This window comes from Bubalus bubalis, chromosome 1 (genome assembly GCF_019923935.1).
Source record: "Bubalus bubalis isolate 160015118507 breed Murrah chromosome 1, NDDB_SH_1, whole genome shotgun sequence".
NCBI lineage: Eukaryota > Metazoa > Chordata > Mammalia > Artiodactyla > Bovidae > Bubalus > Bubalus bubalis.
This window is the reverse complement of record NC_059157.1, coordinates 193,432,889-193,569,342: the sequence shown is the minus strand read 5'-3', so window position 1 is coordinate 193,569,342 and position 136,454 is coordinate 193,432,889. Positions and strand designations below refer to the sequence as shown.

The 136,454-nt window shown below is 44.2% G+C and overlaps 2 protein-coding genes and 1 long non-coding RNA gene across 4 annotated transcripts; 1 reads left to right on the top strand and 2 right to left on the bottom strand.

The window, feature by feature from the left end:
* Nucleotides 1-52,663: 52,663 nt before the first annotated feature.
* On the bottom strand, nucleotides 52,664-79,452 carry CHAF1B (chromatin assembly factor 1 subunit B). 2 transcript variants are annotated; one of them, XM_006044060.4, is made up of 14 exons: nucleotides 79,306-79,452; nucleotides 78,455-78,669; nucleotides 77,427-77,559; nucleotides 76,612-76,729; nucleotides 75,494-75,597; nucleotides 71,169-71,265; nucleotides 69,272-69,356; nucleotides 67,878-67,971; nucleotides 61,376-61,445; nucleotides 61,150-61,274; nucleotides 57,601-57,748; nucleotides 56,427-56,858; nucleotides 55,746-55,840; nucleotides 52,664-54,868 (listed from the first exon to the last, which is right to left on the bottom strand). In XM_006044060.4, exons 2-14 carry the CDS (start codon nucleotides 78,578-78,580, stop codon nucleotides 54,768-54,770), a joined length of 1,728 nt encoding a protein of 575 aa, XP_006044122.1. In that variant the 5' UTR covers nucleotides 78,581-78,669; nucleotides 79,306-79,452; the 3' UTR covers nucleotides 52,664-54,767. The 2 variants fall into 2 exon arrangements, with proteins under 2 accessions (XP_006044122.1, XP_025149455.1); XM_025293670.2 differs by having other exon boundaries at nucleotides 54,202-54,868; nucleotides 61,183-61,274.
* A 10,420-nt stretch (nucleotides 79,453-89,872) lies between these two features.
* MORC3 (MORC family CW-type zinc finger 3) lies at nucleotides 89,873-132,963 on the bottom strand. Its single transcript, XM_025293644.3, has 17 exons — nucleotides 132,801-132,963; nucleotides 119,354-119,426; nucleotides 116,688-116,820; nucleotides 115,532-115,746; nucleotides 114,849-114,996; nucleotides 113,247-113,394; nucleotides 111,100-111,228; nucleotides 110,753-110,875; nucleotides 107,570-107,667; nucleotides 106,115-106,219; nucleotides 104,395-104,517; nucleotides 104,213-104,287; nucleotides 103,312-103,357; nucleotides 101,972-102,138; nucleotides 97,629-98,517; nucleotides 94,235-94,392; nucleotides 89,873-91,354 (listed from the first exon to the last, which is right to left on the bottom strand). The coding sequence occupies exons 1-17, from the start codon at nucleotides 132,837-132,839 to the stop codon at nucleotides 91,201-91,203; spliced, it is 2,823 nt and encodes a 940-aa protein (XP_025149429.2). The 5' UTR covers nucleotides 132,840-132,963; the 3' UTR covers nucleotides 89,873-91,200.
* LOC112586992 lies at nucleotides 132,855-135,278 on the top strand. Its single transcript, XR_003111536.3, has 2 exons — nucleotides 132,855-132,994; nucleotides 134,363-135,278. It is a non-coding gene; the product is annotated as an uncharacterized LOC112586992 (long non-coding RNA).
* The last annotated feature ends 1,176 nt before the right edge of the window (nucleotides 135,279-136,454 follow it).

Genomic DNA, 136,454 nt, shown 5'->3' with positions numbered 1-136,454 from the left:
GCCCGAGAGACATCACCAGAAACTGCCACCCTGTCCTGGCTTGAGAGGCCAGGCAGGAAGTTCAGGGTTTTTTTGGGGAAAAAAAAAAAAGGTAATTGCCATAAACCGAAGAAGAAGGACAAAGTCTTCTTCTACCCTTTCACATTAGGGCCCCAATGATCAGAAGGAAAAAAAACGACAGAGTGGAACGCGCCTGCTTTCCAGGCATTGGCACGAGGCCCACGTAGGAAGGCTGCTCACCCCCGGGGCAGGACGTCACGGGCTTCTTTTCTGGGGACAGAAGTGTGATGGCAGCTGCTTCCAGAACAGACACGGGAGCTGAGACTCTTCCAGCTGGAAAGACCGCCGGAAGGGCCAGCTGAAGGCTGACTGCCTCAAGGACCCTGACGCTGCTTTCTGGCTGTGATCTAAACCACACACACACACACACACACGCACACACACACACACCTGCTGTTACTCCATTAGCCAGGGAGCTTGTGTCTGTTGACACGCCCCGAAGGCACCCTGCTCCAGCCTCTGTTTCAGCCTCAAGCTGTGATTCGGAAGAAAGCACCTTGTCCCGGGGAAGGGCTGCTGTTGTTGAGTCACTCAGTCGTGTCCAGCTCTTCACTACCCCGTGGAGCAGCTGAGTCTGAGGGTTGTCCCAAGAAGCCCCTCCATTCTCAAGGGGTCTTGGAAGAGGGCCACCAGGGCTCCAGCTCTCACTGTTTGCAGGGAAGAGAGCCACAGAGGGTCAGCATGAGCACGGAGCCGGGTGGCCAGGCTTGCTGGCCTGGCCTGGTGAGTTATTGGCCCGGGGACCAGGGGGGTGGAAGGGGAAGCCCCCTGGCCAGGATCAGGAGGCTGGACAGGCCCAGCCCTGCCGCTCTGGATCCAGCAAGGCTGGAGGTTGCCCGATGCTCCCCTAACTGTAGACTTCCTCCTGACAGGTTGTCGGGGTCACCGAGAGGGTCACAAGAAGCTTAGCTGCCATGTGCTTCCCTGAAGGCAGAGGCTCCCACCAGGAAAGTGTGTGCACCCAGCTACGCTCTTCTGATTCCTTTAAGCCTCACCAGCTACACCTAATAAGCTGCACCATTGATGAGATCTCACAACAGAAAAACCTTCTAGCAACATGAAAAATCGGGGTGTAAAGGACAGTCCAACACAGACACATTTCTTTCCTATTTTGTGCTGACCTCTAGACCCCAGGCAACAGGAGCCTCTTCTGTTAGGAAGGAGAGGGTACCATACATTTTAGCCTCCATCTGACCCTGGAGATGCAGGAGACTTGGGCTCGATTCCAGGTGGGGAAGTTCCTCTGGAGGAGGAAATGGTGACCCATTCCAGTATTCTAGCCTGGAAAATCTCATGGACGGAGGAACCTGATGGGCTACAGTCCATGGGATCACGAAGAGTCAGATGTGACTGAGCATGCATGCCAGCAATCCTAGAGAAGCTAAAAGGGTCTGGGATATGCTATCCTATTTAGGTCAGGGATTTAGATCAGAAAGATCATCACTTATTTATGATAAAACAAGCAATTTCTACTCTTCAAATTGTATCTGAATCAATAAAGAGAAACAAAATCTCCTTAAAATAAAGTGATATTCTACAGTCCTTACTTGATGATCACAATCTAGAATGTGTTTAGTGAAGTTGTTCTAGTTAATAGATCGATTACAAATTTAAAGATAAAAATAGCTTTTTAAAATTTGAAGTATAGTTTATTTATAATATTGTGTTAACTTCAGGTGTACAGCAAAGTGATTATTATATATTTTTTCAGAATATTTTCCATTAAAAGTTATTATAAGATATTGAGTATACTTCCCTGTGCTATACAGTAAATTTCTCTATTTTATATATAATAATTTGTATCTGTTAATCCCGTACTTTTAATCTGTCCCTTTCCAGCCTTTGGTAACCATAAATTTGTCTTCTATGTCTGTGAGTGTGTTTCTGTTTTGTATATAGATTTGATTGTATCATTTTTTAGATTCCACATATAAGTGAGAGCATATCTATCTTTGTCTGACTTACTTCACCTAGTATGGAAATCTCCAAGTCCATCCCTGTTGCCCCAAATGGCAATATTCCATTCTAAAATAGCTTTTACCAAACTCTTTCTCTGATTTCTGTCATTCCTCAAGTAAAATATGTTTCTCTCTTCTTATCAGGTGAAAGACTAATAATAATCAGGGTTACAATTTATTAAGCACTTACTATGTTTCAGGCATACCTTTTATTTACTAATTTGATCTAAAGAGATATATGAGAACCCAATGAATAAAGACTATTTTAACCCCATTTTACAAAAGAGGACATCAGAGTTCATAGAGATTAAATTATTTGCCCAGGGTCACAGAGCTAGTGAGCAAAAGACCCAGGATTCGAACCCAGACAGGTAAGCAGGAAGCACACACACTAATTCAAGTAGAAACGTGTGTGTGTGTGTGTGTGTGTGTGTGCTCAGTCATGTCCAGCTCTTCACAACCCCATGGACTATAGCCTGCCAGGCTATGGAAGCCTCCCTGGAGCTCCTCTGTCCATGGAATTTTCCAGGCAAGAATACTGGAATGGGTTACCATTTCTTACTCCAGGAATCTTCCTGACCCTGGTTTCAAACCCAGTTCTCTTGCCTCTCCTGCACTGGCGGGCAGTTTCTTTACCACTGTGCCAGCTGGGAAGCCCACAGGCATGACCCGTAGCCTAATTACTTACATTCAGACTCTTTCCAAACAGGTGAATCATTTCATGACCATATCTAGTTCTTTCCAGAACCATCACTCCACAAAGCTTCTGTTAACCGGGTTCTGGCTGGATTAGATGAAATGTTGGAGAGGACCCATGGGTCCAAGCCTGAATCCTCATAGAAGGCAGGAAGTGACACACACTTGACTCTGGCCTTCAGCGGGCCCACCAGGGAAGACCTCATTCCCTCCTTCACGTAAGTGGGTAAGAACACTGCTCCCGGTTTCCTCTTGCTCTCATTCACACCCAAGACACGACCTCAGGTCCTGTGATTCCCCTTTCTTGTCACGTGACAACCACCGGGGCCATCCTGCGAATGCCTGTTTCTGCCCATAACCAAGGCTGTTTTGACTGAGGTATGGTCTCCTTTCGAGGTACAACGCATAATCCCAAATTTCAGAATGAAAAGGAAACATGAGCCAGACTCTGATGTGTTCCAGGAATCCGTTGTTATGAATGTAAATTACCCTATGACCCTCATGGGATAAGGAATGCTATATGTCTTTGCTTCCCTAAATCAAATCAAATTTGGCTCCGATCCAGAGAGGTCTAAACCCTGCCATGCCTCCCTCTTCCCTTCCCTGCCTTTGGGAGGCTCAGGGCCCCAGGTCTCCTGGAGGCCCTGGACTTGGAGGAGGAGTGAGGCTCAGCCTTTAGTCCTTGGGGTTGCCCTGGTTACCTGCTGACTGCCAGGTGCTGAAACCTTCACAACCCAGGGCCGCCAACGCTGCTCCTAGGTCATAGCCCATCTGTCCTCAGCCACTACCCAGCCCCTCCCTGGCCCTTCTGTGTGAAGGGGCGCTGGAATCTTCTCCCCCAAGGAACACTAGACCCAGGCCCAGTCTCCAGGAATCCACTTCCTGAAATAGATCCACGCCCCTCCTATACTCAAAGCACCAAGATGTCCTCCTTCTTGGATAAGACACCCTAATTGCTTAAGCCTTCTGAAATCAGCAGTGTTATGCCTTCCTCCAGGGATCTTACTGACCCAGGGATTGAACCCACATCTCATGTCTCCTGCATTGGCGGGTAGGTTCTCTACCACTAGGACCACCTGGGAAGCTCAAGCCTTCTGAAATAAAAAAATTAGAAAAAAACAACAACACAAAAAAAACCTCTGAAATCCCCAGAGAATCCTACATTCATGTCAGCCACGGTTGTCCTGAATAGAAATAATTTGTGAACTATGGTACGTTCACAATGTGTATAACTGTCCATTACTTGACAGTAATACAATAACTCCCCTACATACGAACCTTCAAGTTTCAAACTTTTAAAGATGCAAATATGCATTCACATGTTGTCACCTAAGGTGGTTCACGTGTCTGTTGTACGTGACCACATGTGTGTGTTTCCACTACGAGTGCTTGTGCTTTTGTGTGATTCCCTGCACAGGACTGATTAGAGTACAGCGGTACAGTGTCTTTAGTTTGAGTCCAGGCTGCATAAAAGCAGCATTGCTGTGACCGGCGCTGCCAGGAGGTCTCAGCTGGTGTGCTGAGAGAGTACTTCCAGTAGTGTACTGGAAGGTTAGAATGTTTTCTTTAGTCTTTGTGTTTGTTCTTTACGTATTATTGGTATGAAAAGTATATAGACCTATTACAGTACAGTCCCAGATGGCCATTTGTGTTTTGGGTACCTAGGCTAACTTTGTTGGAGGTGTGAACAAATTGGACTTATGATCTAGTTCTCAGGATAGAACTCATTTGCATGTAGAGGACTTACTGTGTACAAAGATGAAAGCAGGGTCTGCACCCTAAATGGCCACAAAGCCCCGTGCCATCCTGCTTCTCCTGCCTTGGACCCTCTGTGCTTCCTCACTCCCGGGTGGCGGGAACGTCACCTGTGACGACTCAGTTCAGTGCGGTTCAGTTCAGTCGCTTAGTCGTGTCCGACTCTCTGCGACCCCATGGACTGCAGCATCCCAGGCCTCCCTCTCCATCGCCAACTCCCAGAGCTTACTCAGACTCACGCCCTTTGAGTCGGTGATGCCATCCAGCCATCTCATCCTCTGTCGTCCCCTTCTCCCCCACCTTCAGGCCCAGCATCAGGGTCTTTTCCAGTGGATGGTGACAATCCGGGATGAGATGGGGGCCTGGACTAGGCAGCAGCCGTGGAGAGGGGAAGAGATTGGGATGTGCCTGACGGGGCACAGAGGTGACCACATTTGCTGATGGTTGGTTGTGGGCTGTGAAGACAAAGAGGCTTAAAAAAAAAAGGCTTAAAGGTGGTGCCAAGATTTGGGACTGAATTAAGTGGAAGAATAGGATCCCCATTTTCTGAAAGGAGACTCTGGAAAGAAAGAGAGAAAGGAAGGAGGGAAGGGAATGGGAGGGGAGGGAGGGAGAGAAGGAGGGAAGAAAGAAAGGAAGAGAAAGAAAGGGTTCTGGTGAGGTAGATTTGCCTGGCGTGTGTTTGATCTGAGCTGCCTCGAGAGGAGAAGGCAACTGGGGCCTCACACGTGTGAACTTGGAGCTGAGGGACAGCCCCACGTGGGGCCTCAGCCCGGGATGCGATTAGCTGCACAGCTAGAAAGGGTCCCGTGGGACGCGAACAAAGATGAGCCACCAGAGAGGCTGAGGGTTGCACTTTTGGGTCTGGGAGGGCGAGGGGGGTCTGGCAAGGTGACCAGATGAGAAACACCCCGTGAGCTAGGAGTGCCAAAGAGGGGAGGCTCCGGAAGCCAGAAGGGAGCCATCCGCAGTGCTCAGCCACAAGGAACTTAGCCACCGCGATCGCTGCATTTCCCAGATGAGGAAATGGGGCTTTGGAAAGAAAGGCACTGGCAGACTTTCCTGGTGGCCCAGAGGTTGGGAGTCTGCCTGCCAGTGCAGGGGACATGGGTTCCGTCCCCGGTCTAGGAGGAGTCCACGTACCACGGGGCAACAGAGCCCATATGCGCCACAACCACAGAGCCCTCGCGCCCCAGAGCCGGGCTCCGAAACAAGGGAAGTCACTGCAGTGAGCAGCTCTTGCGCCACAACTAGAGAGCTCAGCAGTGAAGACCCAGCACAGCCAAAAAGAAAGCTAAACAAATGCATAACGTCGTTAACATATAAGTCCACAAGGACCATGTTTCCAGGACCTCTTAGTCATGGATTTCATGTAATATATATATATATATTTGAAAGAAAGGGACTTGCTGAGGACTGCTCCATGGAAAGAGTAAGCTGCCTGGGAGAGAAACATACACACAAGATTAGAAAATTCTCATTTACAGTTGCAATAACCCTTAAGAAAAAGATGCGTGTTCCTGCTCTTTCTGCAGAAACATTAAGACAGGCCTAGTTACAGATTCTTTTCTAGGTAATAGAACTGAGTCCTCTCACCGAGGTTTATACTGTGCACCCCTAGAAAGGTTTGGTGATTATGGACTCACCTCAGATTAATATTTTCAATATAAAGGGAAAAACAAGGTAAATATGTAAGATTTCAAGAGGAAACCATTATACTGAAATATGTTATCAAGATATTTTGAAAATATGGCAATAGTAATATTTGGACTCCTTTATTCATGCACGAAATGACATTATCCAGAAAGTAAAGTCTAATAAACACTGCAATTTCAAAGCAATAATGAGTATAAAGGATATTTTAAGAAATTTGCAACAATTGCAATCTGATATGAAAATATTTGCAATTTTCAAAGTCTCAAGGGTTGGAATACCAAAAAAAAAAAGTGTAAAGCAACTTGCTCAGGTGACTTGAAGACACTTAAAGCTCCTTGAGCGTGAGAAGACATTCATGCAACCGGAAATCCAAATTTCCTTCTGCACATAAGTGATTGTTCATTAAATGCTGCCTGGGGGCCCTGGGGTGGGGGCAGCAGGACCGCAGGGGAAAGCTGAGCACCGTTCCTGAAAGCTGAGCACCGTTCTGAAGACGGCAGAAGCCTGGATCCTCCATTAATGATACCAGGCGGGGGCTGGGGGGCACAGGGGCACAGAGCCTTCCTGTGTCCCTCATCTCCTTGATTACAGGAAACAGCTGACTCATTGGAAAAGACCCTGCTGCTGGGAAAGAGCGAAGGCGAGAGGAGAAGGGTGCGATAGAGGGTGAGATGGCTGGATGGCATCACCGACTCTATAGACATGAGTTTGAGTAAACTCCAGGAGTTGGTGATGGACAGGGAGGCCTGGTGTGCTGCAGTCCGTGGGGTTGCAAAGAGTCGGACACGACTGAGCAACAGTAACACACAGGAGGAATGGGAAGACGCTTGCTAAACCAAATCGGGCCTCCGGCCAAGGCAAGCCCATCGCACATTTTTTCTGCAGAAAACATCCATTTTAGACAAATGAAATCAGAAATGGCAGAGCTCTGAAACTGAACAGCCACTGAGGGCAGAGAGAGGAACAAGCAGAGAAAACCCAGGCCGGGGAGTGTGGGGTGGGGAGGGATGACAAGTGAGTGAAACAGATTTAACTAAGACTTGGAAGATTTAAAAAAAAAAAAAAAGCCACCGCACTTCTCCTCTACAGTATCCTCACTCTTTCCTACCCAAGAGACACAGGAGTGTATGTGTGTGTGTCAATGTGTGTCTGTGTCTGTCTGTGTGTGAAAGAGAGAGAGAAGGAAAGAGAGAGTGAAATCTGAGGTCCTGTGATACTTGAAGCCATTTCTTGAATCACAAGCACAGAGCCATTTGCTGGGCAGATATCCAAAGGAAAACACAGAAATTTCATTCTAGTAAATTATTTTAAAACACCAACTGGCTTTTGCAGGTGCCTGTGGGCAGGGGCAAGGCTTTAGCAAACAGCCCATTTCCTGCCAGAGAAAGGCCGGTGGAGGTCACCCCGTAAATGCAGGAGGGCCCAGCCCCCCCGGGGCGTGTCACCTGCACCCTCTCTTCCCCTCCCACTCGGCCGGTTCTGCCCAGGAAAGCTCAGCACCACGCACACCTTAATTCTTCTCTCCTGAAGCATTTCTATTTATGAAGCTCAATAAATGTCAATCAATGATTGACAGCCTGGAGCTTTCCAGCACACTGGAGCCCCTGCAGGGAGCATCACTGGCCTCCAGCTCTAGGGAGGTCTAGTTTGTTTTTTTTTTTTAGTCATCCCAGGCATTCTTCCAAAATAAAGCATTTGCATAGGATTCCTATCCAGCATAATAAATAGCAAGAAGGCAGGACTTAACAGCCAGGAAAACACTGGAGAGTTTTGGTTGAGTGGCTTCAACAGGTGTCTGGGGAAGCTGGTACCTGCCATGGGTAGGAGCTCACTGTGACCTTGCTGATCAGGGGATGGAGTCAAGGGGCTCCCAGGACAAAGAGGTTGTGGGAAGGGGGAGACCCAGTGTGCCCTTGGGAGTCCTTGACCCCAGCCCTCCGCTCAGACAACCCTCTCAGCAGGAGGGGTAGTCTCCTTTCCATCCGTAGCTCCATAGGTATTTCTGCTAGGACGTTCATCATTCACCTTTGTAGGGTTTATGAATTGCTCCATAATACCCGAGCATAAGACGAGGGCATGGCAACCCACTCCAGTGTTCTAGCCTTGAGAATCCCATGGACAGAGGAGCCTGGCAGGCTACAATCCAAAGGACATAACTGAAGCAACTTAGCACGCATGCAACCGCCAAGCGTAAGAATATCACCTGCGTTTGTTTTCTTTTTTAATTAAGACTTGTGGTTCTGTTTAAAACCATAATGAGATACCACTACATGCCCATCAGTTCAGTTCAGTTCAGTCGCTCAGTCGTGTCTGACTCTTTGCAACCCCATGAATCGCAGCACACCAGGCCTCCCTGTCCATCACCAACTCCCGGAGTTCACTCAAACTCACGTCCATCGAGTCGGTGATGCCATCCAGCCATCTCATCCTCTGTTGTCCCCTTCTCCTCCTGCCCCCAATCCCTCCCAGCATCAGGGTCTTTTCCAATGAGTCAACTCATCACATGAGGTGGTCAAAGTACTGGAGTTTCAGCTTTAGCATCATTCCTTCCAAAGAACACCCAGGGCTGATCTCCATTAGAAGAGACTGGTTGGATCTCCTTGCAGTCCAAGGGACTCTCAAGAGTCTTCTCCAACACCACAGTTCAAAAGCATCAATTCTTCAGCACTCAGCTTTCTTCACAGTCCAACTCTCACATCCATACATGACCACAGGAAAAACCAGAGCCTTGACTAGACGAACCTTTGTTGGCAAAGTAATGTCTCTGCTTTTCAATATGCTGTCTAGGTTGGTCATAACGTTCCTTCCAAGGAGTAAGCATCTTTTAATTTCATGGCTGCAGTCACCATCTGCAGTGATTTTGGAGCCCAAAAAATAAAGTCTGACACTGTTCCCATGTTTCCCCATCTATTTGCCATGAAGTGATGGGACCAGATGCCATGATCTTCATTTTCTGAATGTTGAGCTTTAAGCCAACTTTTTCACTCTCCTTTTTCACTTTCATCAAGAGACTTTTTAGTTCCTTTTCACTTTCTGCCATAAGGGTGGTGTCATCTGCATATCTGAGGTTATTGATATTTCTCCCGGCAATCTTGATTCCAGCTTGTGCTTCTTCCAGTCTAGCGTTTCTCATGATGTACTCTGCATAGAAGTTAAATAAGCAGGGTGACAATATGCAGCTTTGACGTACTCCTTTTCCTATTTGGAACCAGTCTGTTGTTTCATGTCCAGTTCTAACTGTTGCTTCCTGACCTGCATACAAATTTCTCAAGAAGGCAGGTCAAGTGGTCTGGTATTCCCATCTCTTTCAGAATTTTCCACAGTTTATTGTGATCCACACAGTCAAAGGCTTTGGCATAGTCAATAAAGCAGAAATAGATGTTTTTCTGGAACTCTCTTGCTTTTTCCACGATCCAGCAGATGTTGGCAATTTGATCTCTGGTTCCTCTGCCTTTTCTAAAAGCTTACCAGCTTGAACATCTGGAAGTTCATGGTTCATGTATTGTTGAAGCCTGGCTTGGAGAATTTTGAGCATTACTTTACTAGTGTGTGAGATGAGTGCAATTGTGTGGTAGTTTGAGCATTCTTTGGCATTGTCTTTCTTTGGGATTGGAATGAAAACTGATCTTTTCCAGTCCTGTGGCCACTGCTGAAAATTAAAAGGATTAACAACATCAAATGTTGACAAGGAAGTGAAGCAACTGCAACTTACATTCTTGGGAGGTAGACTGTAAATTTGAACCACTGCTTTGGTAATTCTGAGGGGGCACTTGGGGGTGCTTCTGGGTGCTGGTAATGTCCCCTCGACCTGGGATGTAGCTACACAGCTGTACTCATTCTGGAATCATGTATCCAGATGGACACTAACAATTGAGGTACTCTGTTTCAATGTTTGTTCTCTTTACAACTCATGCTATGCTTGTCTCCTTTCCCCACTAGATTGTTCTAGTCATTTTTTTACTCCCATACCCTTGTATGGGAGTGAGGAGTCATAGTTCCTCAACAAGTGACTTGTGGTTGAAGGCATGGCTTTGGGCTTTACAAAAGAATGCCACTATTGAATCCCTTTAGATATGCCACTCATATATTTCACCTATGACATTATTTTACTCGAGGCTTCCCTGATGGCTCAGTCAATAAAGAATCTGCCTGCAATGCAGAAGATCCAGGTTCAATTCCTGGGTCAGAAAGACCCCCCCAGAGAAGGAAATGGTTACCCACTCCAGTATTCTTGACTGGGAAATAAATCCCATGGACAGAGGAGCCTGGCAGGCTAAGGTCCATGGGGTCACAAAAGGTCAGACACAACTTAGCGACTAAACCACACCACACAGTATTTTATTTAAACAATCCATTTGCACAGAACTTCTCGGGACCAGACTGTGTGGAACACAAGGCCTCCTAGAACTATGGGCCACTCCACTAATGGAAACTCCACTACAGGGCAAAGGACTTCACTCAAACTGCAAGGGAGGAGCAAGTGCAGGCTGATGGACTTCATACGGTGCCCGAGAACCCATCCCTTTTCCCAAGTGGCGGTTGACCCTCATTTCACCAGGAGAGCCAGCGGTAGACTGCAGAAGTAGACACATGCTCCTTCCATGCCCAAATGCGGCCAGGGTTATGGTTAAACCGGCATCTTTGAAGAGAAGCTCTGAAGTATGATTCCGGTGCTCGAAAATACCTGCACACAGATGCCTTTACACAAAATTCTTTTCATGAAAGCAAAGGCTTTCCATTCATATGTAAAGAAAAGGCTTTAAGCTTCCCCCATTTGATCATCTCCAAATCTTCGACCTTATTTACGGCTACTCCCATCTCCTGCTTCCTTTGTGTTCCTCTCTCCCCCTCTCAAAAGCCGTCTTCACACGAACTGGGGTCCCCAGCCCTCCAGGTTTCTCTAGACTGCCTCCTTGACTATCTCTCTCTGTCCTGTGCTGTTCAATTCTTTCATATCTTTCCTGATTTTCTATTTGTTCTATCAGTTATTGAGATGCGGCTTCATGGGTGGCTCAGATGGTAGAGTCCGCCTGCCAAAGCAGGGCACTCAGGTTCAATCCCTGGGTCAGGAAGATCCCCTCGAGAAGGGCATGGCAACCCACTCCAGTATTCTTGCCTGGAGAATTCCATGGACAGAGGAGCCTGGTGAGCTACAGCCCAGGGAGTCATGTAAAGTTGAGGTAGGAATATTGAAATCTTTGACTGTAAATTGAGGATCTGTCTATTTCTCCTTACAGTTCTTAAGTTTTTACTTCATGTATTTTGAAGCTCTGTTATCAGCTGCATAAACTAAGAATTATGTCCTATTGATCTAAACTTAACCATATCAATAGTCACCTTAAATGTAAATGGTCCAAATATTTCAATTAAAAAACAGAGGTTGTCAAAGTGGATAAAAATGAAAGACCCAACTATAAGATGCCTAATGTAGAAATCCACTTTAAAAATAAAGACAAGTCCATTCTCTATGTCTGTGTCTCTAGAAGAGGGTAGAATAAATTGAGAGAGAAAGTAGCATTGAAATATACGCCTTGCAATGTGTAAAACAGATAGCTAGTGGGAAGTTGCTATATAGCACAGGGAACTCCGTGATGACCTAGAGAGGTGGGATGAGGGGATGGGAGGGAGGTTCAAGAGGGAGTGGATGTATGTATACTGATGGCTTGTTCATGTTGCTTTACAGCAGAAACCAATATAACATTGTAAAGCAATTGTCCTCCAATTAAAAATAAAAATTTTTTCAAAAGACAAAGTAAGTTAAAGGCAAAATAATGGGAAGATACACATTGTTAACACTAATTTTTTAAAAAAAGATAGAGTGGCTATATTAATATCAGACAAAATAGGTTTTAGACCAGAAAAAATTAACATGGATGTTAAAAGGTTAAAATGATGATGAAGGAGTCATAACAATTCTGAACTCTTCTGGATACTATTCACTCTTCCAGCTCCTTCTCGTAAGACAGCAAAAGTAATCTTTTTAAATTGGGAGCTGCCAGCAGATGGTGACTGCAGCCATGAAATTAAAAGACACTTACTCCTTGGAAGGAAAGTTATGACCAACCTAGACAGCATATTAAAAAGCAGAAACTTTACTTTGTCAACGAAGGTCCACCTAGTCAAGGCTATGGTTTTCCCAGTAGTCATGTATGGATGTGAGAATTGGACTATAAAGAAAGCTTAGCACTGAAGAATTGATGCTTTTGAACTGTGGTGTTGGAGAAGACTCTTGAGAGTCCCTTGGACTTCAAGGAGATCCAACCAGTCCATCCTAAAGGAGATCAGTCCTGAATACTCATTGGTTGGACTGATGCTGAAGCTGAAACTCCAATACTTTGGCCACCTGATGCAAAGAGCTGACTCATTGAAAAGACCCTGATGCTTGGAAAGACTGAGGGTAGGAGGAGAAGGGGATGACAGAGGATGAGATGGTTGGATGGCATCACCAACTCAATGGACATGAGTTTGTGTAAACTCCGGGAGTTGGTGATGGATGGGGGCCCTGGCATGCTGCAGTTCATGGGGTCGCAAAGAGTCGAACACGACTGAGTGATTGAACTGAACTGAGTTCAGGACAGCAGACTAAATTCATGTGTTTAAGTGCCTAGCCCTCCCAAGACCCCATCAAAATAATAATTTAAAAAAGGACAAAATATAACAACAAAGAATGGGAGAAGGGACATCAGGGTTTTTTTAATTCATGAGGATAGAAAGCTAATTATTGACTCAGGATGGTGAGAGACACAGCTGAGAGTACCAGTGAGAAGTCTGCAGTTAAGAAGAGGGACTCAATCTATGGCAGACCCTAGGGATATTCAAAATGAAGGCTTGCAGAAGACGAGAGAGGAGGTGAGAATGCAAAATGTCAGGGGATTCCTTGTTTATTGCCTCCCCCCAGCCCCACCACACATACACAGAACATGAAAGCAAGTGGACAAACCGGGGAGAGAATCATTACCTGAGAAGAGGCAGGTAGTGTAGGTGCTTCTACTTTGGGCATTTGAGAAGTCCTTGGGGGTAAAACCAGCTTCCTGCTCCCTCTGGCGTAAGGAAAGGCTTCCTTTTGCCAAGCCCTGCTTCTGTAAATAACACTCCTTTCCAGCTTCTGTATTGCTTTACATTTCAAAGAAGCATCAGACATTTGAGGAGAGCCTGCAACATGAAAGAGAGAGAAAAGAGAAAAAACTGACACCAGAGGAAACAGATAGTTCAGAGAAGAGAAGGTTTTAAAATCTCTATTCTATATTCTCGGAGAAATTCAAGATCTTATTCCATTCGTAACAACAGAATGCCATGAAAAAGGTAAGAAAATGGAAAAGGCTCTTAAGCTAAAGCCTTTCTAATAGAATATATTTTTAAGAGTTAAATAGAGGGATTGGAACATAAATTAGAGAAAATGTTCCAGAACATAACAAAGATTAAAGTACAAATAAAAGGGAACCAGAAACTAGAAAACATCATATAAAACATACGAAAGACACAAAGCATCATTTTAAGAGGTGAAATATCTGACAACTAGAAGTTCCTGAAAGCAATAAAGGAAAAGGACCAGTGGAAAAAATGAAGAAAATTTCCCAAAACAGAAGGGAGACTTGAATTTTCCAAATTGGAAAGGGCTTAGCATGTGTGAAATGGAATGAATAATCAAAATTTTACACTAATAAGATACAGCCCCATGAAATTTCAGAACATCAGAGTAAAAGAAGAAAAGACTTTTAAAAACCCTAGAGAGAAAAAAAATCTCCAGATCATATAGAAAGAATAACTGGCCTTTTCTCATTCAAAGCAGCCCTACATTCTCATTAGTCTCTATCTCAGCATACTGTCCACTCCCCTATAGGCCTTCTTAGACTGTGTGACTGTTTTTATTAATTCACACATTTTTTTTTTTCTGGATCCTCCATTAGATTCCAGGTCCTTCAAGGCAGAAATTTTGTCCATCTTATTCTCTGTTGTATGTGTGAGACCTGGCAAAGGCCTAGGCTGCAAATAAGTCTGTGTTTGAATTGGAGGGAAGCAGAGAAGGCAGGAGGCATGAGCCCCTCCCTGGAAAATTAGCAGACCAGCACTGACTCATACTATGGTGTAAATGACTGCTACCTCAGCAAGTTCAAGTGCCTGAGGGTGGAGGGAAAGGGGCACCAAGATTTACTTGGGTCCTTATACCACATGGCAGCCTATCCAATGAAAGAACTTTTTTGGAAGAGGTCTCAGCCCAAAAGCTGCCTTTGGAGCTTGAGTTAAATTCAGCCCCTTGCCTGCCTCTTCCACACTGGCCAGGCCACATTGGCATAGAAATGCTCCCTTTTGAAGCACTCCTTCCATTTCAGCCACCTACTTTTTTCCACTCCTGAAACACCAAACTGCAAAGCCCAAACAGTGTATGAGGGCCCAGGTCTTACAGGATTAAGAAACTCTACCAGCACACACCATGGGTTCCACGGGAACACTTCAAGTAGGTGAGACTGGAGGATTGAGAAATTGAGAAAGTGTTAAATGATGTATGGTAATACTATAGGAAGCCACAGAAAATTGCAAGCAACACATTTTGAAAAGAAGAGAATCCTTTTAATTAAAATGTAATAATGACCCAGTAATTTCACCCCTAGGCAAATACCCAAACTAATTGTAAAAAGCTTAAAAAAAAAGAAAAGAAAACAGATACTTAAACAAACCCTTGTACAAGAATGTTCATAGCAGCATCACTCACATTTTCCAAAATGTGGAAAAAATCCAAATGTCCATTAACAGGTGGATAATTAACAAAATATGGTATTGGGTTGGCCAAAAAGTTTGTTCAGGTTTAAAACCCTAACCAACTTTTTCTCCCGCCCAGTATATCCACACAGTGGAGTATTACCCAGCCACAAAAAGGAAGAAGGCACAAATGCATGCCTTAATGTGCACGCGTGTGTGCGTGCTCGGTTGTTTTAGTCGTGTCTGATTCTTGGCGACCCTACAGACTGTAGCCCGCCAGGCTCCTCTGTCCATGGGATTTTCCGGGCAAGAATACTGGAGTGCGTTGCCATTTCCTCCTCCAGAGGATCTTCCCGACCCAGGGATAGAACCCTCCTCTCTTTGCGTTTCCAGCATTGCAGGCAGATTCTTGAACACTAGCGCCACCTGGGGAGCCTTAATGTTAATGAACCTCAAAGAAAACATGCTAAGTAAAAGGGACCAAACACCAGGGTCACCTACTGTACGATTGCAATTATATGAACTTGAATGATGTCCTCAGGATTTATCCACATGGGCATGTACCATAACTTCATTCTTTTTTAAGGCTGAATAATATTCCACTGTATAGCTAGACTAGACGTGCTGGGTATGTTCCCTGCTGGACCAGCCCAACCAGATCGGAGGTTCCCAGGGTTTGTGGGGGAGAAGAACAAGGAGGGAACTGCTGAGAGCAGTTCCTCCACTGCAGCTGCATCAACGCTTAGAGAAAAGGCTCTCAGCTAACTCAGCATCAAGCTTTCTCAAAGCTCAGGAACTCTTTATCTGTTGTTTCTTCTACCTGGAATGCTCTCTCCCCTAAATTGTCAAATGGCTTATTACTTTCCTTCACTCACGCTCCTTCTCAAATGTCAACTCCTCAAAGATGCTCTCATTTCCTCTCTAGGAAGATCTGGAAGCTGCTGACCAGTGGCAACTGGTGGCTAAAATAAGTGCTAATAGAAGAAAAATCTTGCAAACCAGGCTGCTCCAGCTCAACCTCTCCAACTCAACCAATGCAGAGGAATAAACTGAAATCCAAGGGTAACCCCCTCATGCAGAGAACGACGTAAGACATCAACCCAATTTCCAGTGCAGTCAACAAGTTCAGAATGAAAACACAGGGTGAGAGTTTCCAGACACTGCTGTCCATAGCCTTGCTCCCCCTTCCAAACCCCCAAACAATTGAAGATCTAAACAGAGAATAGGAACTATCAGCATGCCACATGCCAGAATAAATACTAAGGGGATGGTGCAAATAGTGCTCAGGAACACAAAAAGACAAATTCCTCGAATATTACTTTTGAACAACTCAGGTAATAAACATGTCCAAAAGTTTCATCATGCCTCTTTGCAGCCTATCCATCTCTCCACCTTCACCCACAGGTAACTACCAAATGGTGCTCTTTATAGAAAACTCCAGACAGATCTTAATGTTCTCATCACACCCAGAAAGATAATTAAGTGATATGATGAAGGTATGAGCTAAAGCTAGATAGTAAACATATTGCAGCATATAAATGTATCAAATCAACATGCTGCACACCTTAAACGTATACAATGTTGTACATAAATTATATCTCAACTTTGAAAAAGAAACTCTAAAAAACAGGAACAGGGATAATTACACTTTGTCATTTCTTATCATTATGACTTTTATGTCCTTTTTTTTTTTTTGCCTTACTGCAATATTTGTAACCTCCAGAACAATGTTGAATAGAAGTGTTGAAAGTGAGAATCCTTGCCTTATTCCCAATCTCAGAGAAAACAACTGTCTTTCACCATTGGATACAATATTAGTTTGGTCTTCCCTGGTAGCTCAGATAGTAAAGAATCTGTCTACAATGCAGGAGACCCATGCTTGATCCCTGGGTCGGGAAGATCCCCTGGAGAAGTAAATGGCTACCCGCTCCAGTATTCTTGCCTGGAGAATTCTATGGACAGAGGAGCCTGGTGGGCTACAGTCCAAGGGGTCACAAAGAGTTAGACACGATGGAGCAACTAACACACTAGCTTTGGTCAAGTATATTTTAGAGAAGACTATATGAATGAATTTGTAAGGCCTCCCCAGACAGCCATTTTGCTTCTTTGCATTTATTTTCCATGGGGATGGTCTTGATCCCTGTCTGCTGTACAATGTCACGAACCTCAGTCCATAGTTCATCAGGCAATCTATCTATCAGATCTAGGCCCTTAAATCTATTTCTCACTTCCACTGTATAATCATAAGGGATTTGATTTAGGTCATACCTGAATGGTCTAGTGGTTTTCCCTACTTTCTTCAATTTCAGTCTGAATTTGGCAATAAGGAGTTCATGATCTGAGCCACAGTCAGCTCCTGGTCTTGTTTTTGCTGACTGTATAGAGCTTCTCCATCTTTGGCTGCAAAGAATATGATCAATCTGATTTCGGTGTTGACCATCTGGTGATGTCCATGTGTAGAGTCTTCTCTTGTGTTGTTGCAAGAGGGTGTTTGCTATGACCAGTGCATTCCCTTGGCAAAACTCTATTAGTCTTTGCCCTGCTTCATTCCATATTCCAAGGCCAAATTTGCCTGTTACTCCAGGTGTTTCTTGACTTCCTACTTTTGCATTCCAGTCCCCTATAATGAAGAGGACATCTTTTTTTTGGGTGTTAGTTCTAAAAGGTCTTGTAGGTCTTCATAGAACCATTCAACTTCAGCTTCTTCAGCGTTACTGGCTGGGGCATAGACTTGGATTACTGTTTAATGGTTTGCCATGGAAACAAACAGAGATCATTCTGTCATTTTTGAGATTGCATCCAAGTACTGCATTTCGGATTCTTTTGTTGACCATGATGGCTACTCCATTTCTTCTGAGGGATTCTTGCCCGAAGTAGTAGATATAATGGTCATCTGAGTTAAATTCACCCATTCCAGTCCATTTCAGTTCGCTGATTCCTAGAATGTCAACATTCACTCTTGCCATCTCCTGTTTGACTGCTTCCAATTTGCCTTGATTCATGGACCTGACATTCTAGGTTCCTATGCAATATTGCTCTTTACAGCATCGGACCTTGCTTCTATCACCAGTCACATCCACAACTGGGTGCTATTTTTGCTTTGGCTGCATCCCTTCCTTCTTTCTGGAGTTATTTCTCCACTGATCTCCTGTAACATATTGGGCACCTACTGACCTGGGGAGTTCCTCTTTCAGTATCCTATCATTTTGCCTTTTAATACTGTTTATGGGGTTCTCAAGGCCTGATATGAATGAATCAGTTCAGTTCAGTTCAGTCGCTCAGTCGTGTCCGACTCTTTGCAACTCGGTGGACTGCAGCACGCCAGGCCTCCCTGTCCATCACCAACTCCCGGAGCTTACTCAAACTCATGTCCATTGAGTCGGTGATGCCATCCAACCATCTCATCCTCTGTCATCCCCTTCTCCCACCTTATAGTTCATGAATTCATGACTGTTTGATAACCTATTTCTGTTGCCTTGTCATAGGAATGATAACTTGACTGGGTATGGAAAATTGGGTCACACAGAACTCCTCAAACAAAACCCTCATTAGACACTGTTCCATTTTCTTTCTTTCTTTTAAAACTGCTAAGGATAAATCTGAAGTTAGATCATTTTCTTTTAGTATATAACTATTTTTGCTATATGCCCTTTAACCTCGCCCTTTCAGTAATTTCGCTCAGACTTTATAGTTCTTTATTATTTTTGTCCTAAATAATGAAAGACTCAATGTATAAATGTGTGTGTGTTTTCCTTCATTTCAGGAAATTCTGGTTTTTATTATACCTTTTAGTTTTTTTTCTACTCAGCTTGTTCTATTATATTTTTTAGGTCTACAAAATTAACTGTACGTTGGATATTTGGGTTGTCAGTCCTCCACATTGAGCCCTGCTTTCTTCAGATGGAAAGGGTTGTTATCATGATCACAGTGACAGCTTCACAGAAGTGTGTGTTTGTGTACATAGACGGATCAAATGGCATGCTTCGTATATGTGAAGTTTGGTATACTTTAATTATACCTCAATAAAATTGAAAAAAAATTACTTAAAATGTAAGCTGTTTGAGAGTTAAAATAAATATAAGTAACTAGAAATGAGGAAGTCATAGGATGAAATATCAGCTTTGAGTCTTTAATCTGTTAACTATAAATTACCTCTAAATAAGGCAGACATTCTAATTGCAAGAATATAATTGTTTTAATTCCTGGAAAAGAAGAAACTATTTTTAATTGACAATAGTATAAAGTAGGACGAAAACTCCAGAACAAGCAAATAAAATTGGGGAAGAGGAGGACAGATGCTCTGTTTTTCATCTTTCGTAAGAGAAAATAAAAAAGAGATAACTGTGTTATTGAAACTGATATATTGTGAGAAAATAGGCTTAAGTATATTGTTTAAATTATAAAGGTTAATTTGGAATCCAAACAGACTATATGCCTTCTAAATTCAAAGGAGAAAAAAAGTTAACATAGCAAATGATTAGAAATAGAAAAAACAGAAAGGCAATATTAAATACACACACACAAATATGTTTTCAGTTAGATGTGATCATTTAAAAAACAATCAGGTAAACTTACTAAAAGGTAAGAATTTTCATACTGGATTTTTAAAAATCTAAGTATATGCCCATGTATTAATATTAAAACAAAATAACTTAGACAAGCTGAAAGCAAAATTACAAGCAAAATGATAGATAAATGGTGAGTATAATCATGGCAAATAAAAATAAAGCAAGGGAAGACATATAATATTAAAACTAAAGAAACTTGAATTTTTTGAAGGAAAACTAGGTTATACATAAGGGTCACTTCATCATGGTCAATTTTATAATCCATAATGAAAAAGTCTCTCTCATGAACTAGAAAAAACTGGCAGAAACACATTCGTAGCCAAACATTTTAAGTCACTATTATCAAGTAAGGCCAAATAAAACAAAGTGGAAAAAAAAAACAACCCTCAGATATAAATGACCTGAATAATAGGATGGAGAAGGTTGATCTTATGCATATATGTCTAATTCTGCATCCTGAAAAGAAAGAGAAAATACAGTACTCTGTCTTTTCAAAAACAATGGAGTCTTATAAAATTTTACAATATATTAGATCACAAAGAAAACGTCAATAATTTCCAAGAAGTGAAATAGAAACCACATTCTAAAGCTATAATAAAACTAAAAATAATAAAGTTGAAGCAAAAAAAAAATTAATACCCAAGCTATCGGAAATGTTGAAAAAAAAAGTCTGTTTTTCCTTGTTTCAAAAAGGAAATCAAACTAGAACTGCAGCCTATCTAGGAAATTACAATAATGAGGGTATTAAATACCAAACCCCAGGGGATAGGGTCAAAGTTGAAGGCAAAGTAATAATCATATCCTTAAACACTTCTTGCAAAAATGAACCACGAACTTGGGTGGGTGGCGGGGGGGTGGACTAGAAAAATTAATACAAAACTTAATGAAAACATAGAGAAAAAAAAACACAGAAGAATTGATAATGAATTCAAGATTTAGGGTTTTGCAAAACAAAACACAAAGACCACAAACCAGCTTGATCACTTTTTGAAAAAAAAAAAAGATAAAGATGAGAGAACACAAATACATAAAATCGAAATTAAGCAGGGGAAGCAATTATTAAACAATGCTTTTGGCAACGCTTGCCAGTTAATGGTCTTCTGAGAAAGTGCATTTTACATAAACCTGGACTGAAGAAAAAATGGGAAAGCTAAATCAGTAATTTGGGTAAAAATAGTAAAGGCTGGGAGTGAACTGTTCCCCCACAAAAGCCTCATGCTCAGATAGGCTGATGGCAAGTCTTTCAAACTTTGAAAAAACAAGCACTTTCCAGGCTGTTTAAACTTTTCAATGGATGGTGGTTCCTCCCACTCAAGACAGTTGTAAGTGTGGAGGATAAAGGGAGGCAGAGTTCCCGCTGAAACTCATCAGCACGTTTGAATTTGGAACGGCCTTCCCCATCACAGGTTCCGATCGCAGAAGAACCGTATAACCAGCCAATGACACAGCCTGGGAAATGTGAGCTCACAAGTGGTAGCTGATGCCTTAGGTAGGTGATCTACTAGCTCACCCCTGAGAAACTCACAGGAGGAAAAGGCAAGAGAGGGTTCTTCTCTGGCGGCACAGTGCATAAGAATCTACCTACCGATGCAGGAGACATGGGTTCCATCCCTGATCTGGGATGATTCCCACTTGCCTCTGAGCCACGAAGCCAGGGGCCACAGCTGTTGAGCCTGGGCTCAAGAGCTCAAATTAGCTGCAATTCCTGAGCCCACGTGCCGCAACTATCGAAGCCCTCCCTCCCAGAGCGTGTGCTTGGCAATAAGAGAAGCTGACGTGACGAGAGGTCCGAGCACGGCAACTGGAGAGTGACCCCATCACCACCACCACCAGAAAACAGCCCGCAAGGCAACAAAGACCCAGCACAGCTCAAAATAAAATAAATAAAATCATTTTTCAAAAAAAGGAAGAGAAACATCAACACAGAAGGATGGATGGAAGAAAAACAGCCCAAGAAAGAAATCTAGGAGGACTAAGCAGAAATTTAGATCCAGTGTGGCTTGACGCTCAAGTCACTGAAACACAGACCCAGGAGAAGTGACCAAGGGCATGAACTTGATGTGGGCCATTCAGTAGGGAGGTTGGGGTGATGGTAAGAACACAGTCAACAAGCCCTACATGGAAAGCATTCCTTTCACAGTTACTGAGCACCTGTGGGAGACCAGGCATAGAAAAAAAAGGTGTAAATTTTATGTCCCTTAACATGAGTAAAGAAAAACAGTTTATTCATCAATTAAAAATTGAAGGGCCAGGGAAAGAGGGAAAGCCCCTGGATTCTTTGTTCTGGGCTCAGTGTCCAACTCTTGGTGACCCCGTGGACTGTAGGCCTCCAGGCTCCTCTGTCCATGGGATTCTCCAGGCCAAGAGCACTGGAATGGGTTGCCATGCCCTCCTCCAGGGGATCTTCCCAACCCAGGGATCAAATCGAACCCAGGTCTCCCCCATTGCAGGCGGATTCTTTACCGTCTGAGCCACCAGGGGAGCCCATTTCTCAAGTCTAAAGCACCCTTCTGTGCTCGGCTAGACCCAAGGGCTGGGACCCCTTTGCCATTCAGACTCCAGCAGGAGGTTCCAGAGGGAGCCAGGCCAGTAACTGCCCCTGGTTCTGACTCCGGGACCCTTGGCTTGCCTTGGACAAGCCTCGCTGCACCTCTTCAGAGTGACATGGCAGCCAAGTAGATTCTCCTCAGACCTAAGCTCTGACTCAGAGCAGGCCCAACCTGTGCCCTCTCATTTCTCCTGCCCCAAGGGCAAAAGCTGGGGCTTCCCTGGTGGTTCAGGGGTAAAGAATCTGCCTGCGATGCAGGAGATTCGGGTTCGATCCCTGGGTTGGGAAGATCCCCTGGAGAAGGAAATGTCAACCCGCTCCAGTATTCTTGCCTGGAGAATCCCATGGACAGAGGAGCCTGGCGGGCTACAGTTCACGGGGTCACAAAGAATCAGACAGGACTGAGTGACTGACCACACCTGCAGGATAGCAAAGACAGCAAAATATATAATATACACACACACCAGGCCAAGCTCAGTATCTCAGTTATAAACACTGATACAGTTCCTTAGTAAAATATTAGCAAACAGATTACATAAATTTACACCGTAAATGAAATGATTTATTCTAAATAGATCTCAGAGGCCTCAGTAGGTCAAAAAAGAAAAAAAGTAAGACCACCACAAGGATCATTAAGACAGATAGACTTTCAGTTCAGTTCAGTTCAGTCGCTCAGTCATGTCCAACTCTTTGCGACCCCATGGACTGAAGCACGCCAGGCCTCACTGTCCATCACCAACTCCCAGAGTTTACTCAAACTCATGTCCATTGAGTCAGTGATGCCATCCAGCCATCTCATCCTCTGTTGTCCCCTTCTCCTCCTGCCCTCAATCTTTCCCAGCATCAGGGTCTTTTCAAATGAGTCAGCTCTTTGCATCAGGTGGCCAAAGTATTGGAGTTTCAGCTTCAACATCAGTCATTCCAGTGAACACCCAGGGCTGATCTCCTTTAGGATGGACTGGTTGGATCTCCTTGAAGTCCAAGGGACTCTCAAGAGTCTTCTCCAACACCACAGTTCAAAAGCATCAATTCTTTAGCGCTCAGCTTTCTTTATAGTCCAACTCTCCCATCCATACATGACTACTGAAAAACCATAGCTTTGACTAGATGGACCTATGTTGGCAAAGTACTGTCTCTGCTTTTTAATATGCTGTCTAGGTTGGTCATAATTTTCCTTCCAAGGAGTAAGCGTCTTTTAATTTCATGGCTGCAGTCACCATCTGCAGTGATTTTGGAGCCCAGAAAAATAAAGTCAGCCACCGTTTCCACTGTTTCCCCATCTATTTGCCATGAAGTGATGGGACCGGATGCCATGATCTTAGTTTTCTGAATGTTGAGCTTTAAGCCAGCTTTTTCACTCTCCTCTTTTACTTTCATCAAGAGGCTCTTTAGTTCCTCTTCGCTTTCTGCCATAAGGGTGGTGTCATCTGCATATCTGAGGTTATTGAGGTCTTGATTCCAGCTTGTGCTTCATCCAGCCCCAAATGATTCATATATATATATATATATATATATATATATCCTCTTTTTCAGATTCTTTTCCATTAAATATAATATTGAATATAGTTTCCTGTGTTGTACAATAGAACATTGCTATTTATTTTATATGTAGTAGTATCTGTTAATCCCAAATCCCTAATTTATCCCTCTCTCTCCCTTTCCACTGCCTTTTCTAGTTACAGAAAGAAGCAGAAAACAAAGTCAGGAAAAAAAGCACTTCTTTAGATATGAAAAGAGGGGACTTGCTTCATGGTTCAACATTATTATGAAAATGTTGAACTAGACTATTGAACAATAGAATCAAGAAGAGAAATAAATCACTGAAAATCAGAGGGAAAGTTATACTTATTTCCTGATAATATGGTTGAAAGCCTAGAAAATCTAGTTCAATAAGATGGTTGGTTAAAAACAAACAGATTTCCCAGGTGGTCCAGGGCTAAGACTCTGCACTCCCAGTGCAGGGGGCCTGGGTTTAATTCTGAGGACACTAGAACCCACATGCCGCAACTAAAGATCCCACATACTGCAACTGAGACCTGGTGAAGTCACATAAATATATAAAAAACAAGTAAATAGATAGATGATAGGGAGAGAGAGAGATGTAAAACTTTTATATAACAAGCAATAGGCATTGCATTCAGATCAAGGGAGGATCTGTTTAAGGATACAGAAACTGCAGCGGTTGTTGTAAGAGAGAGTAGTTAACACGAGGAATTAGTTAAACAGGTATTGGAGGATGGAGAAAAGGAGAAGGTGATTGTAGTAGGAAGAATAATGTCCCCCCAAAGATGTGCACATCGTAACACCCAGAACCTGTAAACATGGAGGGTGACAAGGCAAGAGCAACTGAGGTTACAGGTGGAGTTAAGGTTTTAATCAGGGGACTCTAAAAGACCCTGATGCTGGGAGGGATTGAGGGCAGGAGGAGAAGGGATGACAGAGGATGAGAAGGCTGGATGGCATCACTGACTCGATGGACATGAGTTTGGGTGGACTCCAGGAGTTTCTGATGGACAGGGAGGTCTGGCGTGCTGCAATTCATGGGGTTGCAAAGAGTCGGACACGACTCAGCAACTGAACTGAATAGGGAGAGTGGCCTGGATTCTTCAGGTGGGCCCAGTTTACTATCAAGGGTCTTTATAGGGGGACGGGGTGGGGAGGGGATGTGGGGAGGAGGCACCAGCAGAGAGCTGGCAGCCTGAGAAGGACTTAGCCCAGTGTTGCTGCTGGCTTTGAAGGTGGACAAGGGGAATGAGCCCAGGAATGAGGCATCTGGAAAAGGCAAGGATTCTCCTCAAAAGCCTCCAGGAGGGACCAGCTCTGCCAACACCTTGATTTCAGCCCAGGGAGAGCAGCACTGGACGCCTAACCCCCACGACCGTAAAATGATAACTTGGCGTTTTGTTTTATGTTGTGGCCGTGCCCTGCGGCACGTGGGATCTTAGTTCTCTTTTGTTGTCATTCAATCGCTGAGTCCCGTCCGACTCTTTGTGACCCCACGATCTGTAACATGCCAGGCTCCTCTGTCCTCCACTATCGCTTGCTCAAACTCACGTCCATTGAGTCGGTGATGCCATCCAACCATCTCATCCTCTGTTGTCCCCTTCTCCTCCTGCCCTCAATCTTTCCCAGCATCAGTGTTTTTTCCAATGAGTCGGCTGTTTGCATTAGGTGGTCAAGTATTGAAGCATCAGCACCAGTCTTTCCAATGAGTATTCAGGATTGATTTCTTTTAGGATTGACTGGTTTGATCTTCTTGCTGTCCATGGGAGTCGCAGGAGTCTTCTTCAGCACCATGGTTTGAAAGCATCAATTCTTTGGTGCTCAACCTTCATTATGGTCCAACTCTCAGATCCATATGTGACTACTGGAAAAACCATAGCTTTGACTAGACAGACCTTTGTCAGCAAAATGATGACCCTGCTTTTTATATGCTGTCTAGTGTGTCACAGCTTTCCTTTCAATTTCATGGCTGCAGTCACCATCTGCAGTGATTTTAGAGCCCAAGAAAATAAAAGCCGGTCACCTTTTCTGTTTTTTCCCCATCTATTTGCCATGAAGTGATGGGACCGAATGCCATGATCTTAGTTTTCTGAATGTTGAGCTTTAAGCCAGCTTTTTCACTCTCCCCTTTCACCCTCATCAAGAGGCTTTTTAATTCCTCTTCAATTTCTGCCATTAAAGTGGTATCATCTGCATATCTGAGGTTGTTGGTATTTCTCCCTGCAATCTTGATTCCAGTTTGTGATTCATTCAGCCCAGCATTTCTCATAATGTACTCTGTATATAAGTTAATTAAGCTGGGTGACAATATACTGCCTTGATGTCCTCCTTTCTCTGACCAAGGATCAAACCTGTACCCCCTGCATTGAAAGCATGGAACCTAAACCACTGGACTCCCTGGGAAGTCCCTATTTTGCGTTGTTTTAAGCCACTAAGTGTGTGACCATTTGTTACCGGAGTCACAGGAAACCAGCATGGGGACAGTGAGTTAATACAAAGAAAGAAACAGCAGGAAGCAGCTGAGCTCTGCGGTGCTTGGAAGCAGGGGAAGAGCTGAGAGGTCTGGAAGCTCAAAGCACAGGTCTGCAGAGCTAGGACCACTGAAGGTTGCGGAAGGCTGGCTCAGGGGGTGCAGACTGGCACCAACACCAGGGCCCTTGAGGGTCCTGCAAGGTGATACCAACAGGATGGCAAGCAAAGGAAGATGTGAGCTCACCTTCTCTAGCCTTGTGGTCTCCCTCTGAGCTGCTGCTAACAGAAACGAATGCACAGTCAGCTTCCAAGGGAGAAATGTCATGGGAATCCCCTGGCGGTCCAGTGGTTAGGACTTGGCACACTCCCTGTGGTGGGTGGGAAGAGGAAGCCCAAGTTCGATCCCTGGTGGAGGAACTAAGATCCCACAAGCCTTGTGGTGCAGCCAAAAAAAAAACACACAATAAAAGAGAAATGCAAGTACGAGCATCCCTGTCTCGTTCCTAATTGTAGCTTTCCATTTTTCTCCACTGAGTATAATGTTCCTTGTGGATTTGTTGTATGTAGCCTTTATTATGTTAACGTTACGTTGCTTCTGTAGCCAGTCTATTGAAGGTTTATATGTGAAAAGAGGTATTTTGTCAAATGCTTTTTCTGCATCTGCTGAGATAGTTGTGTGATTTTTATCTTTCATTTTCTTAGTGTGAGGTGTTATGCTTATTAATTTGCATCCATGGCACCCCAGGGATGAATCCCCTTGGGTCATGGTGTATAATCTTTTCTATGTGTTCCTGAATTCGGTTTGCTAATATTTTGTTGAGAATTTTTGTATCTACATCCATCATGAATATTGGTCTATAGTTTTTCTCTTGGGATGTCCTTATCTGGCTTATCAGGGCAGTGCTGGCCTTGTGGAAAAAGTTTGGAGGTACTCCTCCTCAATTTTTTGGAAGTGTTTAAGAAGGACCTGCGTTAATTCTTCTTTGATGTTTGATAAAATTCGTCTGTGAAACCATCTGGGACTGAGGTTCTCTGTGTTGGGAGATTTTTGGTTTCTGATTTAATCTCTGCTCATTTGGTCTCAACACTCTCACTTGACACAGTGTTGGAAGGCCTACCTAGAGCAATTAGACAAGGCCAAAAAAAATCAGGAAGGAAGAAATAAAATTGTGGTTTGCAGATGATCAGATTCTGTATACAGAAAATCCCAAGAGTCAGCCAAAAAAAAAAAAAAAAGCCATTGAAAGTAATCAATGATTTTAGTAAAGTTGCAGGATACAAAATCAACGTGCAAAAATCAGTTTGAGATGGATCTTTCCATCGCTGGCAACAGAAACATACCCTAACTGATACATAAAGTTGCAGTTATTTAAAACAGTATCAATAGACATATCCCTAGGTAGATTTATGGGAAAAAGAATAGAGAAAGAGATTTATGGACATAAGGAAATGTATGAAATAAAAAAAAAGGTGACTTCAAACTAATTGGGGAAAGATAAATTACTTGAGGAAAGGTGTTGAAGTGCCTGGCCAACTTTGGAAAATAAAGCTTAACTTTCAACTTCACTTCTGACACTGCAATAAAATCAATCTCATAGAGATCAAAGATTCACTCTTAAAAATAAATGATAAACCAGAAGAGAAAGAGTGAACATTTTTATAGTTTTGGGGTGACAAAGGCCTTTCTAAGCAGAAAGAGAAAAAACAAACTTAACTACATACAATGTAGAATTTAAAGCTAGCAAAAATTACACATAAAAAATCAAGACAAACTAGGGAAAAAAATAATAATACATATATAAAGGCACTCTGATAAACAAGAAAAAAAGCTAAAAAAGAAAAATGGAAGAAAGATGGGTATAAAAACGGCCAATTAAAAAAAAATTAATGGGCGACTTCCCTCGTGGTCTAGTGGTTAAGAGTTTGCCTTCCAATGCAGAGGGTGCCAGTTTGATCCCTGGTCAGGGAGCTAAAATCCCACATGCCTCATGGCTAAAAAACCAAAACATAAAACAGAAACAATATTGTAACAAATTTAATAAAATCTTTAAAAATGGTCATCATCAAAAAAAAAAAAAACTTTTAAAAACTTAATGGAAATTCCAAATGAAAGCAAAAGCGACTGATCTGATCTGATCTGATACCAAAGATTTCGGGACTCGGGGTAGCTCCTCTCGGCCGCACTTAGTGTGCCGGTCGTTGGTCGTCGCAGCCGCAACCCCACCTCCAAGGAGCCGTGGCTGCGTGGGTGCAGGAGGGCCTAGACGAGCTATCCCACGTTGAAGGTCAGGAAGGGCGGTGGTGAGGAGATACCCCTCGTCCAAGGTAAGGAGCAGCGGCTGCGCTTTGCTGGAGTGGCCGTGAAGAGATACCCCACGCCCAAGGTAAGAGAAACCCAAGTAAGACGATAGGTGCTGCAAGAGGACATCAGAGGGCAGACACACTGAAATCATACTCACAGAAAACTAGTCAATCTACTCACACTAGGGCCACAGCCTTTTCTAACTCAATGAAACTAAGCCATGCCCATGAGGCAACCCAAGATGGGCAGGTCATGGTGGAGAGATCTGACAGAATGTGGTCCACTGGAGAAGGGAATGGCAAACCACTTCAGTATTCTTGCCTTGAGAACCCCATGAACAGTAAGAAAAGGCAAAATGATAGGATACTGAAAGAGGAACTCCCCAGGTCAGTAGGTGCCCAATATGCTACTGGAGATCAGAGGAGAAATAACTCCAGAAAGAATGAAGGGATGGAGCCAAAGCAAAAAGAATACCCAGCTGTGGATGTGACTGGTGATAGAAGCAAGGTCTGATGCTGTAAAGAGCAATATTGCATAGGAACCTGGAATGTCAGGTCCATGAATCAAGGCAAATTGGAAGTGGTCAAACAAGAGATGGCAAGAGTGAATGTCGACATTCTAGGAATCAGCGAACTCAAATGGACTGGAATGGGTGAATTTAACTCAGATGACCATTATATCTACTACTGCGGGCAGGAATCCCTCAGAAGAAATGGAGTAGCCATCATGGTCAACAAAAGAGTCCGAAATGCAGTACTTGGATGCAATCTCAAAAACCACAGAATGATCTCTGTTCGTTTCCAAGGCAAACCATTCAATATCACAGTAATTCAAGTCTATGCCCCAACCAGTAACACTGAAGAAGCTGAAGTTGAACGGTTCTATGAAGACTTACAAGACCTTTTAGAATGAACACCCAAAAAAGATGTCCTTTTCATTATAGGGGACTGGAATGCAAAAGTAGAAAGTCAAGAAACACCTGGAGTAACAGGCAAATTTGGCCTTGGAATATGGAATGAAGCAGGGCAAAGACTAATAGAGTTTTGCCTAGAAAATGCACTGATCATAACAAACACCCTCTTCCAACAACACAAGAGAAGACTCTACACATGGACATCACCAGATGGTCAACACCGAAATCAGATTGATCATATTCTTTGCAGCCAAAGATGGAGAAGCTCTATACAGTCAACAAAAACAAGACCAGGAGCTGACTGTCACTCAGATCATGAACTCCTTATTGCCAAATTCAGACTGAAATTGAAGAAAGTAGGGAAAACCACTAGACCATTCAGGTATGACCTAAATCAAATCCCTTATGATTATACAGTGGAAGTGAGAAATAGATTTAAGCGCCTAGATCTGATAGATAGAGTGCCTGATGAACTATAGAATGAGGTTCGTGACATTGTACAGGAGACAGGGATCACGACCATCCCTGTGGAAAATAAATGCAAAAAAGCAAAATGGCTGTCTGGGAGGCCTTACAAATAGCTGTGAAAAGAAGAGAAGCGAAAACCAAAGGAAAGATATAAGCATCTGAATGCAGAGTTCCAAAGAATAGCAAGAAGAGATAAGAAAGCCTTCCTCAGTGATCAATGCAAAGAAATAGAGGAAAACAAGAGAATGGGAAAGACTAGAGATCTCTTCAAGAAAATTAGAGATACCAAGGGAACATTTCATGCAAAGATGGGCTCGATAAGGACAGAAATGGTATGGACCTAAGAGAAGCAGAAGATATTAAGAAGAGATGACAAGAATACACAGAAGAACTGTACAAAAAAGATCTTCATGACCCAGATAATCACGATGGTGTGATCACTCACCAAGAGCCAGACAACCTGGAATGTGAAGTCAAGTGGGCCTTAGAAAGCATCACTACGAACAAAGCTAGTGGAGGTGATGGAATTCCAGTTGAGCTCTTTCAAATCCTAAAAGATGATGCTGTGAAAGTGCTGCACTCAATATGCCAGCAAATCTGGAAAACTCAGCAGTGGCCACAGGACTGGAAAAGGTCAGTTTTCATTCCAATCCCAAAGAAAGGCAATGCCAAAGAATGCTCAAACTACCGCACAATTGCACTCATCTCACATGCTAGGAAAGTAATGCTCAAAATTCTCCAAGCCAGGCTTCAAGCAATATGTGAACCGTGAACTTCCTGATGTTCAAGCTGGTTTTAGAAAAGGCAGAGGAACCAGAGATCAAATTGCCAACATCTGCTGGATCGTGGAAAAAGCAAGAGAGTTCCAGAAAAACATCTATTTCTGCTTTATTGACTATGCCAAAGCCTTTGACTGTGTGGATCACAATAAACTGTGGAAAATTCTGAAAGAGATGGGAATACCAGACCACCTGATCTGCCTCTTGAGAAATTTGTATGCAGGTCAGGAAGCAACAGTTAGAACTGGACATGGAACAACAGACTGGTTCCAAATAGGAAAAGGAGTACGTCAAGGCTTTATATTGTTACCCTGCTTATTTAACTTCTATGCAGAGTACATCATGAGAAATGCTGGGCTGGAAGAAACACAAGCTAGAATCAAGATTGCCGGGAGAAATATCAATAACCTCAGATATGCAGATGACACCACCCTTATGGCAGAAACAGAATAGGAACTCAGAAGCCTCTTGATGAAAGTGAAAGTGGAGAGTGAAAAAGTTGGCTTAAAGCTCAACATTCAGAAAACGAAGATCATGGCATCCGGTCCCATCACTTCATGGGAAATAGATGGGGAAACAGTGGAAACAGTGTCAGACTTTATATTTTGGGGCTCCAAAATCACTGCAGATGGTGACTGCAGCCATGAAATTAAAAGATGCTTACTCCTTGGAAAGAAAGTTATGACCAACCTAGATAGCATATTGAAAAGCAGAGACATTACTTTGCCAACAAAGGTCCGTCTAGTCAAGGCTATGGTTTTTCCTGTGGTTATGTATGGATGTGAGAGTTGGACTGTGAAGAAGGCTGAGCGCCCAAGAATTGATGCTTTTGAACTGTGGTGTTGGAGAAGACTCTTGAGAGTCCCTTGGACTGCAAGGAGATCCAACCAGTCCATTCTGAAGGAGATCAGCCCTGGGATTTCTTTGGAAGGAATGATGCTAAAGCTGAAACTCCAGTACTTTGGCCACCTCATGCAAAGAGTTGACTCATTGGAAAAGACTCTGATGCTGGGAGGGATTGGGGGCAGGAGGAGAAGGGGACGACAGAGGATGAGATGGCTGGATGGCATCACTGACTCGATGGACATGAGTCTGGGTGAACTCCGGGAGTTGGTGATGGACAGGGAGGCCTGGCGTGCTGCGATTCATGGGGTCGCAAAGAGTCGGACACGACTGAGGGACTGAACTGAACTGAACTACCAAAGATTTCACTGTGTGTTAAACTGACACACACAAGGTTGGTGGGAGTGTGGACCGCTTTGACCACTTCGTAGGCATTTGAAAATACAGATCACCCTTTTACAGATGCGTTATCTTTTGACTTGGTGGTTTCTAGGCCTTATCCAGAAGGAATACTTTCACATGGAAGCAAAAGTAGCTGCACAAGATATCCCTTGTGGCATGTGTCTTCACTCATGTGTGTGTGTGTGCTCAGTCGTGTCTGACTCTTTGCGACCCAATGGACTGTACCCAGCAGGCTCCAATGTCTGTGGAATTTTGCACGCAAGAATGGCTGGAGTGGTTTGCCATTTCCTACTCCAGAGGATCGACCCAGGGATCGAACGTGTGTCTCCTGCATTGGCAGGCAAATTCTTTTACCTCTGAGCCATCTGGGAAGCTCTTGTCTTCTTCTCTACCAAAAAAGAAAAGGAAAAAAGTGAAAAGATGGCTCAGGGGCACCTAATGGGGGAAATGATTAAGGAAACCATGCTAAGACCACTAAGCACCTATTAAAAACTCTTCCCAGGCTTCCCTGGTGGCTCAGTGGTCAGGAATCCACCTGCCAACGCAGGGGACATGGGTTCAATCCCACATGTTGTGCAGCAGCTAAGCCTGTGCACAAGTGCTGAGCCTGTGCTCCATGGGCCAGGCACTGCAACGACTGAGTCCACATGTTGCAGCTACTGAAGGCCACGCACCCTAGAGCTGGTGCTCCACAACAAGAGACGCCCGAGCACCCCAACTCGAGAGTAGCCCCTGCTCACCATAGCTAGGGAGAGCCCGTGCCCAGCAGTGAAGACCCCATAGACTGTAGCCCGCGAGGCTCCTCCATCCATGGGATTCTCCAGGCAAGAATACTGGAGTGGGTTGCCATTTCCTTCTCCAGGGAATCTTCCCGACCCAGGGATTGAATCCGGGTCTCCCGCATTGCTGGCAGACTCCTTACCCTCTGAGCCACAAAGAAGACCCAGCATAGCCAAAAATAAATAAAAAACCAAACTCTTCCCAAGGTCACAAATGGCCTTTACTTTGCAAAAATCACTGGCCAGTTTTCCTCTCCTTACCTTGGTCGTTATGGTCGAATGGGAACCACCCCATCCTTTCCGGAAGTCTCTTCCTTAGACCCGAGGACACGTAGTCGCCAGGCCCTCCTCCCGCTCGCCGCCTGCTCCACTGCAGTCTCTTTGCTCTTCTTCCCCTCCAGACCCAGATCTCTGTCCTTGGCATTTTTCTCTTCCTTGACTGGTGAGTTTGTTCAGTCCCTGATTTTAAAATTTCATTCACATGCTGCTCTTCCAGAGTGCCAGGCCTGACTACTCCACAGCCTCCTCCATTTCCCTACTCACAAGTCTCCTAGCATCTCCAGCAACACAGCTGAAAGAGAAACCAGGCTTTCTTCCCAAACCGAAAGGTTCCCCCATCTCGATCCATGGAGTCATTGGCCTTTTAGTCCTAACCCTAATGTCGTTCGTGTTTTCATCTTGCGACAATTAGGCCGTGAGACACTGGAGAGATGTTACTAGTTGTGTGCCTGTTATCCTTTCTTCCATTTCTTCGTACCAACAGGATTCCAGTTTTGTTTGGAGGTAGCCCTGGGCTTCCCTGGTGGCCCAGACGGTAAAGAATCCGCCTGCAATGCTGGAAACCCAGGTTCAATCCCTGGGTTGGGGAGATCCCCTGGAGAAGGAAATGGCAACCCACTCCAATATTCTTGCCTGGAGAATTGCATGAACAGAGGAGCCTGGCGGCCTATAGTCCATGGGGTCACAAAGAGTTGGACACGACTGAGTGACTAACGTGACAATGAGCAATGTACCCAGAAAAACACATTTATATTTCCAAGCCTCTTATATCTAGACCTGGGCCAATTAAATATAAGTGGAAGTTGCTAAGGCTTCTGGAAAGCCATCGTTAGCATCTTTTTTATCCACCCCTGGGACACAGATGGGACACTGGAGGCATGCAGCCGCTTTATGACCACAAAGCGGCACACACGACGTAGTTGTTTTTTGTGTTTAAATCTTTCGACCATCCGATACCAAGTATATACAGTAAGGTGCCTTTTTAAAAGTGACAATTTAAGTTTAATTGATTAGGTACCATTTGTCCAGAAAATTGATATTAGCCATCCTTGTGTTTTTGCTTTCCAGGTCCAGCTTCTTTGTTCTCCTACACTGGAAATTAGGGAATTTCCTGGCAGTTCAGTGGTTAGCACTCTGCACTTGTACTGCAGGGGGCCCAGGTTTGATCCTTGGTCAGGGAACTAACGTCCCACAAGCTGCCTGGTGCAGCCAAAAAAAACAAAATTAGCTACAAACAGACTAATCAATGTCCTCAAGACTCAGCAAACCCTAGGATCCCCTCCTGTTCCCTTCATCTTGAATGCTGGCCTGCTGCAGAGTGATTTTTAAAGGAAAAAAGGAAAACTAATAAATCTGAGAGCTGTCTGAGCATCCAGCAGTTGACACCTTCTCTGATCCTCAGCCTGGAAAATGGGGAGCCAGTAACCGAGGTACGCAGGAGAAATCGCAACCGTAACTGGTTATGAAGCTCATAAATATGCACCTCCAGGCACCCCGGGAGGTGGCCACAGTGTTTCGTGTTTCAGAATGTCATTGCAAATGGGGCCCACTTGTAAAAACACTTTTTCCACTGAGCATTAGCACCACCGAGAGGGGGATCAATCCGCTGGACTCATTACAAGGGAACAAAAAAAGAAGAACCTTTCAACCAGGCGTTTTATTGACTTTTTAACACACGCTGGTCACCGCCTTTTGGTTTTTACATTTCCACAGTAATTTCCTCTCTTTACTCCACTTTTTATCTCCAAAGGTACATTTTCTTATTTCTAAATGGACTAAATAAATAAGTCTGTGAAAGGTTGACTTCGTAGCAGGATATGGGGGACATGTTGAGCTCTCCGAGCAGGAAATGTACTTTCCAGGGAGTCGATAAAGCATCTCTCTTTGGAGGTGTGTTTTGGAATCCGGGAAACAGCCTGAGTCTGTCTGGCAAGAGGAATAGCATTCAGCAGCCCCGGGCTCAGCAGGACGCTCAGACGTGGACGCAGGTCTCAGCAGAACAGCCTAGAAGGTGTTAGTGATACGCTGAGAGCCCGCAGGGAGGGGAGTTCCCGGTTATATATGACTCCCGATGATGGGGGCTTGTGGGGCCTCCCACCACCTGCCTAATTCTTGGAAACCTCTCTCTCCTGAACCAAGGCTTTGGCTTCCGTTTGATCTGGATGCTTACAGAAGGGACTATCTTAGGGATAAGGTATGGCCGTGCAAGTTAAAACCCCAGATAGCATCCATGTGATTTATTTAACAGACGCTGTCCTCCTGGTGTTCAAGTTACAGAAAAATAATAATAATAATAAGTCTGTTTGCTCCCAGCTGCAGGGCACATTGGCAGGTGCTGTCTCTGGCTTGGATGTCGCGTCAGGCAAAGGGAAGCCCCCACAGGCAAGAGAACTGGGCCTCCTTTGAGCTTCTGCTTCTGCCTGGCAGGCCCCCTGCCCCAAGTCTCAGGCTGGATGCTGGTAACAGCAGGTCCCTGCTCAGGGGACCTTGATATGCTCGGGCCCAGGTTTCCTCCTCTGTAACCGAGGGCGCCGACAGAGCAGCCCCGAAGTCCCAGCCCACTCTGTGTTCTCTGGCTGCCAACACTTTCTGCAGTCTCAGGAGGCAGGGGGAAAAGGGAGAGTGGTGGGCATGCAGGGAGCCCCTCCAAGGGCCCCTAAGACTCGTGGCATCTCTTCCTCTAGTGGGAGAAGGGCAAGCACGAAATCACTGGGTCCAGACAGACACGCAGGCTGACCTTCAGAATACCCAAACCGGTTGCTATCTGTATCCCCAACTGGTGCGGTCTGGGGAGAAACCCCAGGAGTCAACTCATGGGCTTGTTCTTTTTTCTAACTGGAGGATAATTGCATTACTGACTCATTAGAAAAGACCCTGATGCTAGGAAAGATGGAAGGAGGGAGGAGAAGGGGACAACAAAGGATGAGATGGTTGGATGGCATCACTGACTCAATGGACATGAATTTGAGCAAACTCCGGGAGTTGGTGATGGACAGGGAGGCCTGGCGTGCTGCAGCCCACGGGGTCTCAAAGAGTTGGACACGACTGAGCGACTGAACAGAACTAATGGAATTCCTTTACAATGCTGTGTTGGTTTCTACTGTGCAACAGGGTGAATCTCTCATAATCATATATGCCTTCCCTCTTGAGCCTCCACCCTTGTCCCCCCCAGCCCAAGTCATCACAGAGACACAGGCTGGGCTCCCCGTGTGATACAGCAGCTCCCCACTAGCTGTCTATTTCACACGTGCTCATCTATATGTGTCAACATAACTTTCTCAGTCCCTCCGACCCTCTCCTTCCCCTTCTCTGTCCACAAGTCCCTTCTCTACGTCTGCATCTCCATTGCTTCCCTGTAAATAGGTTCATCAGTATTATTTTTCTCGATTCCACACACATACGTTAATATACGATTTTTTTATCTTTGGCCGCGTCGAGTCTTAGCTATTGCATGTGGCATCTTCCTTTGTAACGTGTGGGCTCTTCACTGTGGTGCACAGTTTCCTCCAGCTGTAGCTCAAGAGCTTCTCTCTAGTTGTGGTGTGTGGGCTTAGCTGCTCCACGGCTTGCAGGGTCTTGTTCCCTGACCAGGGATCAAACCCACGTCCCCTGCATTGGAAGGCAGATTCTAAACCACTGGACCTCCAGGGAAGTCCCTCTCTTCATTGTTTTGAATGCAGGTAACCTTCATCTTCAGATGACTCGAATGGGCACCAGGCTAAGCCAACTACTGCTCGTGCTGGAGTGATTTGTTCAGAGCCAACAGGACTACATGTCCAAGCCCAAGTAACAGGGACAGGGACCTGGGTAGGTTGGTAGGAAGGGAACACGTGATGGAAGGTGAGAGGTAGATGAAAGGGACAGGGATATGGTTATATGGCAGGGAAAAGGTGCATGGATGGATGGATGGATGTTGGTTGGAATGATGGCTGGGTCATGGCAGGTGGATAGGCGGATGGGTGAGTGTGTGTCTACAGGAAAGAGACCGTTTTCATACTAGCTCTTTTTGGCCACATTGGGAGCGGCATGCAGAATCTTAAGCTCCCTGACCAGGGATAGAACTCCTCCCCCTGCATTGGAAATGCAGAGCCTTAACCACTGGACCACCAGGGAAGTCGCTTCGTAATAGCTGTTAGAGAGAAACGATCAGTGTTCACAATGATTCCAGAAAATCCTCTGGCTAAAGAGCAGGTTAAGAGACAAATGTTCCTCATTGGTTTAATGTTTTCCACCTTGTGAGTTTGCTCTTCACAGAACTTGTCTCTTTCAGCAAAGTTTTTATTATTTCCAAGCTGTCCTTCGTAGAGTCTCATGACAGAGCCTTTCGTACCTTAATGGCTCATTCATTCAACAGCTGGAGAAGGCAATGGCACCCCACTCCAATACTCATGCCTGGACAATCCCATGGACGGAGGAGCCTGGTAGGCTACAGTCCATGGGGTCTCGAAGAGTCCAACAGGACTGAGCAACTTCACTTTCACTTTTCACTTTAACGCATTGGAGAAGGCAATGGCAACCCATTCCAGTGTTCTTGGAGAATCCCAGGGACGGGGGAGCCTGGTGGGCTGCCATCTATGAGGTCACACAGAGTTGGACACGACTGAAGCGACTTAGCAGCAGCAGCAGCAGCAGGAGCTTTCAACAGCTATTTATTCATTGTCTCACTTTTGACAGGCACCATGCAATACGTTTGTTCTATTTTTTTCCCCTCCAAATAAAAGGGAAATCCTGACAGTCTAGGCAGACAAAAAGCATACAAGTAAATTAATTTATAATCATACACTGTGATCAGTGCCATGAAATCATGAGAATGACAGGTGGGTCTCATCCAGGAAGAGGTCAGTGAGGACCTCTTGAAAAGAAGAGGTTGAAGCCAAGACCTGAGGGTCAGCAAAGAGCCAGGTGGGAGTACAGCAGCAAAGGGGCCTCCAGGCAGAAGATGTGGTATATGCAAAGGCCCTGTGCAGGCAGATAGCTTGGTGTTCAGGTTAGATGGACGGCCAAGATGGCCCCAGTGTGCTGTCCGGGCTGACCTCATATATGGTGTGTTGGTACCATCCAAGGGTCATCAGTTACCCTAATGTATCTACCCAAAGTGCCCTGGGGCAATCTATTTCAGGGTCACCCTGAGGATAAGAGGCAAATGATAAACACATTAGAGGGGAGTTTGGGAGCCAAGCGTGCTGGCTGCATGAGGAATTCTGTCTCTGTACACTGAGAAACCACTGGATAGGGCTCCTGTAACATTCTCAGGTACCATGTACACGTAAAGGCAGCTGGGAGATTCAAGACCAGAAATTTCTCTCCGTCCATGAGTCAAAATATCTTTCCTGAGCATATCAGACACTATGCTATGCACTGGAGATTTTAAAAATGAAAAAGAGAAGACAAACAAATGGCTAATAAGCACATGAAAAGATGCTCAGCATCCTTAGTCATCAGTTCAGTGCAGTCGCTCAGTCGTGTCCGACTCTTTGCGACCCCATGAATCGCAGCACGCCAGGCCTCCCTGTCCATCACCAACTCCCGGAGTTCACCCAGACTCACGTCCATTGAGTCAGTGATGCCATCCAGCCATCTCATCCTCTGTCATCCCCTTCTCCTCCTGCCCCCATCCCTCCCAGCATCAGAGTCTTTTCCAATGAGTCAACTCTTCGCATGAGGTGGCCAAAGTACTGGAGTTTCAGCTTTAACATCAGTCCTTCCAAAGAACACCCATCTCCTTCAGAATGGACTGGTTGGATCTCCTTGCAGTCCAAGGGACTCTCAAGAGTCTTCTCCAACAGCACAATTCAAAAGCATCAATTCTTCGGTGCTCAGCCTTCTTCACAGTCCAACTCTCACATCCATACATGACCACAGGAAAAATCATAGCCTTGACTAGACGAACCTTTGTTGGCAAAGTAATGTCTCTGCTTTTGAATATGCTATCTAGGTTGGTCATAACTTTCCTTCCAAGGAGTAAGCATCTTTTAATTTCATGGCTGCAGTCACCATCTGCAGTGATTTTGGAGCCCCAAAATATAAAGTCTGACACTATTTCCACTGTTTCCCCATCTATTTCCCATGAAGTGATGGGACCAGATGCCATGATCTTTGTTTTTTTTTTTTTAAGCCAACTTTTTCACTCTCCACTTTCACTTTCATCAAGAGGCTTTTGAGTTCCTCTTCACTTTCTGCCATAAGGGTGGTGTCATCTGCATATCTGAGGTTATTGATATTTCTCCCGGCAATCTTGATTCCAGCTTGTGTTTCTTCCAGTCCAGCGTTTCTCATGATGTACTCTGCATAGAAGTTAAATAAACAGGGTGACAATATACAGCCTTGACGTACTCCTTTTCCTATTTGGAACCACTCTGTTGTTCCATGTCCAGTTCTAACTGTTGCTTCCTGATCTGCATACAAATTTCTCAAGAGGCAGGTCAGGTGGTCTGGTATTCCCATCTCTTTCAGAATTTTCCACAGTTTATTGTGATCCACACAGTCAAAGGCTTTGGCATAGTCAATAAAGCAGAAATAGATGTTTTTCTGGAACTCTCTTGCTTTTTCCACGATCCAGCAGATGTTGGCAATTTGATCTCTGGTTCCTCTGCCTTTTCTAAAACCAGCTTGAACATCAGGAAGTTCACGGTTCACATATTGCTGAAGCCTGGCTTGGAGAATTTTGAGCATTACTTTACTAGCGTGTGAGATGAGTGCAATTGTGCGGTAGTTTGAGCATTCTTTGGCATTGCCTTTCTTTGGGATTGGAATGAAAACTGACCTTTTCCAGTCCTGTGGCCACTGATGAGTTTTCCAAATTTGCTGGCATATTGAGTGCAGCACTTTCACAGCATCATCTTTTAGGACTTGAAATAGCTCAACTGGAATTCCATCACCTCCACTAGCTTTGTTTGTAGTGATGCTTTCTAAGGCCCACTTGACTTCACATTCCAGGATGTCTGGCTCTAGGTCAGTGACCACACCATCATGATTATCTGGGTTGTGAAGATCTTTTTTGTACAGTTCTTCTGTGTATTCTTGCCACCTCTTCTTAATATCTTCTGCTTCTCTTAGGTCCATACCATTTCTGTCCTTTATCAAGCCCGTCTTTGCATGAAATGTTCCCTTGGTATCTCTAATTTTCTGGCTGCGACCGGAGGTTTAGTGCGCCGGTGGCAGCTCCCTTAGTCATCAGTGAAATGTGAATCAAGACCACAGTGATAATCACCGTACGTTCTGGTTTAAGATTTTTTTTTTTGATAGGGACCATTTTTAAAGTCTTTCCTGAATTTGTTACAATATTGCTCCTGTTTTATGTCTTGGTGGGGGTTTTTTGTTTGTTTTTTGGCCACGAGGCATGTGGGATCTAAGCTCCCCAACCAGGAATCAAACTCACTGATTGACCCCATGCATTGGAAGGGGGAGTCTTAACCACTGGACCACAAGGGAAGTATCTGTATTCGTTTCTTAGGGCTGCTGTAACAAAGAACCATGAATTGGGCAGCTTAGACAACAGAAAGGTCTGGTCTCCCAGTTCTGAGGCTGGAAGTCCAAGACCATGGGTGGGGGCAGGGTTGGTTCCCTCTGCGGCTGTGCGGGCCCCTGAGGCCTTTCTCGTGGGCTTCTCTGTGGTCATCTTCTCCCTGGGTCTTCATGTTGTCTGCCCTTTGTGCATCTCCACCCCTGTGTCCAGATTTCCCATTTTCATAAGAACTCAGGCGTGTTGGATAAAGGCCCACACCAATGACCTCATTTTAACTCGATTGTCTCTGTAAAGATCCTATTTCTAAATAAAGATCCTATCTCTAAGTAAAATTACATTCTGAGGTGCTGGGGTTAGGATTCCAACGTATCTTTTTGGGGGACACAATTCAACCTATTCTGCTATTGTTGTTGTTGTTCAGTCACTCAGTCATGTTCAGCTGTTTGCAACCCCATGGACTGCAGCACACCAGGCTTCCTTGTCCTTCACTATCTCCTGGAGTTTGCTCAAATTCATGTCCGTTGAGTCAGTGATGCCATCCAACCATCTCATCCTCTGTTGTCTGCTTCTCCTCTTGCCTTCAATCATTCCCAGCATCAGGGTCTTTTCCAATGAGTCGACTCTTCACATCCGGCAGCCAAAGTATTAGAGCTTTAGCGTCAGTCCTTCCAGTGAATATTCAAGGTTGATTTCCTTTAGGATTGACTGATTTGATATCCTTGCTGCCCAAGTGACTCTCAAGAGTCTTTTCTAGCACCACAATTCAAAAGCATCAATTCTTCAGCACTCAGCCTTCTTATAGTCCAACTCTCCCCTCTGTACATGACTACTGGAAAAGCCGTAGTTGACTATACGGACCTTTGTCCGCAACGTGATGTCTCTGCTTTTTAATATGCTGTCTAGGTTTGTCATAGCTTTTCTTCCAAGGAGCAACCATCTTTTAATTTTGTGGCTGCAGTCACCATCCACAGTGATATTGGAGCCCAAGAAAATTGAACTGATGACAGACTTAGATGGATACTTGTATACTAGGGTTCATAGCAACATCATTCATACTAGCCCCAAAGTGGAGACAGTCCAAGTGTTCATAAGCAAATGAATGAATAAACACAGTGTGTTATACCTAGACACTGGAATATTATTTGGTCATAAGAAGTTAAGTTCTAGTACATGCTGCAACATGGATGAACCTCAAAAATATTATGCCAAGCAAGGTCAGCCAGTCACAGAAGGACAGATAGTGTATGATTCCAGTTATACAAAACATACAGAATAGGCAAATTCATACAAAGTAGAACAGAGGTTGCCACAGGCTGTGGGGTGAGAGGAATGGGGAGTTGCTCTTGAATGAGTACAGAGCTTCTGTTTGGGGTGATGGAAAGATCTGGAGATGGCGGTGGTGGTAACAATATAATGAATGTAATTAATGCCACTGAGTTGTATACTTTAACACATTGTTGATCAGGGGGATTTTTGCAGAAATTAATGTCTGTGGTGATTTGTTACGTAAGTGACCATTGAAGCATCTCTGGTGAATAAAGTTCTGGTAACAAAAAACATTGATACATCTTTGACAATAATATGTTAAAATGGCTAAAATGACAAATCTTATATTTTATATATGTTATGATAACTTTGGGCTTCCCTGATAGCTCAGTTGGTAAAGAATCTGCCTGCAATGCAGGAAACCCTGCTTTGACTCCTGGGTTGGGAAGATCCCCTGCAGAAGGGATAAGCTACCCACTCCAGTTTTCTTGGGCTTCCCTTCTGGCTCAGCTGGTAAAGAATCCGCTTGCAATGCAGAAGACCTGGGTTCAATCCCTGGGTTGGGAAGATCCCCTGGAGAAGGGAAAGGCTGCCCACTCCAGTATTCTGGCCTGGAGAATTCCATGGACTGCATAGTCCATGGGGTCGCAGAGTCAGACACAACTGAGCAACTTTCACTTTCACTTTCTTTCATAACTTTAAAAGAGAAGATCCAGTCCCTGCTTTCGATGGGCTCTCAGATGGGTGGTGGGGTGGGAGTGGCATAGAGATGGAGCTGGAGAGAGAGCTGGTTCTGCTCCAGAAATCCCCCTTGGGAGCGGACTTGGGGGCAGCATCACCCTGGACAAGGGCCAGAAGGAGTGGCCCCCAGGCACTCTGGAGGTTCTGGTGGTGGTGATGGGTGGGAACCCCAGGCCGTGCAAGGGCTAGTCCAAGAGAGACCAAGGTGACTTCTTGTCAATGGTTTTCAAATCTAAAAGCAAAACACTGTTAAAGGAAAAACATCAATCAATTTAAGAAAGAAATGGGCTTCCCTGGTAGCTCAGAAGATAAAGAATCTGCCTGTAATGCAGGAGAGCTGGATTCAGGTCAGGAAGACCCCCTGGAGAAGGGAATGGCAACCCACTCCAATATCCTTGCCTGGGAAATCCCATGGATAGAAGAGCCTGGCTGGCTACCATCCACGGGGGTCACAAAGAGTCAGACACGACTGAGCTGCTAACAAGAAAGAAAGAAATGGGCTTCCCAGGCGGCACTAGTGGTAAAGAGCCTGCCTGCCGACACAGGAGACTTAAAAGACTCTAATTTGATCTCTGGGTTAGGAAGATCCCCCCTGGAGGAGGGCATGGCAACCCACTCCAGTATTCTTGCCAGGAGAATCCCATGGACAGAGGACCCTGGCGGACTACAGTCGACGGGGTCGCAAAGAGTCGGAGAGAATTGAAGCAACTTAGCAAGATAGGTACCCACTCCAGTGTTCTTGCCTGGAGAATCCCAGGGATGGGGGAGCCTGGCTGGCTGCCGTCTATGGGTTCACACAGAGTCGGACACGACTGAAGCAACTTAGCAGCAGCAGCAGCAGCAAGATAGGCATGGAAAACTTTATTTGCACCAACCTGAGGGTTACTACCTGGGAGACAATCTTTCAGAAATCTCTGAGGACCGTTCTGCCTGTTAAAGCACAGTTATGTACATTTTTAAGACAAAGCATTATATGTCATTATACACACTGACAGTTTATACAATCTAGAGCTACATGTACAAAGCAAGTCGTGGCTTATGGCTCGCTGTGGTCCCTTAACAATTAAAAAGGAAGGTTATCTCCTAAGGAGTTGTGACCCTTTATGAAATTAAGCAGGAAGGTTATCTGTTAAGGAAGTCTGGTTAATGCAGCATAAGACACACGGAAGGGGAGGGAGGAGGCCCAAAGGAGCCAAGAAAACGTTACGTCTAAACTTTCTTGTCTTGCCAAAAATATGAATTTTATTTCACCATCCCCGATGCTCAGTGAGCGTCTACTATGCAGAAGGCCCTTCACCATCTCATTTCCTTCTCACAGAACCAAGGAGATAAGAGCGGTCGGCATCCTGGCCTTCCTCAGGGAACCCGAGGTGCAGCGAGGCCACGTGACTTGCCGACGGCCACAGGCATTAATCGGTGGGGACGGGCCTCCAGGCCAGTTCTCTGGGCCCAGGGCCGCCCCCTTTTTGCCAAGGAGAGCCCGGCAGATCCATCCTAGCTGCCAGGAAGGGGTCCTGGGCCAGGCCAGGCAGGCAGCCACAAGCTTGGTGTCCCTTTTGGGGTCCCCCTGAGTGTGTTGGCAGCCCCAGGCCCTCCACTGCATATTCCGCCAGCACTCAGGGCTCGAGCGGGCACATGTAGGGACAGAAAAAAAAGACCCCAGGACACGGACCAGCCCTGATTCCTCCAGCATCTCAACTGAGCCTTGTATGGCTCGTGCCCAGAGAAACCAACTTCCCTCCCCAAGGTGGCTGGTAGGTGTGTGTCCCCACCGAGGCCCTCTTTCTTGCTTTCTTTTTAAATATTAATATTTGTTTACTTGGCTGCCCTGGGTCTTAGCTGTCGCACGCAGGATCTTCATTGTGTTTGTGGCACATGCCATCTAGTTCCCTGACCAGGAATCGAACCTGGACCCCCTGCTCCACCGCATTGGGAGTGCAGAGTCTTTGCCACTGGACCACCCCACGAAGTCCCAAGGCCCTTCTTTCAACTCTCTCGTTTAGTGAAGCACAGCATGGCACCCCCATGTCACACAGAAGAGAGCTCTGGTTGCACAATTGGCTGCACTGCTGAGCAGATAAGCGCAAGAAGCCAACCCGAAGCTGCAGGTGAAGGCCAGGCCGTCGGGGGAACGGACCTGGTGTCCACCCACCTCGCCGGCCGCAACCCCCCAAACACCCTGCGGGTCTCACACCTTTTGCGGAGGCCTCTGGAGAAGGCAATGGCACCCCACTCCAGTACTCTTGCCTGGAAAATCCCATGGACGGAGGAGCCTGGTGGGCTGCAGTCCATGGTGTCGCTGAGGGTCAGACACGACTGAGCGACTGCACTTTCACTTTTCACTTTCATGCATTGGAGAAGGCAATGGCACCCCACTCTAGTACTCTTGCCTGGAAAATCCCATGGACGGAGGAGCCTGGTGGGCTGCAGTCCATGGTGTCGCTGAGGGTCAGACACGACTGAGCGACTGCACTTTCACTTTTCACTTTCATGCATTGGAGAAGGAAATGGCAACCCACTCCAGTGTTCTTGCCTGGAGAATCCCAGGGACGGGGCAGCCTGGTGGGCTACCATCTATGGGGTCGCACAGAGTTGGACACGACTGAAGTGACTTAGCAGCCATAGCATCTGGATGGCCAGATGGTGTCTCCATCTGCTGCGTCAGCCAGGAGACAGGAGACCCCGATGAAGCTGAAGGTCTGGCCTTAGAAGTAAAAATGGCCAGTGACTCACAGCCAAGCGGGGACCGAACAGACCCGGGTTTGTTTTCGGGCCAGGCTGCTCCGCGACGCTGTCATTTCTGCCGCTGCTGCCGCTGGCGTGGTTTCCACCACCGGGGCGGGCCAGCAGTTTGGCAGCTGTATGTTCAGAGACCCTGTTCTTCCTGGAGCGTGTTTAGCCTGGAAAAGAGAGCACCCTGAATGAGGCGGTGGAATTCCATGACACATTGGAACAAGGGTGTGCGCTGCTCTGTGTGGACGTAAGCAGACCCGGGTTTGATTCCATAGGTGGGAGATGCGTCCACCTAGGCTGAGCAGGGATGGAGCACAGGGTGGTGAGCTCCCCGTCACTGGGAGGGTCCAGGTTGAGGCTGGGTGAGATGAAGCCTCAACACACAGCAACCGCACTTGGGAGCAGGGGGGGATTTACCTGAGCAGGACTGCTGGTGGTGGTCAAGGGCCTGGCCCTGGGGCTCTGTTTTCCTGGAAGCCAGTTCGGCCTCTGCCCTTCATACAGCCCAGCGTGGGCACCTACCCCTCCTGGGCCTCGGACCCTCCTCTTCCTGTAAGAAGGGCAATTGGCCAAACGTGTGGGAATTCCACCATGCTGATGGCTTCCAGCTCTGTAACTCCAATCTCGAAGGCCCTCCTGGTGTGCAGTCTTGGAATTTCATGTGATGAGTGAATGACCACAGTCATCAGAGTCAGAGTAGCTACAGGGACTGCCATCTTGTTTCCAGAATGCTCCTCAATTGTGGGCACCCACCATTCCCACAGCAGGCCAACATTCTGGCCCAGGCCCATCACCACTGCGCGGACCATTGCAGTCGCCTCCTGAGGGGTTCTCTGTACCATTCTCAGTGTGCATGCAGAGGGCTCTAAAACACAGCGGGGAGTGGGTGCCTATGAGGGCTTCCCCTTTGTACTTTGAATATATTCAGGCTCCTCTCCATGCTTAACCTGCCCCCATCTCTGAACTCATCACACACCATCTACTGGCTGGTTCACAAAGCTCCATCCACATGAAGATCAGTCTATCTGTCCATTCCTGAAAGGTCAGGCCTTCCCAGCTTGGGACCTTTCTGGCTGTTTCTTCTACCCGTACCTCCTCATATTTCAAGCCTCGGCTTAAATATCTTCAAGTCAGTCCTTGCCCTGCTGCTGATGCTGCTAAGTCGCTTCAGTCGTGTCCGACTCTGTGCGACCCCATAGACGGCAGCCCACCAGGCTCCCCCGTCCCTGGGATTTTCCAGGCAAGAACACTGGAGTGGGTTGCCATTGCCTTCTCCAATGCATGAAAGTGAAAAGTGAAAGCGAAGTCGCTCAGTCGTGTCTGACTCTTAGCGACTCCATGGACTGCAGCCTACCAGGCTCCTCCGTCCATGAGATTTTCCAGGCAAGAGTATTGGAGTGGGGTGCCATTGCCTTCTCCGAGTCCTTGCCCTACCCCATCCTAAAGCCCTGTAGCGTGCACCCACGAGGAGGCGTCACGCTCAGTGGTGGAGGCGATGGAGGTGTTACTGGAGCAGGAAAGGCTGATGTGTTTGAGGCTCGGCGGGTGGGGGGCACCTACTCCATGCTTCTCACTGAATCGGCATTGCAAGTCCGTGAGGAAGGGGCACTCTGTCATCTCATGTTACAGGTGAGCAAGACAGGCAAGGCTCAGCAAGGCTGAGCAACAAACCCTTGGCCACACAGCAAGTGGCAGAGTCAGGGTTCAAGCCCAGACAGGCTGGCTGGCCCCAGAGCCCATGACCTTCAAACCCTGCGATTGCTGAGAACCTGGGTTCTGCTAGGTCCAGCTGCCACAGGTTAACTCACAGGTGCTTCCGCTTGTACCTTCTCATAGGAAACCAGTTCCATGCTATTTTAATAGTTCCTGAATTGCTCTCTGAGGAGCTGTCAGAATATCGAGTAGTCTCATAGATTAGAGTTATTTGGGTGGAGAGAGGGCATTCTACCTAAATATCTAAGAGATATTGAACTAACCATGAATTAGGGACCCAGATCTCCTACTCTCCAGAGTCCAGTCTGCTGGTCTGCTCGCCAGACCATGAGCATTCTCAATTTCCAAGGTTAGCCAAAACTGGTGGTTGTGGTGGTTAATATTTTTTATGCGAATTTTTTAGGGAAGTGGAGTTGACTTGTAATGTTGTGTTGGCCTCAGGTCTACAGAGAGTTGATTCCGTTGTCATTTTTTTTTTTTTTTTTTCAGATTCTTTTCATTATATGGAGCTTCCCCTGTGGCTCAGATAAGAATCTGCCTGCAGTGCAGGAGACCCAGGTTTGATCCCTAATATATAGATATCAAATATAGTTCCCTGAGCTATACAGTAGGCCCTTGTCATTTACATGATGGCTAATTTTAAGTGTGCATTTAGAGAGTCTTTTGGGGTGAGAGTAACATTTAAATTTGTGAACTCTGAGTAAGTGGATTGTTCTCCCTAACCTGGGGGTGGGGCTCGTCCAATCAGTTGAAGAGCTGAGTAGAACAAAAAGTCCAGCCTCACTAAGCAAGAGGGAGCTCTCCCGGGTTTCCACTTGCCAGCTTTTGGACTGGAACTTCAGCATCAGCTTTCCTGGGTCTCTAGGCGGCTGGCCCACACTGCAGATTCGGTACTTGCCAGCCTCCATAATCGTGTGAGCCAATTCTTATAGTGAATCTCTCTCCCTCTCACTTGTGTATTTATACGTATGTATAAATTCACATATTTGTATATTTATATACACATACGTGTGTATAGTTATATACATACATGTGTGTATACTTGTATACATATATATAAATATGTGTGTATATTTACGTGAATGCATGCTCAGTCAACTAAGTCATTTCCAACTCTTTGCGACCCCATGGACTGTAGCCCACCAGGATCCTCTGTCCATAGCATTTTTCAGGCAAGAATACTAGAGTGGGTTGCCATTTCCTTCTCCGGGAGATCTTCCCGACCCAGGAATCGAACCTGCATCTACTGAGTCTCCTGCATTGGTAGGTGGATCCTCTAGCACTAGTGCCACCTGGGAAGTGTGTGTGTATTTATATGTACATATATATAGATATGTGCATATTTATATATACACACGTATCCTATCGCGTACTTGTCTGGAGAACCCTAGTATAGTGATTAAATATGTCCCCAGGGATCACAAAATTTCTCCCCTGAGAAAATGGAAGTCTCAGTTTAAGAGGAAAGTAGATGTCCCACTCAATCCTTTCAACCACCATATGAGGCAAAGGCTGGATTCCTGTTTTACAGATGGGAAAACTGAGGCCTAGGGAGATGACGTAAAACGTGCCAAGTCATACAGCAGTTTAGCAGTTGAGCCAGAATGGAAACCCCACCCTTTCTAGACCCAAAGTCCATGCCTGGTTATGCTCCCCTGGACCCTCTTCACACCGCCTCATACACTCTGGCAGCCCCATTTGTGGTGAGAACCCCACAGTCACTTGGCTTGCTGGCCTAAGCTCCCCCGCCACCATCTAGGGCCACGCCCTCGCCAGCAAGTGGAACAAGGGCTAAGATTGTTAGGTGCTGGCTTGAAGTCTAAAGCCGGAAGGGTTCATGTTGATGTACGGCAGAAACCAACACGGTAATGTAAAGCAATTATCCCCCAATTAAAAATAAATAAATTTAAATTAAAAAGGGGCTCCCTGGTGACTCAGAAGATAAAGAACGTGCCTGCAATGCAGGAGACCCGGGTTTGATCCCTGGATTGGGAAGATCTCCTGGAGAAGAAAATGGCAACCCACTCCAGTATTCTTGCCTGGAGAATCCCGTGGACAGAGGAGCCTGGAAAAATTTAAAAAATAAAACTGGAAGGGTCTCGAGTGTCCTAAGCAGAAGCTACCCTCTCACTCGGCTCCAGAGGAAAAGGTTGAGAGCCAAACGCTCCTCCGATCCCAGCATGGTGCCTGCTTACCCCTGAGCCTTTCAGGTCAGTCCCCTGTCAGCTTGCAGGGAACGTGATAAATTGAATCTCATCTTTGTTTCTGCACTTGCCATATTATTGAACAGGGGATTTTTGCAGAAACTAAAGACTGTGGCCAATGATTTATTATGTAGGTGAATACCGAAGCATCTCTGGTCAGTAACGTATGGGTAACAAAAAGCACATTACTATGGTCAGTATTAACATTTTTCCACAGCAGCGACAAGGTCCAGCTAACAGCTGCATCACATATATGCATCACATATAGCTACACTGTGACTTGATCTTTTGGCAGACACTTTGGTGATTTCCAGTCTTGTTTTCCATTTCCAAACATTGCGACGAATCTTTGTGCATGTCTTTGTACAGTTGGGAGGTGTAGTGGCTATTACCTTTGCTGCTAATGTAGAGAAATGCCATTATTAAGGCTGTATTTTTTGGTTTAAAAATTTTAAAACCCTTCTGAAGTTAGTGTCTTCAAGCTCATTATACTTTTGGTACGCTGACTATAAGTGCCTTTTCAACCTAACTTACATGTATGTGAAGTTCTCCGGGTGTGCTCTGAGTCAGCATGTGACTTGGATTTATAGAGCTCTTTGAGAAGACAAAATAGCATTTAATTATCTAGAAAGTAATAAACGTGAAAACTAATAGATAATATACTACTTCCATAACAACGGGATTAGAAACCCTTTCAGTGAATATTTGAAATGAGTTAATAAATTTGACAGTGGAGCTAAAGCCTGGCAATATCGCCCCCTAGCGGCTTGTTGGAGCACTCGTCCCACGCGTAACCGAGAGTTGGTTCTCGCTTTGGGGGGCGGCTCCAACAGCAGAGCATTAACTCATTCCTGGAACTTCCGGGTTAGAAGCAGAGTGACACTGGGGCGCGGGGGAAGAGCAAAGTTTTCTTCAAGATTCGGCTTCTTCTTGAGTAGTTTAATATGGAGGTTCTTTATGAAATCAGTGAGTCCAAAGAATTTTAACACCAATCATTGGCATATCATCCGGATTTCACAACTCCTACCCATTCCCTTGGACCACAGGGAGATCCAACCAGTCCATCCTAAAGGAGATCAGTCCTGAGTGTTCACTGAAAGGACTGATGTTGAAGCTGAAACTCCAATACTTTGGCCACCTGATGCGAAGAGCTGACTCATTTGAAGACCCTGATGCTGGGAAAGACTGAAGGTGGGAGAAGGGGACAACAAAGGATGAGATGGCTGGATGGCATCACCAACTCAATGCACATGAGTTTGAGTAAACTCCGGGAGTTGGTGATGGACAGGGAGGCCTGGTGTGCTGCAGTCCATGGGGTCAAAAAGAGTCAGACACGACTGAGCGACTGAACTGAACTGAACTGATCCCATTCTCGATGCCAAGTGAGCTTGAGGCGCCAAGGGAGGCCGAGGAGCTGGTGGTGGGCTCCTCACTGGCAGGGGACTGCATCTGTCCTCACTCCCATCACTCAGGAGCAGCCTGAGCCTGGGGGATGCCCACTGGATGCATCAGAGATGAGCTGAGAAGGGTGTCTTGCTCTTGGGAATGCCTAGAAAGCCTGATCTGCCTCCTTCCTTCCTCGCCCCCTCCTTTGTTGTTTTTCCCACCTTCCCGAGAGGCCTTCCCCACTGAAAGCTGCAACCCACCCTCTACTCAGCTCCCATAACGCCCCTCACCTTTCTCTTTTTTCCATAAGTCATCTTCTTATATGCGCTAGTTTTATGGTTGGTCTCCCCCAGGCAGAATGTAAGCTGCGGGAGGGAGGGCAGAGCTTTGTCTGTTTTGTGCCCGTGTATCCACTGGTGTCTGCGTGCTGTGCTGTGCTTAGTTGCTCAGTTGTGTCCAACTCTTTGTGACCCCATAGACTGTAGCCTACCAGGCTCCTCTGTCCACAGGGATTCTCCAGGCAAGAATACTGGAGTGGGTTGCCATGCCCTTCTCCAGGGGATCTTCCCAACCCGGGGCTCGAACCCACATCTCCCACATGGCAGGCGGATTCTTCACCAGCTGAGCTATCAGGGTATTTAGGTGTCCAATGAATAGATGAACCAAGTGAGCAGATGAGGACACATGGATTACTTCCATAATCCTCTCCCTCCTCCATCTGTTGCTCTGTCTGGCCAGCAGGGGCTGAAGTTGGCATCCAAGGACACTCATGTCAAGCCTGACAGGGACGTGGACCCCTCCGGGAGAGGTGGAACTAAGTGGGCAGCAGAGACTCCGAGCCAGGCAGTACCAGACTCCAGTACCAGCCCAGACTCGAGTACCAGGCCGGGTCAGGGTGGACAGCACCCTCTAGTGCGCATGAGAGTTCATACTTAGGTGAGACCAGGTGTCTATTATTGAAAGTCACTCAGTCGTGCAGACTCTTTGCAACCCCATGGACTGTCCATGGGATTCTCCAGGCCAGAACACTGGAGTGGGCAGCCTTTCCCTTCTCCAGGGGATCTTCCCAATCCAGGGACTGAACCCAGGTCTCCCGCATTGCAGGCGGATTCTTTACCAGCTGAGCCACCAGGGAAGCCCTTGTGCCTATGCTGCTGCTGCTGCTAAGTCGCTTCAGTCATGTCCGACTCTGTGCGACCCCATAGACAGCAGCCCACCAGGCTCCCCCGTCCCTGGGATTCTCCAGGCAAGAACACTGGAGTGGGTTACCATTTCCTTCTCCAATGCATGAAAGTGAAAAGTGAAAGTGAAGTCGCTCATTCATGTCCGACTCTTAGCGACCCCATGGACTGCAGCCTACCAGGCCCCTCTGTCCATGAGATTTTCCAGGCAAGAGTACTGGAGTGGGGTGCCATTGCCTTCTGCACTTGTGCCTATGACCCCCATAAAAAAGAAGACTGGATCTGGTTTACCTTCAGCCCTTTAATTCTGTTTCTCCTTTCTGCCCTCCTGCCTTTTCTCTTACACTTCTCCCCTACCAAAGGACGCATAGTCTTTAGAGCTGTGAAGAAACTCCCTCAGATGAAGCGGCTTGTCCGAGGTCCTGCCTCTCCCACACAGACCGAAAGACAGACACACACACATCAGGGGAGAGGGAGCTGAGACTGCAATACAGCAAAAATAACCCAAAAGGGGAGATGCAGGAGTGCTGGGAGAGTCTAGCTGGGACGGGGGGCCAGACCTGTTCATCCTGCACCCCTCACTCACCCCCAGGACTCAAGACCTTCGTTACTTAAATGGACACTGACAAATCATTTTGGTAAGAAAGGCCCATAGCATCATGATGATGCAGACACAGGTGCTTTCAGCAAGGACGACAGTGGCTGGCAGGGGGCAGAAATGAGTCAGAGGACTAGACATTGACTCCCCCTCCTGCTCCCTTCCTGCCTCTTCCCCACGGGGGGCCCTGGCCCTGGTGGGCGCCCTGACAGGCCTGGTCACCCAGGCCTGGTGTGATGAAGCCATCACCTCTGCTGCCGGCTGCCCCGAGGGCCTACAGGCCACTCCTCCCCAGACTCCAGGAAACTTGTTATCAAGTTCTCCCAGGCCTCTCTCCACCCAGCAGGCAGCCGGGATTCAGACACAAACCCCACCTGCCTACAGATCAGAATGGCGAGCAGGTCGCTGCACGCAGCAGGGATACCGCAGCAGCTCCCCCCCACCACCTGGGTGGAAGCAGGAGGCTTTGGATCAGGACGTGGGGGTGCTGCTGCTGGGGCTCTTATTGCCGAGTGTGTCATTTAGTCAGGGTGGCAAATGGGTAATAACTGTGCCTGTAAACACGCACCCTGCCTCCCCATTCCTGTTGTCGCCCCTCTGCTGGGGGTGGTCAGAGAAGCAGACCTGCTCACCGAGGCACGCAGGACCCACAGTGACTCCTGTTTGCATGGGACCAACCCCTACAAAAGATACGTCGCTCCAGCTGCAGGATATTTTTATTTTTTGGCTGAGCTGCCTATCACATGTGATCTTAGTTCCCTGAATAGAGGTCGAACCTGTGCCCTGCCCCTGCATTGGAAGCACACCGGAGTCTTAGCCATCGGACCGCCAAGAAGTCCCGAGCTGCAGGAAATTTAAGGTCATTTTTCCTCTGAAGAGCTGATGGCATCTCCCACACATTGTTATCCTTTCGGTTTGGACAGACGCACTGCTGTCCCTCAGTGATGGACCAGAGAAACAAGAGAAAGCTTTCTGTGCAGATGCATTTAACCGGCAGAGACTGCCTCCAGGGGAAGCTTCCCTCTCTTGACTTCTCAATCCTGGCTGCGCCTCAGATCGCCAGAGGAGCCTTCAAGAATCCTGAGGTTCAGCTAGCACCCCAGACCAAGAAGGCCAGACTTAGGCCGCAGGACCCGGCCATCGACGTCTGACAGCTCTTTGGGGGACCTCAAGGTGGAACCCTGGTCAAAACAGCTGCTCTTCGACCTCTAAAAACGTCTTCGTATTGGACGAAACCCACACCTGTGTTACTATAACTCTGCGTCGATTCACCTGCAAGCTCTCCACGTTGTAAATCACCCCCTTTGCCTCTTTCCCGTGGAGAGGGAGGCGGGCTCTTTTTCCTGATAACTGGGTTGTGGACGGAGGTTCCCAGGTGACTCAGCGGTGAAGAATCTGCCTGACGATGCAGGAGAGGCGGGTTCGGGAAGATCCCCTGGAGCAGGACACGCAACCCGCTCCAGTATTCTTGCCTGGAGCATCCCATGGCCTGAGGAGGCTGTCGGGGGCTACAGTCCATGGGGTTGCAGAGAGTCGGGCACAACTGAGTGCACACACGTGCACAGGCTGTGGATGAGGCAACAAAGAACTAAATTCTTTCCAACTCTCTTGCTTGCTGCTGGCCTGAGCTGAGGAGGGTCGTTCTCCCACCCTCAGGGGCTCCCTGCCAGAGGCGGGATGTACGGGTCCTGAACTCGCCCTCTGGTCTGGCTCAGACAGGGCAGGGGGCGCTGGTGCAGCCTCACCCGGGGGCTTCATTATGCCGGGGTGCCGGCATCAGGCGTCGTGGAAGCAGCTGTTAGCTCCGCTCAGCATGAGGCAGCCGCACTGGCGCCTGGGGCCGTGCCCGTCGCCACCTCTCAGTTACGTAGCCAGCGTCTCTTGTGCTAAGAGGAGCCTCCAAATGTGTGATGCCCGCTGCAGGGACGGCACATCACACATCTCAGCCCGCAAGGCCCACTTACCCCCAGGAGGAAAAGGACCACACCAGCAGCCCAGGTGCTGAGTGAGCAGAAGCACAGGCCACCGAGGATAGGTACTTCTTTTGCTTTGAAAAATCAAGAAGGTAACCTATGTGTTAACCAAACTGCATATAAAGTAAAATCGCAACCCTTCCTCTTCCCAAAAATAACAGAAAAAAAAAAAAAGATTTTAAAAAGGAAATATGCTGAAACAGTAGCAAGGGTTTCCTTCTGGTGGTGAGATGGATGATTTCCACCTCCAACCCTGTTTTTTCCCCCTAATTCACTCTAGTTTACTATCTTTCTAAAAAGAGCATTATTACCTTTAAAATCTGAAAGCAAACATAACAAACTTCCAAAAGTTAATCAACTATTTAGAAGCTAAGTTGATCAAATAATCCAACACACTAAAACCCAGTGGAATAAACCTCAAAGTACTGTCTCCGCTAATTCCGGCTGTAGGAGAGGCCACCGTCAAGTGTCTGCGTTTTCATACAAATATTCCAAGGCAGGAGTCGCTCGTTTTCACATCAGCTAACATTGAAAGTGAAAGGCGGTCCGTCGTATCCAAGTCTTTGCGACCCCACGGATGATACAGGGCTCCCATCTCAGAAACTCAAGAAAAAGAGAATATAATCTAGTAAGATGTTCACATCTCCGAGGGAAAAACGTATCCTAAATACAAGAGGCAACATATCTCTGGAGAAGACCAGTCCATGTGTATCTTCCGTTACAGAAATCCATTTCCGACGGACGGCGCTGCTCTCAGCTGCCTTCAGGCCCGTCTCTCCCTGGCACCCGGGGGCCCCAGAGCTAGCCGCCTTCAGGCACAGGACAGGTCTCATTGAGGGTCCATGACTCGAGGTCCTTCTCCATGCTCACTGAGTCGGGGCCGCTTCAGCTCCGGGGGGCTGACCTGAGGGTCTGCAGGCGTCTCTGAGGCTTAAACACACACAAGGTTGGCAGGTGAGTGAAGATGTCTCTAAGTTAAGAGCTGAAGTTTACGAGATAAATTTCGTGTCCAGACAAAGGAACTGGACTGCCTGGCCTGGTCCTTCGTGGATCTGAGGGGGAGATCTGACCCAGCGATTTGCAGCCAGGGGTGGCTGTGCCCCTTGAGGGACAGTGGGCAGAGTCTGGTGACACTGCAGAATGTCACGAGGAGGGGGAGGATGAGAGTGCCCAGGGGTGCTGCTACGCCACCTGCATCCACAGGACAGCCCCACAGCGAGGACTGACGCCCATAGCGCCAACAGGGCTGAACTGAGAACCAGCTCTATGCCATCTCCCCGCCTCAGGTTTAAACGACAAGCCTGGTAAGATGCATCCTTTTTTAAAGCCAGGTTTTATTTATTTTTATTTATATGGCTGTGTGGGGTCTCAGTGGAGACACACAGGATCTAGTTCCCCAACCAGGGATTGAACCCAGACCCCGTGCACTGGGAGAGTGGAGTCTTAGCCACTGGACCACCAGGGAAATCCCAAGATGCATCCTTGCTTTCTCAGAAGTGACTTAAAGTCACGCAGTGTTCATTTCCAAAAGAGACAATATTCTCGTTAATTATATTAGACCAGTAACAGTGTCACTTGAAAGTGAAAGTGTTAAGTCACTCAGTCATGTCTGACTCTTTGTGACCCCATGGACTGCAGCCCACCAGGCTCCTCTGTCCACGGGATTTTCCAGGCAACAATACTGGAGTGGGTGGCCATTCCCTTCTCCAGGGGATCTTCCCTACCCAGGGATCAAACCTGGGTCTCCCACATTGCAGGCAGATTCTTTACCAGCTGAGCCACCAGGGAAGCCCACAGCATCACTCACCTGATTGAATTTCCTCTGTGGAAGGGCTGGAAGTTATAGGGGTTGATATGGAGTTCAGTGGAGAATCTGTCTTTAAGGGTATTAAGTTTATTCTCCTGGATTAAAAAGAGAAGTAAAAGGTCGTGAGCGTCACAGAGGTTGACCGTATATGGTTCCAAGGTTCCGAGGAAACAAGGAAACCAAGGCCTCCTTACTTAGTAACTAAGGATCATGTACTCAGTTAAATCGTCACATAAATAATAGTCAACCAGTCATCTAAAAGCTTCAAAATCCATGCTTTGTTAATTTCCAATGACACACTAACCACCCTGCTAGGTGCTTCATATAAAGCCTATCGGACGTGGCTTCCAGCATGAAAGCTCTAAGACACGGATGGTTCTTTTAAAAAAACCCACAGTCTCAATTCTCAACAGTTACTTTTTTAAAATTCTAACTGCAAGAAGCTCACAGGAAATTAAGGGGGGGACTTTAATATCAAAAAGACTTCAAACACCATCCCACTCCCCTCCACCACCAGAAGCGAGGTGGATGGAGGTCTGAGCAAGGACAGGGCCCCTCAGACGTCAGGAAACGTTTCTCTGGCCGCCGTGTGGGAGCTTACACAGTACAAGGCGGGGGGCTTTCAGCTCGTGCTGTTTTTCCAACCGCAAGGACGCGTTCTTCCTGCATCTAAGTGCTTACCGGGGTGTGGGCTTGCTCCAGGCCTGCAGGGTGTTCAGGGTGACCCTCCGGGACGGCTGGGCCTTGGCGTTCTGACCGCTGGGCTGCAGGGGCTTCTCCTTGGGAGGCCCTGCTGGGGAGCCTCTGGCACCAAGAGCGGCCGCGGGGGTGTCCTTGGCCGCTGGGGGGGCCTGAGACTGTTTTGCCTGTGGGGGGGTGGCGGAGGGGCTGCTGGGGTCCTGCACTCTGCCGGTGGGGGTCCCCTCCCCCGGCCTGGGTCCTGGCGAAGACCCAGAGGGGGTCTGACCCTTGGTTTTCTTCGCTGTATCAGGAGTTCGCATGCTCAGAACCGGCTTCTCTTTCAGGGGGATTCCAAGCTCATCTTTCTCGAACGTCACGAAGGAGCAATAACCGTCCGTGGAAGAGATGGCCAGGAAGGCCCCATCGCTGGACCTTCATTCCCAAAAAGAAGCAGAAGTGAGGAAGTTTACCGAACGCTGTTGGCCACTCTGGGCACGCTCATCACCAGGCAGAAAATGGAAGTGTGAGCACCGTCCCCAGCTTTGTTTAAAGACAAGAGTCCTTGTGGGGAGGGGGCCCGGCTGAGAAAGGGCTCGTGTGACCCCTTCCCCGCCCCCCGCTCCACCCGCCTCGAGCTTCTCAGGGCCCCAGCATCTCTGCCTCATCATGAACTTCACCGGGGAATCTAGGTGAGACGGCTTCCTCTCGCCTACCAAGATCAAAAGAGGACTAAAAGATCAAGAGTTACAAAGAGCAAGAACCAGGTGGCGGGGTGCCCAGGCCCAGGCTGGGCCCCAGCGGGCGAGAGACGGAGGAAGGCGCCCGGGGTGCTGAGAACCCCAAGCAGGAAGGCCAGGGCGGCGACCCCCCAGGACGGGCCCGCTTCCGGGGCCCCCTCTGTGTCTGGGATTCCTTCCTCCCGGGGGCCTCTGGGCGACCAGGGAGCCCAGGCGTCTTCCCCTCGGTTTATGAGAATGAGAAGAATCCACAGGGTGATCCGTGTGGCATCAGCACCACCGAGATGACCACCAGAAGCAGTACTGTAGCAAGTGAGACACAACTTTCCTTGTTAATACTTTATTTCCAAAAAAAAAAAAAGCTGGTAAATAAGAGCCAACCAAGCCAACTGCAGGGCTCCCCCAGGGGAGGGTACGTGTCCTCACTGTCCACTCACCAGGAAATATCACTCAGGGTGTGGTAATGGATGTTGGACACGTAGCCGAACGGGAACAGCTGCTGGGTGTCGTACAGAAGCACCGAGTCCTCGGAAGCCACGGCGAACACCAGGCGGTACGGCAGGCTTACCAGCTCCATGCCCGGTTCTGATGACGGGCGAACACAGGGGCAGAGAAGGTCAAACAAGCCAAGCTCTCAGAGCAAACACACTCCACCCCACCCCTACAAAGCCCCGCCCCTGGGGACATAAGTGACATAATTTCATAAAAGACTAGTTTGCTGTATGCCTTACAGAATTCACTTTTGTCTTACTTTATATATGAATATCAGAATCCAGGGCTTCTGAGATGGCTCAGATAGTAAAGAATCTGCCTGCAGTGTGGGAGACCAGGATTTGATCTCTGGTTGGGAAGATCCCCTGGAGAAGGAAGTGGCAACCTACTCCAGTATTCTTGCCTGGAGAATCCCAGGGACAGGGGAGCCTGGTGGGCTGCCATCTATGGGGTCACAGAGTCGGACACGACTGAAGCGACTTAGCAGCAGCAGACTACGATAACAACATCTGGAGAGGACAGTGGCACCCCACTCCAGCACTCTTGCCTGGAGAATCCCATGGACAGTGGAGCCCGGTGGGCTACAGTCCATGGGGTCACAAAGAGTTGGGCGTGACTGAGCGACTAACACACACCTAAGAATCAAGGAGAACCACGCATGAACCAATGAGGACACCACGTTCTGATCTGAGACTCACGGGTACCTGAGATCCGAAAAGAAGGGAAGGAAGGTGTGTGGATGAGGCAAGTCACCCCAGGGTCAGTGCCTGACGAGGAAAAGTCAGGGTCACATAGAAACACCTTATCAAGGGATGTTTTCATGCTGTCTGCACTGTGCTAAGTTGCTCAGTCATGGCCGACTTTTTGCGACCCCATGGACTGTAGCCCACCAGACTGCTCTGTCCGTGGGGATTCTCCAGGCAAGAATACTGGAGTGGGTTCCCATTTCCTATTCCAGGCTATCTTCCCAACCCAGGGATTGAACTCAGGTCTCCTGCATTGCAGGCGGATTCTTTACCAGCTGAGCCACCAGGGAAGCCCAGGAGTACAGGAGTGGGTGGCCTATCCCTTCTCCAGAGGATCTTTCCGACCCAGGAATCAAACCAAGATATCCTGCGTTGCAAGCGGATTCTTTTACCCGCTGAACTAGCAGGAAAGCCATTCACGTAAAGGTTTAGAAAGCTGAAAACAGCTTCTGCATCTAGCCTTGGAGGAACAGGGACCAACTGACACTTCCCCTGAAAGAATTAAAATACCTGGCAGAACACTGAAACCAGGGGCCAAGGGACTCTGTCCACGAGCCCATGAAGGACAGCGATCTCACAGAGATGGGAAGCAAGAGACCCAAGCCCCGCCACCGCCCCCGCTTTCTGCCTGGAGGTTCCAGGCCCCGCAAAGGTGGAGAAGACCCAGGCGGTGCCCAGCAGACGCCCCAAGCTGGGAGCCAAGAGGCCTGGTGGAGCATGCGGTGGCGAGGCAGAGAGAGAGCTGCGGGGGCCTCCCAAGTCTTCAGCCGACGCTGGCAGTAAACGCATGTGAGAAAACTATGGGAAAGAAAGAGTCATCCCTAAGGAGGCCAGCAATCAGACAGACAAACAATCCACAGGATGGGAGGAAGTATCTGCAACTGATGCTACGGACAAGGGCTTGATTTCCCAAATACACAAACAGCTCATGCAACTCAACAACAACAACAAAACAACCCTATCAGAAACGGCCAGGAGACCTGAATAGGCATTTCTGCAAAGAAGACATCCAGATGGCCCAGATGAAAAGCTGCTCAACATCACTAATTAATAGAGAAATGCAAATCTAAACTACCACCTCACACTGGTCAGAGTGGCAATTGTTAAAAAGTCTACAGACAACAAATGCTGAAGCCAGGGAGCACAGCCAAAATTTAGAAAGAAAAAAAAAAAAAAGAATGAAAATACATCTGTATCCACTAAGGTAAAATCCCCACAATGTCTAATAAAAAATTACCAGGCACGCCAAGAAGCAGAAAAACATCCATAATGAGGAGAAAAAAGTCAATCGAAACCAACCCTTTGTACACAAAGCCATTAAAAGAGTTGTTTTTAAAAACTGTAGTCCACGTGTTCTAGAAGCAAAAAGAAAGCAGATATGCGTAAGGAAGAACCAACTTGAACTCTGGAGATGAAAACCACACTGTCACAGGAATACACTGGATGGCACCAAGGGCAGGTGACAGAGAAGAAAAGGTGCGTGAACTCAAAACACGGCTGTAGAAACTATCCAAAATAAAACGCTGGCAGGCGGGGGGCGGAGGTGGGGGAGTCCAGTAACAGAGCATCAGTGAGCCGTGGGTGCTTCAAGCAGCCGGATACACGTGTGGCTGGAGTCCCTGAAGAAGAGGGGAGAGAGGATGACAGCAGAAAGTCTCTGAAGAAGTAACTGGCGAAGTTCCCCACATCCGGGACTTTCCTGGAGGTCTAGTGCCTAAGATTCTGTGTTCCCAACACCGGGGGCCTGGGGTTCAATCCCTGGTCAGGGAACTAGTTCCCTCATGCCGCAACTAAAGATCCCGTGCCCACAGCTAAGACTGGGTGAAGTTGCTCAGTCGTGTCTGACTCTTTGCGACCCCATGGATGGTAGCCTACCAGGCTCCTCCGTCCATGGGATTCTCCAGGCAAGAACACTGGAGTGGGTTGCCATTTCCTTCCCCAGGGGATATTCCCAACCCAGGGATCAAACCCAGGTCTCCTGCACTGCAGGCAGATGCTTTACCATCTGAGTCACCAAGGAAGCCGCTGATCGGGTACAACCAAATAAATAAATATATTCTTTTTAGAAGCTCCTCTAATTTGATGGAAACTATAAACTTGTAGATCTAAGCCAGTCAATGAACCCCAAGCACAGGAAACACAAAGAAAACTGCGGCAGGCACACTGGGATAGGACTACTTACAGCCACCAACAAACAGAAAAATCTTAAAAGCAGCCAGTGGAGGGAAAACAGTTACACAGAAATCCAGTTCATGTATCAGTTTTACTGCACAGGGAACTGATGATGAATGACAGTCAGCCAAGCAGCAGAGAGACAAAGCTCCTACTTTCATTCCTTTACAGTTGCTTGTAGCAAAAGAAAAAGAGTGTATTCTAGACAATGCATAGGCTGACACGTATTTTGATAACGTCAATCTTTGCTCCTGCTGCTGCTGCTGCTGCTAAGTCCCTTCAGTCGTGTCTGACTCTGTGACCCCATAGATGGCAGCCCACCAGGCTCCCCTGTTCCTGGGATTCTCCAGGCAAGAACACTGGAGTGGGTTGCCATTTCCTTCTCCAATGCATGAAAGTGAAAAGTCAAAGTGAAGTCGCTCAGTCGTGTCCGACTCTTAGCGACCTCACGGACTGCAGCCTACGAGGCTCCTCCGTCCATGGGATTTTCCAGGCAAGAGTACTGGAGTGGGGTGCCATTGCCTTCTCCATCTTTGCTCCTAAGATTGGTCAAATGGAACTAAACCCCATACTCACCTCTTCCCTCCCCGCCCTGGTCACTTAACACACCTGCTTCTGCCGCAGGCCTGAGCTCAAAGTAGACGGGGCAGCAGCGGACAGCGAGCGTCGCCTTCGCAGGACACGGAAGGTGGGCGATGGGCCTGGAAGATGAATTGCGGTTTTGCAAAAAGGCACTGTCACTTAACAAAAGCAAAAAAAAAAAGAATGGGTAAACGTTTCATATATTTCTTTAATTGCCTACCTTTTAAGATTTTTCCTGGAGAAAACGTAAGTCGTGTTCGTTACATTTTCACCGGATTCCACGCACCCAGCTGAAGAAGCAGGAGAGGAAGATGAGGCCTGTGTTATTATCAGACTGTTCACCAGCAGAGACGCAAGAGCATCAGTTCTGGTTTATATAAGATTCCCCAGAAAGATTATTTCCTGTACAATGTTTGATGTCTGAGGATAAATGCAAACATCTCGTCCCTGTCTGGGCTCAGCCCTTACTGCGGTTCTAGCCACCTGTCACCCCACTAAGTGTCACCTCCCAAGGGGCTCAGCCGCCTGGGAGCCCCTACCAGGCCTGGGCAGGAAGAACAGAAAGCAGGGACCCTGGCCTCAGCGGACCTCTGCCTGGGAATCCAGCCAATCCCTGTGGTGAAGCGCTGAGATCAGACCCTCAGCTTGCTGTCCCTCTTAATTCTGACCCCAGCTGCCACGCAAAGCCTGAGACTTGGGTTTCTTCAATCTGCCTGATGGCACCCTGAGGCTGCCAGGAGACCAGCCCTCTGCTGACATCTCCAGCCCCTGCAGAAGCTGCCTTTGCCCTGGGGAGCAGTCCACATCTGAGAGCTCACCTCAGGCTATACTCAAAACCAGGTCAGACCTTGTTGGAGAATGCCAGTCACACACAGCTACTCTTGGGAACATCTCCCTGTTTTATACTAACATTTCCACACACCTATACAACCACACAGTCTTCCACATGACCATTCCATACCCCCAGGGGAGGGCAGCAGACAGACCCAGTGTCTCCCTACCCTCTCCCGCTCACCCATCCTTCCATCCCTAAATAATCGATCTTAACAAACCATTGGGTCACTGCTAATTTCCTCCATGCTCACATAATCATCACAACCAGTTATAACTCAACTGCAGGTATATTATACAGTGGCTTTTTAAAATCTATTTTACAAAATGGGATGTTATTCACACTTGTGCTCATTACCTGCATGGCACCAATGGATCCTTTCTTTAGTAGCTGCCTGCTGTGCACTGGTATGAAAATACCGTAATTCATCCTCTCTAAGTGAGTACTGCTTTTTGGTTTTTTTTTAACAACTACAAACAATGTTTGCAATAAACACACTTGGACATATACCCTATGAACTGTTTTCATTTCTTAACGAAGTGAATCTCAGACGACTCAGCAAAGCAGATGCACTGAACGATTATCAGACTGCTTTCCAGAAAGGCTCTGATAATCTATACTCCCTCCAGCAATAGCCACACCCACACCCTTCAGCCGTAGGTATTTTCACTGTTTTTCAGTGTGACATGAATAGAGCCATACCTAACTTATATCAAGGTAACTGGCACTGCCTTGACTGTTGCTGGGTTTCTGAACATTCTCCTGTGTGTGCTGATATCACATGAAGATCTGCTTTTCTACAAACTGCCTTTTGTATCCGGCTCTCATTTCTCTCTTCCAGATTTTTTTCCCTTTGTTTTTTTGTTCTTCTTGCCAATTGGAAGAGCGCTCACATACGATATCATTTAGCACTTCCTTTCCTGTTCCATGAACATTATTTTCCAGCTCCATCATATGACTACTGATATTGTCTACTGCATCTCTTGCCTATAGGCAACATCTACATTCTACAGCCAAGTAGGTCTGTCATTTAAGAGCTTCTGGGTCTCCAGTCTTTTGCTTGGTCTTTCCCAGTCCTAGAAAGGCCTTCTAGATTTTCTTCTAAGAGTTTTACATTTTCACTTTTTATATTTAAGTACAGAGTTCACCTGAGATTTATTTTTATACATAAGCTAGGAATCCAATTTCATTTTCTTCCATACATCTAGACATTCCAGCATTCTTCACTCACTAACCCATTCTTCCCACTGAAATACCCTCAGGTTACCTACTAAATTTCCTTTTGTCCCAAGATCTATTCCTGGATTCTGCTCTGGTCCACTAATCTATATGCTTATTCCTATACCGATACAGGTACAGAGGAGCCTGGTGAACTAGTCCCTAGGGTGGCAGAGTCGGACATGACTGAAATGACTGAGCACCCATACCAATACCATACTGATTTGATAACAGTTATTGTTGTTCAGTCACTCAGTTCTGTCCAACTCTTTGTGACCCCATGGACAGCAGCACACCAGAATTCCCTGTTGTTCTTCAATATCTCCCTGAGTTTGCTCAAACTCATGTCCATTGAGTTGGTGATGCCACCCAACCATCTCATTCTCTATCGTCCCTTTCTCCTCCTGCCTTCAATCTTTCCCAAGATCAGGGTCTCTTCTAATGAGTCGGCTCTTTGCATCAGGTGGCCAAAGTATTGGAACTTCAGCTTCAGCATCAGTCCTTCCAATGAATATCCAGGATTGATTTCCTTTAGGATTGACTGGTTTGATCTTGCAGTCCAAGGGACTCTCAAGAGTCTTCTCCAACACCACAGTTCAAAAGCATCAATTCTTAAGCACTCAGCTTTCTTTATGGTCCAACTCTCACATCCATGTGACTACTGGAAAAAACCATAGCTTTGACTAGACAGACCTTTGCCAGCAAAATAATCTCTCTGCTTTTTAACGTGCTGTCTAGGTTGGTCATAGCTTTTCTTCCAAGGAGTAAGTGTCTTTTAATTTCCTGGCTGCAGTGATCATTCACAGTGATTTTGGAGCCCAGAAAAATAAAGTCTGTCACTGTTTCCATTATTTCCCCAACTATTTGCCATGAAGTGATGGAATCGGATGCCATGATCTTCGTTTTTTAAATGTTGAGTTTTAAGCCAGCTTTCTCATTCTTCTCTTTCACCTTTATCAAGAGGCTCTTTAGTTTCTCTTCGCTTTCTGCCATAAGGGTGGTGTGATCTGCGTATCTGAGGTTATTGATATTTCTCCTCGCAATCTTGATTCCAGCTTGAACTTCATCCAGCCCAGCATTTCACATGATGTACTCTGCATATAAGTTAAATAAGCAAGGTGACAATATACAGCCTTGACATACTCCTTTCCCAATTTGGAAACCAGTCCATTGTTCTCTGTCTGGTTCTAACTGTTGCTTCTTGACCTGCATAACAGGTTTCGTAGGAGGCAGGTAAGGTGGTCTGGTATTCCCATCTCTTTAAGAATATTCCAGTTTGTTGTGATCCATACAGTCAAAGGCTTTGGCGTAGTCAGTGAAGCAGATGTTTTTCTGGAATCCTTTTGCCTTTTCTATGATCCAATGGATGTTGGCAATTTGATCTCTGGTTCCTCTGCCTTTTCTAAATCCAACTTGAACATCTGGAATTTCTTGTTTCATGTATTGTTGAAGCCTAGCTTGGATAATTTTGAGCGTTACTTTACTAGCATGTGAGATGAGTGCAACTGTATGGCAGTTTGAATATTCTTTGGTATTGTCTTCCTTTGGGATTGGAATGAAAACTGACCTTTTCCAGTCCTGTGGCCACTGCTGAGTTTTCCAAATTTGCTGGCATATTGAGTGCAGCACTTTCACAGCATCATCTTTTAGGATTTGAAAGAGCTCAACTGGAATTCCATCACCTCCACTAGCTTTGTTAGTAGGGATGCTTCCTAAGGCCCACTTGACTTCACATTCCAGGATGTCTGGCTCTAGGTGAGTGATCACATCACTGTGGTTATCTGGGTCATGAAGATCTTTTTTGTATGGTTCTTCTGTGTATTCTTGCCACTTCTTTTTAATATCTTCTGCTTCTGTTACGTCCATACCATTTCGTTTGTGTGAAATGCTGCCTTGGTATCTCTAATTTTCTTGAAAAGATCTCTAGTTTTCCCCATTCTATTGTTTTCTCTAATTCTTTGCATTGTTTGCTGAGGAAGGCTTTCTTATCTCTCCTTGCTATTCTTTAGAACTCTTCAGATGCGTATATCTTTCAGCATTCAAATGGATATATCTTTCCTTTTCTCCTTTGCCTTTCGCTTCTCTTCTTTTCTCAACTACTTGTAAGTCCTCCTCAGACAACATTTTGCCTTTTTGCATTTCTTTTTCTTGGGGATGGTTTTGATCACCACCTCTTGTACAATGTTACGAACCTCCATCCATAGTTCTTCAGGCACTCTATCATATCTAATCCCTTGAATCTATTTCTTACTTCCACTGTATAATCGTAAGGGCTGGGATTTAGGTCATACCTGAATGGCCCAGTGATTTTCCCTACTTTTTTCATTTTAAGTCTGACTTTGGCAATAAGGAGTTCATGATCTGAGCGACAGTCAGCTCCTGGTCTTGTTTTTGCTGACTGTATAGAGCTTCTCCATCTTCGGCTGCAAAGAATATAATCAATCTGATTTTAGTATTAACCATCTGGTGATGCACATGGTTATAGTCTTTTCTTGTGTTGCTGGCAAGAGAGTGTTTGCTATGACCAGTGCATTCTTTTGGCAAAAGTCCGTTAGCCTTTGTCCTGCTTCATTTGGTATCCCAAGATCAAACTTGCCTGTCCCCAGGTGTCTCTTGACTTCCTACTTTTGCATTCCAGTCCCCTATGATGAAAAGCACATCTTTTTTTGCACTATAAAGTCTCTGACATTCAGACAAGGAGATGCTGCTCAAGTGTTATTCTTCTTTCATATGTGCTACATTCTCAGTCGCTCAGTCATGTTTGACTCTTTGTGACCCCATACACTGTAACCTGCCAGGCTCCTTTGTGCATGGAATTTTCCAGGCAAGAATACTGGAGTGGGTTACCATTTCCTTCTCCAGGGGATCTTCCAGACTCCCTGGATGAGAGGACTCCCAGGATTGAACCTGCATCTCCTGCATTGCAGGTAGATTCTTTACCACTGAGCCACATGGGAAGCTGTTGCATTATTCTTTGCATTTACTCAACTAAACAAATCTGAGATGTCATCCAATTAAAAGAACAGAAAACCAAAAGAAACAACCAAAAAAACCTTAAATGGGATCCTAAATGGAAAACAATGAGTATGTTAATTTTTAGAACACAAAATATCTATTTGTTCAGAACTTGTTTTATAACCATCAATAAGACTTTCTAGTCTTCTTCATCAAGGCTCTGTGCCTTATTAAATTTTTTCCTATGTAGTCCCATGTCTTCTGGACTTTGCATTATTATGAATGGAACAACTGTCCTTTTCACATTTCTAAGTACTTATTCTAGTGTAGCAGATACAGAATTTATGTATTTTTACAATATTTAGCCACTTCATCAAATTCTTTTTTTGATTCCGATAGTATTTTTTTAATCTCTTAGATTTTCTAGAAACATAATCCTATCACAACGTTTTCTCTCTTCTTTTCCAATCTCTGTCATTGCATTTCCTGCATTTATTAACACCACTGAGAATCGTTAACAGTGACAGTAGAAACCCATCTGGTATCCGATTTGAACTGAAAATGTGTTTAGAGCTGCCATTTAGAAAAAGGATTTGATACTGAGTTTAGTAAGTAACTTTTAATATACTTAGGCAACTATTTACTCTTGGTCCTGGGACCACCCCCAAGCCAATGTCATTCCCACATGTTCTCTGCTGTCCTTTTACAGTCTGATCCGCATGTCTGTGTGATTCACACACTCCTGGGGGCCCCCACCCAGCCTGGCTGGGACACATAGTGGCAAACCTGACCCGCGCCTTCCCGTTTCGCTGAGCCCGGGTTCACATCACTGAATCACACACAGGATGGTACCTGAGCAGTGGAGCGCAGGGGTCGGTCGGTCTCTGAGACCACGCTGGCCATAGCACTGTCCTGGCTGATTCTGCTAGGCTCACCCTCTCGCCCTCCTGCAGACAACAAGCCTGATATGTCCTCGCTGATTCTGCTGACCTGTCAGACTTGACCACTACACTCCCACAAGTTATTCCGACCTGACTTGTCTGTGTCTAGACCCTGTCACAACAGGATGCTTCATTACTCAGAATAAACACGATAAGGGCACTTTCTCATTAGTTTTAGAACTATGACCTCAGTATACATGTCTAGGGAAAAGGAATTTGTTAAAAAATTTTTTTAATTGAATTTATCTAAGAGAATACATTTATCACTCTAGTCTAGTGGCTCCCAAACTTGTCTGTGTGTTAATACCACTGGGGATCTTTTTGAAATTCCAAAACCCAGACCACACCCTCCAAACCAGTTAAAATACAATCTCTAGGGGGGTGGGACCCAAGTACCAGGACTTTCGGAAGCTCCCTGGAGGTTTTGGAAGGGCTTCCCAGGTGGCACTAGTGGTAAAGAACCCATCTGCCAATGGAGAAGACCTAAGAGACGTGGGTTCAATCCCTGGGTCGGGAAGATCCCTTGGAGGGCATGGCAACCCACTCCAGTATTCTTTCCTGGAGAATCCTGTGGACAGAGGGGTCTGGCGGGCTACATGGGGTTGCAAAGAGTCAGACACAACTGAAGCGACTTAACAGAGTTCAGTGTGTGGACAAGCTGGGATCACTGCTTTCCTCAGAATTCCCTGAGCTGCAAAAAGCAGCCCAGAATGAGGAGCACAGACCCCAGCACTGCTGCCCTCCTGCCCTCAAACCCAAAGCTTCGTGAAACACACCTGGTGTGAGGAGCAAAGATCCATCAGGAGTGAAACTCAGTCTTCGGAAGAACGACTTCATGCTGTCGTCGTGGAACATCCGGTAACTTCTTGCCTGCAGCACATGAAGTTTACATGTTATCCCGAATCTTCGCATTCACAATAGAGGCTTACCAATTTCTATCTCTTCACTACATATTGTCATCTATTACTTGACATAATAATAGGTATGAAATTGAAACACATTACAACTCAAATAATCACACAGGACTGCAAAGGCCATCAGTCTTGAACTCATCTCCCACTGTTGATAAGGAAAGCCGTGTGTGTGTGTGTATGTATATCTACGTGTTTGAAAGTGAAAGTGTAAAGTTGTTCAGTTGTGTCTGACTCTGCAACCTGCCGGGCTCTTCTGTCCCTGGGATTCCCCAGGCAAGAATACTGAAGTGGGTCTACGTGTTTGTGTGGTTCAACAATTATTAAATGCATATACCTCTGTAAGAACACACCACACTGTGAGCAGTGCTTTGCCTGGGCAATGAGACTGGGAAAAGGCAGGAAGGTAACTAGGAGCCCTTTTGTTTGTTATCTGTGTGTTTATATTTAGAATCTCCCACCGAATGAACCCTTTTTAAAAAGAAAACAGTAACCCCATCATCTTCTCAGACAACACTGCTTGAACACCTATGTGGAACAGTTTTTGCTGCCATGCACCTAACACTTTACAAACACTAAGCTTTTAATCCTCCAGACCCAGCCCAGCCCGCAGCTCACTCTGCCTTAACCTGCTGCCCAGGACTACTTTGCAGTCATCCCTCCTTTGCTCCAGTAACTAACTCGCTCCCTTTCAGCTCCTTGTCTGCCTTAGTACTCCGTCATCTGACATCTCAAGGACCAGGGTGCTACCTTTATTTGCCACTTCTCCCCAAAGATCAGAACCCTTCCCATTCCTGGGTACCAGCCCAGTGGCCTGCATTGCCCCTCTACCTGCCTGGAAGGTGCTGGACCCACCTGCCTTCCTGTTGCCTAGGGCTGGGATACTCCTGGTCAGTGGTTCCTGGCCCTCACTGCACCTCAGACCCCGGGGCCCTGGCTGCCTCCAGCCACGTGAAACACATCTCTGGGGGTGAGGCCCAGGCACCTGTACTTTTACATGCTGCCCAGGTGACTCCATAGCTCATGCAGGACTGGAAACCACTGAGCTTCACCACCTACTCTTCCCCTGGCCTCCAGAGGTCCCCACTCCCACTCAGGTCAGCCCAGCACCCCCACACTGAGACTCGGCAGTCTGAGAGGAAGTCACACTGCAGTTCAGGTGTGGGGGCCTGGCCGCCAGGGGCTTAGCCGCAGGATACAGAGGCGCTCACGGCTGGGTCCCAACTTAAGCACAGGTGGGATGAATGTCAATCCTGTACCTCTCCTTCGGCCCCCACTCCAGACAGCATCTTTGAGACGTTAAAAGCCACACGTTTCTTCTGCGTGCTGTACACCCTCAGGATCCTAAACAAAGAAGACAAGTCTGACCTATCTCTTCTAGTAAGTGAATTACGTTTCACATAGAAACAATCTAGTACCAGAACTAAAGACTGCTTCAACAACTTGCGGCCTGCAAAACCACTGACCAAAGACTTTCACACTTAACTGAATGACTCGGGCAAATATTAACAATTGAAAGGCTACCGCTAATGAAGGGGGGAAATACGCTGTAATTTCACTTTTTTATGGAATGTTTCAACTTGTCAAGGGAGATGAACTTCGGGTCTTGGACGTGTGGCCCAATGGCCATCTGCACGACTGTTGTGAAGTTGATTTTGTGTGGAAGGGTCTTGGCCTCAGGGATTTGCAAGAGTAAGGAAAACGCTAGCAGGTAAACTGGTTGTTGGTAATATATTATTCCCCAAGCCGATCAGACTGTTTCACTCCTGAGTGTTGAATAAAACACATACACCAGGTGATTACCCTGGCAGTCCAGTGGTTATAACTCGGCCCTTCCAGTGCAGAGGGCATGGGTTCAATCCCCAGTTGGGGAACTAAGATCCCACATGTCACTGGGGCAAAGCCAAAGAATTCCCCCACATATACCAGAAAATAAATGACATCTGAAATGTTACAGGACATTCTTCAAAAGATAAACACTAATTTTTCCTTAGTGTTTTCATTCCAGGGTTATCTGAAATCCAGTTTGTTATACTTAAAAGTAGCTGTATGTGCTTAGTCACTCAGTTGTGTCTGATTCTGAGACCCCATGGACTGTAGCCCACCAGGCTCCTCTGTCCATGAAATTCTCCAGGCAAGAACATTGGAGTGGGTTGCCATTTCCTACCCCAGGGGATCTTCCCGACGCAGAGATTGAGCCTGGGTTTCCTGTACTGCAGGCAGATTCTTAACCATTGGAGTCACAGGGGAGGCACTTCTCAATTATGGCAGTAATAAACCTAACAAAAGACTTTAGTATAATTTGGCTCTATAAGCTCTATATTAAAAATGTCATTATGCACTTTTTTTCTGGTGATAATTTTCAATCTAAAACAAATCTGCAAATGGCTAGAGCAGGACCATTATAAATCTGAGAAGCAAAGCTGAAGAGACATGAAAAAGGACTATTATGACTGGTGAGGAATATGATTGGTACCTCTGTTGTTGTTGTTTTTTTATTAATTTGGCTACACCAGGTCTTGTTGCAGCATGTAGGATCTAGTTCCCTGACCAGGAATTGAACCCAGGTCCCCTGCAGTGGGAGCACAGAGTCTTAACTACTGGGCCACCAGGGAAATCCTCCTGGCTTTTTAAAAAATTCTTTGTTCCAAGAACACAATTAAATTACTGTATTTAATTACACCAGTAAATACAGCAACAGGACCTCCTTGAAACAAGGAGGAAAACAAGACAAAATATCTTCTTTTCAAATTAATTTAAATGGAGTTGTTGAAATCACTGTAGCAGTAAACACTAATCAAAAAAATGAAATAAATATCCAACCTTACCACTAGGTATCTCTTCTTTCCTAAGTCATATTTATAAAAGACTTTTTCTTTAAAAAAGTTCAGATTTAACTCAGAGCCATTTCTGCACTCACTCACCCATTCAATAAAGACTTAAGTACTAACTTTGTGTAAGGCTTTTGTCCTAATCAGCTTCCAATTTCGTACTCTGTTTTAAGAATAATGGTAAAATAAAACGCTTTCTATGAAATCAGGAACAAAAGAATCAAAGCTAGATTGTGGTTTATATTGGTTAAGCTGTAATAAAAATACCTCTGAAGAAAATTTCAAGCTAACAGAGATGAGGACAACTCGTCAAATACTAACTTACCTGTCGCAGCTCAGGGTAGCAACATATTGACCCAAAGGATCCCAGGTTACTCCTTGTACGTAACTTTTATGTTCATTAAAAATTGAGATCTTCTGGCCTATGGATAAAGCATACAACACATTACTAAAACCCGCTAATGCACAAATGGTATAAACTACAATTTAAGTATTATTCCTTTGCTGTTCCATCATTCAGCACCAGGTGATTGAGCCTCTGTACCAAATCCCACGTCAGGTTCTGGGGTCAAAGATAACTTCACATGGTCCCCGATCCCAGGGAGCTCAGAGCTCCCAGTGGCAGCTATGCACACACAATACCCTTGGAGAGCAAGCTGGAGAGAAAGAATACGAGTGGCAGGGTCAGTGGGAGTGGGGAACAGACCACTACAGGGCACACACAGACACCATGGGGAGGACGAGGGGCAGCCAAGAAAGCAGGGGGCGAGGGTGAAGGCGTGACCTCAGAGTTCAGGTCTCCAGGTAAGGCAGGACATAGGGGGCCAGTGGGGAGAGAAGGCAGTATTCTAAGCAAACCCACGGGGTGAAAGCCAGCTTGGCGTTCGGGGAAATGACAGGCAGCTGAGACCGCTGGTGTGTGTAACACCCTCATGTGCGAGAGAAAGGTTCTGGGGGCTCACAGTGCGGCTCGGCGCAACGCTGAGCTGGGAAGTGACCTGCATGTCAAGGATGAAGCTGAGGGTTGAAGAGAGCACACACAGGAAGTGTCACTAGTTGGGAGGGGACAGGAGACCGGGTGAGAGCCAAGGGCCTGCCCCAGAGCAAGGCGGGCCGGGATGGGAAAGGGCTTTGGGGGAGAAACGTGGAGGATAAAACAGTCGCACACAAAGACAACATGGAAGAACCGAGGAGGGAGTGAGGAAGCCTTGGCCGGTCTTTGAGAAACAAAACCCTCTTTTAGGGGGAGCACTCTACACCTGGCCACTCATTCTGGCGATTTCCTTGCCTCTCACTTACTCAATCTTCTGCCAGGGGCACCCGCTCCCCACACCCACCACTGCCCCCTAAAACCGCAGGCCTCGAGGTAGCCAGGGACCTTCGTGTGCACACCACAGATGTCAGAGTAACTGTCCGTCCCCCTCCCCTTCATGAGGCTCTTCTCTGGGAGTCTGCTGAGATTAAGGTGGCTGGGGGTGAAGAAGTAGTTTCAGGAGATCTTCAGAGGTTTGTGGGGGAGGCTATTGGGGGAACAGGGGTGGGACTGGACCTCACAAGCAAAAGGGGCAGGGACCTTGGGACCACCCACCCGCCCCCGAAGGCTGCTGGAGACGCATTTGCAGGGGCTCGGGGTGCAGCGTGTGGGTCTGTGACCAGCTGTGCTCAGCCCGGGACCAGGACCACAGCCGATCCTGGGCTGGGGTTTGTCTTGGTAGGGCAGGTGGACGAAGACGGTCCGTGTTCGTACATGATCCCCTTGGGAAACAAGCAGGACAGGGAGAATACAAGAGGCCGGAGGGGCCGACAGACCAGGAAGCAGAGGGCTCAGTGGACCGCGGGGCTCCTGGAAGGAGACGAGCAAGAAGTGGAGGTGCTGAGGGACCAGCCGCAGATGTGCTGATGTAGGGGGCAGGCCGCCTGGCCTGAGGTGTCCCTATCAGAGCTGTCAGAGGATAGGCCTTCAGAGACAGATGCCCAGCTCTGGGACAGCAGACAGCAGACAAGACAAGTGTGGACCAAGTGGGCATTCTTCTTCAAGGGCCATCCTGAAGATGATTTCAGCTCTGGAGTCAAAATCACTGCAGATGGTGACTGCAACCATGAAATTAAAAGACACTTGCTCCTTGGAAGAAAAGTTATGACAAACCTAGATAGCATATTAAAAAGCAGAGACATTACTTTGCCAACAAAGGTCCATCTAGTCAAAGCTATGGTTTTTCCAGTGGTCATGTATGGATGTGAGAGTTGGACTGTAAATAAAGCTAAGCCCCGAAGAATTGATGCTTTTGAGTTGTGTTGGAGAAGACTCTTGAGAGTCCCTTGGACTACAAGGAGATCCAACCAGTCCATCCTAAAGGAGATCAGTCCTGAATATTCATTGGAAGGACTGATGCTGAAGCTGAAACCCCAATACTTTGGCACCTGATGCAAAGAACTGACTCATTTGAAAAGACCCTGATGCTGGGAAAGGTTGAAGGCGGGAGGAGAAGGGGATGACAGAGGATGAGATAGTTGGATGGCCTCACCGGCTCAATGGACATGAGTTTGAGTAAACTGGGAGTCGGTGATGGACAGGGAGGCCCAGCCTGCTGCAGTCTGTAGGGTCACAAAGAGTAGGACAGGACTGAGCGACTGAACTGAACTGAAGGTGATGGGCAGTAGATGGAATCACAGCACGTGCAAATCCACAAATATAAAAACTTACTGACTTTGAATAACCTTGCCCATGTTACACGTTTAAAACAAAGGCTTACAATAACGTCTCTATTTCCACACTCCTTAAAAACTGTTCCTCCCCCTGCCCCCTTCTCTGTTGTCCCAGGATCAGCATGCCACGTGCTAATAAGTAAAATCAGGTTGCTCTATTGCTCAGAGCCCTTCGGCAGCTCACGATCACACCTAGGATAACCTGAGACCTGACCCGGGTGGCCAGGCCCACCACCACCCTCCAGCCTCAGGTCCTCCTTCCCCCTCCTCTCCTGCACACCCTCAATTTCCTGTTGCCTGGACACAACAAGCCGTTCCAGCCACAGGGCCTCCGCACCTGCTGTTTCCACAGGCGGGAACACCGTTCCCCGAAACAATGCACACAGCTCACTCCCCAACTTCATTCCAGTTTCTTTTCAAACTCCACGTGTTCAGAGAAGCCTTCTTGATCACCCAACCACTCTCAGACCCCCTCAGGGTGCTATCACTTCCTAACATTGGATGGACGTTTGCGTACTTATTCACAATCTGCTAGAACGCGACCATCATATTTGGGTATTTTCCAGCACCTGCAAGAGTGCCCAGAGTGCTGGCAGTGTTCAAGGTCATTACAGCTGGTTTCAGAGGTGCTGGATGGAGTGTCCGCAGACACCAAAATATCAAGGTTTGGGTAAAAGAAAATGAGGATGCTGGTCACGCTGGCCCTCCCCTTGGCAGAAATGTCACGGGCTGATTAGAAAGAGTGTGTGTGACACAGAGGAGGCAAGAGAAGCTGCTTCAGTGGACAGCATGGAACTATTAACACAAGAGGCTTTTACAGCATGTACGGAAACCGGGCGGATGCAGGGCTGAGACTGTAGGGGATGCCAACAGCCACAGCCTGACCCCTGACCTGGGTATCTGGGCTGGTGGAGAATGACCAGATAAAGGAGAGGAGAGGAAGAGGTTTGGGAGAAAACACCAAGCTTGATTGCAGGACTGCGGCAGGGAAAAGTGGTTAGGCACTGGCCACCACGGCTACTTTCAAACTGTAGTTAACTTCTTACATGTTTACCTCCCACCTCCTCCCACACCCCTCCAAAACAGGTTCTTTCAAAGCAGCGAGGTGTCCTTTGCTTTATTTGATGTCCTGAAATGTAAACCTGACCACGAAGTGAAGTGAAAGTCGCTCAGTTGTATCCAACTCTTTGAGACCCCAAAGACTATACGGTCCGTGGAATTCTCCAGGCCTGAATACTGGGGTGGGTAGCCTTTCCCTTCTCCAGGGGGTCTTCCCAATCCAGGGACTGAACCCAGGTCTCCCACATTGCAGGTGAATTCTTTACCAGCTGAGCTACAAGGGAAACCTGATCACATCTACCGTTATATCGAGCAGGCAATGCCCCACTGATGATGATGACTTGATAACCTTCCAAGATCCTCAGGTCCTTGAAGGCCGGGATCAGCCCTGTCCCTCCCCACCTGCTCCCCCGTCATGTCTGCACCCCCAGGCGTGTGGTGTCTACCTTGCTTTGGCATCAGCAACTCATGACTCATAACACCACTGCTAAACCTCATACATTCCGACTGCATCCCTGGCTTACGGGGATAATTCCTAAGCTGTCCAGCTAAACTTCTGTTTCAGTTTGCTAAAGAATCTCTTCTGAGGCATTTCATGGTTCAGCTTTTCAGCCACTTGGAATATTGCTCCCCTAATAATGGGCTTTCCTAGTGGCTCAGACAGCAAAGACCCTGCCTGCAATGCAGAAGACCTGGTTCCAACCCTAGGTCGGGAAGATCCCCTGGAGGAGGAAATGGCAACCCACTTTAGTACTCTTGCCTGGGAAATTCCATGGGCAGAGGAGTCTGGCAGGCTGTAGTACACGGGGTCGCAGAGAATCGGACATGACTGAACGACTAACACTTGCACTTTTCCCCCGACAATAGCAAAAACACATCAGCTACCTTTACTAACGTCCCACATGATGGCCGTGTTGTCCACAGAGGCAGAAGCCATTAAATTCCCGTCAGTGGCCCAGCAAATATCATACACGTCTTCTAAGTGGCCCCTAGAATCCAAAGAGGAAAAAGAAAAGAAAAAGCAATTCTTGTCTTGAGGAGAGGAAAAAAAACAAATGTCAAAAATTTAAAGGCAAACTCAGGGCCCACGCATTGGGATTGCAGAATTCCCACTAGAGCTACATTAGCTATATAGCTATATCAGCTGTAGCTATAAACTACTACCTTCAAGGATACTTGTATCTTTAAAATTGATTCAAGTTTACTAAAGAAAATTTTATAAGAGAAACTAGGAAAACCTATTTTAATGGCTTTTAATGGAAAATCCATTTTAATCCATATTTTTATCTTTTTAAGCCAGGGGTCCCCAACCCCTGGACTGGTACCAGCCCGTGGCCTGTTAGGAACTGAGCTGACCGGCAGGAGGCTAGGAGGAGGCCGGAGGAGGCAGGAGGAGCCGAGTGAAGCTTCGTGCGTATTTCCAGCCACTCCCCGGCGATCGTATTACTGCCTGAGCTCCGCCTCCTCTCAGGTCAGAGGTGGCTCTGGATTCTCACAGGGCCGCGAGCCCTGACGGTGCTTGAGAGGGACCCAGGTGGCAGGCTCCTTGTGAGAATTTAATGCCTGATGATCTGAGGTGGAGCTCAGGCCATGATGTGAGCTCTGGGGAGTTGCTCAGGGAGGAGGACTGCGGGAGACCATGAAGAATCAACTGCCTGCAGACTCATATGCAAACTCTATCACTGAGCAGCAAGTGACAACTGTATAATTATTTCATTATATATTATAATGTAATAATAATAACAGAAATAAAGTGCACAAAAAATATAATGTACTTGAATCAGCCCGAAATCACCCCTCACCCCCAGTCTGTGGAAAAACTGTCTTCCACAAAACCTGTCCCTAGTGCCAAAAATATTGGGGGGCTGCTGTTTTAAACTATGCCTACATTACTGTCTTGCACAAGTAAAAGTTTTAAGTGAGATATGAAAGTCTAAATGCCTATCAGCTGAATGCATTCAGGTCCTAAAGCTAACCCCTCCGCAGGTCCCTCCCAAGGTTACCTCAGGGTTTTTACGACAGTCCAGTTCTCCTTGTTCAGCTGAGCCTCATCCTCGTCCTGAAAAGCAACCTGTTCCGGCTCCTTGTTATCATTCACCTTCCAGAGCAGAATGACAGCATCTGCAGAGTGAGTCGATTAAACGCAAGTCACGCTTTCCTGTGTGGCCTCTTCACTTCTGGATTTTTAGGACATTAAACAATATCTACAGACACTATGGCCATGAGGATTTACCTCTAAGAATTCGGGCAGGAACAGCAAGTTTCCCTTCTGAACAAAACTTTCTACTAATTTACTGTGTTCTTACATTGTTTTTTTCAGTATCAGATATTTTACGCTCTATAATGGAAATTTTGGGGGTTTTTTTGGGGGGTGCATACTGGGTGGCTTATGGGATCTTAGTTTCCTAACCAGCAATGGAACCAGGGCCCCCAGCAGTGGAAGCACAGGGTCCTAACCACTGGACCGCCAGGGAATTCCCTCTATAATGGGAATTTTCAAATGTATACAAAAGTACAGAAACTGTTCACTGCAGCACTGTTTACAATAGCGAGGACATGGAAGCAACCTAAATGTCCATCAACAGAAGAATGGATAAAGAAGACGTGGTACATAAATCCAATGGGATATTATTTAGCTATAAAAAAGAATGAAATACTTCCCATAACATATCCCCGTAACTCCCCTAAATTATCTAAATGACAGATTCAGAGGGTCAAGCAACCTCTGAAATGAGAAAGTATATCTAGCTCAAATCTCAGTATTGACTATGAGACATGTATATATCTGGTTTCTAAAGATTCAAAGTAAAATACTCACCATCCCCTCCCGATGCTAAAATTTCCCCATTTGGAGAAAAACGTACGACATTGACCGCTTTGGTATGGCGAGCAAGATTGGATAAAAATTCAACGATGGCCTTTCCATCTGGTCCTTTTTCTACCTTCCAGACCTGTTGATACAAAAACACTCATTCAGAGAAACATGTAGTGAGCAGGCTTCATACTGCACCTACTAAAACAACCCTGTACTGATTTTCAGAAAGAAAATTCAGTTTCTGTTTTGAAACGTAAGAGGAAGTAACTCCTATCTGAAACATAAACCTCCAGCGCCACTGCCTCCCGCTTCTTCCTTGTGCAAACTCTTCCCCTAGAGGAAACTGGCTCAGGGTTCTGAAATAATAACATCACCACATCCAGCGACATCAGTCTATGTAACAGGACCCTAGGAAGAAAGTTGCTCTCTATTGCCTCATTGTTGACTCAAGGTCCTGACAATTTATCCATCTGGGCTGGATACACATATACATACACTTTGTCGCTCAGTTGTGTCCGACTCTTTGAGACCCCCATGGACTGTATTCCACCAGGCTCCTCTGTCCATGGGATTCTCCAGGCCAGAATACTGGAGTGGATTTGCCATTTCCTCTTCCAGGAGATCTTCCCCACCCAGGGATCCAACTGGCACCTCCTGCCTTTAGCAAGCGGATTCTTTACCGCTAGTGCCACCTGGGAAGCCCCTGGGCTAGGTAACTTAGTACAATAATTTGTGATGATTGCCTGCAGTGTGCATGCTCAGTCCTGTCCGACTCTTTGCAACCCCTGACTCTTGTGTCCATGGGATTTCCCAGGGGAAAAAAATACTGCAGTGGGCTGCCATTCCCTCCTCCAGGGGGATCTTCCAAACTCAGGGATCGAACCTGCGTCTCCTGCATTGGCAGATTCTTTACCGCCGAGCCGGCCACCTGGGAAGCCCTGCGTTTAACAGTCATTATAAAAACAGAAGAGTGGAGAATGCCACTTCAACGTTGCTTCCTGAGCCCTTCCCATTCCCCATGCCCCACTTACCCTGACAGCCGTGTCCACCCCAGCGGAGGCCAGCCGGTGGATCCTCCCGGCGGCTCCATACTGGAAGTCCAGGCTGTACACCGGTTCCTTGTTGTGCCAGGCGATCTCGCAAGTGATGACTTTCATCCTCCGGGGTCTTCAAGGAGCGAAACACAGTTCCTCAGGGGGTGGTGGGGAGTGCCCCCGTTGGTTCTCCAAAGACGGAGGAGAGAGAGCTGCAAATGGTTGGTGATGAGATGAATCTTCGAGCCGGGGACTAGGCACTGAACGCTCAAGCCTGAGCCAGGAGCCCTGCCTACCATTAAAGACGCTGCTCTGGGAGAGGATGTCAGTGCGGCCCTCTGACGCAACCCTCGCAGCGCCACCTTAAGTGGTTCGCGGAGTCCGCGGCTGTTTTCAGTTTATTCTCCGGGTACGTCCGGAAAGCAACGAGGGACGGACACCCAGGGAGGGGAAAGCAAGGCCCGGGCCGGGCCAGGCCTAGCTGAGAGGGGGGCGAGCCCAGGGATCAGGGGGTGGGCGCCCCGGGGAGACGGCTACCGGGGATGAGGGAGGGCCGGGGCCGCGGGGGAAGGACTGTTCGGCGAGCCGACCGAGGCCGGGTACGAGGGGGCAGCCGGGGAAGCCGGAACCGGACCTGACTGAGACCTGGCTGAGAGGAGGCCGCCGGGGGCACTGGGGCCGGGCCGGGGGCCCGCTGAGCACACGCGCGCTTCTCCGAAGCTCTCCCGGGTCCTCGCGGCTGGCCCTCAGCGAGGGCCGCTCGCCACCCTCACCCGGCCCCTCACCCCTCACCTAGGCCCTGCCGGGAAAGCGCGGGGACGCGAGAGTCCGCGCGGGAGAACCAGTACCTGCAGGGAAGCGCTCAGACCGCTGGGCCACCAGCTCCCGCCGCCTCGCGCGCACCGCTTCCCGCGCGCCGCAGGCCCTGCCTCCTTGTGGGCGGGGCCCTCGGGACTCCCCGCCTCCGCGTGGGCGGGGCTCTAAAGACTGAGTGTCCACCTCCTCGTGGGCGCGGCTCCACAGAGGCCCTGCCCCGCCGCGGAGGCGTGACCGGCGCCCTCGGACACTGGGCTGGCTCCCTACGGTTTATTATTTCCCTGAGGACCAACGCATCGGTGGAAGAATGAGGGAGTCCAATAACTTCTTCCCTTGTTAATTTAGCAAACATTCTTAGCAAACATTTACTGAGCATCTGCTATATGCTGGACCCTATGCTGGACCTGGATACACAGTGGAGAGCGAAGCTGACACAGACTTCAGTTCAGTCGCTCAGTCGTGTCCGACTCTTTGCGACCCTTTGGCCGGCCGCACCGCCAGGCCTCCCTGTCCATCACCAACTCCCGGAGCTTACTCAAACTTATGTCCATTGAGTCGGTGATGCCATCCAAACATCTCATGCTCTGTCGTCCCCTCTCCTCCGGCCTTCAATCTTTCCCAGCATCAGGGTCTTTTCCAATGAGTCAGTTCTTCGCATCAGGTAGCCAAAGTATTGGAGTTTCAGCTTCAGCATCAGTACTTCCAATGAATATTCAGGACTGATTTCCTTTAGGATGGACTTGTTGGATCTCCTTGCAGTCCAAGGGACTCTTAAGAGTCTTCTCCAACACCACAGTTTAAAAGCAAGACACCCTCAGGAGAATTTGCAGTCTGGTAAAAGAAAAATGAGGGCCCTCCTGTAGGGCAGGTGGGGACACTGTAACTCTGAGACTCACCCAAGACTACCACGACTTTCACTAGTGCAGTGACTATCTGACAGCTATAACCTGTTTTGGTCACTAGTGTTTCAACATAAATAAACCACAGAAATGGTCTTCAGGCCTCCTGTCATGTATCCAAATAATTATAATTAAAAAATAAGCGAAAAGGAGTATGTCAAGGTGTCAGGTATTGCCACCCTGCTTATTTAAGTTATATGCAGAGTACATCATGTGAAATGCTGGGCTGGAGGAATCACAAGCTGGAATCAACATTGCTGGGAGAAATATCAGCAACCTCAGATGTGCAGATGATACCACTCAAATGGCAGAAAGAGAAGAGGAACTAACGAGTCTCTTGATGAGCGTGAAAGAGGAGAGTGGAAAAGCTGGCTTAAAATTCAACGTTCAAAAAACAAAGATTATGGCATCTGGTCCCATCACTTCATGGCAAATAGATGGGGAAAAAGTGGAATCAGTGACAGATTTTATTTTCTTGGTCTCCAAGATCACTGTGGACAGTGACTGCAGGCATGATTAAAAGATGCTTGCTCCTTGGAAGAAAAGCTGTGAACAACCTAGACAGCATATTTAAAAGCAGAGACATCACTTTGCCAACAAATGTCCATATAGTCAAAGATATGGTTTTTCCATTAGTCGTCTATGGATGTGAGAGTTGGACCATAAAGAAGGCTGAGCATCGAAGAATTTATTTTTTGAATTGTGGTTGGATACGACTCTTGAGAGTCCCTTAGACTGCAAGGAGATCCAATCAGTCCATCCTAGGACTATTCAGTCCTGAATAGTCATTGGAAGGACTGATGCTGAAACTGAAGTTTCAATACTTTGACCACCTGATGCACAGAGCCAACTTATTGGAAAAGACCCTGATGCTGGAATAGATTGATGGCAAAAGGAGAAGGGGGTGACAGAGGATGAAATGGTTGGATGGCATCAACAACTCAATGGACATGAGTCTGAGCAAACTCTGGGAGATAGTGAAGGACAGGGAAGCCTGGCAGGCAGCAGTCAATGGGGTTGCAGAGTCAGACATGACTTAGCAACTGAACAAAAGCAGCAAAATACAGTGAAAAGGAACATGAAAGGAACAATGTGCTTTTACAGTCCTGAATGTGAGCTTACTTTAGATTTGAAGGAGCAAAGAAAGTTTGAAGAGGAGACACTTAAAGTGGGTTTCAAGTGATAGAGTTTTGGAATGAGCAGCTCTGGGAAATGAGAATTGAAAGTAAAGAAACTCACTGTCAACAACAGAGATACAAAGAAGCAGTGGGACCTGGCCGTGGGAAAGGATGGGTGGATCAATGACCCAGAAGTCTCTGGACATAAACAAGCAGGTTGTGTGGACATGTGTTTCATGTGCGAGCATTTGTGCTCAGTCGCTTCAGTTGTGTCTGACTCTTTGTGACCCTATGGACTGTAGCCCACCAGGCTCTTCTGTCCATGGGATTCTCCAGGCAAGAATACTGGAGTGGGTTGCCATGCCCTCTTCAGGGGGTTTCATTTCTCCTTCTAAATTAATTGGAATCCTGATTCCATACATTAGTCTGGGAGCTTGGTTGAAATGACATTGGTCTAGATAAATAGACAATCTCCTTGTGCTGACTGACAGGTTTCTGGGCCTTCAAAGCCAAGGGGTTTTGTAAAGCAAGTCCTACCCTGTGCAACCTTGCAGAAGACAGCTTGTCAGCCTCCCCCACGTGACTCTCCCACTCCCCACCTCTCCCCTCTTCTCTCTCTGGATGTCTTGGCCCTGAATTCAATCAGGTCTCTTGCTCCTTTGGCAAACAAAAATTGGGATTTTGGTTTTTTAATATTTTTGATATATTTATATAGTCTCTAGATCATTTTGGAGAATTCAAAACTATGTGATTGTTCAGTACCTGGACTGCTTACAGTATACCTCAATTAACAGATGTGCTTATGAACACTTCCTAAAAATAGAATTTAACATTTTAAAGTGAGGTGTTAATCAGAAGGCAGAAATGGATGTAGCAAGGCCTTTTGAAATGGGTTAATTTTCCAAATGTGACATTTTACCTGTGAGTTTCCTGGAAGGAAAGGAAACATATATCCTGTGATGCAAAGCCCTGATGAAAGGAAATACAGGTTTATCTGAGGAGCCAACTCGTGCTTTTAAAAAATTTTTTCTTTTCTGGCATTTTTAGGAAAGAGTTATCATGGATTCTTACATAAATGCTGCTGCTGCTGCTAAGTCGCTTCAGTCATGTCCGCCTCTGTGCGACCCCACAGACGGCAGCCCACCAGGCTCCCCCGTCCCTGGGATTCTTCAGGCAAGAATACTGGAGTGGGTTGCCATTTCCCTCTCCAGTACATGAAAGTGAAAAATAAAAGTGAAGTCGCTCAGTCGTGTTCGACTCCTAGCGACCCCATGGACTGCAGCCTACCAGGCTCCTCCATCCATGGGATTTTCCAGGCTAGGGTACTGGAGTGGGGTGCCATTGCCTTCTCTGGATATAAATGCTAGTCAAACGCTTTTAGCCAGTTTTATGAAAGGTATACAAATTGTCTACAAACGATGTCTCATGTGGATGAATACGACTGGATGGTCCTTAAGTCTACAGGAAGCTAGGACAATGTAGTTTTTAGATGTTCTCTTGAGTTATGGCTAGAATTTAGAGAACTTGGGAGTGGGAATGACTAATATGTGTTGTAGATAATCTAGTTGTTTGAAAAGCACAGATAAGAGGAGGGGAAAAAAGGAAGATTCCACTCCTAGGTATGTACCCAAAAGAATTAAAAGCAAAGACACCAATAGATATTTATACAATAGTGTTCATAGCAGCATTATTAATAGCAAAAAGTGGAACCAACTTAAATGTCCACGGATGGATGAATGGATAAAATATGGTACATTCATACAATGGAGTATCATTCAGCCTTAAAAAGGAATGAAACTGATTTTGCAACAATATAGATGAACCTTAAAAATGTTATGCAAAGTGAAATAAGCCAGACACAAAAGATCAAATACGTTATGATTCCACTTAGATATCTAGAATAAGCAAATTTGTAGAGACAGAAAGCACAGGCGACCAGGGGACAGGTGGGAATGGGGTGTTATTGTTTACAGGATATAGTTTATTCGAAATGATGAAAAAGTTCTGGAAATGGATGGTGGAGGTAGTTGCCCAATGATATGAATGTACTTCATGCCTCTGAATCATACACTTAAAAATGGTATATACTTCCACAATAAAAAATTAGTCAATATTTACAATCACACACACAAATTATTACCAGAGGGATGTTAATGGGAATATAGGTAAAACAAGATTGACCATGAGTTGGAAACTGTTGAAGTGAAGTGATGGGTGCACATGAGTTCATTATAACAGTTTTTCTACTTTCCTTTTTATTGGAGTATAGTTAATTTACAATGTTTTTAGTTTCAGGTGTACAGAAAAGTGAATGTTACACATACATCCACTTTTTTAGATTCTTTTCCCCTATAGGCCATTACAGAGTACTGACGAGTTCCCCATGCTATACAGTAAGTCCTTGGTTATCTATTTTATATATAGTGGTGTGTATATATCAATCCCAATCTCACAATTTATCCTTCCCTCTTCCTTTTACCCCCTGGTAACCATAAATTTGTTTTCTACATCTATAAATCTATTTGTTCTGCAGGTAAGTTCATTTGTATCTTTTTTAGGTTCCACATATAACCAATATCATATATTTGTCTTTCTCTTAGTTCGCAATGACACTCTCTAGGTCCCATCCACATTGCTCTACATGGCATTATTTCATTCTTTTTTTATAGCTAAGTAATATCCCATTGGATTTATGTACCACGTCTTCTTTATCCATTCTTCTGTTGATGGACATTTAGGTTGCTTCCATGTCCTCGCTATTGTAAACAGTGCTGCAGCGAACAGTTTCTGTACTTTTGTATACATTTGAAAATTCCCATTATAGAGGGAATTCCCTGGCGGTCCAGTGGTTAGGACCCTGTGCTTCCACTGCTGGGGGCCCTGGTTCCATTGCTGGTTAGGAAACTAAGATCCCATAAGCCACCCAGTATGCACCCCCCCAAAAAAAACCCCAAAATTTCCATTATAGAGCTTAAAATATCTGATACTGAAAAAAAAAATTTAAGAACACAGTAAACTAGTAGAAAATGAGAAACTACCAGTTAAGTGATTACAGTGAATATTATCATATAGTTTACATACTGTAATTATAGATAATATGTAATGATATATACTAAGTTTTTATTATTGCCCTGCTGCTGCTAAGTCGCTTCAGTTGTGTCTGACTCTGTGAGACCCCATAGACGGCAGCCCACCAGGCTCCCCTGTACCTGGGATTCTCCAAGCAAGAACATTGGAGTGGGTTGCCATTTCCTTCTCCAATGCATGAAAGTGAAAAGTGAAAGTGAAGTCGCTCAGTCGTGTCTCTTAGCGACTCCATGGACCCTCAGTTCAGTCAGTTCAGTTCAGTAGCTCAGTCATGTCTGACTCTTTGCGACCCCATGAATCGCAGCACGCCAGGCCTCCCTGTCCATTACCAACTCCTGGAGTTCACTCAAACTCACGTCCATCAAGTCAGTGATGCCATCCAGCCATCTCATCCTCCGTTGTCCCCTTCTCCTCCTGCCCCCAATCCCTCCCAGCATCAGAGTCTTTTCCAATGAATCAACTCTTCTCAGGAGGTGGCCAAAGTATTGGAGTTTCAGCTTTAACATCAGTCCTTACAATGAACACCCAGGACTGATCTCCTTCAGAATGGACTGGTTGGATCTCTTTGCAGTGCAAGGGACTCTCAAGAGTCTCCTCCAACACCACAGTTCAAAAGCATCAATTCTTCTGCACTCAGCTTTCTTCACAGTCCAACTCTCACATCCATACATGACCACTGTAAAAACGAAAGCCTTGACTAGATGGACCTTTGTTGGCAAAGTAATGTCTCTGCTTTTCAATATGCTATCTAAGTTGGTCATAACTTTCCTTCCAAGGAGTAAACGTCTTTTAATTTCATGGCTGCAGTCACCATCTGCAGTGATTTTGGAGCCTAAAAAAATAAAGTCTGACACTGTTTCCACTGGGACCAGATGCCATGATCTTCGTTTTCTGAATGTTGAGCTTTAAGCCAACTTTTCACTCTCCTCTTTCACTTTCATCAAGAGGCTTTTTAGTTCCTCTTCGCTTTCTGCCATAAGGGTGGTGTCATTTGCATATCTGAGGTTATTGATATTTCCCTCGGCAATCTTGATTCCAGCTTGTGCTTCTTCCAGCCCAGCGTTTCTCATGATGTACTCTGCATAGAAGTTAAATAAGCAGGGTGACAATATACAGCCTTGACGTACTCCTTTTCCTATTTGGAACCACTCTGTTGTTCCATGTCCAGTTCTAACTGTTGCCTCCTGACCTGCATACAGGTTTCTCAAGAGGCAGGTCAGGTGGTCTGGTATTCCCATCTCTTTCAGAATTTTCCACAGTTTATTGTGATCCACACAGTCAAAGGCTTTGGCATAGTCAATAAAGCAGAAATAGATCTTTTTCTGGAACTCTCTTGCTTTTTCGATGATCCAGAGGATGTTGGCAATTTGATCTCTGGTTCCTCTGCCTTTTCTAAAACCAGCTTGGACATCTGGAAGTTCATGGTTCACGTATTGCTGAAGCCTGGCTTGGAGAGTTTTGAGCATTACTTTACTAGCGTGTGAGATGAGTGCAACTGTGCGGTAGTTTGAGCATTCTTTGGCATTGCCTTTCTTTGGGATTGGAATGAAAACTGACCTTTTCCAGTCCTGTGGCCACTGCTGAGTTGGACCCTAGACCCCTCTAATTCTATGCCCAGGAAAAGGTCAGACTGTGAGCTACTCAGACAACTCACAAGTCACACAGCAAGTTGGGAAGAGCCCCCTCTAGTGTCTCAGCTGTCTGCACAGAGAGACACTCCCCCAAGGGACTCGCAAAAACATGGGACAACTGTCTATTCAAAAAAAGAAAACAAAAAGCCCAAACTTACTTCCAGTCAGCCCTGCTTCAGATCATAGCAAACACTTTGAAAACCGGCCACAGAGTTGAAAACACAGGCCAAAATTTTCAACAGTATTTAACAAGAAACCCATAGGTAAGACTGTTGACTCATGTACTCAATACTTTGAGAATATAAAGCACCATTACACTGTTATGAGGATACGAGTTCTGGATAACACCTACCTATTGAAGACACTCAACCTAAGGATTAGCCAGGTTGGGGTACAAAGTTCTTTTGAGTCTATGTATCGTTACCATAATACTGAGTCCTGACAGCTTTGCAAGAAATTAACACTGAACCTTCAACTTGTTTTATCTGTTTGAAATAGGTAATTAAATTTACTCAGCCCATTCTTAGTAGAATGCTTGTGCAGGAAATTTAACTTGTGATTCACACATTATAATAGTTAATTCATTCTCTATGATTCCACTCACCTGAAAACTTCACCTACATTTGAATGGCTTGAATTTACCAGGACTGTCTTCTCTGGTCTTGAATTTCTCTCTAGAGGCCAGTATATGTAATTAACTTTGTGATCACAAAATTAATCCTGGAAAACAGTATATATTTTCCTCTATGCCAAATGGAAGGATATTAATGGCATTCTTTGTGAGCTGTGACCAATGTCCGAAAGACAAATACTGTTGACCTTTGAACACAGGCTTGAACTGCCTGGGTTCACTTATATGCGGATTTTTTTCAATATACTGAAAATTTGGGGGGGAGATTACAATTTAAAAATACGGTTGAGCTGCATGACCCAGAAATATCTAAAAATTTGAGAAAAAGTTGGAGGAGAGGGCTGAATTAGTTGGCTGGCATCAATATATACTCATTACTAACCAAAGAGACCTACTGTATAGCACAGGGAACTATACTCAATATTTTGTAATAACCTATAAGAGAAAAGAATCTAAAAATATACATATATAACTGAATCACTGTGTACTCCTGAAATTAACATGTTATAAATCTATACTTCAGAATTCATATATAACAGTGCATGATTTATTTAATAAGGAAAATTTAGGTATGTCATAAAAGTATAAAATATACATAGATACTATAGGGTGAGTGAAACTTAATATAAAATTAATGTGTTGTTTCCTATAACTTTGCTCTCAAAGAATTATATTACCATACAGTATGGTAGAACTGCGTATCATCACAGGTAAGTTTCAAAAAAAAAAAAAAAAAAAATTGCAACATTTCCAATGCTGTATTAAGAATATGACTATAATACTGTATGCCATAAAAATTTGATAATAATTAGTGTACAGAATAGGCTACCATGAAGCAATTATATCAGTTACACTAGGCTGCCATAAAGCAATCATATTATTGCTTCATTATCGGTGCATGAATCATTATAGCTGTAAATAAATATGAATTCTTCACATTACCTTCCCATTTTCAGTATCTATCACACAAGACAATACTAACGTACACACTGAGATGGTCCATCTTTTTGTAAACAAATGACAAGTTTTGTTAGTACAGTACTTTAAACATTTTCCTTATGACTCTGTCTCTAGCTTACTTTAAGAATACAGTAAATGATACACATAACATATGCTACTTGACTCTTCATCAGTAAGTCTTCTGATCAAGTTATTAGTAACTTTGGGTGGGTTAAAAGTATGTGGATTTTTTGACTAAATGGGGGTCAGCACCCATAAGGCCACATGCTATTCAAGGGCCAGAAAAACACGACTCCAGTGAGTTTCTCATTCCATCCCAGTGAATCTATGTGACACTGTGCAAAGTAAGATTTAACCAACAGTAGGTTTTCTGAAAGCTTGGGAGCCGTTTGTGGCCACATTAACAGACACTCAGCTTCTTCAAAAAAATAAACCGAAGAATCCAAAAGAGGCGGCAGAGAGTTATGATGGAGAACACAGAAAAAGGAATTAAAGTGGCCAATAAAACATGAAAACATGTTCAACCTGGGACAAAGAAATGCAAGCTGCCATTTTCCAACATATTAGTAAGTTTGATGGAGATAGGAAGAAACACACTCGTACATTTATTTTTCATAGGAGTTTAAGTACAACGATTTCTGGATGGCAACATTTATTAAAATTAACATACCATATACTCTTTGACCAATCAGTATTCATGACAAGGAATTTACATTCTGGATACACTTGAAAAAGTATGTGTGGTGGGTATTTATTTTCACAGTAGTGTTTTTTCCAGAAAGAAAGAAAAGGAGCACTGAGAGCATATTCATGTCATTTTAAAATGCTACTAAAGCTGTTCAAAGAGTAATATGGAAATGTTACCAATTACATGGTATAATACCTGTGTAGATTTGATACAAATATATAATCAAATATAAAGATATAAAATTTAATAGAAACTGAATGCATATATATGAATGTGTATATGTATGCAGCTAATATTTTCTGGAAGGACATACAAAAAAATACTGGTCACCTTCAGGGAAGCAGTGGGGAAGTCTTTTCACAGTATACCATTCTGTTGTTATTTATGTTTCTAACTTGGGCACCAGCTCTGCTTCCCTTTCCCTGACCTCGTACCCCAGTGAGAGAGTGGCCATGCGGATTCTGGGTTGGTTTCAGGAACCACTTGACTTCAACACTCACACTCATCACTAGAGGGTGTAGATCAATGGCTCTTGGCTCTGATAGTGCACTGGGAGGCCTTAAAAAAAGTCTTGACAATTGGTTCAACCCTCAAAACTCTTATAGTATGGGGAGCATCCTCACATTGGGATTCCTAAGAACTCCACAAGTGATTCTAACACGCAGCCAGTGGAGAACCACCAGTACGTATCACCTTTGATTATTCCTCCATGTCAAATAATGACCTAATGGGTCATGCGATAACACAAGTCAAGTGTCTGAGACTATGGGCAGTCACCAGCGCCTCCTGCTCACAGTAGGAATTGAGGCCAAATAAAGGAAACATCGATATGCCACACTGGCCTTGCTGTGTGAACATTTAGCGTTCACTGAGTTTGTAGTCTCTGTTGAGGTCTTGTTTGTAGGGGCTGTGGACAATTCTAGTTTACGTCCTTATACTGTTTTTGTTTTAAAGCTTTAAACAATTGGTTTAAGCAGCACACTCCTCCCATACTAGCCTTTTAAAAAATTGAACAACAACAAAAAAAGAGATAGAGGTACCTCAATATATGCGATGTGGGTCCATGTTGTTCTCTTAAATCTGCTAGCCACATTTTCAGTCTTATCTTGGCAATATTTTCTTAAAGAGTGAATATTAGGTTAAATATTTTCAAAGAATCAACTTAGCAAGCAAGTTTCTCTTACTAATTCTATGATTAATTTTCCCATTAAGCCAGTTAACAGCCGTATAATATGGATTTCTGCAAGAATATAGCTGACCAAAAGGAAAGGGAAAATTGCAAATTCCAGAAATAAGTGCTACATAAATATTCACAAACTTAGACATGCTATACACAGCTGCTCTCATTTAGGCAAGGTTTTTTAAAATGATTTATATAAAGAAAGTTTCTTTTTCAGTGTAAAATGCACGCACACACTCTCAAGGTGAGCCCAGTCTTAGAATCTTAATGGAAACAAACAATATTAGTCTTCTAACTGTAGCTTCTAATGAATATAATGAGCTCAACTTGAGGGTCTTAACAGACACAATCTTAGTTTTCAAAATACAACTTGAATATAGAATTCCTTAAAAGTAATATCTGAAATGTTAGCCATCATATATATTTTTATTTTATTACAAGATTTTTAAATTCTGAGGAGATACAATTGTGACAGAAAACCAGCTTCATACCAAAAATACAGTTTCAATTACCTTATCAAGCAAATAAAATTTCACTTATTTGCTTTTTCTAGAAGTTAATGTACAATAAAAATTTAACATTGTACATGACAGACATGTAATTAAGCATATAAAAGGAACATGTATTCAATGTTCAGAAACAAAAGTAAAAATAAATAGCAATGATAAAACTTTGAAAAAAATAATGCACATTTTAGTTGTGGAAAATACGATTCTTAATTATATACACAGTTATACTTAATAGAAAGCCATCTCTTTATAATTGCACAAAACATGGGGCCAATAAAGCATAATTTTTAGGGCATGTAATACTATAATCCTAGGTTGTTTGCTGCTTAACTCCAGGATACAAAACACTTAGGTTTGCAATATAATAAAAAGTATGCAGTACTGCTGGAGAAAGATTGTCTTCCTCAACTCATATTAACCTGTAGTAATTCTACAAAAGGCTGTACAGGAAATTTCACAAAAAGAAATATTAAACAATTATTGTGCCCACTTCATGCGAACTAAGCAGCCAAAAATGGGCTTCAAGGTAAATGTGGTGGGACGTTTAATATTTTTGATACTTTTATACTAAAAATCGTCACTTTTTTCTGTAAAAAACACTTTGCGTTTGATCATGATTGGCAATCTCAACACACAAAACATCCCGGCAAAAATGGAGTTTCTGCTTTACTTTCTTTTCATGAATAAAATACTTCAGGAAATAAGAATTTATAAAAAAGAAACATTAATGCTCAATTCACTTCAAACTTATCAGGAATGTTATTCCATTTTAAAAAACCCTGTTTTAAACTTCTCTGTAAGAAAATCAAAGGTAACATTTCCATTTGTATTATGGCACAGCCCCCAAGTCAGAGAAAAATACACTTTAGGGAACCAGAAAAGATTGCACAAAGATTAGAGGCAACCTGAAAACCTCTTGGTGAAAAACACTTGAGTCCTTTAGGGTGATAAAAAAATATGTGCAGACTTAATTATAAGTATTTACATTTCAAAGCAGAATCATGAGTTAGCTGTGTAGCTGCTCAATATCAATGATTCACAGGCATTTCAAAAGGTGTGATAATGTGTACACAGTATTTGTGTCCACACTTGAATGCATAGAATACAGCAAAGAATATGGTTCTTCAGTCTGTTACCTATCATACTTATAACAAAATTGTTTACATTTTGAAAGCTGTACAAGCAGAAGACTGAGCAAATATTTTTCATTATCTCAAATACACTTTAAGTACTACTGATTTCACTCATTTGTTCCACAACTTGTCCTAAGATCTCATCAACTACATCAACATCGTAATTCACTTGCTGAAGATCGAGATCAGGTACAATCATGGCCAGGAGCTGTCCTACGTTAACTCGAAGAGATCGAAGTTTGAGGCTGAAAATACAAATATTACACCTATTAGACAAACATTATAATAATACAGCTTAATATTCACGTAGGGCTTAAAATTTAAGAGAAATATTAAAATGGAATCTCTAGAATGGCACACAAACTAAATGAAAAGCAAAACTTCCTCAAGAGAACTGGATTTAATAATTCACTTAATAATTTATAATTTAACAACTAAATATTTATCTGTTGGTAAATAGAATGTTTCATAAAACTAGTGGCTCTGTTTGGTTCCAACTAATACAATTTTAATTCGAGACTGGAAAAAATGTGGACTGGTAAATACATAAATAACAAGATGCTATTTACAACTGAAAATCTTGTTATTACCTGGAAAAGAGTACTGATATACTAGTGAGAACACTGGTCTAAGAATAAGACGTAGCTCTTTGAGTTTCAGCTTCCTTCTGAGGAAAGTAAACACAACTGTTCCCTAAACCATGTTCTGGTTACAGTATGAGATATCTGGTTATGAGATATCCATCGTTGTATAAATGGATTTGTGGTTAACTAAGCTTAATAAACTTTGGGTTAAATAATGTTAAACAAGATCTTTTTTAAATGCAGGATTTCTCTGAACCTATCACATACTAAAGTTCACTATCAATTGTACTATGAATTCATTATAAACACTGGGAAACCCTAGATTAAATGATCATTATCATTCCTTCCTGATTTCCATACATGTAGCTATCTGAATATCAACATTCTGGATTTTAGATACATACCTACAACTATTCAGCAAGTGGTCTTTCCTTGAAGATTGAGTGAAACACATGGATTAAGAGAATGTTACAGTTGTTTCTATTCTGTCCCCTCCAAAACCTAAGAAGCAAAGACTGATGCTGGGAGGGATTGGAGGCAGGAGGAGAAGGGGACGACAGAGGAGGAGATGGCTGGATGGCATCACTGACTCGATGGACGTGAGTCTCAGTGAACTCCTGGAGTTGGTGATGGACAGGGAGGCCTGGCGTGCTGCGATTCATGGGGTCGCAAAGAGTCGGACATGACTGAGTGACTGATCTGATCTGATCTTTAGTTTAGATACTGATCTTTCTAGGGTAGAAATCTCTGAAGGAGCAAGATGCTGATCTTTAGGTTGACAACACACAAAAATGAGATTTTACATTTGGTTTGTGAGTGTATCTTAGGATTCCATTGGATCTTGGATAAAATTTTACACCATTCCCATAACAGCTTTCTGTCCAAGCTTACCCACTCATCTTCAATCAGATGCCTAATTTCGATATAAAAAACAAAGTGCCAGGATGACCCTATGGCCATCTCTGACCTTCCTATCCTTTAAGTCTTTGGATTGTCCTGGCTAACTCCCCTTCTCTACAGGACACATCACAAGACCCTATTTCAGTGTATGTAACAGCACTGAGAGAAAGCACTGTGAGCTCCACATGCAATTTTAAAGAATGTAGCCACATTAAAAACTGAAATGAAGCAATAAATTTAAGTTACATATGAAATATCATTTCATCATATAATCAAAATATTGAGGCGTTTCCTTCTCCTTTTTTTGAATATGAGGGCATCAAAATCCAGCATGTATTTCATACTTACAGCACATCTCTACTCAGACTAGCTACATGTCAAGTGCCAGTGGCCAAATGTGGCTATACTGTCTTGGAAAGCACAAATCTAAGTGATCATCAATGACTCAAAGTTCAGTGTGCAAGTGGATCATCTGGAAAACTGTTTATAAGTTTCCAATTCAATAACCCGTACTTTGGCCCAAGGATCTGTATTTTACAAGTACTACAGATGTTTGTGGTTAATGTTTTCCGAAACACCAGTTGGGAGTTTATTTTCCGAACCTTTGGCCCCACAGTTATATGTACTATTCTATTCATTCTATTTCCATAAACAGGTTTAATGAAATCCTTCAAAAACTTAAATGTCAGGTAAGGATGGTAAACTATTTCCCAACAACAGTATGTTTTAGGTACCCAGTCTTATTACATTAGTAGGAAGAGTTATACAATTTTACCCCTTAACGACTTTTTTTTCCTGAATATTTTTGAATAACCACCCCCAATACTGTCAGAACCCCAAGTCCATTTAATACCTTACTGAGAGTAATCATTCATTTATTGTTTTCTTATTTTCACAGAACTTCTTCCTTATTATCACATGTAATGGCAATTTTCAGTAATTATGGATTTCCTAAGTTAAAACTGCAGAAGGCATGTAGTAAAATGAGATAGCAAACCATAAATAAGTATTGCCAAGTAAATACAGAAAGAAATCAAGGCAAAAAACTAAGTTTCATGAAATGGACCCTTATCCTCTAGTCACTGCCTAATTCTTTAACATCTGGGACAATTTTCAGTTTCTCACCCCAAAGTATTCCTAACCACTCTGACCAATCAAAGCTTTATTCCTTTGAAATTCCTATTTCACTTAGGTTCACTAAACTCTTAGTTCCCTGAAGGAAAGGATGATGACAAGTACTTCTTTTTGTATCTATCATAATGCTGGGATCACAGCAGTGAGCAACTTCTTTTGATAGAACAAGCTTTGAGGAGTACTAGGGAGAAGGCAATGGCACCCCATCAGTACTCTTGCCTGGAAAATCCCATGGATGGAGGAGCCTGGTAGGCTGCAGTCCATGGGGTCGCTAAGCGTCAGACGCGACTGAGCGACTTCACTTTCACTTTCATGTACTGGAGAAGGAAATGGCACCCCACTCCAGTGTTCTTGCCTGGAGAATCCCAGGGACGGGGGAGCCTGGTGGGCTGCTGCCTGTGGGGTCGCGCAGAGTTGGACACAACTGAAGCGACTTAGCAGCAGCAGCAGCAAGTATCATGCTAACCAGAACTGCAGCCCCAGCCAAACTGCCTCATCTCATATTACCTTTCCCCATCAGTGTAATTTACAGACTCCTCGATGTTACTTGAAGTTGATACATCAGCTCCTACTTGTCCACTTGCAGATTTTAATTGTTCAATTTCAGCTTTCAGTTCTTCACACTGCGAACGGATTTGTGATTTTTCCACTTCCAATAATTCAATCTGACAAAAAATTAATTTTATAACTGTAAAATTTTAAAATACTACTATCAAAGTGCAAATTTAAGCTAAGAAATGTATAAAACCCTGCTTGATGAAAATCTCCATCAAAAAATTAAGACACTACCCTAGTGGCTCAGACAGTAAAGAATCTGCCTGCAATCCAGGAGACCTGGTCTGGAAAGAACCCCTGGAGACAGGAATGGCAACCCACTCCAGTATTCTTGCCTGGAGAATTCTATGGACACAAGAGCCTGGCAAGCTACAGTCTACGGGATCGCAAAGAGTAGGATGCGACTGAGCGATTAACACTTTCACTTTACACTCCAAAAAGAAAACCAAGAAAACGTAGACAAAAAACAGCATGCTATAAATAAAGTTTCACTTGTTTAGTTTCACTTAAAGGAAGACCTACAAGACCTTTTAGAACTATCACCATAAAAGATGTCCTTTTCATCATAGGGCACTGGAATGCAAAAGTAGGAAGTCAAGAGCCTGGAGTAACAGGCCTTGGAGTATAAAATGAAGCAGGGCAAAGGCTAATAGAATCTTGCCAAGAGAATGCACTGGTCATAGCAAACACCCTCTTCCAACAACACAAGAGACAACTCTACACATGGACGTCACCAGATGGTCAACACCGAAATCAGATTGATTATCTTCTTTGCAGCCAAAGATGGAGAAGCTTTATACATTCAACAAAAACAAGACCAAAAGCTAATTGTGGCTCAAATCACGAACTCCTTATTGCAAAATTCAGACCTGAATTGAAGAAAGTAGGGTAAACCACTAAACCATTCAGATACAACCTAAATCAAATCCCTTATGAATATACAATGGAAGTGACAAATAGAGTCAAGGGATTAGATCTGATAGACAGAGTGCCTGAAGAACTATGGATGGAGGTTTGTGACATTCTACAGGAGGTGGTGATGAAAACCATCCCCAAGAAAAAGAAATGCAAGAAAGCAAAATGGCTGTCTGAGGAGGCCTTATAAATAGTTGGGAAAAGAGAAGCTACAGGCAAAGGAGAAAAGGAAAGATATACCCATCTGAATGCAGAGTTCCAAAGAATAGCAAGGAGAGATAAGAAAGCCTTCCTCGGTGAACAATGCAAAGAAACAGAGGAAAACAATAGAATGGGAAAGACTAGAGATCTTTTCAAGAAAATAAGAGATATCAAGGGAATATTTCAAGCAAAGATGGGTACAATAAAAGACAGAAACAGTATGGACCTAACAGAAGCAGAAGATATCATGAAGAGGTGGCAAGAAAACACAGAACCGTACAAAAAAAGATCCTCATGACCCAGATAATCACGATGTGTGATCACTGACCTAGAGCCAGACATCCTGGAATGTGAAGTCACGTGGGCCTCAGGAAGCATCACTACGAACAAAGCTAGTGGAGGTGACAGAATTCCAGTTGAGCTATTCCAAATCCTCAAAGATGATGCTGTGAAAGTGCTGCACTCAATATGCCAGCAAATTTGGAAAACTCAGCAGTGGCCACAGGACTGGAAAAGGTTAATTTTCATTCCGATCCCAAAGAAGGGCAATGCCAAAGAATGTTCAAACTACTGTACAATTGCACTAATTTCACATGCTAGCAAAGTAATGCTCGAAATCCTTCAAGCTAGGCTTCAAAAGTTTGTGAGCCAAGAACTTTCAGATGTACAAGCTGGATTTAGAAAAGGGAGAGGAACCAGAGATCAAATTGCCAACATCCACTGGACCAGAGAAAAAGCAAGAGAATTCCAGAAAAACATTTACTTCTGCTTCACTGACTATGCTAAAGCCTTTGACTGTGTGAATCACAACAAACTGTGGAAAATTCTTAAAGAGGTGGGAATACCAGACAGACTACCTTACCTACCTCTTGAGAAACCTGTATGCAGGTCAAGAAGCAAAGAGTTAAAAACAGACATGAAACAATAGACTGGTTCAAAACTGGAAAAGAAGTACGTCAAGGGTGTATATTGTCACTCTGCTTATTTAACTTACATGCAGAGTAATGCAAAAATGCCAGGCTGGACGAAGCTCAAGATTGCGGGGAGAAATATCGCTAACCTCAGATATGCAGATGAAACCACCCTAATGGCAGAAAGCTAAACAGCCTCCTGATGACGGTGAAAAAGGAGAGAGAAAAAGCTGGTTTAAAACTCATCATTCAAAAAAAAGAAGATTATGGCATCTGGTCCCACTACTTCATGGCAAATAGATGGGGAAAAAGTGGAAACAGTGACAGATTTTATTTTCCTGGGCTCCAAAATCACCAGGGATGGTGACTGCAGCCATGAAATTAAAACACACTTTCTTCTTGGAAGAAAGTTATGACAAACCTAGACAGCCTATTAAAAAGCAGAGACATCACTTTGCCAACAAAGGTCCAAAGAGTCAGAGCTATGGTTTTTCTAGTAGTCATGTATGGATGTGAGAGTTGGCCCATAATGAAGGCTGAGTGCTAAAGAACTGATGCTTTTGAATTGTGGTGCCGGAGAAATCTCTAGAGAGTCCCTTGGACTGCAAGAAGATCCAACCAGTCCACCCTAAAGGAAATCAGTCCTGAATATTCATTGGAAGGACTGATGCTGAAGCTAAAACTCCAATCCTTTGGCTACCTGAAGCGAAGAACCGACTCGTTTGAAAACACCCTGATGCTGAGAAAGATTGAGGACAGGAGAAGGGGATGACAGAGGATGAGATGGTTGGATAACATCACCAACTTGATGGACATGAGTTTGAGCAAGGTCAGGAGTTGGTGATGGACAGGGAAGCCTGGTGTGCTGCAGTCCACGGGGTCACAAAGAGTCGGACACAACTTAGTGGCTGAACAACAATAACAAACATCTTCATCTACCTCATATGGTTATTTTCAGGCTTACAAATAACATAGAACTCCCAGCGTATTAGTAACTGACTGTCTCAGGGCCAATGAGCAGGATGATCCCTTGTGGTACAGCAGGGTCCTGTGTATACAGGACATTTACCAGACCTGGTCCCCACCCTTTCAATTCCATCACTGCCCATGCCTTCAAGATGCTGAAAGAACCACAATGACCTTATGCATTTCCAGATGCCCACATCAGGACCACTCCCAGTCGAGAACCAGTGGATTAGCAGGTAGTCGAGAAATGGAAATATTATGAAGTGATTTATTGCAATCTAGCAACTGGGGAGTTAAGGCTGGGATGCCCCTGGACACCTACACCTCTCTTTATGCTGAGGGATATAACTCACCTCACTTTTATACTGGTCCCTCTCAACACTGCATTTGTCCAGCTGTCTAAATACGTCATCAAGCTGCACAACCATTTCGTCCACCTCACTTTTACTCTCACTACTGGAACACTGACTGCATTCAGCCTTTACATGTTGCAAAGCACTACACTGCTTTTTCAGCCTTTCGATTTCTTCCAAGGCTTGACGATACTGAGATACCACATGGTCTGGACTTTCAGGTTTACCATTAATACTTTCCAGTAAAAATACAGCATCAGTTTCAGTAGACTGATGGCAAGTTTCCTTCTTCACGTATTTGTTATTCATTTCCAGTATCCTCTGCTGTAACACGTTGATTTGTTCAGTGAACATGTGGCACTGTCTTTTATAATTTTCTTTTTCTTGGGTGACGAGAAGCAGCTCATTTCTTAGTTCATTTAACTGGCAACTAGCGTCACTAGCAGATTTATCAAAGGTTCCCTGAGTTTCATGTGTCTTTCCTTCAGTTTCCACACAGGCTGGCAGTGCGGCTACGTCATTTCTTACATCTATCGCATCTTCAATAGTCTCTTCCTTTTTAACGACTAAACTTGGCACTTCAGTCTGGGTGGCTGTGGTAGTTCCCTGATCACACCGGGATGTCGAGGTACCTGTGGAGCCAGTCTGGCCACAAGGCTCACTGTCACCCACAGGCTCCACTGCCACACCACTCTGCTCCATGGGGCTCTGCTGCAATTTCACTTCAGTATCGTCATCTCCTGCAGGCTTGGGAGTGCTGTTTTCTTCTAAGATGATGACATCTTCATCATCATCATCATCTTGATGAGAATTTTCAAATACTTGATTACTCAATCTCCGATTCTTTGCATTCAAAATTGAGGAGCGGGTAGGGAGTCTTCGTTTCAGGCTGGAAAAAATTTCATATATGAAATATAGGATTATAAAATGTAGATATGGAAAAAAATAAGATGACCTTGAAGTAATCTATCTTGAATTCTAAGAAATGCCCACATTCATTTTTTTAAACAATATATTTACAGAATATTTTGAATATCAAAATATCAAAAGAAAAATATCAATGATTTAATAAAGCAGAGATTATTTTCTCCTTTTACAGATGAGGAAACAAGACTATTATGACCTCTTCAAAGTACCACATCCTTATACTGCCAATTTATCTCATTTGATGTCTTCTGGCATTTCAATTTAACATCTTGAAACAGAATACCACCACTCACCCCAGGGGTGCTGTCTGTAACCCAGAGGTCACTGAATGGCACTGCCATTCCGTAACCCAGAGGTCACTGAATGGCACTGCCATTCCCATCTGTCCATCGTAATTCCATCAACATTCAGGGATCAAAGGTGGGTTACAAGGTAAACCAGCATGCCCTACCCTTTCATGGAAAACAATTTCCCCTGCATTAAAAACTGCCTTGTTTTCTTAGTCTGATTAGTTTTCTGTGAATTTATCACCAATTGATCACTTTTTGTCCCACCTAAGAGGGATATTTGTACTGATTTGCCACTTGGGTCTTAGGTGTTAAGACCTCATTTCTCGAGAAAGATCTCCCCTTTCCTTAGGCTTACTCTCTCATATGGCGGGGAGGGGGGAGCATAATCTTCAATAAGAACTTGAGAAAGGGTACACATGACATAAAAAATATAAAATATTGCACAGTGAAAATATTCTTTTCACCTCTCAAGTTCACTAATGGTTTGGTTTTTATACAGACTTCCAGGTTGGGAATTACTTTCTCCAAACTCTAAAAGCATTATCCCATCATTATCTTCCAGTCACTGTTCCTGCCACTCTGATTCCTGATCATTTGAATATAGCCTCCATTCTCTCTTAAACAAAAAATTCTTTTCCCCAAGTGCTTTAAAACTTCATGATGATATTTCTTATCTTTCCCCAGACATTATGCTGTGGAAATTAAGCCTTTCTTCCATTATTTCCTCCCTTCTCTGATGTCCCGTTCTGGAATACCCTTATTCAGAGGTTGGTCCCTCCAGTACCCTGTCTTCTGTTTCCTGTCTTCCGTTTATCTCCTCCTTCTGGGAGAGTTATCTATTAAACATCTGCCCAGCTCTCAGTTAGTTCCGCATGGTCTCTTCTGCTCCCTTTGTTTGAGCTATGTGCCTCTGGGGACCCTCAGCTATATCTCTATTTCGGACTGGAAGCAGTGAGGGCTGGGTGTGGGATGTGGGAGCCCAAGGATGCCATCACCACCACCTAGGGCCTTCCTCTTGGGAGCCAGGGAGGAGGGGAAGAGAGGTGACAGGCTCCTCACCATTCAGTATTCAAACATTCCCCAACTCCTGCTTCCAAAACAGTGGCAGTGAAAGCTGCTCCAGAGAGTAAGCTCCCTACCTTCTGACAGAGGAAGAGCAGCAGCACTTCTGGCCTTTGCAGGCTATGAAAAAGCCCAGGAAACTACCCTCCCCTGAACTCTCATAGTAGCCTCCTGGTCTTACCCCCAGTTTCCCACCTTCAGAAACGTCCAGTGCTTCCAAGTTCTGAGACAGTCTAGTGATCCAAGCAGTTAAGCATTTAATTAGAAGTTGCCCTGTTCTTTTTCTTACCAGGCTAATTCCTATTTGTTTGTCAAGACTTAGTTTAGGGACCATCTCCCCACAGACTTTGGCTCTATGAATTTAGGAACAGAGGTTTACAAATGAAAAATCTCGCTCTGTTCTCTTCTACCATTTTGGTGGCTACGTGTGTGCACTCAAGTCGCTTCAGTCCTGTCTGACTCTTTGCGACCCCATGGACTGTAGCCTGCCAGGCTCCTCTGTCCACCGGATTCTCCAGGCAAGAATACTGGAGTGGGTTGTCATACCCTCCTCTAGTGATGACAGTCACTTTCAAAGATAAATTCCATTACCTTGTCTGTAAACATTACAAAAAATTTACTTTTTTCTTACTTTGTCTGGAACCAGCTTCATGAAGAAAAGCCAATATCATGGAGACTAGTTTAAAAAATTTCACACATGTTCTCAGTTAAGCAGCAATCCAGCCACAAAACAAGACCTCAAAATGCAGGCTATATATAAACAGCAAACTATTTCAAAACATGCCCTCCATGATGTACATATGCATAAAGGCAGTTATTTTGAATCTTTTCTCAACTTTCAAAAATTCTTTTGAAGGCCTTCCCTGGCAGCTCAGTGGTAAAGAATCCACCTGCGAGTACAGGAGACGTGGGTTCAATTCCTAACCCGGGAGGATCCCACATGTCTTGGGGCAGCAGGGCCCACACATCGCAACTGCTGGGTCCACATGCTATGACTACCGAAGCCTGCCAGCCCTGGAGCCTGCTCCACAAGTAGAGGGGCCACTGCACAACGAGAGGCTCGTGCACCATAACTACAGAAAAAGCCCTCGTGGTGGTGAAGACCCAGCACAGACAAAAAGAAATTAACAAATTAAAGAAAAACCTCTCAGAACGTCTGGTCTCACTATTTCAGAGAATCTTGTTTCAGTGTTTCTCTTCAAACAACAAATCCATACGGAGTCTGATGTATTAGTTAACCGGCATCACAGTCTTCACTCTTCACCTGTGTTCCTTCTGTTCACTTTGTAAATGCAACCTGTGCAGAGCATTGCTTTTAGAATTTCAGGAACCCACCTAGCACCGCCTCATCATAAAGCATTCCCTGACCATTCCGGTCAAGAGCGCTAACTGTTCACTGCAGGTTATCATACATCTTTCTCTCCTTCTTCCATCCACTCATCCAAGTATATAACATGTCGCAGGCTATGCTGAGAATGTATGGGTCACAGCTGACATTATACTGTTGCACTGTGAGCTGCCATTGCTTCGTGTTCTTCTTTACTCAGATACTGATAATCTTAAAAGCAGGAATTTCCTCACTATACAGAACTGCAAAGAGGTGACAATACGATCAATTTCCACAATGAAAAAAAAATAGTCTTTTAATTGATTTAAACAGTAACGTAAGTAGGGTAGAGATAAGTTTAGACAATAAAAGCAAAATACCTCATCCTTATGGCTTCCCTTGTGGCGCAGCAGTAAAGAATCCGCCTGCCCACTCAGGAGACATGGGTTTGATTCCTGGATCGGGAAGATCCCCTGGTGTAGGAAATGGCAACCCACTCCAGTATCCTTGCCTGAGAAATCCCATGAACAGAAGGAGCCTGGCGTGCTACAGTCCATGGGGTCGCAAAAGAGTCGGACATGACTTAGCAACTGAACAAAAACCAACCCATCCGTTAGACTTGTTTAATATGCGTATAAACTACACTTTCTTAGAAGTGCACTATCGCCATGTAAGTGCCAAGTAAAGGCTGTCTCATACTTGTTTCCCAAGTCGAGAAACACATTTTAGCCACTGACCTGTTATTCTCAGGTTCAGACTGGGGTGAACCCCGATGATGGTTTATAAGCCTTGTTGAGTAAGTATTTGCTACTTCTGAAAGATGTCCTCGTGGAACACTTTCCTTAATGGGAGTAAAGGTTTGACTTGACACAGGGGTTTTTGGAAACAGGAGTTCAGCATGAATCTGTTGGAGGAAAAATAAATTGATCTTAAGAAGAGATTTTAAAATGTGTCCTGTCCCAAACACAAAGTACTCTTTCCCTGTCCCCTAAACCAGAGGCACTGAGAACTATCCTAACCACGTGAGCTTGTGCTGTGTACCCTGAACCAGGGAGCGACAAAGAGCCAAGTCCAGCCTGCGAGTGAGTCAAGACTGGTTTCGCATTTTTAAACGCATGAACAAAACAAAGAATGAATACGCAACGGAGACTGTATGTGGGGTCTACAGAGCCTAAAATACCACCTGGCCTTTTACAGAAAGATCTGTTGACCTTGGATTATATAGAGAGCTTACACAGATATGTAATAAAAACATTTTTCCAAGAGAAAGAAACATAAATATAAAGGAAGATAAAGTCACAAAGACACTGCCTTTAAAAAACCTAAGCCCACTATTCTTTTTCTCCCAGTTCTGTTCTCACTCTCAAACCCTCAGCCTTTATATAAGAAAACATTTCAATGTATCGATAAGCATACATATACCAATGCAGCAGCCCACAACTTCCTATACAAGAAGTACAACTATCTACTTAACACACCAAAAAAAAGCTCAACACCATTAAGCAAGATAGGGCTATGGGATTAAGAGAGGCAAATTACTATATATAAAAGAGACAAGCAATAAGGATATATTATTGAACAGCACAGAAAATTATAGCCATTGTTTTGTAGTCACTTTTATTGGAGTATTATCTATAAAAATTCTGAATCACATGCTGCACACCCGAAACTAGTATTACAAAATAAACTATACTTTCAATTAAAAAAAGAGAGAGAGAGAACAGGAGGGAGGGTCAATGATGTAGCTTTGGTCTAAGTCAGTACTAGAATGCAGCCCCCTGGGTGTTCCTATTAATTTTTCCTTGACTGTCTATCTAAAGAGAAGATTCTTAAAAGAACATCTGCCTTTCCCCAGATGCCCAACTTAAGAATAAAATTGAACCATCTGAGTGAAGTTGTTGGGTTAGGAAGTCAGGGTTGGGAAAGAGGGTAAAAAGTGGGTACAAGAAGAGAGAGAATGTGAACTCAATGAACAAGATTGCTTCAATCTGCTATATAACTCCTAAGTTTAAAGTTGAGTACTAAGTTAATCACCACCCAATCCAGGACACAGCTGTAATATGGAAGGCCTCATTACCCGAGGGACTGTTTCCGGTTGTCTGATCCTGAACTTTTCCCTGTCTCTTAAAAAAAAAAGAGAGAGAGAAAAAAGAAAAAGAAAAATGAACAAATTTAAATGTACTTCATTTTTCAATTGTTTTCCAATGACATACTTGCCACTTCACTACTAAGTCACTAAGACAGGTAGGTACACTGAACTCCGCTTCAGTGTCCTTATAATCAGGGCTGAGCCCTAGGCAGGGAGGTGCTTTCTACCTCTTTTCTCAGTAACACCCTAATGTCTTCCAATCTTGCTTCAAACTTTATCTTCAAGAATAGTGCACTATAAATCTTCATGAACTCGACCTTCCATGAGCAGTACATAAGCCTAATGTTCCCCGTGGCTCACTGCTGTTCCCAGCTTCTCTCTGCACCTCTATTCTCCATTAGGCCCATTCACATTATTTACTCTGGTTAAGCTGAACAAACCATTGCTCTCCACCCAACAAATCCCATTGCTCTCCACCCAACAAATTCCACCCATCAGGAATTTTCCTGATCCATGTCCCCAGCCAAAGGAATTTATCCTTATGGGCTTCCTCACAGGACAGAGTCAGGCCTTTTACAGGAGTCGTCAACTTCACACTGGTAACGCACACACGTTTCACCTTCTCTGTTAAAAGGGCTGTATTCACTTCTAACTCATTGGTGTTTAGCCCCAAAAGACAAAACTATACCGCATATGCAAAGTATCTTGTAGACAGGACAGCAATAACCAGCAGGTATCCACAGCATAAACTTAAAAAGCATTTGATGGTATACACTCCACATCTTGGAGTCATCTTTTGTGGCTATACTGCTGTCTCTCAGAGACGCACTGACTGACACTGCAGATGATCTGGGTTTTATCCTCCCACATACATTAATATAATACTCACTTCTTTTTGTAGGTTTTTTCATAAGTGGGATGCACCACATCTTCATCTTCAGGTTCTTCTGGAACGTCACAATTTCTAGTCAGAAAAATCACATGGGAATAACACGTCACCAGTGCCTATTCATACATCTTGAACAGTAGTTTCTGCCTTTCCAAAAAAGGGTGCTACCAACTATATGGTACCTGAACTGTGGGTCAGGGTTATTGGAGCAATACCATTTTTCTGGAAGTTTATCTATCCCATCTGGTAATTTTCGCCACTTTAGACAGGAATCACATTGAACCCATGTCTGATCAGGACGTTTCCTGTAACAAAATAACAACTCAATATTAACATGGAAATACCGACCTAAGTATTAGGGCTTCCTTAGTGGCTCAGACGGTAAAGTATCTGTCTGTAATGCAGGAGACCTGGGTTTGACCCCTGGGTTGGGAAGATCCGCTGGAGAAGGAAATTGCAGCCCACTTCAGTATTCTTGCCTGGAAAATCCCATGGACCAGGAGCCTGGTAGGTTATCGTCCATGGGGTCGCAAAGAGTCGGACACGACTGAGCGACTTCACTTTCACAGACCTAAGTACTTCACTGGACTTTCCACTGGACTTTCACCCACAAAATTCTCCTATTAATTCTGTCCCTGAAAATTCCGTAACATAACTACTTTGGTGGACAATTAGTTTTTAAAAACAATTCTGGCTACTACTGAAGTGACAGACTAATTTAAACAAAGTGATTTAAATGTCTTGTTTAATAGCACATTATTAATTTTTTTCTATAGTAAGAACTCAAAAACCTAAGAAAATACTACAATGACTTGCTCTGAAATTTATATTAAGTTAGCATCTACAGTGTCAAATCCAATATACTTCTTAGCATAATAACAACTCAAGTACAGAAAATAGGCAAGCTGTGTTACTGCAATTTAAGCAATTTTTATAACTGTATTACATTTTACCCTCTACTATAGCATATCTCTGAACAACTTAAATTTGCATATTTCTTTAGTTTATAAAGGCTTTCACATTTTTATCATTCAAAAATTACTATGATCCTGCAAAGAATTTACGTAGACTCATTTAACATACAAAGAATTCACCTTAACGCTAGTAACTTTTAAAATCTAGTTTTAAGAAATACATTTAAATGGTTTTATAGAAACTTCAAACAATCCAAACTTTTATAGAGTAAATATAAACCCCTTGTTTCAGGAGGTTACTATTGCTTACTTCTTTAATCCTGGTAGATATTTTCTATGCTTATAAAAGTATGCATATGTATGTGGACAATAAAAAACCCACACAATGGAAAAATTAAGACACTGAGTTGCATCCTTTTTGTTTTCCGTTATCTATCTTGGCCATCCTTCCATCAGTACACAGAATTATTATTCATTCAGAGGGCTTATGTGTTTCACTGAGGAGCACTATTATCTTTTCATTCTTACAACTCTACGAGGTAAAGACTATTACTGTTCGCATTTTACAAATGATAAAATGGAAGCTTATAAGAGGTCAAATAACATGTTCAATGTCACACAGCTACTTAAGCAAGAACTACAATGTAATCTGAAATTTGGCTTTAGGCTCTCGATCCTATTACACAAGACCAGAGATTTTCAACCTATGAGATACAACCCATTAGTGGATCATGAAGTCACTTTAGTGGGTCAAGATGAGCATTTTTAAATAAAATAAGTGTTATCAACACTAATAATACAGGTAAATACTGTTTCAAGAATCTTTTGTGTATAAATGCATATGTTCATCTTACAGTATGCTGATTTGTGCTGTGGGACTTATTTCTTACTATGAATTAGATTCCAAAGTTTATGAACACTGTACAACCGCCAGACCGCCAATACCATATCCTGATATTAAAGTCAATTATTTTTTAAATGTACTTACTGAATATCTTCAACTGGCAAGTTTAGAGGATATTCTGCATGTTTTTTCACTTTCATTTCATTCCAGTAATCATTCAGCTTATCTCCTAGTGCTGTTATTGTTAGCCTCAAAAAGAAGTCAATTATAAAATCAATTCAAGAAAAAAAAATGATAACGATTAAATCTCTGTCAAACACAAAGAAAGCATAAGCAACCTAGTATTTATTGATCGTGTGAACACTAGGGAGTGGGGAGGGCAGGGTGGAAGGTTCTCCAAAATGTTCAGTTAAGTAAGAACACTCAGAGTCATGGCAATCTTCTAAGTATCTTTAAAAGTTCATAGAACAGAGCCAGGGTCACCAGGAATAAGACAGAAAATACTAGTACTTCAGGTCCTCTGCTGAGAAAGTATGCTGCCAACCAACCCACCAACTACTTTCTGAATCTCAACCCGGTGGCCCTTCCGAGGAGCTCCAGCTGTGTGCTCAGGCCACACTCTTCCCTCCAGGAGCAGAGACTGTTCAGCCTACGCACGCCCCCGGGCAGAGACAGTTTTCCTCTAAGGACAACTCAGCCCTACATCCCCTGCCAACAGCAGGCCATGTCTACAGACGGAGACTGATCAGGCCTTCTGGCAAGCTCCCTGCCACGGCAGGTACTGTGTTCCTGTGTCGGTCACAACCTCTACTGGGATCTGAACCTCTGACTGCTGGGACTGGGAACCCTCTCCTAGTTCCTTTACTGTCTACTCTTTTTCAACCCAGAGGTAACAGTTGTATTTTTGCTCCTGACAGTTCTGGATAAGCTACTGTCCTTTTTAACCCTTTGAGCAATCACCTTCTACTACTGTGGTTAACAGCTCCTTATATTTTCTTTGTTTAAATAACAGAGGTAGCTGTAGTCTCAGGACTGCACTCGGAATGACATAGTTATTGATTTTCTCTATCATGTGTTTCCTAATTTGCTGATTCTGCTATTATTCCTTTCCTTCCACTTTATTTGTTCTTTATTTATAAGAAGTTTGCATTCTATTCTCTAATATATGCTCATTAGGACAGCTGTTGGTGCTTCCTAAATTTACAAGTAAAATTGATGATCATATTTATTTTATGGCTTCTAATCATTCTTAGAAGTATTTCTGTCTAAAGTACAGAGGACTAAACTTTCTTGATGTTCCCATCCAAGATGGAAATTTCTAGATTTTATATTACACAAAAAAATGTTACCAAGAAAGCATGAACTTCCTCTATTTAGTACAAATCTCAGAAATATTTCATTAGTAAAGACAGAGGAGAATATATTTCTATTTGCGATGGAGTAGAATATAATTCCTAGGGTGGAAAACAATGATTACATGTGTTTTCTAGGTAAGCCTCCCACAAAAGAAAAACAAATTCAGCTTAGAAAAAGTTAAGGAAGTATTTCCAAAATAAATTGTAAAAAGTCAGTCATCAACCATTTTAATAGGTAACATACCTGTATTCATTAGTATAATCGAAATCTTGTTTATTATGAGTTGGTTTTAGGAAATAGCAGTCTATAATTCCCACTACTCCAACACCCATGTTGTTTGCCTGAAAAAGAAAATGAAATTGGCATTTTAAACATTAGATATGATACTCCTGCACTGCAGGTGGATTCTTTACCACCTGAGCCACAAGGGAAGCCCTTCATGATGCTCAAAACAATTATTCCTTCACCAAAATTTAAGAACTTTATGAAACATTTTCCTATATTTTATCTCATGATTCTTATGACATTTAGATTGAATAACAGTATCTGGAATGTAACTTACTTCTGGGGGTGATAATTCCTAAAAATGTAATAGCTTTCCTCCAAAACCACTTCCACTGTCAAGCATTCACTTAAGACAAGTATTATCATTCCCAGTTTTCTACAAGGGAAAAAAACCCCTCTCTACTGGGATGCAATATCTTAGCAGGTAGAAACCACAACTAACTCCTTCCTGTATCAGGGCCTAGCAAAGGCTCTGGCACATTAATACTCCATAAGTTTGCTAGATAGAAATTAAAGCCATTTATCCAAAGTTACATATTCAGTTGCTAATTGTGATGAAATAAAAACTTTAAATTCAACTGACCTAATTTATTTTTTAAACCTGCTAGCTAAAATATGGAACAAAACATATCTGAATCATATTCTGATTATCTATATGTGATCAACATGTGTATTTTGTTTGTAATTATAGCTGAGTCTAAGTACAATGATAAAAAGTAAAATACTGACACATAAAAAGAAAATTTCCATAGATACAGCTATAGACAAAACCATAAAAACCTAATTACAATGTGACTCTACTAAAAGCCATCAGTGGTTCCTCATTTCATACAAGTTGTAAATCACAGCACCCTTCACTTACAGTTCTTTTCATGTTGTTTCTGGCCTTACCTTCCTCTCCCCTCATTATTGCATTCCCAATTACCATCTGGTCCAAAGTGAAGTGAAAGTCACTCAGTCGTGTCTGACTCTTTGCGACCCCATGGATTATACAGTCTATGGAATTCTCCAGGCCAGAATACTGGAGTGGGTAGCCGTTCCCTTCTCCAGCGGATCTTTCTAACCCAGGGATTGAACCCAGGTCTCCCACACTGCAGGAGATTCTTTACATTGCTGGGTAGATTCTTTAACAGCTGAACCACCAGGGAAGCCCATCTGGTCCAAATAATCCCTTTAAGGTTGCCATTCTCTCAGAAGCCTCTTTCTTTTCCTTTGCAGACCTTCTTTTCTGGACCTAGAAAACTCTTGTTAGACTTTCCAAAACAGTAAATTAACTCAGTCTCCTCTCAATCACCGCTTTCTCCAAGAAGCCCATTCTGATGCTCCAAGTCAAAGTGAAAGTTGCTCAGTCATGTCCAACTCTTTGTGACCCCATGGACTATACAGTCCATGGAATTCTCCAGGCCAGAATACTGGAGTGGATAGCCTATCCCTTCTCCAACGGATCTTCCAGACCCAGGAATCAAACCGGGGTCTCCTGCACTGCAGGCGGATTCTTTACCAACTGAGCTATCAGGGAAGCCTGATGCTCCAAGGAGACACCATATTCCCCTCAGCAAAAAGAGCTCTGGGGGCATGTGTATCTTTTCCTCTTTTTCTGCTGACATCTAGCACAGCAAATCATACCAAATACTTAATAAATTGTTTACTGAATCCAAATACTGGACCAGTTCATCTTCTGGTACAGAAAAACATTAAAAGTTGGCTGTAAAAGCTTCTTTTTTTATGAGGTCAAACTTAACCAAAAATAACACACAAATTTAGCTGGGTTGGAAAAATGAGCTACACATCTTACTTATGTCAAATTCATTAAAAGAAAAAAAATGTGTATTTTGTAGCAGACCCTATTGGTTTTTTTGAATCCCAATTTGAAAAACTGAAGTATAGCTGATTTACAATACTATGCTAGTTTCAGGTGTATGACACATCCAATATTTTTAATTATACTCCATTTAAAGTTACTATTAAATATTGGCTACATTTCCTCTGCTGTACAATACATCCTTATAGCTTATTTTATACATAGTAGCCTGTACCTCTTAAACCCCTGCCCCATCTCTCCCCGCCACCCTGTCCCCACTGGTAATCACTAGTTTCTTCTCCATATTTGAGTCTATTTCTGTTTTATTACATTTATTGAGTTGTTTATTTTTTTGATTCCACACGTAAATGATAATATACAGTCTTTTATCTTTTTCTAATATATTTCACTAAGCATAATACTCTTCAGGTCCATCTACACTGTTGCAAAGAATTCAGAGTAAAATAAAATGAGCAGAAAATGAAAATCATGGAACTGGAAAACAAAATATGCCTGGACTTAAAATCTTTTTAACAAAGCTGAATTTTAGAATTTAACACTAAATTCTTAACACACACACATCAAAAAAACCTTTCTGTGGAAACATGTAAAAGATAAACAGACTGACACAGTAGGCAATGTTCATCATCCTAAACTGAACTCTACAAAAATGAAAGTGGTTTAGGAGGAAAACTCTAACATATTTAGGAACTAACTCCAGAGTAAATCACCTATCAGATACTATTTTTTAGGCTACTGCAGCAACAATGAATTAAAATCGATCAATTTTATTCTCACATACAATAATCCGGGATCCTTATCCAAGTGTAGTGACAAGATCTGCATCTGTGTCTGAGAGCCACATTCATCTTTAGATCTAAGGCAAGCTACATATGAGCCCCAATTTCCTCATCTGTAAAACAGAGAAAATGCTCTGTCCTCCTTGTAAGATTATTCAAGACCAAATGAGAAAATAATATACAAGTGCTCTACGGTCAAGCCCCACACCAATGCTGTTAAAAACACTGATATTAGAAGTTGAGGCAAGGGCACGGGGCTTCCATGGTGGTCCAGTGGCTAAGACTCCACACTCTCAATGCATGGGGCCTGGGTTCGATCCCTGTTCAGGGACCTGGATCCCACGTGCTGCAACTAAAGATCCTATATGCCACAACGAAGAAATCCCACATCCCACAACTAAGAAATGGAGCAGCAAAATAAATACATATTTTAAGACAAATAAAAATCATTAGGCAAAAAGCACATTATTTCACGTTTGACCTGAAACATGTTATCCTAACTTTTACAAAAGATTCAGACATTTTCAGATATAAGCTTACCTTTAACTGACATCCAACTTTTTCATAAGCTTTGATGAGTCTATTTCTGTGATACATCATTATTCCGTAATGATCTTTATTTCTGCAATTGAATCCAAAAGTAATTCTCACAGTTTTATTAGTCTTAAATGTTAAGGAAAATTCTGAACACACCATCTCACTTCCTTTAATTCATCCTCTCTATTTCATAGAATTCAACGGTGCATAAAAAAGGGCAAAGTTGGACAGGATTAGAATCTGTTGTCAGGATAAAAAGAGAAATGAGGAAGGGAAATACACTTGATCTCTCTCTCTCTATATATATATATATACACACACACACAGTATCGTAACAAAGTAAAGGATACTAAAAACTTGGGTCGATAAATATCACGTTCAATGTAGGCAAGACTCTTCGAAACTAGCTGGGTCTTTACTTTCTGTCCACGCAAGATGATCTGCATTCGTGGCTTTAGATATAATATACTGCAGTAAGCCTGCAAAGACACAACAACTGACTGTCGTTTCTGAATAATTACCAATGCATTTGTTCAACATTACTTAATATGTTTTTAAAAAGAAAGCTACCACAGTGCTTTGACAATAAAATACTAACTCTTTAATAAAATACTACAGACTATAAAGGTGCTTTAGTTAGTACTGGATTACTGTATTAAAAACAAGCTCAATATACTGGAGCCAGTAAAAAGGGTTTACAGAAAACAATCAACTGACCCACATAGATGCTGATAAGTTATGTGGAAAAAGGTTTAAAAAGAGCATGTATGGTATAATCTCATTTTACCAGATGACCAGTGCAAGTCCAATGCATGAAGCAGGGCACTCCAAGTCGGTGCTCTGGGACAACGGGGGGGGGGGGGGGGGGGAAATACATGTGCACCCGTGGCTGATTCATGTTGATATATGGCAAAAACCAATTAAAATAAACAAATAAATAAATTTGTAAAAAATGTCTATATATACAAAAAAGGACCTATATTTTCTGACTCTGCTGTCAAAACATATACTGTTATTGTAATTTTAAAGCATCAATAAATTTTACTTGTGCAGAAATAAGCAAAAATCTAATATAAACAAAGGGGACTATTGTAAGTTTGAAAAGAAAAAGAAATGCAGCAGTATTTAACGGGAGTGGACAGACAACACTTTTTCCATATGGAACTGTAACAATCAGCAGTCATCCAAATGTGCTTTCAATTCTTTTATTTTTTAGTACCCTGACCGGGACCGAACCTGAACAATTACAGTTTGAAAGCGCCGAGTCCTAACCACTGTGCTGTGAGGGTACATGTGTTTTTAATTCTTAATGCATCAGAGCTTAGATACTTGAGAATCGTAACCAAACTTAGCATCCTAAAACATGTTAGAATGTGATCTCTTGTGCCTGCCTACAAGCTATCAGAAGTCTCTAAAGGAAATTAAGTGAACAACTCAATAAGAATATATTAATATGAAAAATTCAATACGAAACTAAAATTTGAACATTTCTCTCACTTTTTTCCTCCTGACTCCTGATTTCAAAAGTAGTGTTTTGTCACTTATAAAATTTATTACCGATATTTTAAGCCATTTTACTTTGTGGTATACTAAAACTATTCCATCTGCTCTGGCTGTTTCTGGATATTCTTGAGCAAGGCTTTCTTAACCATTAAGATACTTCCCTATCACATTGGGGTAAGGCAAGAAATAGGAACATCTGCCATTGTAATTGCTGAAATCTCAGAACAAGTTACATAGTACAGCTGTCAATGCTAAATGTTAGCCTTAGCTTGGGCTGTGAGATAATTTTAATGCAAAAAAAGGGAATGGGGCAAGTCTCTGGAGGTCTAGTAGTTAGCACTCTGCACTTCCACTGCAGGGGGCACGGAAGGCCTGTAGTTCCTGGCTGGGGAACTAAGATCTGACATGCCATGATGTGGTTGACCAAAAGGGAAAAAGGAGGGGGGCAGGGAGAGTCAGTATTGCATGTCTCATAGTGACTAAGAAACAGTAGTATTATCATATCAACATTGTTATATTGAGAGATTAATTCTTTCAATCTTAAAAGCATATTTCACTTTAAAGTCAAATCTGAGATATATTTACCACAAAATTATATTAATGCGCATTTTCTGTAGGCTCTTTGTAAAATTGCTTTAGAGTACCAATTAATGCATGTATTCTAGAATATTTTAATTTTTAAAAAGAACAATTTGGTATTTTGATTGAATTAACCAATATGGTCACCAGGGCATCTTGATTCAAGTATTCCCAATTCAAATAATTAATCACACAGTAAAAGAACTTTTACAACCACTGCAGACCTGATGACTTTGCAATTTAAAAACTTTTCTAAGAAAATAAAACAGCCAATGAGCATGACAAATTTAATACACTGTTTCATGTCTGAGACACTTTCAATTAGAGATTTCTGGCGGCATTTATAACACAAGTGGAAAATGTAATTTCCATCATTTGATGGTTTCCTCACTCCCACAGAGAGCAGAATACGCACCCTCAGGGAATAGTCACTCTCAGGGGCAATTTGGTCCATCCTTTCTTGCTTCTTGTACCCTTTCTTCCCTGCTGTCTCATCTAAATCTTCTGGGATTCTGATGTCATATTTATCCTTATCAAAATCAAACTCTGTTGCACTTTTGTAGCTGTAAAAAAAATTTTTAAAGAGCTAAATATTAACTTCACCATAAGAGAAGCAAGCAAGTAACCTTTGGTTAACAAAACAAAGCACAAACAAATACATGGTAAGAGTCAAGACCTGAGGAGTTGGAGGGAGGAAGGAAGACAAGGAGTCCAGGACGGTGCAGAAACTGTATTTACTCACATGTTACCAGTGGGAATGTCAAATGAGAGAGCCACATTCTGATAGCATCTTAAAAAACTAAACAAGCAACTGTCATATCATCCAGCAATTACACTCCTGGGCATTTATCCAATAAAATGACGACCATATTCCCACAAAAACCTCTCTGCACTTATTTCACAGCTTTGTTTGTAGTAACTGAAAATCGTAAACAACTAGATTGGTAAACACACCTTGGACATGCATACAATGCAATACTACTACTCAGCTAGAAAAAGGAAGCAAGCAGACACACATAAGAACCTGAATCTTCAGAAAATTAAGCTGAATGAAAAAAGCCAATCCCAAAAGGTTTCACACTATATGATTCCAGTTATATAGTAATATTCTTTAAAATGACAAAGACATAGAAATGGAAAAACATGTTAGCAGTTGCCAGGGATTAAGGAAGGAGTGGGTGTGGATATAAAAGGGATCTTGAGTTGATGAAAATGTCCTTACTGTATCAATGTCAGTATCAACAGTACTATCTTAGTACAGTGTTCCAAGATGTTACCACTGGGGGGATCCTGGGGAAGGAGTACCTGAGATTTCTTACAACTACACAGGAGTCTGCAAGTACTTCAAAATTAAGTTTAAAAAAAAAAAAAAAATGGGGGTGAAGATGGGAGGGGCAGGGAAGAAAGGAAGAAAAAAGAAAAAGGGAATGCAAGAGGTCAGAAAAGCATAAGAATTAAAGGATTTTAAGATTATCACTCTTTCGGCTTAACTCCTATTGTTCAACAGATCAATTAGATCTCTCAATATTATACATTCACCCTAAAGTTCATAGCTTCATTTGGAAAGGATTTTATCCTCAGAAAGATATAGCAACACAGAAGTCTCATCTATATTACTTTTCTCAACAGATGCTGAATCATGCTTAGCTTTATGTAATGAACCAAAAGGATTTTTCTAACTTTACCAAGTTGGGACCTGTTGGCTGGGCTTTATCTTGTCATGTCTTTTTTTTTTGAGGAGAGGGATGGTATAACCAAAAGCAAAAAAAACAGTGCTATGTAGATAGAGTGGCAGGGCCAGGAAATTTATTTATAATAATATAAAATTATCTCAAATTGAAGCCAAAGAAGCCTCAATGAAACACTCCTGGGAAAAGGTAAATCATTAAATATGCCATAAAATGAGGACCTTTCAATACATTTCTACTCTGTGTAACAATGGATGAACATAATGAAATTACTCCATGCACTTTACTTTCCAAATGGTTAACCAGCTGAGGGTTACCGTTTCATTTACCTTCTGAGATTCCAAATGATGATCCTGGTTCCCTTCTTGCCTATGATAGCATCAAGTTCTGCCAGTAACTGCTGTTCCTTAGAAAATAGAGAATGTTCCAGAATTGCAGCAAGGCTTGCTTTTGATTCTGTTGAATTTAATACCTGTCGTATATCGTAAGTTAAAGACTTAGACCAATAACATTTTTCAATTACAATATGGAAATCAACTCAAACTGAAAAACTACTAAATTATCCTCTAAATTTTAAAATCACAGTGTGATTTCAAATGAACAACAAGCAGTATGAACAAGTATATTATGACTCCTAATGAATTTAATGATTTCAAATATTTGAATGTTTATACAGAAGACATTTTCCTAAAGATATCTTGTTTTCCATGGTTGTTGGTGAAAATTTCAAGCCAGACTGTAAGTCTTACTGACCACAGAAAGACTGAAATAAAAAGGTGAGCTGTGGGAAGCTTAATAAAAATGCAATCACCTTATGTTGAGTATTTCCATGGCACAATTCCAACAGAGACCAGAGAGGGACAAATATTTAGCCCAGATGCAGAGTAGAAGCAGTGGATAGGAACAAGAGCTAGAATGGAAGGTATGATTTAAAAACAAGAACCAGGGAGGCCAAAAGGATGGGATGGTCCAGACCACTTCCTCAGTTTCCATTTCAAAATCAAAAGGATATGTTGTTTGTTGAATGCCACGATTGGGACAACAACATGTTCTGCTTTTATGACTTCCAAGTACGTCTGAGACAAGAAACCCACGCTCATGCTTTCTCCATTTTTGGTAAAAACCATTGCATCTTTACCCAAACGCATAGATCCTGACTTGAAGCCATTTCCATACAATCCAACTGGGACATGATCATTCATGGTGACTTTCTCACTGAAGCCAAAGCTAAAAAGAAAAAAGTATAAATTTCATTTATTTTAACTCAAACATTGTTAATATCAAGTAAAATGCCTAAGTTTGAATGTTGGCCCTGTCCTTGCTTGCTGGAAGATCTGTACTGATGTGTTTCCCCATCTCTTAAGTGAAGGAAGCCAAATCCACACTATAGGGATGTAAGGATTGTTGCTGTTTTTAGTTGCTCAGTCGTGTCCCACTCTTTGTTACCCCATCAACTAGCCCACCAGGCTCCTCTGTCCATGGGATTTCCCAGGCAAGGATACTAGAGTGGTTGCCACACATACACTAAAACAGGAGCTCATTGCCTGGCACATCCTAGCTAAATGGATGAACTAATTTAGGCTTCTTGGACCTTGAGATTTCACCTCTTCCTCCTGATGCGGAGAACCTGCCTTTTCTGGTGGCATAAGGAGTGCTGGAGGACAGGAGAAGGGCCTCTGCTCCAAACCCTCCCTCTATCTCAATCCTGTACTACGTATTTTAGCTTCCATGTCAAGTACATCTGGCTTCATCCTGACATCCTATTCTTTGATCCTAGAGCCCAAGGCCTTACGGCTATGCTACTTCCTCATCTTTGAATCACTTTAAATTTACCAGTTCTCATTCCCCAAAGTGTTAAGTTTTATTGGATATGGTAGCTAAAACTATCTTTCTACGAAAGCACAAACAACAGAGGACACTGTGCCACAACTCTAAAGGGACGGTAGAATTTTAGGTAAGTTAAGGCATGGGAGGGATGATGAGAATGGCCGGGATTGCCTAATAACGTGACAGCAGTAAAAGATGATGGAAGACCTAGAGAACAGAGCACGCTATGGGTACAACATTTCATGTTTAAAAAGCAGGAACTACAGGCAGTAAGTATGGCACAGGAAACACTTCAACTAGGCAACAACAATGATTTTAAGGAGTGTGACGCTTTTACATACCTTAGCATTTTATGTAATTTGTCTGAAGTCATACCGTTCCCATTATCAGTGAATGTCAGGCATATACAGTCATTTATTACTGTTTTGTCAATCCATATCTGTTTAGCATTCACATCAGGATCATAAGCATTATCTGGGAAACAAAAGTTTGAAAAATTTTTATTTTGGATTTTAAAGAAGAGCAATCCATTTTGAACAAACCTTTATAACCAGCAACAGAATAATATATTTTAAGGAAAATTTAAAAGCTGAAATGTTTCCAAACTCCTAAGATTTGATGACATGAAACTAACCTGTACCATGCTGTATGCTGCTCACTGACTCTTAAAGAATTAACTCTATCTAAAGCCCTCCATTCGTTACATGAAGAATGGAGACGGGAACCCACTACACTAAAGAAGTGTAAAGCCAAAAGAATCACTGCAATGAAGAGATGATCAAGACAGGAAAGTCTCTGCCCAAAGAACTAGCCTAGCTATCATAAAGGAAACCGAGAGCTGAGTGTCAACAGCACTTCAAGTTGACATGGAAGGTCCACACAGGATTACTGAATGAATGAGAAAGCGGTATGCTAACGTACACACAGATGAAAGTTTACCTGCAACACATTTATTCAAATTTTAGCCCTTTTTAATCTAACATAAGCTTCTGACAACAGGTACATTTTTATCATCTTCGTGAAAGTGACAGTCGCCTAGTGGTATCTACTCTGCAACACCATGAACTGTAGCCCACCAGGCTCCTTTGTACATGGAGTTCTCCAGGCAAGAATACTGGAGTGGGTAGCCATTCCTTTCTCCAGGGAATTTTCCCAACCCAGAACTCAAAGCTGGGTCTCCAGAATTCCAGGCGGGTTCTTTACCATCTGAGCCACCAGGGAAGCCATTTCTGTACACCTCATCATTTAACACCCTTGTCTAGCATACTTGTTTCTATCAGAACACTTATTAAGTATTAAGGAATACAGCAAAGAAAAAGGAAAAAAATTTCAACAGTAGCAGTAATAAAATCAACTTATAAACTATCTAAAATCTATCTGAATATTTCTAACTGACTAAAAATACTTTTGAGGTATATTTTGAAGACTTTATTATAATATAAAAAGTGGCTCTCAAATTCCTGTAAGCCTTCAATTAAAACAAAATAATCTTTTTCATCAACCACTTCAGCATCATTAAAAAAAACACACACACACTTAAAATGTGACACACCACAAAGAGCATAATGGCTTTCAGTTGTCCTATCCCAAAACTAGATAAGTACTATGTACGAATGAACAATCCCAGCTGAGTAGTTCCTCTGGGTTGCCATAAAAAGGAAAAAGAGTGACCGTGAATAGCTGCAATGTTATCTCATTTACACTTCAGAGTTTACATCTCAACAGAATACGTTAGAGACTTTGGAAAATCTAACTACACCAAAGAAAAGAAGGAAGCGAAAGCCACTCAGTCATGTCTGACTCTTTGTGACCCCAGGGCCTATTATAGTCCATGGAATTCTCCAGGCCAGAATACTGGAGTGGGTAGCCTTTCCCTTCTTCAGGGGATTTTCCCAACCCAGGGATCAAACCCAGGTCTCCCACATTGCGGGCAGATTGTTTACCAGCTGAGCCACAGGGAAGCCCAAGAATACTGGAGTGGGTAGCCTATCCCTTCTCCAGAGGATCTTCCCAACCTAGGAATCAAACCTGGGTCTCCTGCATTGCAGACGGATTCTTTACCAACTGAACTATCAGGAATAAAGAAAAGAAGGGTCCTCAAATTTTCTTTCTTTCCTTATTCTTGGTGCATCCACTTTAGAACCTTTCCTTGACAAATAATCTAAAGTGTATCTAAGAATTCCCAAAAATATAGTTTTCCTTTATCTGTTTCTCAAACACGTTTAAATCAAACAATTCATGTGTATGAATTTTACCAAAGAAAAACCATAATGCAAATCCGATCAGGACCTTGCCTCTTTTCTCATGTTCACTAGAACACTTTTAGGACTTCCCTGGAGGTCCAGTGGTTAAGAATCCACCTTGCAACGCAAGGCACACTGGTTCGATCCCTGGTCAAGGAAGACCCCACATGCCTCAGAGCAGCTAAGCCAGTAGACCACAACTACCGAGCGGATGGAACCTGAGAGCTGCAACTGCTGAGGCCCGTGCACCGAGATCCTGTGCTCTGCAACGAGAGAAGCCCACACACCACAAGGAAGAGTAGCCCCTGCTCGCCGCCTCTAGAGAAAGCCCACGTGCAGCAACAAAGACCCACCACAGCCAAATACATATATATATATAAAACCTAATTACTAATAGCAGAAAAGTACTATAAATAATTTCCAACTTTAAACATAATTCTCGTTTTTTGGCAACAGACCTATTTCTTTATGATGAGACAAAAAATATTTACAACATAAATGCTTCAGGAACTCTGCAAATTAAAATACTTTGCTCTGACAGTAGTATAGGGAAATACTTAAAACAATGGTACACAGGGAAAGCTGGGCAACAACCGATCGGAGACTAGTCTGAATGGTTGTGATGCTAGGTAACCTTTACTAATGTTATCACCGACACACTTGGTTTTTTAACAAAGCACATCTTCATGTTACTCTTCAATGAAAATCCTTCTAGAACTTCAATTGCCAACAACAGATTATATATGAAACATCAATTTACTTACCTATTAATTCAGCGACTGCACTAAATGGCCAAGTGTGACTTGTAGAATTTGTATGTAAAAACTTCGGGCAAAGCTGAAACAAATCAATGATTCATATAAATTAATTAAGGTCTCACTTTTGCAAATAGAAGCCAAAATAATCTTCCACCACAATATTAACACCAAGATCAAGCAAAAATGACTTAACTGCTTGTGCCAGGAGATACCTGGAAGATAAAACCCAGATTAGATTCCTGGAAATGAGGCTGCAAATCAGCCAGTTTCTCATTAAGATGGGCGACAAACTCCTTGCCTCCTTGCGCCCACCAATCCAGAGTCGTATCAGAAAGGGCCAATTCCAAAGTGCTCCACCCTGCTGGACCTGCCTCAAAATTGAGAGCATTAGTTGCTCAGGTGTGTCCCACTCCCTGAGACCCCATGGGCCCTCCAGGCTCGTCTGTCTATGGGATTCTCAGGCAAGAATACTGGAGTAGATGGCCATGTCCTCCTCCAGGGGATCTTCTGGATCCAGGGATCGAACCTGCATCTCTAATGTCTCCTGCATTGACAGGTGGGTTCTTTACCACTAGAGCCACCTCAAATTTACCATGAGATAAAACTAAGACTTTGTCAAAGGGATATTTTCGCCTTTTGTGCATTAAGCTTAATAAACATATCTATAAAGTCCTCAAACAATGTCAAGTAACAGCTCAAATGCAACAAACATCCTTGACTTCCAGAGATTTTGTCTGATTCATCGTAATAAAGTATGGAAGAGTATGTTAATCATACAGGGCACTCTCTTAATCCTGACTAATGCAGATATCAAATGTGTAAAAATGTACAAATGGTTTAAAAAGGCTGAGGCTTGGATATTTCAATATGCAGAGAATTTTCATGAAATGAGGACTTTTCTGTGTTCATTTTGAACAGATTATTTCATATTTAAGGAAGAAAAAAGAGGCAATTTAAGTGTTTCATGTGAAGAGCCTAGAGATATGACTATAACCAAACATTTGTAGTGTTCAGCTGCTGCCACAAGGTGTCAGGAAAAGCTCTGCTTTTCCTCTGTCCACCCTCGATTTTAGACAATCCTCAAGCATGTTTACCATCAGGTTGAAGTATACATGTGAGAAAAGGTATTCTGTACAAGAGTGGTTTGCAAACTGGAGTATATGGAATTCCGACTTTCTACAGCATTTATCTATGTAATAACGGAGTATAAGAATTCCAGAACTTTCTAAAACAAAGAGTATAAAGAAAATCAATTTCCAGACCTTTGTCTTCTACAAGAAACCTCCTGTCAATTAGTCCACCCGAGTGCTATCCCAGGCCTTCCTGTTGTGCAATCATCACTTCTCCATTTATAAAAGAACACTCCTCAGCCATTCTAGATCCTACTATGGGGTATGGTCTTGGGGTGTCGGCTACCAAAGGAGAGAATGACTAATCGACACCAGAACCCTTAGAAGAGTTTGTCTTTGTTCTCTATTTTATGAATTTGTTAGGTGTGAAGTCTGGAGTTAGAAATTGGGTATTCTGCAGCAGATGCAGGTTTGATCCCTAGGTTGGGAGGATCCCTTGGAGTAGGAAATGGCAAAAATTCCAGTACTATTGCCTAGAAAATTCCATGGACAGAGAAGCCCAGCAGGCTACAGTCCACAGGGTTCAGAGAGCCGGACACAACTGGGCACAAATGACACGGGGGTGAAGTCTGGAGTTAGAAACTGGGTATTTAGGTCCCTGTTACTTTGATTTTAGATATCTGGCAGACTGTGTGCAGATTGTCAACTTTCATTTAATGACTTCATTCTATACACCACCTCCAAATGACATGGTACACATTGTTTCCTGGGTAAGAGTCCCAGCGGAACAAAGCAAAGAAGGCATCAGTGAAAAAGGATGAACGCTCAACAGTGGCTTTTGGTGTATTTAAACACAAGCATTATGTATAGCTATTATTAATTCTCATCTCTAAAACAATTAGCTGGAAAGAAAAACTCCCTAGAACAGCCAACACACACACACACACACACACACACACACAAACTCCCTAGAACAGCCAACACACACACACACACACACACACACACACACACAGCATTATGTATAGCTATTATTAATTCTCATCTCTAAAACAATTAGCTGGAAAGAAAAACTCCCTAGAACAGCCAACATACACACACACAAACTCCCTAGAACACACACACACACACACACACACACACACACAGCATTATGTATAGCTATTATTAATTCTCATCTCTAAAACAATTAGCTGTAAAGAAGAACTCCCTAGAACAGTCAACACACACACACACACACACACACAAGGCATTATGTAGAGCTATTATTAATTCTCATCTCTAAAACAATTAGCTGGAAAGAAAAACTCCCTAGAACAGCCAACACACACACACACACACACACACACACACACACACCAGACAGACTATGGAGTATCTGATCACACACACACACAGATCATACACACTGATCACACACACACAGAGCCCTATGGAGTATCTTTAACTAGACGCGTGATCCTGATCTCACACACACACTGATCACACACACAGCCTCTGGAGTATCTTTTAACTAGATGTGTGATCCTGATCCCAGGTAAGCAACTGAACCTTCTGTGCCTCAGGTTTTATCGTCTGTGAAAACGAGGATGATAGTTAACAGCAGCTTACCAAGATGTTAGGAGAATTAAATAACTTAATATTTGTAAATACTCAGAAGAACACCTGGGACATAATAAGCATTTTAAGTGTGTGGTTTTTTTTTTTTTTTTTTAAGGTAAGCATACCTTTAAAGTCTCAGGTGGCACAGTGGTAAAGAATCCCAATGCCAATGCAGGAGATGCAAGAGACATGGGTTCAATCCCTGGGTCAGGAAGATTCTCCTGGAGAAGGAAATGGCAACCCATTCCAGTACTCTTGCCTGGAAAATTCTATGGACTGAGGAGCCTGGTGGGCTACAGTCCATGGGGTCGCAAAGAGTCGGACATGACTGAGCGACTATGAATGAACTATGAACATACCTTTAAAGCCACAACTGAGCTCACATATAAATAAAGAAAATACTCAAGGGCCTCAAATCAAGAAGAAATTAAAAACAAAAATAAGATTTGAAAATAGGGATACCCTAGGGACTAGAGTGGGGTGCTTAACTGGAATATGAAGGTTTCCATTTTAATGGTGACTGTGGATTGGAAACATGGCAGAGAAGCATGTACTTGAAGGTAGCTGCCCCCTCCTACCTCAATACAAAGGGGGACAGGGGAAATATGCTCAATGAGAAGCTTGTCTGTTTCAGTCTGCAGTCAAGGTTAAAAAAAAAAGTGTACCATGAAGTTCTGTAAAGAGGCACGTCTTCACTCGGGTTAAGTGTTTCAATTTAACCTGCAGAACCACTGTGGAGATAGCCTCAACCAGACTGCACACGATCCTCTGGGGTCATTACTTGGGGAATATTTGAGTACACAATCTAAAATAACGTTTAAGGGAACAATCCACCAGGAGAAAATATTTGCAGACAAGACACAGTAGTCTTAGTGCACCCCCAACTTCAACATTGGGTAAAAGAAATATCAGCCTATAAAACTGCTGCTGCTGCTTGCTTCAGTTGTGTCCGACTCTGTGAGACCCCATGGACTGTAGCCTGCCAGGCTCCTCCGTCCATGGGATTTTCTAGGCAGGAGTACTGGAGTGGGTTGCCATGCCCTCCTCCAGGGGATCTTCCCAACCCACGGATCAAACCTGGGTCTCCTGCATTGCAGGCAGATTCTTTACCACTGAGCCACCAGGGAAGCCGTATAAAATAAGAATCCCTTGAAATAGCTAGACCTTTAAAAAGTAAGACTCCCCTCCAAAAAACACACAAAAAGGAGATGCAATGAAGACCATATATTTTAAAGAATGAACAGAATTTTTAGAATCAACAAATGGTCCCAAATTTTAAAAATCCTTTAAATATAAGACTTTAAATGTGGACGCCTGAACACACAGACAGTGTTTACCTCGGCTCCTCTTGGAGCTGCTACCTAACGAAGGAAAAGGGGTGGGGGGCATAAACCCAGGAGAACAAAAAGAACCAAAGCAGTGATTGACAACAGTAGACAAAATGGCAGCTTGGAAACTGGAGAGTACAGAGCAGTGACAACTGCTTCAATATCCTGGAAAGAGCTAAACCCAAAGCCTGCAGGAGACAGGAAAACCAACAAGAAGTAGGTCAGAAGCCTTGGCAATCCCAGGAAGACTTAGGAAATAAGACTTTTGCTCCTTTGAAGTCAAAGATACTAGATGTCATATGAAAAATGGGAAAGGCTGAAAGTATTTAAAGAAGAAAGATTCCCGGATCCTTTTACCCTGAGCAAATCTTTCAACTACACTCAGCAAACCATGAAAAGACAAGAGGTCTGTTCTCTGGAGAAACTGATGGCCATGGACTCAGAGACAACCAAAAACAGGTGGATTAAAAGCAAGCCAGTCAACAGTTCAGAAATAAATAGTCAAATGACTTTCCACAAGGGTGTAAAGACCATTTAATGAGGAAAAGACAGTTTTGCAACAAACAGTGCTGGGAAAACTTGATATCCAGAAAAAGAATCAAGTTGTACCCTTGTTGTTACTCAGCCACTAAGTTGTCTCTGACTCTTTGCAACCCAATGGACTGTAGCACGCAAGGATTCTGATTCCCTATCCTCCACTATTTCCCAGAGTTTGCTCAAGTTCATGTCCCTTGTGCCTATGATGCCATCCAACTATCTCATCCTTTGCCACCCTCTTCTTTTGCCTTCAACCCCCTTCATGGATCATACCCCCGTCGTGGCGAAGGGGCTTACATAACTCAATGAAGCTACGAGTCATGCTGTGGAGGGTCACCCAAAACAGACGGGTCACAGAGGAGAGTTCTGACAAAACACAGTCCACTGGAGGAGGGAATGGCAAACCACTCCAGTATTCTTGCCACAAGAATCCCTTGAACAGTACAAAAAGTCATACCCTTCCCCTACACCATAAACAAAAATCAACTCAAAATGAATCAAAGACCTTACCTTCAGGGCTGAAACTCTAGAATCTTTAGAAGAAAACATAGAGGAAACATTTTATGACACTGGGTTTGGCAATGATTTTGACATGACACCAAAAGCACAAGAAACAAAAGAAAAAATAAATTGAATGGTACTAAAATTTAAAACTTCTCTACATCAAATGACACATTCTACAGAGTGAAAAGGCAACCTACAGAACAGGGGAAAAAACCCCAGCAAATCAAGTAATATGCAAAATATATAAAGAATTCTGACAACTTAATAACAAGAAGACAATAAACAGATTTAAAAATGGGCAAAGGACTCAAGATATTTCTCCAAAGATGCTCAATATCTCTAATCATTAAGGAAATGAAAATCAAAACTACAATGAGATACCACCTCACACTCAAAGGCATGACCATTATTAAAAACAACAACAAAAAACCCCACAACAACAAAAACAGAAAATAACAAGTATTGGAGAGGCTGTAAAGCAACTGGAATTCCTGTGCACCCGACCACAGGACTAGAAAAGGTCGGTTTTCATTCCAGTCCCAAAGAAAGGCAATGCCAGAGAATGTTCAAACTACTGCACAATTGCACTCATTTTACAAGCTAGCAAAGTAATACCCAAAATTCTCCAAGCCAGGTTTCAATAGTACATGAACTGTGAACTTCTAGATACTCAAGCTGGATTTAGAAAAGGCAGAAGAACCAGAGATCAAATGGCCAACATCCACTGGATCACAGAAAAACAAAGGAATTCCAGAAAAACACCTGCTTCATTGACTACGTGAAAGCCTTTGTGTGGGTCACAACAAACTATGGAAAATTCTTAAAGAGATGGGAATATCAGACAGACCATCTTACCTGCCTCCTGAGAAATCTGTATGCAGGTCAAGAAGCAACAGTTAGAACCGGACATAGAACAACAGACTGGTTATTGGGAAAAGAGTATGTCAAGACTGAAAATTGTCACCTTGGCTATTTAACTTATATGTAGAGTACATCATGTGAAATAACAGGCTGGATAACTCACAAGCTGGAATCACGATTGCTAGGAGATACATCAACAAACTCAAACATGCAGATGATACCATTCTAACACAGAAAGTGAGGAGAACTAAAGAGCCTCTTGCTGAGGGTGAAAGAGGAGAGCAAAAAAACTGGCTTAAAACTCAACATTCAAAAAACTAAAATCATGGCATGTAGTCACATCACTTCATGGCAGACAGGGAAACAATGGAAACAGAGACAAACTTTATTTTCTTGGGCTCCAAAATCACTGCAGGCAGTGACTGCAGCCATAAAATTAAAAGATGCTTGCTCCTTGGAAAAAAAGCTATGACAAACCTAGATAGCGTATTAAAAGCAGAGACATCACTCTGCTGACAAAAGTCCATACAGTCAAAGCTATAGTTTTTCTAGTAGTCGTGTACAGATGTGAAAATTGGACCAAAAAGAAGGCTGAGTGTCAAAGAATTCATGCTTTTGAAGTGTGGTGTTGAGAAGACTCTTGAGAGTCCCTTGGAGAGCAAGGAGATCAAACCAGTCAATCCTAAAGAAAATCAACCCTGAATATTCATTGGAACGACTGAAGCTGAAACTCCAACACTCTGGCCACCTGATGCGCAGAGCTGACTCACTGGAAAAGACCCTGATGCCAGGAAAGATTGAGGGCAGGAGAAGGGGACGACAGAAGATTTAGATGGTTGGATGGCATTACCAACTCAGTGGACATGAATGTGAACCAACTCCGGGAGATAGTGAAGGACAGGGAAACCTGGTATGCTTCAGTCTATGGAGTCAAAAGGAGTCAGACACGACTTAGCGACTGAACAACAAAAATGGTGAAGCCAGTGTGGAAAACAATATGGAGGGTCCTCAAAAAATTAAATGTAGATTTACCATATGATCTAGGAATTCGACTTCTAGGTATAAACTGAAAAGAACTGGAAGCAGGGTCTTTTCCCCTTGACTGAAATACAGCTGATTTACAATGCTGTGATAGTCTCAGGTGTACAGCAAGGTGATTCCATCTTATATGTATTTCAAAGTGATTCTACATGTATACATATATATACACACACACACACACATATACACTTTTTCAGATTCTTCTCCAGTATAGGTTATTATAAGATATTAAATATAGCTCCGTGCTGCTATACAGTAGGTAGGTCCTTACTGTTTGTTTATTTTGTGTAAAGTAGTGAGAGGAGGGTCCTGAAGAGATATTTGCACACCTGTGATCAGAGCAGCATTATCCTAACAGCCAAAGTGAAAGCAACACAAATACCGATTGATGAACAAATGAACAAATGTGGCACACTTGAATATACAGCGGAATGTTATTCAGCCTTAAAAGGGAAGGAAACTTTAGCACACGCGACAACATGCATGAACCTCGAGGACGTTATGCTGAGTGGAATAAGTTAACCACAAAGAGACAAATAATGTATGATTCCACTTATATGATGTACCCATAGATGTCAAATTCACAAAAGGTAAAATGGTGGCTGCCAGGAGCTGGTGCAAAGTGGAACGAAGAGTTATTTTTTCATGGGTTCAGAGTTTTAGTTGTGCAAGATGAAGGGTTCTGGAGACTGGCTGTACAACAATGTGAATGTACAAAACACTACTGAGCTACATGCTTAAAATGGTTAGGACGGTAAATTTTATGTTATGTGTAGTTTACCACAATAATAAATAAAAACCAAGTGAGCAAACTGAACAACGTGACACTCCTATCTCCTGTCCCCTGCTGAGCTACCAGGAGAGCTAGCAGCCAGGATTATCTATGCCATGGCTGGAGACCAGATGTAGAATTCCCCTCTGGAAAAAAGGAATGATTTCTAAAATTTTTATTTGGTTCTTTTACAATTGTACCATGCTACTCTGAACTGCATTTTCCCCCCTCACTTAAAAAAAAATTATTTTAAAAGTTATTTTATTGTTGTTTAGTTGCTAAGTCGTGTCCGACATTTTTGCAACCCTGTAGACTGTAGCCTGCCAGGGTCCTGGGTCCATGGAATTTTCCATGCAAGACTACTGAAGTAGGTTGCCATTTCCCTCTCCATGGGATCTTCCTGACCCAGGGATCAAACCCAGGTCTCCTGCACTGGTGTGCAACTGCTCAGTCATATCCGAATCTCTGCAATACCATGGACCGTAGCCCACCAGGCTCCTGTGTCCATGGAATTTTCCAGGCAAGAATACTGGAGTGGGTTGCCATTTCCTTCTGCTGGGATCTTCCTGACCCAGGGATAGAACCCGAATCTCCTAAGCCACACAGGAAGACAGATTTGGGGAATGATAATTCCTTGCTTTTTGACTGCTTTTTTCCCCGCCCCCGTTGTCCTATTGAACTCCTGCATTGGTAGGTGGATTCATTATCACTGAGCCACCAGGGAAGCCCCAAAGTTATTCTGCTGCTACTGCTGCTGCTGCTAAGTCGCTTCAGTCGTGTCTGACTCTGTGCGACCCCATAGACAGCAGCCCACCAGGCTTCACCATCCCTGGGATTCTCCAGGCAAGAACACTGGAGTGGGTTGCCATTTCCTTCTCCAATGCATGAATGTGAAAAGTTAAAGTGAACTCTCTCAGTCATGTCTGACTCTTAGCGACCCCATGGACTGCAGCCTACCAGGCTCCTCTGTCCATGAGATTTTCCCAGGCAAGAGTATTGGAGTGGGGTGCCACTGCCTTCTCCAAAAGTTATTCGAAACATCCTTATTTTCTGGTCTAACATTTTTATTATCTAGGATCAACAGATTCTGACACAGAGTACTCCAACGACAAGCTGGCTCTTCCTACCTGATCACCCAATACCGAAACCCACCAAACGACAAGCTCTATTCAGGTATGAACATCCAGCTTTTAGTGTCTCATCTGGAAACATAAGCACACTTGAGAATGTTAAAATTAGAATAAAAAACAACACACAGTAAAAAACATAAAGAAGACAGAGGCAATGCAGTGAACAAAAGAAAACTTCAAAAATACTATGAATAATACAGCCAGTGACAAGAATAAATATTTTGTTGAGTTTTTTAAAGACATTCGGAGAATAAGACAATGTTTCTAATAATTAAATTCATGGTAAAAGGTAGGAGATCAAATGGAGAAAATGTTTTTAAAGATATTCGGAGAACAAGACAATGTTTCTAATAATTAAATTCATGGTAAAAGGTAGATCAAATGCAGAAAACGTTTTTAAAGATATTCGGAGAACAAGACAATGTTTCTAATAATTAAATTCATGGTAAAAGGTAGATCAAATGCAGAAAACGTTTTTAAAGATATTCGGAGAACAAGACAATGTTTCTAACATACATGGTATAAGGTAGGAAATCAAATGGAGAAAATCTCCCCAAAAGAAAAGAAAAAGCAGTGAGAAGGAAAACAGAATGAACAAAAACAGAAAGAGAGACAGGAAATTGCTGTCAAAAATGTGAGAAAATTTCCCTGGTATTATTACAGGTTTCTAGCCTAAGTACTAGAACAACGTATTGCATGCGTGCTTAGTCACGCAGCTGTGTCCGACTCCTTGAGACCCCATGGACTGTAGCCCAGCCAGCTCCTCTGTCCATGGGGATTCTCCAGGCAAGAATACTGGAGTGGGTAGCCATGCCCTTTTCCAGGGGATCTCCCCAGCCCAGGGATAGAACCCAGGTCTCCCTCATTGCAGGTGGATTCTTTACCATCTCAGTCACCAGGGGAAGCCCAGTATAATGCATAGGACTCTATTAAACAATAAAGCATGCCTTGAAAATTCTGACAAGAAATCACTTCTAATCTAGAATTTCAAGCCCAGCCAAATTATATGTAAAGAAAGAGCAAGGGTAGCATAAACGTATTTCCAAGAAAAGACACATAAATGTTCTTCCCATGTACTCTGTTCTCAAGAAGCTACACCTCTTTTTTGAAATACGGATAAGCTTCACTGTTAACAGTAACAAAGACAGCAAATATTTACTGAGTATTTATGGCAATCAGAGGACCGTTATAAGACTTTTACGTGTATTGGCTCAGTTTTTAAAGCAGCCCTTTTAGGTGGTAAGATGATTATTCTCTCTTCAGGTCACATATCCAGTTATCTGTCAGACTTTGAACCCAGGCACGTGGGCTCCAGAACCCATGCTCTCAGTCACTAAGCTACTGGTGGCGGCCAAGAGTAAGCCCCGGAAGAGGAATATGTGATAGGAAGGAGAAACAAAGAAAAGGGGAGGAGATGTCCATAAAAATGATAAAGGGAAGTCCCCAACTCACAACTGAGCCAGCAAAAATGACAAAATGTAGGTGTGCTTGAACACATCTGGAAAAAATTTTCCAGTTGTCTGAAAGTTTGGATGAAAGAGTAATCAGTACAGAGAAAAACTAAGCAAACAAATACAAATCAATGACTAACTTCAAGGAAAACACAAAGCTATACAGCAAAGAAAAAGCAATCACAGTTTTGGCTGACTCATTTCTGAATAATGCTAAGAGTGATAATAAATCATATGGTAATTCAACCAAAAGAAAAAGTGAACTGAAGAGTGTGCGTATGTGTCACTTAAATCTATAGCAGGATTTCTGGAAAACAACAAAATGGTATCAGCATTTACTTAGAATCATGGAGGCAAAAAGCAAAAATTTAAGTTTCTGTCACTCTGCATTCCATTTCAGAATTTACAGACCTAATGATTTTTTAAAATTTGCACACATTATGGGTGTCACTTTATGTTCTATGATTTTTGACAAACCCATAAACAACATCTGAGAGCTATACCAAAGGGATGATCAAACCTTCAAAAATGAAACTATTTATGGGAACCGAAATATCTATTTCACATAATTTTCATGTTACGAAACGTTATTCTTTGATCTTTTTTTCCCCCAACCATTTAAGGATTTTGTAGCCATACAAAAACAGGTGGCAGGCTGGATTTGGCCCATAAACTGCAGTTTGCCAACTCCTGTCCTAAAGCAACAGACCACTTGGAATACAGTCCAGAAGCTGCAGATAGATTTCCAACAGTGAGCTTCAAAACAGTCCGTATTAGCCACAAAACAAAGACGTAGCACGTGGACAGCTGCTACACCCAGAGAACCAGCTAACCGCAGTGCCAGTCTCTCAAGATGGTACTGACCCTTATCTTTGCTGTCTTCTCAATCCTGAAGAGAGAGAGACAGCAACTTGGGAGGGGCTAGGGAGTGGGGAAGAGAATCAAAGTACAGAAATAGCAAGGGAAAGAAAACAAAAACAAAAACAACCTAGTTCACTTTTCCTCACCAGTTTCCTGGACCAAAATTTGGCCCAATCTGAGGGAAGGAGCGGGCTTTAAACTAAGAAGAGCTTCTCAAGTAATTTAACAATGCTAAAGTGCTTAGTTGCTCAGTCGTGTCCAGCTCTTTACGAACCTATAGACCATAGCCCCTCAGGCTATCTTGTCCACGGGGATTCTCCAGGCAAGAATAACTGGAGTGGGTTGCCAAGCCCTCCTCCAGGGGCTCTTCCCAGCCCAGGGATCGAACCCAGGTCTCCAGCATTGCAGGTGGCTTCTTTACCATCTGAGCCACGGGGGAGCCTGGTGATTCAACAGTGAAGTGCAGGAAGCCTCTCAGTTGTGTCCGACTGCTGTCACCCCATGGACTGTAGCCTGCCAGGCTCCTCCGTCCATGCGATTTTCCAGGCAAGAGTACTGGCTGCTGCTGCTGCTGCTGCTAAGTCGCTTCAGAATACTGGAGTGGGTTGCCGTTTCCTTCTCCAGGGGATCCTCCAGACCCAGGGATAGAACCCGGGTCTCCCACACTGCAGACAGACTCTTTACTGTCTGAGCCACCAGGGAAGCCCAGATTAAACAGTACCTGAGGCTAACTGGAAAGCAACAGGATGTGCCCAGATTCACTCAGGTGAATTAGCAACAATGTCTAAGGCCATCGGTAAGAAAGAATAAAATTGCTCTCTGTATTCCATCTACTAAATACAAGCTCATTCAATAAACCACTTAGGAACCAAGGAGCCTTTATTAAAGATATGTAAAGAATGCTCATAAACCAATTAAAAGTTCCCCTCAAAAGAAACAGAAAATAGAAAAACGGGCAAGGAATATGCAGGGCTTTTTTTTTTCTTTATACGAAGGTTTCTTTTAACCCAAAATCAAAAGGGTGAATGAAGTGTGACAAACTTTCAGCTTCTCAGTCAAATGTAAAGTAAAATTTCACACTCATCAGGAAAAAATGTTAAAAGTCAGAAGATAGCAGGGGTCTGTTAGGAATCTCGCCAAATGAAAGTCAAAAGGCAAAAATACCATTTTAAAGCAATGGTATTACCATTCGAATAATGAGACTGGCACAGCCATTCTCTGGCCTGAGCAAACACCCTGATGAGAAGAGGTATATTTTTGCATAACAAGGCCAACTTTTTGAGGAGAATCGGGTAGGGGTTCTCTGCCACACTCTTGAGGCAGAGAAATTTTCATTTATTGTGTGGCTGCCCCCTCCGGAAAAAACAAAAACAAAAACAAAAAACGCACAAGTATAAAACACGCTCAAGGATTTCCAAGAGGCCGAGAAGCTCCGGAACGAGACACCGCCAGGAGACGAGACGGGGCAAACCGGGAGAGCTCGGTGACCACCTAGGAGCGATCTGGGTTCTCGATGGATGAAGTGGAGGGAAAAGTGAAGTCGCTCAGTCGTGTCCGACTCTTGGCGACCCCGTGGGCTGTACAGCCTACGAGGCTCCTCCATCCATGGGATTTCCCAGGCGAGAGTACTGGACTGGGTTGCCATTCCCTTTCTCCAGGGGAAGCTTCCCACCCAGGGATCGAACCCGGGCCTCCTGCATTGCGAGCGGACGCTCCGACCGTCTCAGCCACCCAGGGACGCAGGAGGGAAGGCGGCAGGAATTGAAATGAATGAAGAAGACGAGTCCCAGCTCGCAGCACCCCGGGGCCAGCCGCCAGGAGGTCAAGGCCGCGGGGCATTTCTGGCCGCCGACGGCCACTCCCCCCGCAGTCCGGGACGCTCCGAGGGCCCGCAGAGGCCGGGAACGGGTCAGGGGCCCCCGAGGGCCGAGGGGCGGGCTGGCCGCCGAGGCCTCGCCCTCGGACGACAGCTGCGGGGCAAACCGGGGGAGGGAGCCACGGAGGAGGGGCCGCCCCGCCCCGAAGCCGCGGAGGCGAAACAGAAACCCAAAGCCGAGGAAACGAAACGAGACGCGGCCCGGCCCTGCCCCGCCGCCGCCGCCGCCGCCGAGCGTCTCAGCCGTCGGGTGCGAGATGGCCGCCGCCGCCTGCCCCGGCCCCGCCGCGGCCCCAAGCCGCCGCGCCGGGCCGCCGCGCCGCCCCCGCCCACCGCCGGCCTCTCCCCCACCCGCGCCTCGCTTGCCCGCCTGCCCGCCCTCCTGGGACATGGCCCGCTCCACCCCTCGCGGCTGCTCACCGCGCTGAGGCGGATCCCGCTGGGTGGCTGCGTCGCCATCTTGAGCGAGTTACAAAGCCAGGACCGGCCTCAGCCGCAATCAGACTGGGAGGTGGCTGCGGAGCGCCCGCCTACTTCCGGGGCGGGGCGCGCGTGGCTGACCCCGCCCCCCGACTTCCGCCTCCCGGCGCCTTGTAGTTGGGAGCGTAGGGCAGGTAAATTCCCCAGGGGGTTTAAGGAAGCCGGGACCGCTAGAGAGGTGGGTGGGCTTCAGGCTCCGGGCGGGGTCCCTGCAGAGTAAGGCGCATGCGTAAGGCTCAACCTGGTGACTAGTAACTGAACCTACAGGCTTTGCCAAACAGTAATCGGTATTTTGTTGTTCACTCGCTCAGTCGTTATCCGACTCTTTACGACCCCATGGACTGCAGCACACCAGGCGTCCCTGTTCATCACCATCTCCTGGAGTTTGCTCAAACTCATGTCCATTGAGTCAGTGATGCCATCCAGCCATCTCATCCTCTGTCGTCCCCTTCTCCCGCCTTCAATCTTCCCCAACAACAGGGTCTTTTCCAATAAGTCGGCTCTTTGCATCAGGTGGCCAAAGGATTGGAGCTTCAGCTTCAGCATCAGTCCTTCCAATGAGTAGTCAGGATTGATTTTCTTTGGGATTGACCGGTTTGATTTCCTTGCAGTCCAGGGGACTCAAACATCTTCAGCAGCACAGTTCGAAAGCATCAGTTCTTTGGTGCTCAGCCTCTCACATCCGTACCTGACTACTGGAAAAACCGTAGCTTTGACTAGGACCTTTGTAGGCGCAGTAACGTCTCTTTTTTAATATGTTGTCTAGGTTTGTCATAGCTTTTCTTCCAAGGAGCAAGCATCTTTTAATTTCTTGGCTGCAGTCACCATCCACAGTGATTTTAGAGCCCAAGAAAATAAAGTCTGTCACTGTTTCCCCATCTATTTGCCACGAAGTGATGGGATTGGATGCATGATCTTAGTTTTCTGAATGCTGAGTTTTAAGCCAGCTTTCTCACTTTCTTCTTTCACCTTCATCAAGAGGCTCTTTAATTCCTCCTTGCTTTCTGCCATAAGGGTGGTGTCTTCTGCATATCTGAGGTTATTGATATTTCTCCTGATTAATTGATATTAATCAGTATGGAGGCTTTAAATAATAAAGAGCTCTGTCTGGGGTCTTGGGAATTACAACTGGGGATACACAGGTTCTAGCAAAATAGAATGTTTGGGGAAGAGAAAGAGTCAGGGGGTTATAAAGGCAAAATCCACAAGTTTTGTTAAAGTTGTATTGCAGGAATTATGATTGACTTTGATAGTAAAAGGAAATATTCGTCCTTAAGGGATGGATTTGTCACCAGTTATTTAGGGTATGGGCCAGATAAGTGTCTTGAATTTCTGGAACCCTGTGCAAATGTTCTGGATATCTTTGTTAGACGATAAGTGGTCAAAAGGTCAGATTCAGTCTGGGCAGAGACATAAGTCACTTCCTCAATGGCCTCTGGCTCCACTCTGGAGAGTTCTTTTAGCAGTACAAAACTGACTCCTTTTTGATTTTCCTTTTGCAGCTTGAGGTCCCCAAGTTTGAAGACAGGTGCCATGGGTGTTGGTGACCCAAAAAGGTGCACTTGAAGCGCTTGACTGGGCTGGACATGAATCACACTGAAGAAAGCCGTCACATGCCCGCCAGTGTCATCATGTTGTGAAACTTTAATGAGATGAGGTGACTCAGATGGTGAAGAATCTGCGTGCAAGACAGGAGACCTGGGTTCAAACCCTGGGTAGGGAAGATCCCCTGGAGAAGAGAATGGCAACACGCTCCAGTATTCTCGCCTGGAGAATCCCATGGACGGAGAAGCCTGGTGGGCTACAGTCTATGGGGTCGCAAAGAGTTGGATATGACTGAGTGACTAACACTTAATGAGATGAAGACTTGTACTTTGGGGATTTACCTAAAAAATTATCACCCTTCATCCTGATAAACAGAATCCTTTCTCATATGCAGTTTAGTCCTTTTGCTCCTGTACATGTATCTGTATCGACCTTGAGCTGGGTCCTGGGCTAATTAGTAGGATGTCGGACACGACTGAGTGTCTTCACTTTCACTTTTCACTTTGATGCATTGGAGAAGGAAATGGCAACCCACTCCAGTGTTCTTGCTTGGAGAATCCCAGGGACAGGGGAGCCTGGTGGGCTTCCGTCTATGGGGCCGCACAGAGTCGGACACGACTGAAGTTACTTAGCAGCAGAAATGAATAAGTTGGGACTTCCTTGGTGGTCCAGGGGTTAAGCCTCTGAGATTCCGCTGTAGGGGGAGATTCCTCTGTAGGGAGAGATTCCGCTGTAGGGGGCGGGAGTTCCATCCTGGGTGGGAAACTAAGATCCTGCTTGTCAAGCAGCCAAAGAAAAATGAAAGAAATGAATAAGTCAAGGGCTGTCAGATACTGCAGTTAAATAAAGAGTTAAAACGTTTTTCTTAAAATATTCACTGCGTTTTTTAAAAAATACTTATTTGGCTGTGCCAGGGTCTGTCTTGTGGCATGTGGGATCTTTAGTCGCAGCATGTGGGATCTTTAGTCGCAGCATGTGGGATCTTTAGTCGCAGCATGTGGGATCTTTAGTCGCAGCATGTGGGATCTAGTTCCCTGACTGGGGATGAAACCCAGGCCTCTGCATTGGGATCGCAGGGTCCTAGCCACAGGACCACCAGGGAAGTCCTCACTGCATCTTTATAATTGTAAAGGAAATACATTTGCTTTGTAAAATTCAGATAATATGGAAATATAAAACAACATTTACCCTAATCCCTTTACGGGAACATATGAATTTGGTGTACATTACTCCATACTTACTATATGCTAAATACTATTTACAGTATGGAACTAGACCTTACATACTCCTCTGCAGCTCATGTTTTTGTTTTATTTAATTATTTCAATTTGAGATTTCTAAGTGCCCAAATAGTTTTGAATAAATGAACAAAGGAGGAAATGTTAAAAACAAACAGGACTTTCCCAGTGGTCCAGTGGTTAAGAATCTGCCTGTCAATGCAGGGGGCGATCCCTGGTCCTGGAAGATCCCAAATGCCAAGAGACAGCTAGCCCACGTGGTGTCCTAATGCCCATGCTCTGAAATAAGAGAAGCCACTGCAATGAGAAGCCCAAGTACTGCAATTAGAGAGTAGCCCCTGCTCACCACAATGAGAGAAAGCCTGCACACAGCAACCAAGATCCAACACAGCCAAAAATAAATACCGTCAAAAACAACAACCAAAAAACCCATGCTCTGTTGTCACCCTTACTATTGACCACTGGGTTCTCAACTGAAAAAAAAAAAAGCACAATCTAAAAGTTGAGAATTATGTTTTAATTCAGTGGACATACTGAGGACTGAGGCCAAGAAGACAGCCTCTCAGACAGCTCTGAGGGACTGTTCTGAAGATGTAACGGTGGAGCTAGGATAGGGGTTTTCGCAGAACACCTAGGTAGTCAGAGTGTCAAAAGATTACAGTTAATCGACAGAGGATGAGATGGTTGGATGGCATCGCCGACTTGATGGACATGAGTTTGAGCAAGCTCTGGGAATTGGTGATGGACAGGGAAGCCTGGCATGCTGCAGTCCTTGGGGTCGCAAAGAGTCAGACACGACTGAGCGACTGAA

Bases quoted from the DNA above. Each gene is read 5' to 3' on its own strand.
- CHAF1B (XM_006044060.4), bottom strand. From the start codon at position 78,580: ATGAAAGTCATCACTTGCGAGATCGCCTGGCACAACAAGGAACCGGTG. The intron at 71,266-75,493 runs GTAGCTGATGTG...CTTTATCCATAG, and splicing joins CATGTGGGACGTTAGTAAAG to GCCAGAAGATCTCAATTTTT. The intron at 61,446-67,877 runs GTGTGTTTCACG...CTGCTTCTTCAG, and splicing joins ATCTTTGCTCCTCACACCAG to CTGGGTGCGTGGAATCCGGT.
- MORC3 (XM_025293644.3), bottom strand. From the start codon at position 132,839: ATGGCGACGCAGCCACCCAGCGGGATCCGCCTCAGCGCG. The intron at 116,821-119,353 runs GTAAGTAAATTG...TTTGTTTCCCAG, and splicing joins TGCAGTCGCTGAATTAATAG to ATAATGCTTATGATCCTGAT. The intron at 94,393-97,628 runs GTGAGTTATATC...ATTTTTTGTCAG, and splicing joins GGGACCAGTATAAAAGTGAG to ATTGAATTATTGGAAGTGGA.